At 39.7% G+C, this 125,694-nt stretch overlaps 2 protein-coding genes across 5 annotated transcripts; one reads left to right on the forward strand and one right to left on the reverse strand.

The window, feature by feature from the left end:
- Positions 1-9,443: 9,443 nt before the first annotated feature.
- Positions 9,444-24,983, reverse strand: C2H5orf22 (chromosome 2 C5orf22 homolog). Of its 4 annotated transcripts, XM_075705792.1 has the most exons (9): positions 24,885-24,983; positions 22,258-22,403; positions 20,910-21,059; positions 18,132-18,594; positions 16,020-16,082; positions 13,697-13,818; positions 12,728-12,794; positions 11,989-12,128; positions 9,444-10,604 (listed from the first exon to the last, which is right to left on the reverse strand). In XM_075705792.1, the coding sequence occupies exons 1-9, from the start codon at positions 24,981-24,983 to the stop codon at positions 10,472-10,474; spliced, it is 1,383 nt and encodes a 460-aa protein (XP_075561907.1). In that variant the 3' UTR covers positions 9,444-10,471. The 4 variants fall into 4 exon arrangements, with proteins under 4 accessions (XP_075561907.1, XP_075561910.1, XP_075561909.1 ...); XM_075705795.1 differs by lacking the exon at positions 24,885-24,983 and having other exon boundaries at positions 20,910-21,079; positions 22,258-22,294; XM_075705794.1 differs by lacking the exon at positions 24,885-24,983 and having other exon boundaries at positions 20,910-21,103; positions 22,258-22,292.
- A 2,861-nt stretch (positions 24,984-27,844) lies between these two features.
- Positions 27,845-97,732, forward strand: DROSHA (drosha ribonuclease III). Its single transcript, XM_009486418.2, has 31 exons — positions 27,845-28,695; positions 31,817-31,909; positions 32,912-33,143; positions 34,037-34,178; positions 37,218-37,372; positions 40,404-40,484; positions 42,143-42,229; positions 42,337-42,423; positions 45,444-45,515; positions 47,118-47,199; positions 48,477-48,551; positions 51,924-52,093; positions 56,694-56,818; positions 60,585-60,684; positions 63,662-63,769; positions 68,297-68,404; positions 70,878-71,016; positions 71,698-71,758; positions 73,574-73,633; positions 75,640-75,739; positions 78,488-78,590; positions 81,057-81,127; positions 82,224-82,268; positions 85,304-85,461; positions 86,316-86,421; positions 90,122-90,263; positions 91,229-91,311; positions 91,425-91,528; positions 93,561-93,653; positions 94,467-94,513; positions 97,364-97,732. Exons 1-31 carry the CDS (start codon positions 27,845-27,847, stop codon positions 97,492-97,494), a joined length of 4,011 nt encoding a protein of 1,336 aa, XP_009484693.1. The 3' UTR covers positions 97,495-97,732.
- The last annotated feature ends 27,962 nt before the right edge of the window (positions 97,733-125,694 follow it).

The following is a 125,694-nucleotide window of genomic DNA, read 5'->3' on the forward strand; positions in this document are numbered from 1 at the left end:
CCTGCTCCTCGTGGGACTACCTAAAACTACATCATATGACTAAGAGCATCATCCAGATGCTCCTTGAACTCTGACAAGCTTGGTGCTGTGACTACTTCCCTGGGGAGCCTGTTCCAGTGACCAACCACCCTCTCAGTAAAGAACCTTTTCCTAATGTCCAGTCTGAACTTCCCCTGATGCAGCTTCATTTGATTTCCTCGTGTCCTACCACTGGTCACCAGAGAGAGGAGATCAGCACCTCCCCCTCCACTGCCCGCGTTGAGGAAGCTGTAGGCTGTGATGAGCTTGCCCCTCAGCCTTCTCTTCTCCAAACTGAACAAACCAAGTAACCTCAGCCGCTCCTCGTAAATCTTGCACTTGAGGCCTTTCACCGTCTTGATCACCCTCCTCTGGACACACTCTCATAGTTTGATGTCCTTTTTATATTGAGGTGCCCATAACTGCACACAGTACTTGAGGTGGGGCCGCACCAGTGCAGTGTAGAGTGGGACAATCACCTCCCTCATAGCTAGCTATGCTGTGCTTGATGCACCCTGGACAGAGTTGGCCCTTTTGGCTGCCAGGGCACACTGTTGACTCATATTCAATTTGCCATCGACCCAAACCCCCAGATCTCTTTCTGCAGGGCTGCTCTCCAGCCTCTTGTCCCCCAATTCGTATGTATAACCAGGATTCCCCATCCCAGGTGAAGAATCCTGCACTTGCTCTTGTTAAATTTCATACAGTTGGTGATTGCCCAGCTCTCTAGTCTGTCCAGATCTCTCTGTAAGGCCTCTCTACCCTCCACAGCTCCTCCTAATTTAGTATCATCGGCAAACTCACTTAATGTAGATTTGATTCCTGCATCCAGATCATTTATAAAAACATTAAAGAGCACTGGCCCTAAAATTGAGCCCTTGGGGACCCCGCTGGTGACTGGCCACCAGCCTGATGTAACCCTATTTACTATAGCTCTTTGAGCCCGACCAGTCAGCCAATTGCTCATGCAACATACTATGGATTTGTCTAGCTGTGTGCTGGACATTTTGTCCAGAAGGATACTGTGAGAAACGGTGTCAAAAGCTTTGCTCAAATCCAAACCCACCACATCTACTGGCTTCCCTTGGACAACTAGATGGGTGACCTTGTCATAAAAGGAAATTAAGCTGGTTAAGTTGGACTTTCCCCTCATGAACACGTGCTGGCTATGACCCATGACTGCATTGTCTCTCAAGTGTTTTTCAATAACTCCTAGAATAGCCTTCTTCATAATTTTACCCAGCATTGAAGTCAGACTGACAGGCCTGTAATTAGCACGGTCTTCCTTCTTACCCTTCTTGAAAACTAGGACAACATTTGCCAGCTTCCAGTTGACTGGGACCTCTCCAGACTCCAAAGACCATTGAAAATAACGGAGAGAGGTCCCGCGATAACATCAGCCAGCTCTTTCAGTACCCGGGGATGAAGACCATTGGGCCACATAGACTTATGTTCATCCAGCTGGAGAGAAAGATTTGAAGAAGTTCAGAGTCAGCTGGAAGTTTATCATCCCCCCAGTCACAGTCTTCCAAAACAGGGCTCTGGAGGTCCCAGGGCCCATCATCGGTGTTAAAGACAGAGGTGAAGAATGCATTGAACATCTCTGCTTTGTTTATGTCCCTATTTGTGAGGTGACTGACTGTTGTGGAGGTACACAAAGTCAAATTAGGCAGGTGATGTAACCCAAAAAAATATTTATTCTAATCAAAAGTGTTTGGTACTCCAAGGAACATTAGTAAACCACAGGTTCAGGATGACAACAGGAATTTAATGCTACACAGCTGACTTAAGAATTCTTAAGTCCCATGGCTTAGCTCTAGCAAGCCTGGTTCTATCCCTTCCCCCCTTCAAATCTAGTTTAAAGCTCTTTCAATGAGCCCTGCTAACTCTTGCTCAAAGACCAGTTTCTCCCCTCAAGAAAGGGGTACTCCATCTGTCACTAGCAGGCCTGATGTTGTGTAGACCATCCTGTGATCAAAAGACCCAAAGTTCGGCTGATGACACCAGTTATGGAGCCATGTATGGATCAGCTGGGTCTACCTGTTTCTTCCAACAACATTCCCTGCAACTGGAAGAATAGAAGAAAGCATTACTTGTGCCCTTGATCCCTTAACCAGTCGCCCCAAGGCCCTGAAGTCTCTTTTGATCACTCTTGTACTTCTTATTGCAACTTCAACGCTGCCTATGTGAAAAAGCAATAATGGATAACAATCCGAGGGCTGTACCAGAGTAAGAGGTTTTCTCGTCACATCTTTAACCCAGGCCCCAGGGAGGCAGAAGACTTCCCTAAGAAGTGGGTCCAGTCTGCATATGGGGCCTCCTGTTCCCCTCAGAAGAGAGTCTCCTATGACAATGACCCATCTTTTTTTCTTTATGGAAGTGGTTTTGATGCAGGGCCCAGGCTGACTTAACCTTGGTGACACTTCCAACCTAGACGACCCATCATCCTCGTCATTGTTTGGTTCCACTTGTAGAGCCTTGCCCAGGTCTCGTCAGCTGCTGTGGCACGAACTGTGGGCTCCTGGTGGGGCTCTGCTGATTGTGCCAGCACTGGAGCTGCTCGCCTTGGCAACTGACATGTGGAAATGCAGTAAAACTACCACTGAATAAAGGAAAAAAGAACCTCCAGGAAACAACCGTGTGTCCTAGGAATTAACACAAATACAGAGCTGCAGTGCCAAATCTGGCTTCAGGAAATACGGGACCTGGACTGCAGGAACCTGGTTGGAATACCAAGGGAGCAATAAGGACCTCACCTCACCCCACGGCAACTGTACCATTTGCTTGCCAACATGCCTGGCTCAGTGCAGTCTGCAAAAGCTTGTCATCACTTGCCTTAAGGAACTGCTGAGCTTCTACAACCTCTTTGATAAAAGCTGCAATTTCTAGAGCTGAAGGTGGCTAAAGATTGACAGTGTCATCTTCAGGCTGGCCACATAGGAGAGGGAACTTTCTGGATGGCCAGGGAAGGGATGAGAGCCTGCTCTGTTGCAAGTCTCCCTAATGTCATAGGCCACCTCCACACGGGGAAATAGCTACATCCTCAGGGTCTGTTTTCAGTAGCAGGGTGGTAAAGAGGTGATTTTTAAAGGTCAGACTTCCTCTGTCTTATTTAGTAGTTTTCAAATATGGCTGTGGAGGTGTGTGCATATTCAGTGGGGAAGGAAGACATGGAAGAAAGATCCACAGTACCAGTGATGCACGCTTTTATGTTGAATCCTGCAAGGAGTTGAATTTATATTTTCTTCAGAAACAAATGAAAATACAGAATCATTTATGGAGATCTTGACAGATATAAAATCCAAGATGTGGCAGCTCCGCTTTTTTACTAGTATCTGTTTGCAGTTTGTTCATAGAGACTGCAAAAAATGCTATATCCCAGGGACTGTGAAGGTTTGTTTTTCCAGGTTTCCTACCTGTTTTACTAGTAGCTTTTGAATTTTTCAATCTTAACTTTCCACCAGTCCTTTAATTACATCACTTGCTTGAACTTTGACTGCCAACATGTTCTGTGTCAGAGTCAGGAAAAGAAGAGAATGGGAAGGATGACGAGGTCGCTTCCTAATCTGCTTCAGACTTTCTATTCAACTTCAGGCAAACTGTTAGCGTTGAAAGCAGTGAGGAGAAGCACAGCACTGCGCTTTGAAGGGAGACTGGGAGGCAGCACTCCCCACAGTTTGAAAGAGCTTCAGCCTAGACACAGAGCATTACAAGAACAGAACATGTGGTGATGCTGGTGATCTCTGTGCTCTCTCATGCTTTTTTCAATTCCTCGTTACAGATCAAGTTTGGATGACTATTGCCCCTCCGAGCAGGATGACATCATTCAAGAGAAGGTTCTCAATTTACTAGGTTTGGTCTATGGCACTCTGGATGTGCACTTGGATTACTCAAGCACCTCATCTTCTTTGTGACCTTTCTTCATGGATCGCCCTCTGGTGCAGTGGATTAATTTAAACTGCGTATTAGCTGTGGTTGCAAGGGGAAACATTCTGTTGTTTCAGCAGGTGGCACTAGAACCCAGCTGACCAAGGCCTGGTTCTGCATTGCATTGCTTTCTCCAAGTCAGCTGCATCTGAACTGTTGCCTGTTTGGCTTTGTGCAGCTTTGTTCTGTGATTATTATTCTTACTGTCTTGCTTCTTAAAATGGCTGCAAGAGAAACTGTTTTTTGTCGATAAAAAGTATTTTTCCACCAGTGTCTGTAAAAAACCCAATTATATACCGAACTTCTTAAGATAAAGGGATTTCTTTTATGTAATTAAACTTCTTTTGATGGGGTTTGGTGAGTAACAGACATGTTCCTGAGTTGCACTGCACCTTTTAAAAAATTATCTCCATCCTGCCATTAAGGCATTAGGTTTACATGGTGATCTTTCCTAACTGCTGCGCTCGAGATGGCCAGGCGTCCCCCTATCATTTCTCTAGAGCAGCTTACGGCTTCTGCCCCATCCACAGAAATTTCATTTAGATTTGTACTCCGTTGCATTCATATTGTCTTATTTTGCCTTAGAGAGTTTCATTGGTGACTCGGATAATATTCCTAATGTACAGGCGTTGGCTCGATATTTTCATTCTTATGTATTTTGGAGGATAAGAAGTATGCGTGCGTGTGCATGCTTTAATCTGTTGATCCCTGTAAGGAGTTGAATTGATGTTTTCTTCAGGAACAAAGATTTAACTTCACTGCAGTCCGCAGCAAAACCTTCTGTACCAGGTTTTTGCTCATTTCAGTATTGCTGTTTGGAAAATAACGGTTTTAGAACCATTTAATTTAGAAAGCAATCTGGTTCTTGAGAAAACTGCCACTTCCAGAGGAAAAAAAAAAAAACAACCACCAACCCACAGGATTTATTTGGGAATGAAACTGAAATGGGAAAGAGAAAATACCACCTAGAATATTGGGGTTTATTATGAATAAATTTTGCTTGCCATTTCTTCTGAAATAGTTACGTTCATTTGTTAACACTGGTATTTGCTCTGCAGAGACGTTGTGCCCTTTTACGGTTTCTTACTACTTCTGCCGTTGATATAAATGTCTATAGGTTGTAAATATGTAATGATTTTAAAGTATTTCTTCCAGTAGAATAAATTCCATCACCGTGGACCCGTTGTCTTTGTGGTTATGCATTCTGTCACAAAGACGTGGCTGGCCTTGGAGCCAAGACCCTTAATTCGTCACAGAGAGCCACACGTTGCGTACAGAAACTACATGGAGTCAGATCACGTACTGCTCCTGTACAGTTTTTGTTTAAAGTAAGAGATGGTCTTTGCTGGGCTTCGAATAAGGTTGTAGAAAACACAAAAAACATGGGCTCAAAGGTGCCAGGGGTACTCCTACACCGTGGAGAATTACGTTAGCCCCAGAAAGAGAAGGGTGCAGGGTGCAATAGCACAGTTCTGCCTGGCTAACTGATACTCTGCTCCCGTGTCCCAGAACACAGCACCTGCAGCACATCAGCTTGCACTGGGAGCAGGTGCCCCGGCGCCGGCAGCAGCAGTAGCAGCAGCGGTGGGCTGCAGGGTGGCTCCTGTGAGGAGCAGAGGAGGGGGTGCTCCGGGCGCCCTGGCGGAGATGCCCCTGCGGCCCCGGGAGGGACCCCCGTGGGGCAGGTGTTTCCCTGCGTCCCGGGGGAGGGGAGCATAGCAGAGGAGGTGGGTATTTCCTGAAGGAACAGCAGCCCATGGAGCACCCCAAGTTGAAGCAGGGGAGAAGTGTGAGGAGGGGAGGAAGGAGTAGCAGGGAGGAGCTGTTACCTGTCCCATCCCGTCCCATCCCATCCCAGTCCTTGAAGCTGTCCTGAGCATTTCCTGCGGGCTCAGACATCCAGGGGCTGGCCCAGACAACACAGCCCCTTGGAGCCATGGCTGTAACCAGGGTGACTGCTCCCACCCACGCTCGGGTCTATCCTGCACTAGCTTTTCTCACTGCTGCAATGTGCCCAGGCTCTCAAGTCAGCCCAGTCCCAGGAATGCAACCCTGCCACCAACTCTCCAATGCTCCAGGTTCTTCCTAAGGGAGCAACGGTGGAAATGGGAAGGTCCTTGGCCAAACAAGATAATGCAATGAGACAGACAACCCTTGCAGGATAGCTGCGAAGGAGCAGAGGGGAAAAGTTGGTGCTGCTGAGCCAGTTGTCTGGCACATGTTTCTGACTACAAGAGCAAAGATACCTGTCAGTCCTCTAATGAGCTCTGCATCTATGAGTGTGGTGGGTTAATCCCACCATCCAATCCAGATGATCTAGATATAGATCTAGACACACAGATACGGACTTTATTCATGACGGAATCAAATCAGTTTCTTGGCCCAGATCTCCTGAACTGCAGCCCTGTTGCTTGACTGCTAACCCACAGGGCAGTCCTTGCAGAAATAATACTGGCCCGCAAGAACCTGTCTCCCGATAGAAATGCTGCAAGACTGCTTAGCCCCTCCAAACACAGGCTGAGAAGGTAAAACTGCATGTGGATCAAGGGTATTCCTGTGCACCCAAGCTGTTTTGGGCACTTTCTTTACAAGTTGGGGTCGGGTGGGGGAAGAGTTTTAAAGAAATCAGCCCTAGTTACGTTGTGAGATTTGACATGAGTGTGGGCCCATTGCTTTTTACAGTGTATAATTTACTTGTCCCAAGGAAAGATCCTTAGGGAAAAATCACATGCCTTGTAAAATTTACTGTCAAATCAGTCCCCCTCTTCTGTGCTTTTCTGAATGGAGAAAGAAGGATGACTTGACCTCTGTCTGGCACAACACCAGGCCATGTTTTCATTGCAGTATTTCAACAACATTTGACCTGTGCTTCGGAACAAACACAAAACCCCACTTCTGTCTCTCCTCTTTTTCCCTTCCCCAACCCCCTCGTTCAAAATAAAACATCAGTCAAAGCAACCTTTGGCTTGATAGAATAAGCAGCTAGCAGCATCACAGATCAGCACCCAGAGAAAACAGGGGGCTGAAATCTTTTGTTAGTTTTGTTAGTAAACTGCCAGTCGCTTCCGTGAACCTGACATGCTAGTGTCCATTCAGGCAATGCCCTCACAACCACATAGCCAGTAAGGTTACTGCCCTTCCTTGGGGAAATATCTCGTGGTCCATATTCAGCTGTTTCGTAGCCTAAAGATTGAGCCAAAGAATAAACGTCCTTTTTTCTGATGTTAAACTCACCACAGATTACCACACTATAAGCTAGGAATAAATATATTTTACTGAGAAGAACGCTCTAGGGGAACATGAAAAAGGCCATAACACATTAATAGATCTATTAAGTAAACAAGTATCTGCTTTATTGTCCGGTAAGACTACCAGGACTAGTGAAAGCCTCCCTAACATATTTACTAGGTTGAACTCATTACTGAACAAAGACACAGTATTACAATTATAATTTTTAGAGGGGTTTACAATCAGAAAGACAATAATCAGCCTTCTCAAAATGGGATAAAGAAGATGGGACTTTTCATAGCACACTTTGGAGCTGGCAGAGGCACCAGGTAGGATACGTGTTGGGAGAAAGGGGAAGGATAAGCCGTTTGATTTGATGCAAAATGATCTGACAACATCACACTGCCCCATCGTTCATGACAGTAGCCAAGTATACCTCTTCATCGTTGCAGAGATACAGAGCTGTCTCTGGAAGGTGAATGGTGTTTTCATTAGTCCATAATATGTCTCCTCCTTCACCCAGTGTCAGGGCTCTGGGGTACTGACAGCCCTTGCTGACCTGCCTTGTTTCCGTGCTTTTGCCCAGCGATCACAGGACTGCTGATGAGAGCTGCTGCCGTCCCCATGCGGCCCTGCTCGCCTGGCTCCAGTGCTGTGGCTCTGCCATGGCACAGCCTGGCCCGCGCCAGGGCCACCCTTGGCTCTCCACTCCCAGCCTGGAGGGAGCAGCCGCCATTGCTGTGCCCTGACAGTCAGCTCAGGCCATCGTGGGTCCTGAGCGGGCCATTGCCGGGCGCAGCCCTTGCGCTCCGCCAGGGCCTGCTCCCGTGACACTCCCCAGCCTGGGTGCCGCGGGGCCTGGCCATCGGGCCGCGCAGCGTCAGCTCATGAGAGTGGCTGCACAAGCTGGGTGGGAAGAGGGAGCCCTTAGGGCCCACTGCGGCTTAGGGCCAACGGAGGCCCCCACAGGTGAGATGGCCGGGGCTGACCCCCCGCAGGACCCGGAGCATTGCCTGCCGGACCCGGCTGCTGCTCTCAGAAGGTGCCTCCAGCACAATGTGGGGAGCCCACCCGCACCCTGTGGTGAGCCCACCCGCACCCTGTGGTGAGCCCGGCCACATCTTCCTCCCTGTCCCTTACTATCCACAGAGGAGGAGCCCACGGAGGCAGGCGCCATCCAGCCGGCAAGAGTGGCCCTCACTGCTCCCTGCCTCCACATGTCTGAACAGCATGATTAGTATGACTTCTTTTTGTTTCTCAGAGCCATATAGGCAATGGCCTTACCCATTTTAATTTGCATGTTGTAGGATCCCTTGCAAAATATTCCAGAGAAGATGGTATTGCTGCTGATTAAAACTTGGTGGACTTGGTAGCGTTAGGCTAATGGTTGGATTTGATGATCTCAAAGGTCTTTTCCAACCTAAACGATTCTATGATTCTATGTGTGATTTTTGCCAACTTCAAGGCTTTTAAATGAAGTGATGCCCATTTTGGCCATGGCCTATGGCCATTAGTACACGGGCTGCAGTCCTTCAGGATAAGCTTGCTCCAGGGTGGGCTCTCCATGGGCTGCAGCTTCCTTCAGGGCATGTCCAGCTGCTCCTCGGGGTCCCTCCCGGGGCCACAGGGGCATCTCTGATGGGGGGTCGGGGGGGCCCCCTCCCCTCCTTCGCTCCTCACAGGGGCCACCCTGCAGCCCACCGCTGCCACTACTGCTGCTGCCGGCGCCGGGGCACCTGCTCCCAGTGCAAGCTGATGTGCTGCAGGTGCTGTGTTCTGGGACACGGGAGCAGAGTATCAGTTAGCCAGGCAGAACTGTGCTATGGCACCCTGCACCCTTCTCTTTCTGGGGCTAACATAATTCTCCACGGTGTAGGAGTACCCCTGGCACCTTTGAGCCCATGTTTTTTGTGTTTTCTACAACCTTATTCGAAGCCCAGCAAAGACCATCTCTTACTTTAAACAAAAACTGTACAGGAGCAGTACGTGATCTGACTCCATGTAGTTTCTGTACGCAACGTGTGGCTCTCTGTGACGAATTAAGGGTCTTGGCTCCAAGGCCAGCCACGTCTTTGTGACAGAATGCATAACCACAAAGACAACGGGTCCACGGTGATGGAATTTATTCTACTGGAAGAAATACTTTAAAATCATTACATATTTACAACCTATAGACATTTATATCAACGGCAGAAGTAGTAAGAAACCGTAAAAGGGCACAACGTCTCTGCAGAGCAAATACCAGTGTTAACAAATGGACGTAACTATTTCAGAAGAAATGGCAAGCAAAATTTATTCATAATAAACCCCAATATTCTAGGTGGTATTTTCTCTTTCCCATTTCAGTTTCATTCCCAAATAAATCCTGTGGGTTGGTGGTTGTTTTTTTTTTTTTCCTCTGGAAGTGGCAGTTTTCTCAAGAACCAGATTGCTTTCTAAATTAAATGGTTCTAAAACCGTTATTTTCCAAACAGCAATACTGAAATGAGCAAAAACCTGGTACAGAAGGTTTTGCTGCGGACTGCAGTGAAGTTAAATCTTTGTTCCTGAAGAAAACATCAATTCAACTCCTTACAGGGATCAACAGATTAAAGCATGCACACGCACGCATACTTCTTATCCTCCAAAATACATAAGAATGAAAATATCGAGCCAACGCCTGTACATTAGGAATATTATCCGAGTCACCAATGAAACTCTCTAAGGCAAAATAAGACAATATGAATGCAACGGAGTACAAATCTAAATGATATTTCTGTGGATGGGGCAGAAGCCGTAAGCTGCTCTAGAGAAATGATAGGGGGACGCCTGGCCATCTCGAGCGCAGCAGTTAGGAAAGATCACCATGTAAACCTAATGCCTTAATGGCAGGATGGAGATAATTTTTTAAAAGGTACAGTGCAACTCAGGAACATGTCTGTTACTCACCAAACCCCATCAAAAGAAGTTTAATTACATAAAAGAAATCCCTTTATCTTAAGAAGTTCGGTATATAATTGGGTTTTTTACAGACACTGGTGGAAAAATACTTTTTATCGACAAAAAACAGTTTCTCTTGCAGCCATTTTAAGAAGCAAGACAGTAAGAATAATAATCACAGAACAAAGCTGCACAAAGCCAAACAGGCAACAGTTCAGATGCAGCTGACTTGGAGACAGCAATGCAATGCAGAACCAGGCCTTGGTCAGCTGGGTTCTAGTGCCACCTGCTGAAACAACAGAATGTTTCCCCTTGCAACCACAGCTAATACGCAGTTTAAATTAATCCACTGCACCAGAGGGCGATCCATGAAGAAAGGTCACAAAGAAGATGAGGTGCTTGAGTAATCCAAGTGCACATCCAGAGTGCCATAGACCGAACCTAGTAAATTGAGAACCTTCTCTTGAATGATGTCAACCTGCTCGGAGGGGCAATAGTCATCCAAACTTGATCTGTAACGAGGAATTGAAAAAAGCATGAGAGAGCACAGAGATCACCAGCATCACCACATGTTCTGTTCTTGTAATGCTCTGTGTCTAGGCTGAAGCTCTTTCAAACTGTGGGGAGTGCTGCCTCCCAGTCTCCCTTCAAAGCGCAGTGCTGTGCTTCTCCTCACTGCTTTCAACGCTAACAGTTTGCCTGAAGTTGAATAGAAAGTCTGGAGCAGATTAGGAAGCGACCTCGTCATCCTTCCCATTCTCTTCTTTTCCTGACTCTGACACAGAACATGTTGGCAGTCAAAGTTCAAGCAAGTGATGTAATTAAAGGACTGGTGGAAAGTTAAGATTGAAAAATTCAAAAGCTACTAGTAAAACAGGTAGGAAACCTTGAAAAACAAACCTTCACAGTCCCTGGGATATAACGTTATTTGCAGTCTCTATGAACAAACTGCAAACAGATACTAGTAAAAAAGCGGAGCTGCCACATCTTGGATTTTGTATCTGTCAAGATCCACATAAATGATTCTGCATTTTCTCTGCAACAATGGATGATAACCCTGCAGGTGGCACAGGAAATACAGCTTTCTTTTTATTGTAGGTATGAGCCATACTATTTCTTGTTGACAAAAACAATTTCATGTCAGCTTCTGCTATTGTTCCCTGCCCTTTAAGGGCACACTTAGTATTTTTGAAGTGATTAAATTACAGAATTTGTCAACAGATACACTGTGGTCTTCAAATTAAGTTTTTCCCTGGCTCTCCCAGGTCCCTGGCCTCAAACTCCATCCTGTTCTCCCAAATAGTACCCTTACAGTCCTGGAAGCATAACTTTTACCCCATACAAAGCTTTACTAGAACTTTCTAGAATATAAATCCCTTTCAGCCCATTAGATGAAAAACACTTCCATCAGAAGTCTCACTGAAAACAGAAATCCTATCTGTAGTACAATGAGCCTTAGAACAAGAGAATAAGGAAGGTGTGATTTCAGCCCATGCAGGCTTGTCCAAGCTAGCTTTGCTCTAACTAGCACAAGTAATGAAAGTAGTGGAGATGTATGAACCCCAGTGACAGCTATCAATCTCAACACACACAAGGCCTCATCACAGGCTTTATATAGCCTGTGCTGAAGCTCATTAAGCCATGTTTTCACTGGTTTTGAAATCTGTGCTAACTACTCTAAAGCGCAGCAAAACTGGCCATCAGTGCAGAACCTTCCCTTAGCTGTGTAGATACTATCACTGCCTTATGATCAACATTTTCAAATGTCAATTTTCACTACACTTCCGCTTCAAGACAGAATTTAAGAAATGCCAACCAGTGCTATATTGCTAGAATCATTTAGCTTCATAAGCACAGTCTGAGCATTTTAAAGTAAAAGTATCTACATAGTCTTACCGAGCAACTGTCACAAGTGTGGGCTTAGGCATATCTTTTAGCAGAACTTTAATGGATTGTATGAGGCCTTCGATCTCCTCTTCAGTGCTAACATGGTGAGGAAGCTCCATATAATCACAGGTCAGACCAGCCTGATGGACCTACATGTAAATTAGAGATTTAATTTCTGTTGATGAAGTACTGATATAGCTTATGTGCATAAAAAGTCTCTATGATACCACCCCTAGCCCAGTAGGTAACTTACACCTCTTCAGGCAGTAAGAGTTGTGTTTTTCCCCCATTTGTTCTTTAAACAAAAAGAATAAAATTCTGGAGAGGTTGTATGGATTGTTTCATTATCTCTAGTACGCTGTAGCTCTCCTATGAATTCAGAGTATGCTGCAGACCTTGAAGATGATAGGTCTGATCTTTTACAAACAGGTACGTTAAGTTCTATAAAGTATATCAACAGACCCTGGTGAAATGAAACCTTCCTTCACAGGAAGCAGCCTGAGACATCGCAGTCCTGAAAGATCATATTAATGTTGCCTAAATATAGACAAGCAGAGTAGAATTTTAGAAGCTCTGAAAAGAAAAGCTGGCCTAAGTAATAAGACATTAAAAAAAACCGGAAAACTACCAAAATCTCACAGTCCTGAATCAAGAAGCAAGTCTGAAATGAAGCATGATCTTTTCCCTCCCTGTTGCAGCTATGCTTTTGAAATCTGTCTACCTTCTGCTCTTTTACTTAGTCACCTACCATTTCGTAGTCTGGGCTTTCCATCCTGATTTTCAAACTGTGAACTAGTTGAACAAGCGGTTTCATTCTGGAGTTAAAACGAAACCAAAACTTGTTACATAAGGCAAATACATGTGTTTCCAACTGTTTAAGTACTTTTAAAAAAGAAAAAAAAAAGAAGAGAAAAAAAAAGAATAAAGTAGAAGTTATTATGGCCTAGGATTTGAAAATGAAATTTGCCCCTCTATGTCATCTTGCACCTAAGAAAAATGGAAATTATCAGTACTATTGTACTGTTTCACCAGATCTTTCTTAGAAAGTCCCTATACTCATAACTGCCTCTGGCAAGACCTCTTTGCACTTCTTTTAGGGCAGACCTGGAGACAAGCTGTTGTAGCTCAAAGTTGTATGAACCTGATAGGAAACACTCGTGGTCACTGTTACCCGGGTCTGGCAGTAACTGCTGCATTTGATGGGGAAAATGAGTGATTTTCCTATAAAGGGAAAGCTCAGACTTTTGCTGTTCCTTTCCAGCTGAAAACATTTCGTTTAAAAACATAGCAGATGCTGCTGAGACATTTTGTGGACACTGTTGCTCAGGTACAGCCTTTCATTCACTTCCATTTTTCGACAGAAAGCAGAACCTTCAGGAGCACCAAAGGAGTCCTTCTCCATATCCTCCGTGGTTTGTTGCTTTTTTGAGAGCTCTGCTTCACACAGATCACTAAATTTTTAGTCACCAAATGTGCCTCCCTCCACAGACAACAGAATTTTCATGAGGCTGTATAAGGCTGATCTTGGAAGGCTTACCATAGCACTGAAGACAGCAGACTGCCTCTTCTTTTGTCTGACTCCTCCTCTAGAACTAAAGGAAAAAGGGTAGCCTTGCATAGATCCTATCCAGCCTCTCTCCTTTTCTGTTAGCAAAGTGCTGGGCTAATCAGTTCCTAAACTACTGTTTGCATTTTAAGCCATTTAGAAATCTCCTACCCAGGATATGAAGCCCACTTCTGTAGGGTCTCTTCATCATCATTGTCACACAAATCTGCAAATGCTGCTTCCAGATCTTCTAGCTGATGAACACGGTTTTCAACACAATCCAGCAAGCCCTCCTTTAAACAAGCACATATAAAAGTATGTTAGGAAAAAAAGAGGTAACAATGTCACGACTTACGCTAAGATTTAAATTCTGAAATGACTGATCTACTGGAAGTGGGGAATCAGAAACAACTGATTCATTACTACAGAACATCTTTTCAAGAGGATCAGAACGAATGCCTGCAGAAGCTGTTACACCTTCAGAATAAACCACCTCTCTGTGCTCTGTCTTTCCCACAGCAAACAAAAAAAAAGCCACATCTACATTCTGGCAGAATATACCGGGAAGCGCTAAGAAATTGTATATGACTAATTGTTGGATTTGTTTCTACAGCTCTGAAATGGTCAGATGAGTACAAGCTTTACATTTTTATAATGAAAGGAGAATTTAATTTTTTAAGTTTAAAAAAAAGAATGTTATTAAATCAAATGTGTTTTCAGAAAAGCAAAACAAAGTGGGCTATTTGATGCTTTCAGGTTGTTTCAACTCTGTGTGCCTGAAAAAACACGGAATTAATTTAAAATGTCAGTTATTGCTCTGATCCTGCAAAGGTTTATGCCCTTTCTTAAAAAGTTCAGAACACATAAGGAGACAATCTTCTTGGAGTGAGGCTACATACATAAATACAGTTGTACATGCAAACATTTGCAGAAAGAGTTCCTACATAAGAAATGAAAAGCAATGCTTGGCATATTTGGTATTAAAAATGCAGTGGTGTGTGAAGGAAAATTATTAAAAAGCACATTGGAATATACAGATAACAATTAAGAACATAACAATTCCCTCCTGGGATTCTGCTGGCTGTATCATGTAACAGATGCCGCTTCTTTTGGCCAGTGATGTCAGCTTTGGGCTAATTTTTAAGAGGAGCTGAGAGTATCAACCATTCATGAAGTACAGCTTTATGATCCTGTCATGGGGTATGAATAAGATACTTTTCTAAGTGGCACTAGGAACTAACCTTAAAGACACGTCCGATCCCCCTCTATACCACTTAAAAACCAAAACCAAACAAAAAACCCCCAACCAACACACTATTATCTTGCAGTATGATACAAATGTACATCTAACCATACACTGGAACTACAAAACCAGATTTTAAGAAACTAGACATCTAGGATATTTTCTGAAACTTCAAAAACCACAAAGTTCACTAGCTTTTTGCCTTCAAACCCTTTAAATTGACTGTCTGACTATAAAAACATCCATGAATCTAGTCTTGCCTTGTTCAGTTCTATACCTATCCACTACTCACTGTCTGCTAACCATTTCAGTTGCCTCCTATAAACTTGTTGGTTTTTGTAAATAACGTATGCCCTGAAATCATACTGGGCACTTAAATGTAAAAGGGGTAAACGCTTGTGATTTAACTACCTTTTAAATAGGTACCTTTTTTTTTATTGCTGATTGACAAAGTAGTATGAAAATCAATTTGATAATCTTCCACATATCTCAATTTCTTCATACACACATACTAATTAGGATTCATTAATCTGTGATAATTATATGTGTTGAATCGCTCTGTAATAGTGTTCAGATGAGATTACAAAAGCAAAGACAAGATCTTATTTAGAAATTACTTGGTGTAATGACCATCAATATGGCTGTCTCCATGGTTTGGGCTCAGGGCTGAATGACTATTTTGGCAGCTGCAGCATGCTTACATTTCCATGATTCAGAAGCACACAACGCGTACAATGAAAAGTACATTACAGTGGTATAATACCCGCCTTTCTGCATCTAAATAAATAGGTAAAATACCAGTTTGGCATTCAGCACAGCTCTGACTATCAAGGAAGAGCAACTAGGGCAAGGGAGGGGAGAGCCTAGAGGGGGAAAAAAAAGAAAAAAGAACCACAAAAACACCCATCCAAACCAAACAAAAAACCAAACCAAAGCCCTGTTGAGCTGTAAAAACAAGATGGCAGATGACTTACTATGTTTTCATTTCTTCTTCTTGTCAATTAATACTTGTTTACAGAAATTAATTTTCACACTCATGCTAAATATTTATGCCATTCACAGGTTTAACCAGAACATTTAATAGGAAAGAATTCCTAAGATGCTGCTGATTAGCATTCAGCATGCTACATAGCTTAATTGGAGACCACTTCATTAAGCACCTTTCATAGGTTCCTTCCTTGTCATAACTCATTTTTATTGGGTAAATCAAAAGAATCATTCCCTCATACATCCCACAAGGAAATACCATACCTCTGTTGCATTTCTATGAGGCTTCTTGAAATTGTACAACTCTTGCAAAAGTTCATATTCTGTCTTTGAAAAAGAAAAAGAGAGGAAAAACTCTTCAAATGGGAGACAAAATCCTCAAAGCCTTCCTTCTTCAAAATAAGAATTTGATCACCAAGATCATTCCTTTACTTTAGTACTGCAGACAACTCTCTATAAATGCAGGTGAGGAAGAGGCTGTGAGGCTTGAGAAAGCAATACTTCATGGCCTCGCCAAAGTTCTGGAGTTGCTTAACTATAAACCTGACTTCATGAACACAGCTTTAAAAGCTAAATATTTACAGGCTGTTAGTTAAAGAGTCTCTGAAATTACATGTTGCTGAACTAAGGTCCCAAATGAGATGCTAAAACTGACATGGCAGATTTAGGCAGACAAAACCAACAGGGAAGTATGATTGTGAAGGAAAACAGGACAGGTAAAGGCTTCAGGCTGGCTGGCCAACAAGTTCACAAGTAAATTATTACAGGGGCTTGTCAGCCCTACTCCTTGATAATATTCAGGTTTAATTAATCAAGGATAAAGAGATCTCATTATTTACTTAACAGCATTAAAAAGGTGAACACTCATGAATTTTTCAGAGCAGAGGGAGAAAGGAAGGGTAGACTATTAAATTTTTACAGAAACACAAAGCATCTTTAGGGCAATGTTTTGGATTTTAGACTTTTTTGGTGGGAAGACAATACTCTTCTGGATTAGTGAACTATATCTGCTTTTTAGCTTTTCCTTGGATTCTTACATTTCAAGTGTTAACTTGGGAAAAATTTTTGGATGAAATTGTCATAATTTAAAATAGAGAGAACACAGTTAAATATTAACTGCAAATGAAATCGTTGTATCAAAAAAGGTACACTGGGTGCTCTGTGCAAGTCCACTTCTGAAAGTGGTTCCTGGAACTGAGAACCTCTCATAGCACAAAACCAAAAAACCCACAAGAAACAAAACAAAAATCCTCCACCACCACCACCCGCAAAAACCAACCAACCAACCAACCCACCCCCCAAAAAAAACCTCCTCCATTATTTTATTCAGAATGTATTTCAAGCCCTAAGAGGGGCACTGAATTTTATTCTTATATGGCAAGACCCCCACAGTGCTTCCCCTTTGCTCTACACTTCTCTTCGTGATTCAGAACAACTGGCATTCCACATTGTCTGAAGACACTGCGATCATAAATACTGAATGTCAGAAGCTAACAGAGGTCAGGGACACTATATTCACTTCTTTGTGGTGAACAAGGAAGCAGTAGTCTAGCTGAAACTCAAAGATATCAAATGTTCTCTGGCACAGGCTGAAGTTAAAACAGTGTTAAAAAGAGAGATTTAAATGCTAAAAACAGTCAGGATATTGCAGAAAAATTTGTAAACCTAAATGCCAAACCAAATTTTCAGAGCACATTAGTTAGTTCCTAAAAATCCTGTTCACATCAAGAAAAGGTGCTAACTGCTACATATTTATGACTCTATACAGGTGAGCTACCTCTGCTGTGCAGCCAAGTTATAAATGGGATACAAGGCAGAGTCTTAAGCTCAAAAACCACGGCATCAGAGACAACAGCTGCTTGCTCATCCTTATACTCAGCAGTTCAGACAAAGGAAATGAGAGTAACAACCTCTCATCAGGACAGGTTACCACTCTTTGGATAATCAACACCTCCATGCCTTTTTGAAAGGCAGAGTCTCCTGATACCATTGTGGCTTTCCAATAGCATAAAAAATGATACAATCTGTCATCCCTCCCTGATGAATCTTGCTGCGGGTATTTGGAACATTACCCTTGGAAACCCAAGCACAGCTTTTATGTCCCAAGCAACAAGCAGAAGTGAGCCATACACCTCTGAGCTTGAATGTGCACTCAATATCAATTTCAAATGTAAGGATCTACCCCTGTTAGGTTGTTGTAATTCTTTGGAGCGCACACTCCCTTAGAATGTCTCTCCTTCAAGTATTACCATGAATCATTAATCATGATCAGCTGATCTGCTAATTTAGCTTAGATGAAGGCTTCTCCATAGACATAAACGCTAGGACTGGTACTCTTTTGTGAATGGTAAGAAGCCTCTCCATTGTCATGCTTACCTGTGTGTACATTTCTTTGAATGGATTTTTAACTGAAAAAAAATCTAAGTCAATGTCTAAAACATATGCATTCCCTTTCTGCAGTACTTGGCAGACATCCTTAACAACTTCCCTTATCGGGCATTCACTGTTTCGGACAGAGCTTGAAGCTGAGCACTCTGACAACGTTTCTGCCTTGTTTGGGGCACTTGCATTTTGCACTTCTTTTTTCTTCAGACTTGGGGTGCTGTGATCAAGGTCGCCAGGAACCACTGACGAAGAGGTAGAAGCTGTGCTTGCTGTGTCGTCTGTATTTAGCTTCAGTCTCTTAGCAGATGCTACTTCACCATTGTCTTCCTGGCTGTTTGATACTTCAGTAGGATTGATGAGAATGACGTGTAAATTTAAAGGCTTCTGGTTTTCTAGCTGATCAGCAGGGACATAAAGACCATCACTTAGAAAGTAATGATCTGTACCTGTAACCCTACAATTGACAATAACCCACAGTTAATATACATCTTTGCAAAGAGCTTAGGAAAAAGCATGTACGCTTAAGGGATCCTGAGAAGACTGAACAGCTGTTTGATGGGTAACAAGAGCAATAAAACTATGTACACAAAATTATTTATTTTAATCCGCAGGTTTTTAAATTGAAGTTTTTTCCACTTCTTTATTGCTGAATCAATATATTAAAATTCACTATATTTTTTATGATAGCCCTACAAGGTTTTTAACAGATAAGAAAAAGATTCTATGTTATGTGCTACTAAGGTTAATTTGTCATTGAATTGCATTTTAAACAGAACATCCAGATTTTAACAAGATATTGTCAATATTATGGCTGCAAAGCTATGAACATTTTGTCTTGGATTGCCTATTTTTTAAGGAAAATTCTGTTAGTTGTGTTTTTGAAGTGCCCTGAAACCCATGGATATTGATTTAGTAAAAGTAAAATGTTATGAATTAATAGGTAGCATTTAACTTTTCTTTGCCACCAATAGAGATTCCCTATTCTAAGTGCGGGAGAGCTGGTAGCTCGAGGATAAATAGCTACGTATCAATGGTATCCACTTAACTCAAAAAAAAAAAAAAAAAAAAAAAAAATCAAACCTCAACACCACTAAAAACTCCAATTACAGCAGAAAATTTAAAGAATATTATTTTCAAGCCATATTTCAGTACATTAAGCCTTAAGCATAATAAATTCAGATTAAAAAATAAGCTTAAGAAGAAGTGTGAACTTCTGCTCACTTGTATTAAGGCCTCATATGATCACAGGGTATCCTCATCAATCAACCACAAAGACAAATAATTTCATGAGCAGCAGAAATCTGAAGCTTAGTTCCCCTGTGCCTTGTGGCTGGATTATCCTAGGCCTGCTAAGGTGAGAGCATGGATCACAACTTCATCTTGTTGATGGGGCATTCACAGGGCCTCTTCTCAGAAATTCTCCAGGGTTCAACACAAGCTCATGCTACAGCCTTTCCCTTAGTGGGACACTAAGATATCTATTGCCTATCCAGCCACCTGTTAACAAAACTTCTGGGAAGTTCATATTTCTGAGGGCTCTTTCCCTTTCTTCCTTCATGATTTTTGTAAGCCTAAAACATGAAGAAAAGGTACCTGACCATCCTCAAAAGGCAGCTGGAAATGCTGTTTTCAAGGTTGCTAAGGCGACCAGAGGGTCTGCAGGACAGCATTTCAGCCATCTTGAAGTATTTCCATAGGTGTGCTAGTTCTCATGGTTAAACGTAACTGAAAGAACCAGCTTTTGTCTTATTATTTAGGTTTACTTTAGGCCTCAGATTCAGAATTGTAGAGCTTTTGTGTTTTATTTTAAGTGGTAAAACAAAGCATTTCTCTGCTGCCTTCTGTTAAACTTGCTCCAAAAGATTTATTCTGATATGCTGGCAAGAGACATGATTTGTAAATGTCCATTCAAGCCATACAAAATCACAATGCAGTGAATATTGTGAATGCAAACTTGTCATTGACTGCATCCCACAGAATGATGAGGGGCTCTGACTGGAACTTGAATCACAGAATGATTAAGATTGGATGAGACAACTGGAAGTCTCTTGTCAATCATCTGATTGAAGCAGAATTAACTTCAAAGCTAGATGAGGCTGCCCAGGGCCTCGTCCAGTTAAGTTTTGACTTCATCAAAGAATGGAGAATGCACCGTCTGCCTGTGTACCTGTTTCAATGCTTAACTAGTATATTAACTTAAAAAACAACAAAAACAAACAAAAAACCCCCAAACAAAAAAACCACACACGAGAAAAACAGAATCATCAAGGGAAGGGAAGAGACTACTTCTCTTATTCAGCACCAGTGAGGTCACATTTGACATACTCTGCCCGGCTTTGGGCCTCCAGGTCAAGACTGATGACAACAAACTGAAGAAGGGCCGCTAAGGTGATTACAGGGAAGCTGAAGGAACCAGGTTTGTTTTGTCCTGATAATGGAGGACTGAGGAAGATCTAATTGCTGCCCTCTGTTACCCAAACTCTCTGTTAAAAACTACTGTTTTCTGAGATTATGACTTTAACGAACCAGTTCAAAACTTGGGTAGCTGAAATGAAATGTGAACAGCTAGAATTACCTAAAAAACTATAAAAAAAAAGAATTTAAGGCACAGTTTTAACTGTACCCACTCACAAATAGTCAGTCACATTAGGTCCTAAGGAATTCACAAATACAAATTGAATTTTCATCTTTATCCAAAAAGATACAAAAAAAACACACATGAAAAGCTACAGAGATAGGCCTTATATTATATGACAGCAGACAATTTACCTGATTGTTGTTGTTGATATGTCTTTCCCAATTAAAAAATGGTGTTTTCCTTCTGAGATCTGCTGAGCCCAGGGTGGGTGAAGCCATACTACTTGAGAAATATGGCCAGCATAAACAGCAGGCATAATCCAGTTCTCAATACTTAATTCACTGTAATGAATGGAGAAAGGCTGGAGATAATACTGTTACTTTCCCTGTAAGTAAAACATGGTCAAGAACACAATAAACATCTTCCACATCTTGAAAGCCCCCATGCAAATCATCTGAAATTAGTACTCTGTGTAAGGTTCGCATCATCAAGGAAAGAAAAAGAGGAACATTTTTATTCTTAAGACAGACTAAAAATGTCTACAGTAGAATTTAAAAAGTTAGGATTATAGAGTGCAATCAGCTTCACTCTTAGTATGGCACTTTGATTATAAAGTATATGGATTTGTTGTCTTTTTTCTCTTGATACATCACCCAGAGGAAAGTACAAGGAGCATCATCAACACTGTTCTAAGTAACTTCAAACTGACCTCAAGGAGTATTTTATTGTAAACTGCTCTAAATAGATTTTAAATATAATCTCAGTGATAGTGAATCAGTCAGCACCTACAGAATAGCAACCTTCCTGATTATCAACACCTTATTTTTTCAGGTGTATGATATAGCCCACAAAACTTCCTATTCATCCAAGAAAGAAAACAAAATATTGACTACGGGTAGCATGATACAATTACTTACATACCAATTACATCATCTTGTCATTGCTGTAAATCACCACAACACTGAAGCAATTGATACTTATTTTGAAACAGGAAAAGAAAGATGATAGCAAAGATCACTCTGTGGCTTGTTACCTGCCTAAGAAGTTGGGGGAAAATATTGGTCTTAATGATCTTAATAGGAAAATCTTGTTCAACTTCACATATTCACCACGTCAACATAGGAGATGTTATTTCAATCTCAAAGGCAATTTTTCAGTACGAAGAGAGAAAGGCTGTTTTAAAACCACAGCTCTTCAGGGTGCAAAACCAAAGCATCCACTCAGGGTGCTGTCCTGTTACTTAGAGGAACTAAGTGGCCTAATAACATGATATGCTACTGCACAACTAAACAAAGTAAATTCGTTAAGTCTTAAATTGCTTGATCTGTGACTTAAACATTTGACCACATTCAAAAAACACAAACATAACTTTTGTCAAAAAAAAAAAAAAATTTTCAGCAAAAGTGAAAAGACAGAAACAGCTTGAGGCTGACTTACACCTCTTTTTTGCATACGTCCTATGCAGTCATACCAATATTCACTGTAAATCGAAAGAGCAGGAAGCGGACAAAGTATTCTGATGCAGTACCCAGGACTTACCTAAAAAGAGCTTCTTTGTCAAATACAGTGTCTGCAGGCATATTCACAGGAATAAGAAGGTCTGGATGGGAATCAAGATGAACAAAGCTGATGTTACTGGCAGGAAGATGCTTTGAACCAATGGCACGATAGATAAAAGGCAGCACCTAAAACAACACAAGTAAAAATACATCCATTGTAACCAGTAAGCTGAAAAATGCAATGGCTCTAACAGCAAAAACACTAGTCCCACTCTTATTCCTTTAGAATTTGGGTTAGAGGGAGGAGGAGACGGAAAACAATACAAAGGGGAAACAACTCCAGCAGCAAGACAGCTCATGAACTGTAATAATTATGAACCCAACAGTTCCATACGTGAGAAGCTGCTGAAGAATCATAGCTTTACTCCCTTCTTTGGTTCTTTATAGGAAATCTTGTTTGCAGAAGCTCTTCTCACTAATCATTCAACCCAATTTCTAGGTTTTTTTCATTTACAATTGAACCCCAGGAATGCCTTTCCTCTTCTGCAGAACATTGACACTGAATTGCCTTCTCCATGCTATAAAGTTTCCTCACCATGCATGGGTGCTGTAGAGATAAAAAAATCTCATTACTTGTGTTTTATAAGTTAACTAATAGAGAGCGAAAGCTGACCCCACCATCATTTAAACTTTAGCTGATCTTTCAACCTATCCCCCTTGAAGAAAGGGCTAAATTCCTAATCCCTACACGATTTAGTGGCTGCAATAAAGAGACTACCTTTCTCAACTGCCCAACCTTATCCCCTGCTGAAGGTCTTCACTCACAGGTGGGAAAAAAGGGAGATGAGGCAACTCATCAATTTTTAACATAGCAAACCACTGAAGTGCAATAATGTAGGGTGGCAAAAGAAGAAAACTGATGGCTGATTTATGATGCCTGTTACACTGAACTGCAGTACATGGGAGTCCCTCCCACAGTTACAGGACAGTAACTCCCTTAGCTGCCAGAACAAATCCAGCAAGGACTGCGAATCACTTTCCTATTACACAGGGAATATGAAGACTGTAAAAGGACTGGGCAATCAAAATTACATGTGATCTCTACGTTACAACAGAAACTGAGCTAGTTTTTGGCATGAAACTGATTAAGATGACAAATCCTGTGTACTCCACAGGCATAACCATAAAACATGACTGACAGCTGAAATTTGGACCGTATTCAATGTCTAGCAATGTTCCTCAGTTTACCCACTACATATGCAGTAATATGCATACTACTGTAACAGTAGATAAAACAAGGTTAAAAGTAACAAGGCTTCCCTGATGCATGACTTTTACTTCTTTGGAAAAAGGAAATAAACTGGCCTACCAGAAAAAACCAACAATCTTTGCAATTAAAGTTAAAAAATTTTCCTACTTTGGATTAAGAACAAAATTTCCTTTATACCAGCTGTTATTATTAAGCAAAGTATGATGCATCTAGAGGAAAATCAGTGTCAGCAAAGGACCATATAAGGTTTCTGTGGAGTTCTTACAATTTGGGATAAAGGCCATATATGCTTTATGCAGGATAGACCAATGCATACACACACATATACTGAAAACACAGCATATATATATAGCATGAATAAACTTTGTTAAGTTAATTGAAAAGGAAGTATAGAGAGTAAAACAAAGATGACTCATTAAGAGTCATTATCTCAGTACTCCTAAGTACTGAGTGACACTCTTAGCCCTTGGCTACCACAGCAAACCAGCTACCACAGCATCATATGTTTCAGTGAGTCTTAGCAAAAATGACATGCACTAAACTACTTATTTACAAGTTCAGGACATAATTTTCTTTAATAAACTTTTTTACACTGACTTTTCTGTTTGCAAAACACTAACCGAGTTAATATTTTTCACTTTTTTCCTCCACAAAGTCTTCCCTCACTGAAATCAGCGGGCTTCTGCACCACTGGGTAAAGAATCTGTTTACTTAGGACTAAGGCTCCAGCTTATGCTGCTATAAACAGCCCGTATGAGAAAACAGAAACAGTAGTTCAAAAGCAACTCCTTCTTAATTACTTAACTAAAAAAGCAAAGTTGCAAATGTAACATTTGTCATCAAGTGGCAGTCAATCTGCTTGTTAGGATGTGATTATACTTACAAATTTGCTGTTGACATACCGTATACTGTGTAGGGTTGAGTTTCTGAGTACTGCACTAATACCTAATTGTAAGAGCAGCGTAACGCATCATTACCTTTTAACTACAGCAACTACGACCCAAAGAAGGAAAAAAAAAAAAAAAAAAAAAAGTCAGCAACAATTGCTTACAAAGATGCCAAAATCCGATTAATTAACTTAATCACTGAATCGGGAAGGAAATTCAGGTCACCTGGGCGCTGAACTCCACCCGTGTTCCCTTAGGAAAGAGAAGGCGGCTTTCGGGGCTGCGCACGGCGGTGCAGGCGGGGTCTGTTCCCCGGGGAGCCCGCTCACAGGGCGGGCAGGCCCGTCCCGCCGGCCGCAGCGGGGCTCCCCCGGGCACCGCTCTTCCCTTCCCCTCCACCCGCCGGGCTAAGCCTCCACGCCGCGGAGAAAGGAAGAACCGCAGCTACTCCCCAGGCACCGCCCCAGGGACTCCACCGCCCGGCCCCGCCGCCCAGCGCCGGGCACTCACGTCCTGGTGGTCCTCCACCACCCACACCGGCAGCGCCGGGTAGGTCCGCAGGCAGCCCCCGCGGGACCGCTCCCCGCTGCCAGCCGCCGGGCCGCTCATGCCGCAGCGGGCCGCCCAGGGCAAAGCCCGGCAGCGCAGCGCGGCCCAGCCTCCGCCTCCCTCCCGGCGGGCGGGGCTTCCGCCCGCGGCGCCCTCCCACCGCTTTCCTCTTCCGGAGCCGGCGCGCTGCGGGCCGCGCTGGCCTCGGCGGCGGGGCGCCAGGTGGGCTCGGCGGGCCCGGCTGCCTGCCGGGGGGCCGCGGGGCGGGCCGGGCCGGGGCTGTCTTGCCTTTGGGCCGCTCCGCTCTGCTCGCCCTGCCGCGGCTCCCCGGGGAAGCTGGGGCCGGGGCGGGCGGCGGGGGCAGGTCCCCGGGGCGCTGGGGTGGCGGGGGCGGCGGGCTCCCGGCTGCGGGTGCGGGTCGGGGTGGCGGGGCCCAGGCGGGCCCTGCCGGCAGCGCCTCCGGCGGCAGCCGCCCGGCCTGCGGCTGAGGAGGCCTCCGCCTGTGGGGAGCGGGGCTGCGCGGCGGGAGGGCAGAGCCTGCCCGGCCGGGTGCCGGTCCCGCCGGCGGGTTTGTCTCGCCGACCCTTCGGAGGGTGCTGGAGGGCGATACAGACCGCTGGGATGGGTGTGGGCAGGGCTCGGTGCCCTGTTGCCCTCAGCTGCCTGTCTGCAGGGAGAGAAGAGGCTTTTTTCGGAATTATTTAAGGAACTGATGTTACTCTTGTGTGTGGTGGCTTCTGCCAGCACGATAAATTTCCTTTTCTAGGTGATGGGAAAAGGAGAGTTTGTCCTTTACAATGTTTTTGAACTTGTTGAAATTGAAATGGAAATTGAACGTGACCAAAGATTGCAGCAGAGGAAGCTTTAAAATAATTTGGGTGTTTAAAATCATTTAATGTCTCTTTTTTCTGGATTTTTTTGCAGCTGTGATTCTGTGCATTGTGAGGCAGTCAAGTTAAGGTGGTAGAACCAGAGCAGTTCTGTGGTGTTGGGGAAGTCTTAGAGCTCTATTTGAGAGAGCTGATAAAGAAGACCTTTTGTTTGAATCTTATGACATGTTAAAAAGAAATGTGCTATAAGGCAAGGCACTACCATACAGTGGCCTTTGTTTTAATTTGTTTAAGGTAATAAGAGTTTAGCTCAGCCTGTTTAAATAAAACGTGTATGTAAATGTCAGCAAAGTACAGAATGGTTTTCTCTTAGAAGCTTGAGCTGTGTAAGATCATGACCAGAGAACTAAAGCAAAGTTGATTCAGCATTTAATGGATTAGAATTAATGATGACAAAAGGTTGCACTATTGCCAGACAAAGTAATGGAAATGGAATTCCCCCCTGGCCCTGTTGTTTATTTTTGAGTGTCTCTATAAGGCTGGATGGTACTGAGCAGGCACAGGCTGACTTGAAGGAGCAAAGTGGCTTTACTGTCATGGCCACTACCTCCTAGAAATGTGGGATTCTTATGTACTTTGGCCTTTGGTTGTTCTGGAGAGGGAATGAATGCCACTGCCACCAATTCCAGTGGCTTCTAGTAAACCCTGCATGTGTAAGGAGAGACTTAGGGTCCTCTTGGTTCCTCCTCCTTGATGTCAGTCCTTTCTGCCTTCATTTCTCTTCCTTACTCCCTCTGGTTCACCAGCAGTCGTAGCTTGCTGAGAGACAGCAGATATCTTTTGCAGCACTGGCACCAGAATGCAGCTGAAAGCAGTGCTTGGGCAGTCCAGGTTGGCCATGTTGCATGGTAGCAGGTGGGAGAATATTCTGTGCGGCATCGGCAAAGCCTCAGTAGAAGGGAAGCTTTGTTTTCTTTATCTGGTGATCTTTCCAATTATGTGTGTGTGTCTCCTTTCTTTCTCTCCCTCCCCCTTAGGGAGAACAGGATTTGAGTTCTGTGACTGCTTAACTAATTATTTTTTTTCTCTCCCTCCATTCCAGCCAAGACACCATGAATGATTTTTTAATTTTAAATGTTTTTTTCTCTTTTTCAGTTTTTGAAACTTAACGTTGTAATTAAAGAATGAATTTTAACTTTAATGAAGCACAGTGGTTTTCATTTATAAACATTAATACAATGCATTAATTACATGCATAGTTTTGAGCAAGACTTAAGCCTACTTGAAGCAGTGGCAATTGCTGGAAAGGTAACTGGGCCAAGCTGGCAGCTGAGGGATTTTTTGGGGAACCATTTATTTCAATGAAATTGGAGTAACAGCACAGTCTACATAAAATTTTTTTTATAACATGTAAGATTCTCATTCTACAAAAATATACCTGCCTAACTTAAAATACTTTGAAATATCTGTTGAATTCAGTCCTTTACTAAATTGGGATCTCAATTTTGAATGTAAATTGCTACTATCTCACTTAAAACTTACATGATTTGTTGGACCAAGTAACTTGCAATGAGGTGTTAATGAAGTCATTCTGCCTGATGTTTAGAATAATTTTCTAGAAAGGACTCCTTGTTATGGGACTTTGGATGACAACTGCACTTGTTAAGATGAGTAGTTTCTTTGGTGTAGGGTATCTGAAGACTTTATTTCTAGTGAGTCACATAGCATCTAGTGAGTACTAGTAGAGGCGCTTGTATTCTTGCCCAGTTGTCATATCAGACATTTGTTCAAATCAGCCTTGCTCCAAGTAAGAGCACGTGGTCCAGTTTGGGTTCTGGATTAAAGACAGTGTAGTGCTTTCATGGATTAGAGGCTTGAGGGAATCAAAGGGGCATAAATGACCTGTACTAGAGGTCTGAGGATGACAAAGCTCCTGGTGAAAGTCAGTGGATATTGTTCACTGCTTCTGTTAAAGGAAACTGCAGAAACTGTAACTTCATCACTTTGGGCATAGTTCCTGCAAATGCATTAAGGACATCCTACAAACACTGTGTGACACTGGACTTTTATTTTCCTCATTAAAGGTGAGCCATGTCTTTCCATTCCGGGCGAGGATGTCCCCGTGGTCAGGGGGGACCAGGAGCAAGAACTTCAACACAGACCTACCGCCCTCAGAACCTACGGCAGCTTCACCCACAACAGCCCTCTGTACAATACCAGTATGACCAGCAAACTGCCCCTCCAACAACCTATTCGAACCCTCCAACCACTGGTTACATGCCTCCCAGGCCAGACTTCGTGCCCTATCCTCCTCCAGTGCCCCCTTCCACGCAAAATCCCATCAGCCAGTGTCCCATGAGGCCACCATTTCCAAACCACCAGATGAGGCAGAGCTTCCCGGTGCCTCCGTGCTTCCCTCCTGCTCCTCCGCCTGTGCCAAATCCTAGCAACACTCCTGTGCCAGGAACTCCTGCCGGGCAAAGCGCTTTTCCTTACATGATGCCTCCTCCCACAGTACCACATCCTCCCCCCCCACCAGTCATACCACAGCAAGTCAACTACCAGCCTGTGTACTCCACAGGGTATTCACAGCAATCGTTCCCACCACCTAACTTCAACAGCTATCAGCACAACTCGGGCTCCTTTCCGAGCAGCACCACCAACAGCAGTGGTGGCAGCAGCCATTTTCGGCACACAGGTCAGTATCAGGGAGAGAAGTCGCAGAGTGATCGACGGTCTCCAGAGAGGAGCAAGCACTACGATGAGCACCGACATCGTGAACACGGTCACATCCACGGTGACAGGCATCGGTCCACTAACCATGGGGATCGCCGGGATCGAGGCCGGAGTCCAGATAGGAGGAGGCAGGAAAGCAGTCGGCACCGGACAGATTATGATAGAGGAAGGATATCACCTCATCACAGAAGTTACGAGCGTAACAGGTAACTTGAGCTATCTTCTGCCTGCAGAGGGAGAGCTGTCGTCATTGTGCCATAGTATTTGTTAGCATTGATACTCTTCCCTCACCCTTGTTTCCTGTCTAGCTTGGGAGGTAGCTAGTACTTGGGTGTGATGTTTTGACATCTTTCAGGTACGCTGCTCCTGCCTTGCCTTTGCAAGCTTGGCAGACTTGTTGCCCTTGTCCGTGGAGATAGCTGGAAGCAAAGAAGCTCTCATTTGAAAACTGAATGGTTTGCTGAGTAGTGCTCTATTCTCATGGGTGTTTACCATAGAAACTTAGGCACATGTGGTGTGACAGTAGAGTTGGCACAACTTTGCGCTGAAGACCTGTGTTCAAAGTTGAGCCTCGCAAATGGTTAAGTCTCAGCACTTCAAATTTCAAGATTTAGGTACCAGAGTTAGGGTTCCAAGTGTTACTTGAATTTGGTCTTTACAAATACAGGGCTTGCTCAAAGAGAGAGCCAGCACTTGGAGGGGTTTATAGACTGACAGGTGCATGTATCTGATCTGTGCAGTGAGGTGTTTTAGTGAAAAGCATGTTGCACAGCATTCTTCATCCTGCTCTGTCCTCATCCTTGTGGGACATCGGTGCAGATGTGTGCAGGCTTCACGGGACCTCCCAGCGGGTGCTTAGACCTGCCTGTGTGATTCTGTTCAGGATGAAGACCTCAGCAAGCCAGCCTGGGATCTCAAGAGAGGACTGAGGAGAAAATTAGCATACACCAGTTAAGAAATAGGCAAGTTGTAGGTTATGTTGACATCTTATGATTTGGATGGATGAGTGTGGACTGCTTATTTTGGGATGCATCATGAATTTTCTGTCCCTCTGCTTCATAGACACAAACAGCTCGCAAATTATGAGCTGACTTGATGCAGTTTGCTGCGTGGTGTTTTAGAGCAAACCATCATCAATTGAATCTTTCACATGTCTTTAGATTTGGTCTCTTGTTGGCTCTTTGTGTGTCTAATGATCTAGGTAAGAATATTGAAAGAGATACTGAAAAGTATCTAAATATTTATCAGGGCACCTGGATCACATGCTCTAATTTTAGAAGCTCAGAGCTTTCTCATGTCACATGTGAAATGTGGATTTACACATAGTGCCTGCAGAAATGAAGCCACTGTGATTTAGATATGCAGAGATTTAATTGCAGAACCTTAGACAGCTGTATTTAAAAAAAAAAACAAACCACACAAAACAAAAAAAAAACTCCAAACCCTAAACCTCATATTCAGTAAGTTTACTTTGATTTCTAAATGAGGATTTTCCTAAAACTGAATGCAACTGGCATTAAGGCACTGGCCTTTTCTGTATGGCAAGCTTGTGGAATTTTCTGCCTTTTGCAGGTGACTCAAATATTTGCCACATGATTTTGCAATTTATTGTTTAGAATCTAAAGTTCAGTTTTAAATTTTGAAAAATGCATGTTTTCAGAAAATTCTTTCTCAAACACCTTGTGGATTACTGCTTGAGGCCAACAGCTTCCAGGTCTACTTGACAATGTATCTGCTTATTTTAATGAGAACTGTTTGTTGTCCTTGGTGTGTTTTTTGCACAGCATCCATCTCTCAAGCAAATCAGATGGCATAGAACATGCTCTCTCTGAAGACTGAAATCCATGCTTGAACAAGACACAGGCAGAGAAGGATGAATGGGTGTGGGGAAGAACAATAGATAATTTATGTAACTTTGTGCTCTGTAAATTTGCATTCTGTTTCATGTTATGCATATGGAAACATACATGCATATGTTCATAAATGATCTTGATTCATTCTGTTAGCCCACCAAACCACCTGAGGCAAGTATTTATAATTCCTTGTGTATCAGCAGACTCATTTACTAGAAAGTTTGACAGATACACAAATGATTGTGGACTAATGAGTTGTCAGCTGTTAGCAGGGTATGAAAACTGCCGGTGTGATCTTTGCTGCCTCGTGTACACAGTAATTTCATAGAGTCATTTAGGTTGGAAAAGACCCTTAAGACAAGTCCAGCCTTAAATCTAACATGGCCACGTTCACCACTAAACCATGTCCCTAAGCACCACATCTACACATCTTTTAAATACCTCCAGGGAAGGGGACTCAACCACTGTTCCAGTGCTTGGTAACCCTTTCGGTAGAGAAATTTTTCCTGATATCCAGTCTAAACCTCCCCTGGTACAACCTGAGGCCATTTCCTCTCATACCTAGTACATCCTCTCATCACCTCAGCCACTACTTAAAGGACTTGGGCTCCAGACCCTTCACCAACTTTGTTGCTCCTCTTTGGACACGCTCCAGCACCTCAATGTCCGTCTTGTAGTGACGGGCTCAAAACTGAGCACATAATTCCAGGTGTGGCCTCACCAGTGCCGACCACAAAGGGATGACCACTTCCCTAGTCCTGGCCACACTATTCCTGATACAAGCCAGGATGCTGTTTGTCTTCTTTGCCACCTGGGCACGCCGCTGGCTCATATTCAGCTGGATGTCAGCCAACACCCCCAGGTCCTTTTTCCCGAGCCTTCAGTTAATTTAAAGCTCTTTTGCCCCAGAAATATGTTTGGGTGGTCACATTCTTTATGTGTATGTGCAAGCTGAGTCTCATAGATGAGATTCATCGTTTCAGCATGATGCAGATTTTCTGTGTTTATCAGTTTTTTGTGTGTGCTTCAGGTGGCTGTCAGGAAGAGAGGGCTTGCCTGAAACACTTGAATGACGGCTGTGCTTACAAAGCTATTGTGCCTGGAATAGGTTTTCTTTCCCTTTCTTGAGGCATTAAGAACGGTTAAAGATACAATAATCTTACCCTTTGCCATTCGTAACAGAAGAGGAAGAAGGACAACAAGTCCTGTGGTGAATTTATAGAATTTACCTCTGTATGGTATGAATTAACTGTCGTATTGAGATAGATGGCTTTATGACAAAGGCGGAGGAGATAGGTGACTGTCTATTGCAAATTTCTTGAAGGTCAGCATTAAGAATGTCTGGGGTTTTAGCAGTCAGCACATGTATGTCATTTTGCATAACATGATCTCAGCCTGCTTCTGTGCTCCTTTCAGGTGTGGAATGTGTGAAATGCCAGATTTCTCATTTAACTTATGTTTTGAACTCTCCAAGGGAACGTGAGAGGGAGAGGCATAGGCACCGTGACAGCAGAAGATCACCATCCCCAGACAGATCCTACAAAAAAGATTACAAGAGAGCAGGAAGGTAAGGAAGGTTACCTTTGCTCTCTTGTGTATTTGAGGTTCTGTGTATCCATGCATGTGAATTTTTGTGTATGTAAATGTGCATACGTGCCTGGTTTGAAACTCAGAAAAGATGAGTGTCTTAAATTTATAACCATCTGTGTATACATGCAAATGTCAGTTATCTCAAGGCCTTGAAGAGTTAGAAACAGGATTAATCTCTGGAGAGAGGGCTTCGCTGCTGTGTCCTAAAGACTTCCTGTTACATCTGCTTCCAGTCTGTAAAGTACCAGGATTATTTAAAGTCATTCTATGTTTAGGTCATCTTTTAGGAGCCTTTTTTTATATTGATATTAAAAAAAAAATCCTTCTGAATCCTGGATAGTTGAAATTAGTGCAACATTATTGGCTTTGCAGGCAGAGGAGATTTAAAAAAAAAAAAAAAAAAAACAAGTAGTTTTCCTACATTCAGCTTCTGAAGGCATTATTCTTGCAATACATAAGGAATGTCACAGGTTGTGGTGTTCAAAGTGCCAAAGTTAGAGTAACACAAGCAGTGTGGCTTCTATATAATCCTTCTAATAAAACCCTGATTCTTTTCTCATGCAAATAGTTTGTGAGCTATGTATTAAAACTTCTTTATTTCGTAACTTCTAGCTGTGAGTGATGTGACTTTTAGTTTTTAGTGATGGATTTCTAACTTTGGAACAAAATTAAGAGAAAGTAATCTAGAATGAAAGTAGGAGTTTTAATCTAAAATACCATATGTTTTTTCATTCTATTTCTTGAATGAGATTTAAAATACAAAGGCACTTTCAGTTTTAAGTAGTTTTTTATAGTAGGTCAGAACTACAAATTACTCTTTCTGTTGCAAGTTAAAAGCAGGAAGAGGCAATGGGATTTTGCTGTAGTTTATATGATAGAATGATGTACTGATCTGAAGAAAATTACCTGTTTTTCATTATAAAACTGTCACTTTTAAAATAATGAAGAGAATTGCTTTTGTTTGCTTTCTCCCACAAAGCCGGTCTCCAAGCAGAGAGAGAAAAAGACCCCGATGGGAAGAGGACAGAGAAAGATGGTCTGAGAACCAGAGCTCCAGCAAAGAGAAAAATTATACTGCTGCCAAAGACAAAGAATCAGAGGAGAATGCTTCTGAAAAAAACGAAGAGGAAGATGAGGAATTACTTAAGCCAGTCTGGGTTCGCTGTACCCATTCTGAAAGCTATTATTCCAATGACCCTATGGATCAAGTGGTATGTTTGTGAGAGAACTCTAAAATTACTGTCACAGTCCTTTATTGATTATTTGATTACTTGATTAATATGAACCCTTCAGCAGGATCATGTTTTGTGTCACTTAATCCTTCTCTCCTCTCAACCATCTCAGTCTTTTAACCCTGTTAAGGGCTCTGTTGGTATTCTCTATTTTCATCAGTTTCTTCTGTCTGTTCTTATTCAGATTAGTGGTACATGGAAGAGAGGTACTTTTTTGTCTCCAGGAGAGAAGGGTGGGTTTTTTTCCATTACACCTGCATTTGAGCAAAGATGCCTCAATCACCATATATTGCTACAACCTTGGAGAAGTTTTGTACAGAAGCAGGAAGTCAGGATTCTTTGTACTTGACCATAACACTTGCTGGTGTAATATGGATAGAGGAGGGGAGGTTTCTGGGGTTTTTTTGTGGGTTTTGTTTGTGGTTGGTTGGTTGTGGGTGTTTTTTTGAGAATGACATGGAGAGTAAATTCATGGTGATTCAAAGCAGCCAACAAAATTAACTGAGCTTTGTGTTTCTTGTGTGTGATAAAATTCTTTTTAATTGCAAAATACTTCCACAGGTCTCCTGTTTCTTCTGAACCTGTTAAAAATCAATGCTGAGCTGTACTAAATATGCTTAGCCATAGTTCTGCTTTGTTAGGCCAAAGGTTTGATGATAATGCACCAGCAAATGAAGTAATTTCTCTGCGACTCCATCTGACTGAACAATGTAACGGTATGCTAAAGCCTTAACAAGTATTTCCATGTTTCATTGAACTACACATCTTTTCCCTGCCTTGGTTTTCATTGTGAAATGCTGGTGCATGTTGTGTTCATGTGCTATTTCAACACTTTTTTCTTTGTTGTTGTTGTTGTTCTTTTTAATTAACAGGGGGACTCTACTGTGGTAGGAACAAGCAAGCTCCGAGATCTGTATGAAAAGTTTGACGAGGAGTTAGGAAAGCGACAGGCAAAGGCCAAAGCAGCCAGGCCCCCGTGGGAGCCACCAAAGACCAAGCTGGATGAAGATTTAGGTAGGCAGAAATGACGACAAAGCTCTGAAATGGAATAATCTGTAGTTAACCTGGTTTTGGCAGTTGTTTGTATTTAACAGTGTTGGTAGGTTAATATGTGTTTTTTAAATCCATCCTTTCTATTGCGTATCCGTGGGAGTTTTACTGGTGCTTTTGACTGAAATAGAGCTAGATTCTTTACCCAGAAAGCCTAAGAGAAAATGGAGGGTATCCAGCACTGCCTTATGCTAAAGTCTCTTGCATGGTATGAAAGCACCCTGAACATGGTCAGATAAGTCAAAGCGTGATGGACAAGAGGCTTTGAGGAACTCCTGGTCTTACATTTCTAAAAAGGAAACGAGAGTAGTGGTGATAAACCCATATGGGGTTGTTATGGCACTGAGTTCACCTTACTTCTGGATTGGTTGTGCAACTGCTTACTATGATCTTACGCAGAATTATCAATTTTCAAAACACAGTTTGTCTCCGTTGCCATGCACCACCCATATGGATCTTCTTGCAGTGAAATAAGCCTGCTAGCTTTATGAGTTATTGGGGAAATACTGGTTGAATTAGCAGGGAATACTTTTTGATAGCAATTTGTCTACTCAGAAGTCAGTGGAGGCTGTTTTTTCTTAATTTTTGTGAGAACTGTTAGCTGTTCTTATTATACTTCCAGCATTTCAGTGTTTCATAGTGTGTTTTTCAGCCAGTTGCATTAGTTCAAGAAATTCTTAGGCACATCACATTCATTTAGATATTCCGCTGGGCTTGCTTTTTAACTGATGCTTCATGTCTGCCCATTGAGCTGCTTCAGACTCTCATATCTGAGCCTAGTAACTCTTTAAAAATCACATATCAGAAGTTCTGGAGTTGAAATACAGGTATATAATGACATGTTCAGTTAAAAAGATACAATAAAGATGAAAGAAAAATAATAAAAACATTTTACAAAAGTGAATTCACATTTTATTTAAGGAAACACCTTTTTTACCTTTTTCTGAAGAGCAGATTTGCACATGTTTAAATTCACTCAAGAATCACTATCAAAGTTAAGTACAGAGTTTTTTAGGAGGTATATTTTCATATGGATGAAGCAAGTACAAAACTACTACATTCTACATACCCGTATAAAGCTTCACTTCCTCGGATCTCTACAGTAAGAGTTCCTTTGCTGCTCCAGGCTAAAAAATAGGGCCAAGAGCAACTTCTCTGTGTTTATTTTTCCACTCTTTCTGGAGGACCTGAAGGCTCTGTGTTTGCACTGGTCTCCAGGCTGACTTGGTGTCTGTGCTGGCTTCTCCTACAGCCATGCTTCTTTGGTGTCTAATAGTTTGTCTTATTTTGTACTTAAGTAAATGCTGTCTCTGTTCTGCCTTGTGTTAGTATTTGTGTACTGTAGTGAGATAGCGATGTACTCAAAGAGCACTTCTAGATCATGAAAGAGTGATTTCATTACATGAAATCCAAAAGTTCTGCATTGGTCTTTCATAATTCCAGCTTACTGTCACAGGTCCCACACTCATTCTGCAACTAAAGTTAGACTTATACAATTAATGTTTATAAGAGAACTTTTAAAACTCAAGTGTTTGTGAATATTTGTAGGAATATACATGTATGCACATTCAGACAAAACTTGATTGCAACTGGGCATATATGACCTATCTAAACCATATGTCCCAAGGATATATTTTAGTAACACCTTATGCTGAATTATGGATCGTAAAAAATACATTTTGATTTAAAAAAAAAAAAAAGAAAGGGAAGCATATTTTGCTAGTAATATTCTCTCATTTTCTCTCTCTCCTCTTTTTCTTCTAACTAAGGAGAGTCTTGTAGTCAATAAATACATGTATTTTAAACCATAGGTTCACAGTATTTCAAAGCACTGGCAGTGTAGTAATATGTTTTCTCTTAAGTCAAAACTTAGAAATGGAAGAAATGTTGCATCCCTCCTTCCAAGAATAATAAAACTTACTTGCTTCATGCTATATGTCTTGGCTATGAAAGTGTTTGTTTAGTTGGGAGCTGAGATCATCTGTGGAAATGAATGACATTACATACATAAGAGAGGGAGTCACTTGTACGTACCACAGGAGGTTAGAGATATGTGAGATCGGGCTCTGCGTTTTTTGGGGTGTTTTTCCTAAATTAAGTCCAGACACTTACTAACATTACTTTGACAAGACCACAAGGGAGACATTTTAACAAGTCTAAGACCATTTTCTGTTCTTTTTTTTTTTTCTTTAGTATTGTTCTCCCCTCTGATATATCAGAAAAATTGTTTCAGTTAATACAAATAAAAATGTCTTTAAAAAAAAAAAAGTAATGAGGAAAACTCACAGAACAGGGCTTCCAGAAAACTTATGGCTGCATTCACACAGCTAGTAGTTCCAGGTTTTTTTCTTGTCTGTGCTTTCTAATATGTGATAATTAATTTATTAGAAATAATTGATTTTGAAAAATGGGTCTAACAGTACATGTTCTATAATAATTCTATCCATATGTGCTGCTTTTTAACTCTTAAATAGGCAATATCCTGCTACAGACAGGAGCATTTTTAGGTAAAATGAAACTAGACATAAGCACTTCGCTCATAGCAAGCAGAATTAACTCTTAAACAGCAAGCAGTTCTGTTTAGCTCATGCTAATGACCTTATGCTTTTTCTTTCTCTTTTCTCTCTCTTTTCTTTTTTTTTTTTTTTTTTTAATTTTATGGTCATACTTGTGTTGGTTATAGCTCTATAATCTTTAATGTCAAGTAACTGAAATTGCTCTTCAGTGATCCACTGATCAGTGGTGCTCCTGGACAGCCAAACAGCAATCTGATGCATGCAAACAAATGCAGTTGTTGTAGGTATTTAATATCCATAGCATTTGCTATAATTTTTAATTACAAATGCAGTTTCTGTCCCTCCTTTCGTTTGTGTGAACGTCATGCACAAGTTTAATAACTTCCAGTATGCCACAGTTACATCATGTTAGAGAATGCATTGCTACTGGGGAAGAGAGTGTGTGGAAGTGTTTTTCAGCTGACTTTATTTTCCCTGTGTGAATCAGAGAGCTCCAGTGACTCAGACTGTGACTCTGAAGATGACAGCAGCTGCTCTAGCAGTTCAGATTCCGAAGTTTTTGACGTCATTGCAGAAATTAAGCGTAAAAAAGCACACCCTGATCGTCTCCATGAAGAACTGTGGTACAATGATCCAGGACAGGTATTGTGAAAGTAAAAAGTACTCTGGGTCTGAAAATCATTCTCCCCTGTAGACCTGAAATAATGCATTGTTGTCAAACATGCTGAGTGACATCTATTTCAATACACTTTTTTACCCCCCTTTTCTCTCTGATTTTCTTCAAAGCACTTCACTTTCGATTTCAAGAACATGGTTCCAGCTCATGAATCCTGGGGATTATTCAGCTGGAATCATGTCTGACAGTGTTAATAAAACCTGAATTGCTAACAGTGTACTAATGCTGTCCTCTTAGCCCTGAGATAAAAGAACACAGATGAATTCTGGGATGGAGAAAAGGCAGCATGTTTACCTTCTTTACAAATTTTTCACCTAAAAGCTCTCAGCTCATAATGATAAATAATGTTTTAAATATGTGGCTAATGCTTCTAATTTCTTGTCTAATGGTTCTTTTGTAATTGCATGGAGATTATAGTTCTCATTAAATGTAATTGCTGAGCTCATGAAGTGTTGTTTTGAATGTATACATTGCACAGAAGACTAGTTTTTGTTTGCAAATTTGCCATCTTCATCTTTCTTACTTAAATATTTTACAGTCTATTCTAACTCATTGTCAAATGGCATGTCAGTAAATTTATTTTTCTGGCACTTTGTGTGATGGATGAGTTTAGCATGCCACAAATCATAATGCCAAGAGATAGTGCAATGCTTATTGCCACTGTGGTAATTCAAAGGTCTGTTGAATATTCTATTACAGACTCATATTTATGCTTCTAGTTAAAAAAAAAAAATTTGATCGAGCATAGCTAGCTTTTTTTATTTGTATGGAAAACAAAATTAGCGAACTGTTTAGATACTTAACTGAAAAAATTGTATAGCTCTTGGGCATACTTCAAAGTAATGTTCTAGGCCAGAATATTAGCTAAATAAAAAGAAGTGGAATAACTGTAGGATGAATAGATTCAGGAAGGTGTGGCTTATGAATTTCCTGCTGAAAAACCTGCTTTCCCAAAAACTTTGTTGGAGACTGACTCTTCATCTTTCTTGAAGGGGCTGAAATCAGATCATGGTGAGCTTGTCAGTGCTGTACTGCTTTTGAGTAGATTTTATATGAAAACGTTTGAAGTTTTCCTAGGTATTTATCTGGTATGCTAGAGTGCTTTCTAACTATCACTACATAAACCAGGAATGATTGCTGTGCACACTGTCACGTACAAGTACACTGTCTGACATGGAACTAGATTTTTAGGGTGGATCTTCCCAACCCTTCAGTCTGAGCAGTGTGTTTGCTACTTTGGATGGTCTCCATCAGTGCTGGCAGTTGCCAGAAAATAAATTGTTAAAGCTGATGCTACCACAGTGGCCTTTTGCTTACAAGTGTTACGTTTGCGTTGCACTGTTGGCCAGAGGAAGTTAAAAGCCATCGCCTTAGTTTGTGTAAAATTGTGATCTTTCAGCATCACTTTATCATCACTTCATGATTGCTCTCCTGCATTTTTTCCCGTGAGTTGTGTCATTAGGGACAAGATAGATACGCATCTGACTTGCTTCTCAAGTCCTGGGCTTTACAGGTACTTCACATCTCCCTCGGTTTCGGTCTGTGCATTTAATGTAACAGAGGCAGTGTTAGTGCTGCTCTAAGAATTAAGGATGAGATTTTCAAAAATCAGTGATGATCACTTTAATAGCCTCAGTAGGCCCTTATTTTTTGGGGAGTGATAGCAATTTACTATGGACTGATTTTTTTTTTTCACTCTCTTCTGTTTTGTGGCTGCATAAGCCAGTGAGGAAGTATGTTTTTACCTATAAGCATGATTCAATTTCATTGAGTACTGTACTTTCATCAAGGGTCTCACATTGTGGAAAAAAATGTGTGAACAAAAAGCTGTGATGTCGCTCTGCTGTTAAGATTGCATGACTAAGTTCCCAAACGAATAGAGAACTACCCTACTTCTTACATTCCTTTGCATGTATGCACTGTGCCAGTCTGAAGAAATTAAACTGAGATTAACATTCACAGAGAAAAAGTTGTGTCCCTTTCCCAACTGTCTGAAGGCTACATTAACATCAGTTTTGGTGGTTCTTGCTTCCTGAGGTATCTTCACATTACATCTATTTGCTGATGATACTATTTAGCCCCACCATGGACTTTTCCATTTTCAGACTGCTTATAATGGCATGGAAAGTTCGCTGGGTTTTGTATTGCATTTTCAAGGTTGCTGGGTTTTTTCTAAGTCTAGAAAGAATGTTTCAGGTCTTGGATTCAAACTTTGAAAACTTCCATTAAAGCCTGGGGTTGGGAACTTAATTTGTTTCTCTGGTTTGGTTTTGGGTTTTTTTTGTTGGGCTTCTGCAATAGGCATGATGCTAAGAGCAGAAAGCTTTAGGGTATTACAGTAATTAATAGTCTGCATTGAACTTGGTCATAGAAGTGAAAAGAAAGATGCTAGCTTTATAGCATGTACAATGGCCCATTTTGATATAGCTACTTGATGCACCCATACAGAATACTGAAGTGGATATTTTTTCCCCCTTCCTCTTTTTTACTGATCTGTTTGCAGGATGCATTTGAAGTGTTCCCATTGCTACCTTAAAGTAACAAGTAAAATCTTCAAGTGGTCTGCTTTGCATACTTTTGGTGATAGCCTTGCCACATGGCAGAGGGGTTGATCAGGGACGGGATTTCAGTCAGTGAACTCAGTGCAACTGTTTGAATATGGAGATTTCAGCATGTAAATATTTGCATGTGCATGCTTAGGATCTGAATCTTGTTTTAGGCAGACAGTGTGCTGTTTGTGTAAGAAATGGAAAAGAGGTATATGATAATAGAGTGGTACAATTCTGCTGAGAGCATTTTTCCATCTTATGCTTCTGAAACAGTGATGAAGTTCTAATGCTATTGTGCAGTTTGTTTTCAGTTTTATTGGCTTAAGAACATCCACTTAATCTAAGCATGACAGGCTTTTAGAAGCATCAGCGCTCCAGGCCTTAAAACCAACATACTTTTCCAAAACCATTTTTCAATAAAAACAGAATCCTATTTTGATTTTGACAGATGAATGACGGACCTTTGTGCAAGTGCAGTGCTAAAGCCCGACGAACAGGAATAAGACATGGCATTTACCCTGGTGAAGAGGTAAGTAATTCTAAGAATTGCAATTATGAATACAAACTTGCTGCTGTAAACTCATACTTGGGTTGATTTGAGGGTCTTTTCCCATGATTTACAGGCTTAGTAAAAACTCCTGTGCAACTTGAAATCACTTAGTTGTGTAACCTCATATGTAAAGTGCAATACCAGTAATGAAATCCACCTGAAAACTATGGAAAACTGTTGCTTGTATTTGTTTAGTTCTAGTTTTTTTTTTTTTTTAAGTTTCTGAAACACAATGACATTAATAAAAAAGAACTTGTGGTCAGAGATCTACCATCTTCAAGTGGATAACTATGTTATGAGGGCCCCCATTGTGAAGGGATTGCTTTAAAAGTAAAAGGAAAAGTAAATAAAATAGTAATTCTGCTGCTGACAGGAGCGGGAAGCTTGCCAGGAGGTGTCTTGCCTTAGCACTAGAGCATGTCTGCACTGTAAACCTTCTTCCTCACATTGTCTATAGTGTTTTTCTTGCAGAGAAGGAGGGAGAAAATTTTAGCAGGAGAAAACTGATATGTAAAACTTGCTGCATGAAGGCAGCTGCTCCCTGGAGCAAGGTCAGCTGGGAATTTGAGGTTTCAGAAAATCTCCTAGGATATACTGTTTTTTTCTGTGTCCTGTAGATAAAACTGCCTAGCTTTAAACTGGCTGGTTTGTAACTGTCTTGTTGCAACGGTGCGAAGCTTGATTTGGGGCTGAACAGCCAGAGTAATTACCCTACTTATTGGATGGGTTTTGCAAAGTGCACAGAGTTGCGTAGTGGTGTAGCTGGCTTGCCATCACCATCAGGCCAACTTTTGTAATGTTGTTTAGAGTAGTGCCCCCATTGCTGCAGTGTTGTGTGCATTCTTTTTTGTTGTGGGGTTTTGTTTTGTTTTTTTTTTTTTTTTTTTTTTGCCATGCAGCAGACAGATATATTGTGAACAGACTTGTGGCAGCCTCTGAACTGCAGCAAATTGGATGTAGGGCATATGAGAAGCTGGTTTTGTCTGACTGTTGAGGATTTTTAGGTCTTTAAACTGGACTGCTTCAGAACAAGCTGGAAGAAAACATGAATCCCAGGCATTTGGTGTTGCATCAGAGTGCACAGAGGGCTGGCTGCCTTTGGACCTCACAGGCAGGCATTACAACCTGGCAGACAGAGCCAGGTTACCAGCACTGCCTCTTAGTGATAAACTAATTCCTTCTCATCAGGCCCCAGATTTGCCCCAAGCAGATGAGCTGATACCTGTCTATCTTGATAACATACTTCGAGATCTTCTCATGTGAGGTCCAGGTTCCTTTTCATAAGCTTTTAAAATCAGTTTCCTGAAACAAATTCATATAAAAGAGGAAATTAGTCTAGTATGTAAACAACTAACTGCTGTGTGTAAGAAAGATGAGGAGTCAAATGGAAAATGAAAAAAATTACAGCACTGTTTTTCACCTTTTTTTCCTTTTGAATAGCTTTAAAAATATTTCTGAAAGTGACATTGTAGATAAGGCCCCACTTTCCCTCTTCCCAGAATGCTTAATTATGACTACCTGCTTTTATTTAATTTTTCCTAGTGCATATTTCATGGCTATTAGAAATGCTTTATTCTCTCTTTTAATCTAAATTTGCCTTGACTCTACACATAATTCTACTTATCTCTTTCTTTAAGCCCATTAAACCATGTCGCCCCATGACCAACAATGCTGGAAGACTATACCACTATCGAATTACTGTGTCACCTCCCACAAACTTCTTAGTAAGTACTTTATAAATAATTCTAACTAGGACTCTAATTTTGTTTTCAGTGATAGAAATAGTACTACTTCTTGCTTACTCCATGGTGGTTTTGTTTGCTTTTTTTAGACAGACAGACCTACTGTCATTGAGTATGATGACCATGAATATATCTTTGAAGGGTTCTCAATGTTTGCACACGCCCCACTAACAAACGTAAGTATGTTCATTGCTACATACATGGGATTTGTTTGGAAGGCGAGCTGCTTCTGCCCTGAAGTAGTACTTCTCTAAAACGATGGTACACCTATGTTGCAAACATCTCGCCAGCACTGGGGATGTGAGAAAGACATTTGTGCTAATGAGTCTTAGGTTTCTTGACTAATTGTGGTAAGCATTGTCTTCAAACTGTGACTGAGACTGTGATGTGCATCAAAGTAATGTTTTCAGATGTTTCACGGTTTGGAAGTGAAATAAACCATGGAATAAATTGTTAAAACTGTTAATTGGATTTAAACTGGATGAGGAGGTTTGTTAAGTTGAAAAAGTTAAAAAACCAGCAACAACAAGAAAAAAAGGTTTTCCCTTTATTAAGTGACAAATGGCCTTTTTTTAGAGATCCTCTCTAAAGGGATTTCTCTCTTCTAAAAACTTACCTAGATGTATCCACTACTTTCTAACATCTGTTCAGCTTCTTCAGGAACTAGGCAAGTTACGATTTTTATTAAAAGTTGTAGGTATTTAAAGGCAATTGATTTTATGTTTTGAAAGCAAATATAACAAGAGGAGGACATGATTGGTACTTAACTGCCCTGCTTTTTCAATATAAGCTGAGTTAGCCGTATCTGAATAAAAAATATGCAAATACTTATTTTCTGTACATTTGAAGATTTTTTTGTTATCTTGATATTTCAATAACTGTTTTTTCAAATGTTATAGGGTTCATTTGTTTCCTTGGTTTTATAACTATCACTAGCTACACCACCAATGCCAAAACCCAGTTTAAGATTGGTTATCAGTACAGGACTGGGATGTAAGAGTACTGGAACTGAGAGGCTCTGAGAAGAAAGCATTTTTCTTTCCTGACAGTTTGCTTGCATAATATATATGACAACACTTTACTTTTGTTGAGTAGGGGAAGGGACTGTAATGGTGATGAGAAGTCAGTAAGAGAGTAGAGTTCAGCCTGTGGGGTTGCAGTGTGAAGCAGTCCTGTCAGGTAGCATTAACTCAGCCTTGGGGTTCAAGGCAGATTTGTCCCTAGGCTTTACATTTTCACTTTGCAAATGAGCAAAAAGGAACAGTTTTGTTTTACTCCCATTAAAAGGATAAAAAGACCACCTTATCTTTATAATTTTTGTGCCTACTGCATGACAGGACGGCAGAGAGTTATGGAAATCTTTAATATACAGAGAACAAGGAAAAGTCTTCTTGTCTGACATGAGTAGTTAGTGAAGACATTGAGCTTACTCTTACTGTAAAGTGCATGTGTGTGTTTTCTCATTCCAAATAGGGGAAGTGATCAGCAGCAAATGATGACTTTTTTACAGAGTTGAATACAAAACAACGCCGTATTGTCCGTTCCTGTTGCTAACAGGACACCTCCTTTGGAAGGAGTCTCTTGCTGTCTTGAGATGATTTTTGGCAATATCAAAACTGCTGTTTGAGAGACATTTTGGAACATATTTGATAAGAGAGGTGTCAAAGGGTAGCAAAAATAGACATCTGAACGCCGGCATCTTTGAATGAAACAAATTTCTGTGGTTTGAAGTCTTAGCTTTGCACGCTGTTAGAAGTCTTACCACTGTTATTACTATTACTCAGTAATAATTGAGCAGGTCAGATATTAGGGAAAATGGTTAGTACAACCATAAGAGAAATTACAATTTTCTTAGTAAAACTACCAAAACAATTTTATAGTACCAACCACATGTTCCTTTGCTATGTATTTGCATATGTACGTGGAACTCTAATTCATGGCGATTTCAGTCGTGGTCATTTTCTATTCAATACAAAGAAAAATAGCCCAGGCTCCTCAGTTTCTGAATCAGAATATCCTCTTCTGGTTGAACTTACATGTTAGAAAGTAAGCAAACACTCCCTGTATTTTTATTTAAAAAGCCCTGCTGATTTAAATGTGACAGGTTTTCCTCTCCTCAGATTCTAAATGGGACATTTGACTTCCAAGGCTTTTTATTTGTGTATTCACGTTTAATATTGTATCAAATTGTAGGAAATGCAATTTTTTGTTTGGTTGTTTGGTGAAGCTCCTTAGTTTGTCATGCAGATATCAACAGATTTTTGTAGACAAAATAGTCAGATGTTTGACAGTGGGCTGCAAGAAGATGCAAGCAGAATATTGCACCTCTGATAAGTCCATTGATTTCAGTGCAACCCCAGCACCATTCAGATATTTATTTGTGTGTTTATCAATGCAAAATAACCTTGGCTTGCCTCACTTTCACAGACCTTTGAATTGTTCTAAGATTATTTTATGCTTGCAAGGCCAGTGAATAGTAAAACTTGCTCAGAGCTGTAGATGTGTAGGCTAGGATTAGCCATTTTTGTAGTCTTTTAGAAATTTGGCATTTTTGCTTTAAAAAATCCCATTTAAAAAAACAAACACACCTTCAGCGGTCCATGGACTTTGCAAAAAAGGAACCTTTCTTCAAAGGTGAAAAAAAGAAATTAGATGCTTGTCTTACTAGTTAGTTGAGTGAACTTCTGAGAGTATTTATTGGATGAAATTAGTATAAACCTATAAATTTTTCCTGAAGTTCTTATATTGTCTTGCTATGACTTAAAGCCATACTTTAAGACAATATAGCTAACAGAATTGGCAGTGTGCTAAAACCTCCTCACCTTGAGGTCAGTGTACCAATCTGACATGTTGTGTCACCAACGATAAATTTACTTCCAAATATACAAGTGAGAGAAGATACAGGTTTACTGAGCTTTGCTTTTTCTTCTCAAGAAAATTTCATCTCCAGTAGATGGCATTATTTAATCTTCCTTTACCATCCCTCCCATCAGCCCTATGTTATTACAGAGGTGGAGGTTAGAACTGTTACTTCTCTTGCACATGCTTGTGTTCCTGTCTTTGCCTGATCCCCCAGAGCAGCTGTTTTAGTAAGTGCCCTTTTAAGCAGACAGTAATACCTTTGCATACGAAATTGTATTAATTATACGTTTGGTGCTGTATAGTTTTTCATGCTGAATTTCTGTCTTCCTTCCAGATTCCTCTATGTAAAGTAATCAGATTTAACATTGACTATACGATTCATTTCATTGAGGAGATGATGCCTGAGGTAAGAAGGATAATTAGTCAAAAAGTCGGAGTGGGTTCTGAGTTGTTGATAAGCTTAATGGATTAAACTCTTTAGAATCCCATCTCGTGAAGTCTCTAAGAGACAGGCTGTGTTCTGAACAAATGGCTGAAAAGGAACTTGTACTCACAGGTACTAGCATAAATCCATCTACCTAGGCTATCATATATAAAATCAAATAGTAAGAAGTGCTTATATCCATAGCTTCTTTTCATTTTAAGTTATACACAATATATGTCAGGTATGCTTATCTGTAAGCTGAGTTATGCCTTATCCTTCTTTTACGGATGACAAAAATAAAGCATATGGAGGTCCTGGTTTGCCAGGATGACATAAGTCAATGGTAGAGCTAAAACTTAATCATGAGTTTGAAGCTCTGAAGATTGCTTATCAGTACTTAATATAAGCTGTTGCCAAAACAAATTTCCGGTGGATACAAACAAAGCACATTCAGTTCATAATCTTTTTTTTATTTATTACAAATTAATCCCTGGTGAAGCCAGTTTGTGAAGTAAATTGCTGCAGTGGAGCAGCATGTGTAGGTACAGAAACACCCCTGCATATTAACTACAAAGATAGGATCAATGTTTAATTTAGTCACATATATTTACATTTTTCTTTCTAGTTATCTCTCTTTTTGTTGCTCAGCAGCATCTAAATATATGCAAGAGCCCTGAAATTCCTCAGCAAGATTAATGTGATCAAAGCAATTCATTTCTTGTTACTGAATCTGCTGTGTTGTCTCTACATCTTGGTCTAAAACAACAAATGGCCAGCAAGCAAAATAGGGAATTTAACTTTTTTTTTTGACTCCTGCTCAATTGGCTACAGCAATTGGCTACAACACTATTTGCAGACCGTCTTTACTAATGCATTCTTGCAAAAGAGATTGTCTTGTTGGGTTTGGAATTTATGGCTGGTATCGTACACATACAATTTATATCAACCTGACCTGATTTTGTTTGTTAAGGAAGGCTTTTTAAGTTCCTTCATTTCTGAATGAAAGTTCTTTGCTTTGGAGGAGCTGCTTCCCCACTCAATGAGAAGAATCTCATTTTTTATCTCTTTTTTTTTTTTTTTTTTTCCTTTCCCTTCTCCTCTCTTTTCCTGTTGGCTCTTGAGGTCAAAATCCTCAATATGCGTTGCACTGATAACACGTACAAGTAATCACGATATCACAGGTGGTGATTTATAGACTTTTAATATGAACATGTAGAAAAAAGTGAATTATTAAAAAGATCCTTGTCAGAAATATGTCATCTGCTTAGCTTACTCAGGTGAAAGGGTTTTAGTGTATGGCGAATTATTGCAGATTCATAATTTCTGCCTATAGTGTTGATTTGGACGTTGTCTAAAGAGTCTTCTTTGCAATACTTTCTTGCCAATGCTTTCTGAAGAGATCACTGTGTTATGTTACAGTATATGATTACAGATATATCAATACTTTTTCCAAAGCCCAGTGTCTAGCAGTTGGCAAATATGAAGACACTGTTTTTTTCTTAAATATACGTGAGTGGCATTATTTGTATTACAGTATTATATAATTATAATTCTGGGTTTTGGTTTTTTTTTTTCTTTCCCCAGAATTTTTGTGTGAGAGGTCTTGAGCTGTTCTCTTCGTATCTATTCAAAGATATTTTGGAGCTCTATGACTGGAATCTTAAAGGTAACTTTTATTTAGGGAAAGAAAATATACAAAAACCCAATTAATCACAGCTTTTATAAATAGGACTATATTTTGTTATGTTCTTTGGTTTAAAAAGAAAAAAGTGGGGAGGGGCCTCAAAAGAACAAAGTCAAATGCTGGTTTATGTGAGCGGGACAAACTTCCTCTTTGTTCTTCAAGAAGATGAAATATATTAGAATTCATTAGTGTGGGCTGTAGCAATTAAAATGCACAAACTTGGCACTGTATTCTTGGAGATAAACTAAATTTCTTCCTTAATCCCAAACTGTTCTTTTTAATCAAACAGTAAATATTATTATATGTTTAATATTGCGCAGTATTGTGTGCATGGTATTTTGAAAGCCAAGATGTCAGGTAAACTATTCTTTCTGTTTTTACAAGCTAACAAACAAGGTACTTGTACGGTATTTCTCTACAGTCAAGTTCCAAAGCAGTGTCATACAGACAGCTGTGAGGGATAACATATCATTATACCTGAATGTTTTTGACTTGACAAGATGAAAATATATGTTTCTGTGAAGACTGTGACAAAGGAGAATTTCAGGGATGATCCTTCCCTTGGTCTAAAAGAAAGCAGAGAATATCAAAGGGATTTCATTTCAGAAACTGTAGGTGTGTTTTGGTGTCTTGACTTTGTCTATGGAGGTGCACTCTGCACTTACTGCAGTTAAACAGAGGAGCATACAAGTTTCATACATTTTGTGTAGCCTTCTTTGGTTTGATACTAAATGTATTCTAATATCAGTATTGTCTTTCGTATCACTGGTTCTGGTTGTTCTTTCTTTTTTAACGCCAGGTACTTACTGGTGGTGTTTTTATTTTCATGCAAAGCTTTGGATGATGAAATAGGAAACAAAAAAACCACAAAATAGCATCATGGAAATTTCCTTGTTATCTTTGTTACCAAAAAACACCCCAATAACTGGGAGGGACTAACAAACTAGTGCTTGTGTCTGTAAGGCTTAAGTGAATTATAAAACATTTTTTTTATCACTTATAAATAAAACTACTGTGATTTTGTTAGATTAGTTTTATTTTTAAGTTACTGTAGCTTTCTTCAAAATTGTCCATATGAAAGCTTTCACTAGAAGTTGTTACTCTGTTCCTCTCTGCTGTGCATTTCGTTACTTTTCTGATTGAAACTTAGGTCCTATCAAATGTAATCACTGTTCATTGATTTCATCTGTGGCAGGGTTGCCTTCTTTTTTTCTTCTTTTGCTGTTCATAAATTTTTCTTACTTTTTTTCATATTTAAGGTCCTTCACTTGAAAATGATGCTATTTGCTGCCCCAGATTTCACTTCATGCCGCGATTTGTGAGATTTCTTCCAGGTAATGTTTGTATTATGTAGCTTTATGTAAATTAGATAACAAAACCCCCAGAAAACACACCCCGCAAAAAAACTTAACTGCAAGTCAAATGGTTCAGTCAGTGTAGACATCTGGTGCTTCCATCTGAAGCTGGCAGTGCTTGTTGGCAGTGTGGATGGTTTACTCAGAATTGGGATTCAGATGGGCAGGCCAAGTCTTGTTTCCAGCTTTTGTCTCTGTTGTAGTGGTTTTAGGCAATGCTGGGTCATCCTTGTCCTGCCCTGTGATGGAGCTGTGGCATTTGAGGAGTGCTATTACCTAATCTCACATGTGAAACTGAATTTAATGTCCCTTCTGCTGTTCAGGATACCGTATTTTAAATTAATTTATATTAATTTATATTAAAATTCTTGTTGTGCAGTTTTGAGGGTCAGCATGATTGGCATCCCTGAGCACCTGTTGTTCTGGTTGTTTCTTTCTTTATCTTAATGTAAGCTTAGACCTTGCAGCAAACAGTGAAAGACAGGAAAACACCATTCCAAGGCAATCCAACCCTAGCCTGCCAGCCAAGGACAAGCTTCAGTGTGGAGCATTACACTTGCTTTGAGTGAACAGCTTATGCAGGCATTTAACACATCCTAAAATACTAGGACAGACTTTCAGTTGATATAAGTGTCATGGGTCCACTGAAAATGTGTCCTGCTGAGATCCTGCCAGTGATTGCTCCAGAAGGGTTGTGTGGACAGGAGGATGCTTTTCAGATGCTGGACTGAGGGTGCAGATGAGGGATGGAACAATCTTCATCAAGAGGGCTATGGCCTGGAGGTGCTCTCTGCTCTGGGCTTTGAAACTTAGTTGGGATATTAATTATAGCTGTGGCTAAATGAGGTTTGGCTCATTACTGTGGAGAGTACTGATGGCTAGATGACTATATTTCTAATTGTTGTTCCTTCCTGGATGCACAACATGGTTCAATCAGAAGCAGAGCTCTGAGGCTTGCTAGCAAACATTGATTTGGTTCTGCTGAAGCAATTTACAAAATAAGCCATCAAGCCACATGTGGCTGATTAACTTGACCTCATCACAAAATGAGAACAAGTTTGACCTGCCTGGTTTGTGTAGCTTGAGGGTGTTTTCCTGTTAGTTTGGGGTTTTTATAGTCTGATTTGTTTTAGTTTAGAATTCAGCTCTTTCTGTGCTGTTGGACTGTTGACTGATAGGGAGAGATAAGTCTCTATAATGTGTATTCCTGTGTGCTTCCTCTTTAAGGTTCCCAGCCTTTTAACTCTTTATAAAAATGTCTTTTTCTGGATATTTCTGCATATATAGTTGCCTTTTAGCATCTTTATGACAGATATTTTTTTAATCAAGTTTGCATTTTGTATTGATTATTTTCTGAGATATCCTTGGAGTTTTTTAATTTCCAGACAGTGGGAATCTATTTCCTTCAGGTATGTTTGCAGAACCTTATTTATCTATGTCTTATCAAAGAAGATATATTGGTGCAACAGATCTCCACACATCCAGCGACTGTCTCTTTAAAGATAGAAATGAATTGCTGATTTCCCATCCCCTTCACTTTTCTTTCTTATTTTTCTAACATGGTCTGAAAATATGAGGGTTTGGATGTCAGGTTTTCTATGTGGATTACTTAGAGACAGGCCTTGGGGTAGCTCTAAGCTTTGAGCTAATCATACTGGGTTTACTGAGTGCCAGAGATGCATAGCATGCAAAACAGTTGCTGTATTGTTCATTGTCACAGATTTTTATGATGATAAACATATTAAGAGAGTAAAAGACTAGAAAAAAACATTTGAAGTCCCAAGTACTGCGTATTCTGACCCAGGAAAGGTCAGGTCTCTAACTACTGTATAGCACGGCTATCTATAGCAGCCTGTACCCTTGTGGTACACAGTCTTCAGTGAATAAGGCTGCACTTTTATTTTAGTGATTGTTGGACATGGGCTTCCTCTTGTGTAACAGTATAATCTAGTTGTTGACAAAGACAAAAGTCTTGTAAACTGAGTCCCCCTTTAAATTAAAGGAAAACGTTGCACATTTAAAAATACGCTCCTGTAGCTATTTAGAAATATTTTCTGTTTCCAGTGAGGTTTGGGATCTATTTTCCCCATTTAAGATTCCCTCTTGGAGTTTGAACGAGGTTAATTGTTCTAAGGGGCCAAGTTATATCATTCCCTTTCATCTTTTCTGTACCATAGTGCTGTAATCCCAGCTGAAGTAAGAGATGCGCTTGTTCCCTCGCGTGTCTTGTAGAGGACATCATCTTACACAACACTGCTGTTAGGCAGCAGTTCTGCAAGGCTTTTCCTGTGTGCCTGGGATCACATCCCTTGTGCTGTGGCATCATCCCCCATATTGCTTCAAGGCTTTACTTCTATTTTTTCTCCATTCCTTTTTTGTGTGCGTAGTGATAGAGAGAATGTACTCGGTGTCAGGACCAGATTGCTCTTGCTCCCTGGGGAAGGGAAATCAGCGTTTGTGCTTTGTGCAGATGAAACTTGAAGATGCTTCCGTACCTACAAATTAACACCCTGTTGTTGAAGGAGGGGGTTGGAGAGACGTGTGTCAAAATTAAAGCGCTGCAGTAACATGTTTATCTTTTTACTCATATGAGCAGACATGCTGAATTTGAATAGTCAGTGTCTTCTGAGTGGTGGTCTGTCAGGACTGTCACTCACTCGTCTTTCCTGTTTGCATCTTCACATCTGTAACCCACTACCTGGAGCCAGTCAGATGTTTATTTTACTGTCTTCCTTTGTTACAATCAGCCTTTGCTGTGCATGTTTCCTGGGGTCTCGAAAGTATTTAGCAGTTTTCATCTGCCCTTGATTCATTTAGTGACAGAAGACAGCATGAGGCTCTTTAGTCTTCATTACTGCAGGTACAGCGTGTAAGCACTACAGATGAGTTTAAAATGCAAGGCTAACTTGCTGCATTCATCCAGAAGTATCCCGTAAAATTTTGAGTGTTCTTTAAAAAAGCTGCATAAATGCCTGAAGGCTTTTTAACTACCGTTGTAAAAAGAATGATAAAAGTGTGAAAAGGAAGACATAACTGGACAATGTAACTGATTGTTCTGCCTACTCATTTTAAAGTTTTTTCAGGCAAGTTAGGAACTTCAGCTTTACAGTATGATGAAACTGTTACTCTTGCTACCATTACCGTTATTGCTTCCAGTTTAGCAGAGTGTTTATGCATGTGCACTATTCATCAATAAAACATTTGCCTTCATATTTGTCAAGTCGCTTAAGCATTTTGCCTTTTATTTTGCTCATCCAAATATTTTATGTGTTCTGCATGTTTTCTCTTTTGCTCATGCTTTAGGAGTGACTATCTGAAATGTGGTTTTTTTAATTTATTTCTGTTTTTAAGATGGAGGAAAAGAAGTACTCTCAATGCATCAGATCCTTCTCTACTTGTTACGATGTAATAAAGCTCTGGTGCCTGAGGAGGAGATTGCCAATATGCTTCAGTGGGAAGAACTGGAATGGCAGAAATATGCAGAAGAATGCAAAGGGATGATCGTTACCAGCCCTGGCATGGTAGAGCAAATAATTCTGATTTATGAACAACCCAATGACATGTACATGTCCTGTTTCAGAGAGTCTGCTAGAGGCTGAATTGGAAAGGGAAGAGATGACCAGTGATGGTTGCAGATTGCTGTAGGAACAGTTCATTGACTTGTTCCAACCCTGGGAAGAATTGCACCCTCTGCTGCTCTACTGAAGGGCAGATTTCCACATGAGCACTGTTTCAATGTGCGTGTTAAAAGGAATGTCTGTATTTTATGTATGTGAAGCTGTAGATTGCTCCTCTGCTTTCTTATTTTCTCTGACAGTCTTTATGTACGTGATCTCATTCTCTTTTCCCTGACACAGGACCAGAGATTTAGTAACTATTTGCTATTTTCTTTCATCTTCCTCTTTTGACCCCCAGCTCTATTTAAAACGGTCTATCCAGATTCTGCCCTGAATATGGAAAAGGTGTTTTCTGCCTATGCATTTTTTCCACATTGTTTCTGTGTTGCTCTCACACTGAGGAGTTTTGTGTACCTTAATGAATGCATCCATTAATTTTCATTGCTGAGCTTGAAACCTCTATGGCCTTATTATTTTTGGAACAATTAGTATTTTAAAGCATATGTTCTCTGAACACAGCTTCTTTCAACTCCAGTGTTTATATGAATTTAGCCCATTTTTCTGACTTTCACACTTAAGAAATGTGGGTCACAAGAATAGATGATGTCCACTAAAAGCTGCAGGGTTCTGTTTGTGTGGCTTGATCAGTATCGCAAAGTGTTATCTCAGTAGTAGAGGCATGTTTTGGGCCTAATATTTTAGACTGCCATACAGCTTTCTCAGTTGTAATACCTTTCTTCCTCTGACATCATTTTCCTCCTTTGCTCATAGCTCAGCTTCTTAGCTTCTCCAGAAAAAGTGTGACTTGGTATTATGCCTAAGGGGAAATTTAAAACCTGTCCCCAAACAGCAGCCAAGGTGACTTCCTAAATATATTTTTCAAGTTCATATTTTTAAATATGGTAGTATTACATTAGTAAACTAGTTTATAACCTAATCATAACTTGGGCAGTATAATTTATTTTTCCCTCAATTTCATTCTGAGTTTTTTCGTTCTGGCTAAAACTTTCTAGACCAAAAGGAAAATAAGATTATCTGTGGGAACATGAAATGCAGAGTACACGTGAACTCTCACTATGGAAAATTCTACCTGAGCTGGTTAAAACTGAGTGCTAAACCAGAATCTCATAACAGAAATTTAGACAGCCTTAACTGTTTAACTTAACGTTGCCTGTGGTTTCTGTGGTACAAGATACATGCTAGCGCACAAGTCGTCAGCATCTGAATGGTATATGCTGACAACTTCAATGGTTTTGCTGAAGATAAACTGATTTCAGCTATCTGAAAACTTGCTTTTTTGTTTAGCATGAAGGAATGAATATATGCTCCTTCCTTGTGTCACTGAACTGTAAATGTCTGTATGCACGAGGCAGTGCAGTTTGTGAGTGGTAGTGTTAATTTTGAGATTTTGTGTGATTTTTACTGACAAACTTTGCATTTTACAAGACAATGTTTTTAGAGATGCATGCGGACATCAAAATATGTAAGCATAAAAGAAAGCTGCAACACTTTGAAATGTTGGCATGTTATAATGCCATCATTAGAACATGTTTTTTCTCCCAAAAAGATTGCAATGACTTTCTTAGTTTGTGGATTTTTTTCTATTCATTGCAGCATATTCTATTGAGTATGACAGTAAGTAAAAAATAGAGTATGAAAGTATTTTCTATGCGTTTTACAACGTTAGAAGATAAAACAGTTCTGTTATAGAAACAATGTGAAACTGTTTTAGAAAATGACAGCTCTTCAATTTTATCCAGTTGACACAACAAAGTAAAACCACTACATTTTATTTTGCTGCTTTCCTCCACAACATCGCTTCAGAAATAATAATTTGTCTTGAGCAGATCTAGGTTTTATATATGTATTTTTTTTTTTTTTTAAAAGCGAGGGTATATATGCATGATGGAGGAGGGAAAAAATTTTGATAGGCATATAAATCCCATTTACTTAACTCAATAGTTCAGCATTATTTAAAACCATTTAATTTATTCATGGTGTTCCATTAGTTCAGTGAAACTTAGTGTTGGAATAGGTTTAAAGGTTCACAAATTTTAATCCTCTTTTAACACTTCACTCTTTCTTTCTAAAATGCTGCTGCTTTTCTCACTAGTACAAATACTATATGTATTTTAACGTACTTTTGTACTACATCTGTGTGCAGTCTCATCATGTCTTCTAATATCAGCAATGCCTTGATTGATGAGGTTTGGAGTAGGAAACAAAGATAACGGGCCTTTGTTCTGTTAGAATTTGTTTGTTTTCAGTGAGATTTTTAAAAGCAAGGTTGTGATTATTAGCTGGTCTGTCACAGCACTTCTTTTAAAAGAACACAGGGATAAAAATCTGGAAGAATGGCATCTAATTTGCTCGCGTCCTGTCTGCTGGTGTGCAATTTATACTGTATGTTTCTGTATGGTGCTGTTTGTTCATTTAACCTTCAGAAACAGCACCAGAGAGGAAGCTAGCGTTCACTGTGCTGAAGGAGAAAAAGCATAGCCTAGCTACTCCCCTCTCATAACCATCAGCAAAGGAACAATTGTGGTTAAGTCTTAAACAAGGAGTTCTTTTGTCCTGGTTGTTATCAGGCGTCTGTGAGCAGCTGTGTAACCTAATGACAAAACTCAAAGGCAGTGGCATATAAATAGTCTGGTTTTGAGTGATCCTGAGGCCACACGTTTTACACAGACCCTGCTGTAGGCATATTGAAAGCTTTTCTGCCTTTCACACTTTTGAGGATCAGATTACTTCTATTTAAGTGTCTAAAATGTGAAACATTTGAATAGAAAAATATTGTCTGTAATTTTTTAAAATATATTGATTATAATTGGTGTATTGAGTATAATTATTGTTTCATATTCTGTTAATCATATTTTGCCACCTTGGTTCTCAGAGGAGTTTTTGTGTAGCAAGGCTGCTTTTTTGAGGGGGGTGGGGATAGGAGAAGGTCCTCATTTTTAATGTTAAGAGAGGGGACAACCAACAAACAACATTTGTGAAGATAAAAACTTTTCAAATTGGCTTTGTGCAAACCCCGCAAAACCAGATAAACTTAAACTTCAGGACTTTAAGCTCTGGTTTAGAGAACAATATTCTGCCTGCTACAAATCCTCCCCATGTTTTTCATTAGATTTTGTTGTCCTAATCCCTTTTTATTGCTGTGGGGAAAACCTTTTCTCTTCTTCTTTCTTTTCGTTTCTTTTAAAACCTGGCAGCATGAGCTAACTAACTTAAAAATTTTTATTTTTGTCTTTTTTTGGCTGGGGAGATACAACTTTATGTTCAGTCATCACATCCAAAGGGAAGCTGATGTGCACTTTTCCTTTAGAAAATGTTTCTCTATCTGAATGTTGAAGTTTTAAGTAAGTTTTTGTTTTTCTAGAGTAGGTTGGAAATGTGGCCACCTGATGAGGCTTACCTTTATTTCTAGAATTGACTTTGCTTATCCATGCAGAAAATTATTCCTTTGAACAGTTCTACCAAGGTGGTTTGAAGGGTGAAAGCTTTGTTCTTGACACAGTTTTTATTGTTTTGTGAAGAGAATGGTGGGAGCTGTTTCTGTAACTCTGAAACTCATCTTTGAGAAATTCACAATGCTCAATTAGAAGTTTTGAGATGCAGGTAACTAGAAGTAATGCCCTTTTTCTGAAACCTTAGACAAGCAGAAAATATTGGCCTCATCCAGCTGATTGCAAAGTGGGGAGTAAGCAGGCACATAACAAAGCAGCTTGCCAGGTAATGGAGAAAATGTTTACTTGGAGACAAACTGAGCACCTTCAACTGAGTTTTTAAATATGTTAGATAAGCGATCAAGAGCTCTGTAAGCAGCATGTCTTCTACAGTGATGTGCAATTACTCATTTTCTGCATTTTTAGAGGTGAACAGAAAGTTGCCTCCTTCTACACTGTCCTTTTTAACTATAAAAAGAACTTCTGTTTTGAAGTGTAAAAAGGACAAAAGTCTCCTCATTATACAAGACTGTATTCTCATTGTACACATCAGCCTAGGAGCCTTTTCCAAGAGTAGCACGACAGATTTTTTTAATGCTGTTCAGTCGGTGTGATTGAATGGATCTAATAATGGGTTCACTTGCTTTGGAAAATCAGGAACAGAACTGCAATTAGAGAGGTAACCTGATCTTGGTGAACTGCTTAGGCATGTGGGAGCTTGGATGCCAGAACGCTAATCTTGATTTTGTTTCCAGTGTGATGTTCGACCAAAGAAAGTTGCTTTAAGTTCTCAGAAATAATCAAACTGTTAATTTCCTGACTTGTAAAATGAAAATAAAAATACTTCCTTTTTTTGCTGGGAGAGCTGCATCAATTAACTTTGTTTCAGTCATTGTCATTGCCAAATATTTATTATAATATTAATGATTAGTTTTATGTCTATTTTCATAAGCTTGGAATATTGCTGTTTCATGGTTCCTGGATTGTGTGAGCTAGAGGCAATAAATTTTCAATGGAGCTGTTGTCAATTAGGTGTATTTTGTTTTTTCTCCTAGAAACCCAGCTCAGTTCGTATTGATCAACTGGACCGCGAACAGTTCAATCCTGATGTAATTACTTTCCCCATTATTGTCCACTTCGGGATACGACCTGCTCAGCTCAGTTATGCTGGAGATCCTCAGTAAGATGCTTTTCCTTCCATCTTTCATTTAGAAACTCATTACTGTTCTCATTTGTGCCTTAAATAGGGCTTGTTTATGTGCTTAATTGAATCCAATATAAAGCTTGGTACTTGTGGCATTGGACGTTAGCTCTTGTAAATTAGAGAATACAAGGTATAACTTCTTTTTTTCTGGTTTTCTGGCATAATTCAGGTTCTGCTGAAGTAAAAGTGCATGCATATGCAGTATGAAATTTCTCAACCTGAGAACAGCTCTTCTAGGTCAGACAAAAGGTTCCTCAAGCTTCATGTTATTTCTCTGAGAGCCCAGCTGCAGGTTTTTAGAGAGAGAATAGTGTAACAGGAAGGCAGAAGGGGAGAAATACCAACCGAGGCTTCCAAAGGTGTGTAGCATATGGACTTCTGAGCTAGAGGATGTATTTAGATCATTTTGTTTAACAGCTGTGAATGGACCTCTCTTCTCTAAATTTCTCAAACCACTGAATCTTTGTATGCTACTGACAGGGAGAGGGTTCCAGGTAATCCCTTCCCCAGTACTATTGTGCATCAAATGAAAAAGGACTGATTTCTGTTTCAGAGCTGCTACTTGATCATTTAATTAGATGCTCTTCAGACCTTACATCTAATAATGAAGAATATAGCCATTTTCTGTTTGCTTTCTTCATGACGTTTATGTTTCTTTCACCCTGCTGTATCCTACTTAGTTGTCTCTTTCTATGCCTTGAAGGATCAAGTCTACATACTGTTTCCTAGCTTGGAAGCTGTTGTGTCCATGCTACTTTTCTCTGTACCTTTTACATCCTTACAGAGATTGGGAGGAACGTAGTGAGGGAGTGGAGAGGGAATCAGAACTTCAGGCAGAGCAAGAAATACTGTTTCACTGTGGATTCCTGCAGTGGCTTTTCTGGTTTCAGCTGGGATAGAGTTAATTTTCTTCCTAGTAGCTGGCATAGGGCTGCATTTTGGGTTTAGCATGAGAATAATGCTGATAACACACTGATGTTGTAGTTGTTGCTGAGTACTGCTTATGCTAGTCAAGGACTTTTCAGCTTCCCATGCTCTGCCAGGTGCACAAGAAACTGGGAGGGGGCACAGCCAGGACAGCTGATCCAAACTGCCCCAAGGGCTGTTCCATACCATATTGACATCATGCTCAGTATATAGACTGGGGGGAGTTGGCTGGGGGCAGCAATCGCTGCTCAGGAACTATCTGGGATCGGTCAGTGGGTGGTGAGCAATTGCATTGTGCATCGCTTGCTTTGTATGTTATTATTATTATTGTCATTACTATTTTACTTTATTTCAATTATTAAACTGTTCTTATCTCAACCCAGGAGTGTTTCTCAGTCTTACTCTTCTGATTCTCTCCCCCATCCCACTGGGGTAGGGGCAGTGAGCGAGCGGCTGCGTGGTGCTTAGCTGCTGGCTGGGGCTAAACCACATCAGTCCTTTTTGGTGCCCGACGTGGGGCATGAAGGGTTTGAGATAAAAGTGACTGCTGGATTTTGTTCACAATTCTTTTCTTAATTTCTGACAGTTTCAGGGAACTTTTCCAATGATTTGGAGATCTGTTTTCTGAATGGCGACAGACAATATAGAGCCCATCTCTTGTGCATGTATAGTTAAGGTTGTCTTTTTTCCTCATGCATTTTCCTCCAGTGTTTTTTAAGGACGTTGAATTTCACCTGCAGTTTTGAGGCCAAATCACTCATACGTGTATGTATGACAGACATTCTTCTACAACTCCTTGCTGAGAATTTTAGATTTAATATGGTGGGAAGTGGGAAGAGTGAGTGCTTATCCAGCTAATAACATATTTTCTTTTGGCTTTGAGCATGACTTTTAATCCTTCTCATCTTTTAGTTTTCTTATCCATAAAAAGAAAATAATTAGCCCAAAGAATATAAGAATCACCTCTATTTTGGTGCTGAATTTCTTAATATTTGTAAAGTTCTAGTATCTTGCATTGAAAACAGTATAAAGATACAAAAATTATTCTTCCCACACTTCTTAAATTTAACTTTTTTTAAAATTTCCATGGCTTTTTTTTTTTCCCCAGAGCTGCTTACAAAATTTAGGCATGCTTCTTTTTATCAAAGTAACAAAGCAGTTTTCTGAAAGACCTCTGTGGTGCCATCATAAATCTCAGGCTTAACTCTGGTGTATGTGTGAAATAGATAATGCCCAGGAAAGATTTTCCTCTAGTGTGTCTTTTCTTTATGAGGTTCTAGTACAGAGTTTTTGTTATTCTAATAACTGCAATAACAGAGCTTGTTCCACCCATATTAATATTAGGAGTAAAACGTATATTGTAGACCATAGTTTCGGGTTCTTGTTTTTGGGTTGAAACCTCTTCATGGCATTTGTTTGCTTTCTGGTTGGTTGATTTGGTCATTAACTCATTTTTCTTCTCTGGATGGGGATTTGTCAGAAATAGATGTGCTATTCTGCAGATTGCAAAAATGGGGAGAACAGAGCATATGAAAAATCTATGGATTGACCATTTCAGATGTGTTTATAGACTCAAAAAAAATCAGCATCTCTAGAGACAGAGAGTATACATTCAAGAATGCTGCAGAGAAATAGGTATGGAAAAAATGCCAATAGGAAAAGATCTGTTTGTGTGCCTATGAATGTGGGATGCTGAGAAGATTATGAAATAGTAAAAGAGCTGCTGCTTCATTTACTGCTGTGCCACTAGTGTGGTAACTTCCTACTAAAACCACTGCTCTACGTAGGTGCTGAGGAGGATCTTTTTTATAATGTAAATATAAAAGAAAATAAATTGCTTGGGTAAACTTCTCCCTCTGTCCTCTAATTCCCTGCTTCCTATTAAAAATCTGGTTCTATGGGTTTTCTTGAAAAAACTCTACAGAGGTGATACTATTTTGAAGGAAGCATTGTTTCCTAAGGACACAAGGTCCATGTCATGATTCCCTTGGTCACTTCTCCCATAGCAATTTTTGATCCTGTTGGTCAACTACAGCTGAATATAACGGTGGAATGTTGTCTACAAATGGAGTAAGTTCTTAAAGTTTTGTGAAAATCTGTGCTAGATCGCAGAGAGACTCCCACAGAGGAAAAAGTTCTGTTATTGAAGTTCATGTGTAATTAGACACCCCCAAAAAAAGGCTAGCTGGTTGGAGAAAACCAGAAACCTTAAGTATATGCCAACCACAGAGAAAACTTGACTTGCTGTTTCCATTCAGCACAAACCCATAGGGAATGAAACTTTTATTTCACTATTCACAGAATGACTTTGTGTTGCATATGACTTGTAGAGCTTTTCCTCATGTGCTTCACTGAAATGTTTCAGCCAGTGTAAGGACAGACACTTCTTGGGAAAGGTTGCTACTGCTTTTCAGTGAGTGATAGGTAAACTCTGTGGAGAAGAGGGAGTTTTCACCTCCCTGAATTGAGATGTCATGCTGCCGGCAAGTCTTTGAGCATGCAGAGGTGGCCCTTTGGAGAGGACGGGTGGGTATCTGGGAGTCCTTGTTTCTGCCCTGAGCTTTGCTGTTCACTCACGCTGAACGCTAATGCCTCCTCTCTGCTGCTGTGTCCACCCCGCTGGAAAAATTGCAGAGACACTGTCACCTCTCTTGGAAAATGCTTTGAGATTTTTTTTTCTGGAGGAGAAAGACGTTTGTAGACAATCTGCATGTATATGGGTGCATTATTAGGAGCTGGTGTGTTCAGAAGGACAAATGGTGAGAAACTTCTGTTGTATTGACCAAAATACTTGTTTTCTGGTTTTGTCCTTCAGATACCAAAAGCTGTGGAAGAGTTATGTGAAGCTGCGTCACCTGCTGGCTAACAGTCCCAAAGTCAAACAGGCTGATAAACAGAAATTATCACAAAGAGAGGTATGCTGGGCCTTCCTATAACTGGTAAATGAGCGCAGTAGTTCAGGGTGGAATAAAACCATGTGGTTGCCCTGATTATGGAAACAATAGAAATCATTCACAAAAGATTTTCTTTTCAGGCTGTTAACACTGATTTTATTTTTATCTTTGCTTGTTAGTGAATGGATTTTTTTTTTCCTTTTTTCAGCTGTCAAACTACTGCAAGTTTTTTACCCAGTTATAGAAATGTTCATTATTAACTTCTTTATAGCCATTGCCATTAATGGTTTCGAGAATTAGCATACAGAAGGACTTTTTATTTCAGAGTGCACTTTTAACTGGCTCAAAATTTTAAGCGTTTTTCTTCTGAGATAAATACTGCCACACTTGTGCATGGTTTTAAACTGTAATTTATTAGGCAGTCTTACTGACATTCCTTAAGATCTTTGAGTCGAAATCATCTAGTTGTTGTTATCTTCAGTAATCTTTAATGAGAAATGAGGTATTTGTTGAATTTTTGTCTTTTCTCTCTTTTTTTTCCCCCGAAGTGATGAGCAATAAGCATTTCCTAAGTGCAGATACTCAACCAATTGGGAATTAAAATCAGAAAAATAGTCACCTAAATATAGAGTAAAGCAGCCTGCTCTCAGGTATTTATTTTTTTAAGATCTTGGACTGAAGCTTTGAATTTGTCTGGTGCATGTCTACCAGGCACTCTTAATTGGACAACTTATGTAAAGAATACATAGAGGAGAAATTAACTTCTTTGGTACCAGATGGAATTTAATTAAGTGGTAGTATATTTTTATTTATTGATCAGAAACCATGATGATTCATAGAATCCTGAGTTGGAAAGGACCCGTGAGGGTCATTGACTCCAGTTCCCGAGTCTTTCCCAGTTTGCTAATTGTGTAGCTTTGGTTGCAGTAAATGTTTGATACATTTGACGCTGCACCTGATTTTTATTTTTACTCTAAAGCATACTTGCTTTGCATGAGCAAGGGTCGTAGTTAACACTTTATTGATGCTGATATTAAATAAGCCCTTAACTTCCTTACTTGTAAATGGAAGAAAACACAATGTTGTGACTTAACTGTGCTACAGTTGTAAGGAAAAAAAAATGTTGTCCCTATAGGAGATGATTTTGTTTGCTACAGCTTTCTACACTCAGATCAAGTAGAAGGGAAGACCATTGTTTTATGGGCATCCTTTCATTAGGGGCTAATGGATGACTTATTTGTAAAATTGTAGTGGATTGGATGTAAAGGGGTGATTCTGTTTTGCTTCAAAAGATTAAATACTCCTTTGGTATTTATCACTTACTGTGTGGTGCGCTGATTTTTGTTCCTAGACTGTATTATCTAGGATAATGGGTTTATCAAGTAGTTGTCTGCCATCTGAGAGGCATACAGGGCTGAAGCAGAAGCTTTATGTAAGGATAACCTATGCATTCTGCCAATGGATGCGTCAGTAACTTAGAAGGAGCTGTAGGGCTGCACCTGACTGGTACATGGGCTTTTAAAGATTATGAATCATGTATTATGAGTAATACTGGAGTGCTCCTGAGCCAGTCAGCCTGAAAGTACAGCTAGGTCTAGCAAACACTGTGGCACCCATCTCAGAAAACACCCAATGACACAGCCTTGAAATGCAAATTTTAGACTGCACAAGGGAGTGCAGTGCTTTAAGCATCTCTGTTCCCTCTGCCATCGGTCATTCGCTACTATGAGATTGTGTGATGTTGTTATTTGTGACAAGGTTGTGCCTGGGGGCTTTATTCCTCTAACCTAACTTGGAGCGTTTACAGCAGGTGCATACATTGGCACCTGAAGGCTCACTTTGAAGTCAGTGGAGAGCGAAATGCATTTTTTTTAAGCCATTTATCCCCCTTCATTGAATATAAAAGGAGCCAGGGCTAACTAGCCTCCTACCCTAGATGCCTCGGTATTGAGGTGTCTGAGGTGTGATGAATCTGCATCTGGATAGATGTGCCTCTTGGAACCACTCTGTGAGTCTCTGCAGAACAGAAGACAGAGCCCGTCCCTGCCCAGAGATGCTCACAGGCTTCAGATTGGAAACTGGAAAGAGATGGTTTTGAGCAAGTGCCCTGTGGTGAAAAGGAGGAGGAGAGGGAAGAGGGGTTGCGGCTTTGAAGAGTTTTGTGTTCTAAAGAAGGAAGGGTACTGAGGGAGTCTTTACCGTTAGTGCATGCTGTGTGAGGAGCTTGCATACCCTGGCATCTTTGTAGTATTGGAACCAGGAGATCCTGATCCAGGGTGATTTATTTTAGCTGGTTTTCTTTCATTCCATTTTTACAGAAAATATTTTCTTTTAATGATTCTGTCCCTTTCATAGTTTCTAGAGACAAACTGTTTGCACAACACCAAACAGCCAGTGGCCAAGGCAAAGCAGATTTTTTTTTTTTTTTAATTTTTTAATTGAAATAATATTGGTAGGTTTCATCATAATAGGCTCCAGGACTAGTGAATGCTGACCCTTTTCCCAGACTGGGAGTACTGACGATGTTGAACAGCAACTATCATGAAGTAGCCAAGACCGCAAAACAAAGCCTTTCTTTTACTTAGTCTGTTTTTTGCTCCTACTGAATGCTTCAAACCAGGAGTACTCATGGTGACTGACTTGAATGAAGAGGTGGTTTTGCACACACAGGGTAAAGAAGGTGCTTTCATTATAAGGACCTTAACTTGCTTACTTAGGTTATCATCTTGGATGTATGAGTTGGACTGGTCTGTTCTGTCATTTGCAGTAAAAAATATAGTCACCTCTGTTCTCTTCATATGCCAAAATCCTCTGTCTACACTGTGCTCCAGCATGTCCACCACAGTCTGTGGCTGGCAGTTACAAGATTTGGACTAGTCTTAGAAACCGCTCACCAAAAGCGAATCTTAAATGGGTATTGTGAACACACTCATGTGGGTATTGATACTGCTTTGTTGTAGAAAGTTCTTCACAGGAGCTCTGTTCTTTCCCTGTCTAGGAAGCACTGCAGAAAATTCGTCAGAAGAACACAATGAGACGTGAAGTGACCGTCGAGTTGAGTAGCCAGGGATTCTGGAAAACAGGGATACGCTCTGATGTCTGCCAGGTGACTAAACCACAGAGATGCCTGATGTATTTTCTTTCTTGATAGCTGCCATTTATCTCTTGCAAGGGTTTGTTGTGATTCTAGACTGAAGTACCAAATAGAAATTAATACCTTTGCCTCAATAAGATCTGCTGATTTAGGGAACTATTCTAGAGTCCTGTCCACCCTCTCCACACACACAAAAAGTTATTTTAAAATTTTAGTTTTCTTGTCACTGTTTGATTAGCACAAGGGAGAGGGTGTAGGAATGGTCAGCTTTGAGGCTGGAGGTTAGCCAAATATAGAGTCTAGTGTGGAACTCCAAGGGCTTCTTCATCCATCAATTGGGTGGTTTTTAGATATTTTTATTTTAATATATTTTTCTATTTAGATATTTTTTAAAAAAACAATTTTACAGTGAAGCATGAAGAAATATCTTTTTACTTGAAAGAAAAGAAAGAAGAAAACCCTACCGGAACTAACTTTTGGATTAAAACAGGTGACCCTCGGTAGGAAGATATCTTTCAGATACTCAGTTTCATACGCATGATGTCTCCAAGGTACAGATCTCTGCCAGATCCTATTCTGAAGCAGTTGACAGCCACCAGCTTTGTGATATCATAAAAATAAGTGCAATTTTTATATAATATTGTAGTAGTAAAATTCAAGTAGTTATAACAGCCAAATAAATATACTAGAGGTATACTTGCATCGTTTTTTAGCTGTTGTTTTGGAGATGTTGTTCAAGAATTAAATGCTTACAATTTAATATTAACTTAACAGTATGAAGTATAAACTTTGGGGGTTGCTAGGCAAAGGTATAAGTAGAAATCCCGTTGTTATCTTAGAAGTCTGGGAAGGCCAAAGGGGAAATTCTAACAGCAGAGAAATGCTAATAACTAAAATCGCTTTTCTTCTGTCTGAAACATTTCTTGTGATTCTGCTATTGCTTCTGAAGTTGAAGAAGGAGAATAGTGGAACACCATCTTCTCACATAGCTGAGGAAAATTACAGCCCTTTTCTGATTTTTTTTATTGTGAACTGTATCTATTTTTACAGGTTAAGTAAACAGTGTAAATTTCTAATTTAGGAGCTTTGAAACAGTTCTGTGTTACAATATTTTCTGTGATTCATCTCTTAATGTCTTGGATATTCCTGCTTCATTTTGTTGTTGAAGGACAGCAAAACACTGAAGAATGATAAAAGTAAAGTTATTTCATGTTTTTGTGCCCATCTGGAGCCGTAACATCTAAATCAGCCAGTTCTGGTATGAAGGTCCTTTGATTTGATTTCTTTGAGAGGCCAGGAGTAGGCAAACTGTATGCCTGCAAAATGAAAGATTGCTGCTGTGGCTACATGCTTTTTCCCAGATTAAAGAAGACTAAAACTAAATATACATAAATCAACTCTGTGGGCAGAGCTAAAGTGCAGTGATTTAAAATTAATGCTTTTAAAAGCATTGCCGTTCAGAAGATTGAATATCTTTTAAGTCACTCTGATAACTTAATAGTTGCTCTAAGGTCCATGTAGCAGTAATGACACTGGTCTTTGCAGTCTCAGAAATGAACTGTTTGGAGGGGGTGCAAAAAGGTGAGTGAAATGTTCCAAAAATGTAAAATGGCTGTTTTCTGCGCAGCTCACTTGAAGTTATTCAGTAGATGAAGTGCACTACTTAACCACTAAGCTGGGCAGCACTTACTGTGCTGTCCGGCAGGATGGGGCCATGCTGAGAAGATACCACCCCACACACACACTGCCCCACATCACTGCCTGTATTGTTGCTGGTGTGCCCTCAACAGCTGTGTTAAGTGTTCGGGGTGAGGAGAGAAATGATGCATTTTAAAATATTTCAGCTCACCTGGTCCTTCTTAGTAGCTTCAGGTCAGGAGCATCTGCTGGCCTAGGGGATGGTGGCACTAGCCTGGGCACCTGAGAGAGTCCCTGCCTTGCCATGCTAGCTGCAGCAAGAAAAGAACAAGAAGCATAGTTAAAATCATACATATTTAAAAACAAAAAAAGAAGTTACTTGTATGTGTATAACCAGATGCAAGTACCAAGGTTACGGGATAACTCCTGTGGCCATATGGTTTCAGGAGGCTTTTGTTTTTTAATCAGTAGCCATTCTTTAGCCTAATACAATTTTTAAAGCGTGTATTTCGTTTTCTTATAAAGAGATAAATACATAAAACATCAGAAACATCAAATAGGTATAATCCAACATGACACACATTACTTGAATCAATCAAGTATTTAGTGTCATTTAGGACTCTGCCTAGTGCAGTGGAACATGCAGGCAGGGAAGCAGAGTTGTCCCGTGAAACAAGTTTTGGGTTTTTTTGTTTTGGTTTGTTTTTTTGGTAATGAATTTCTTCTATGAAGGAAGACATAGGAAGCACACCTGTACAGTTTATATGGAGATAAGAGGGGTGTTCCCCTAGCTTGTAAATTACTCTAAGAAAACTATAAATGAGTGACATGGTAACAAAATAAAATTTCACTTGCACTTAGTTTGCTTGGAATGGTTTTGCATTTTTCTGCCGTTCAGCGATCCAGAGCGTCTTTTTCTTGCTGTTCACTAGTTACTTCCCTCTGGTGGAAAAGGACCTGGGGGTGTTGGTCGACAGCCGGCTGAACATGAGCCAGCAGTGTGCCCAGGTGGCCAAGGTGGCCAACAGCATCCTGGCTTGTGTCAGGAATGGTGTGGCCAGCAGGAGCAGGGAGGTGATTGTGCCCCTGTGCTCGGCGCTGGTGAGGCTGCACCTGGAATACTGTGTCCAGTTTTGGGCCCCTCAATGCAAGAAAGACATTGAGGTGCTGGAGCGTGTTCAGAGAAGGGCAACGAAGCTGGTGAAGGGTCTGGAGCACAGGCCTTATGAGGAGCGGCTGAGGGAACTGGGGTTGTTTAGCCTGGAGAAGAGGAGGCTGAGGGGAGACCTTATCGCTCTCTACAACTACCTGAAAGGAGGTTGTAGTGAGGTGGGTGTTGGTCTCTTCTCCCAAGTAGTTAGCAATAGGACGAGAGGAAATGGGCTTAAGCTGCGCCAGGGGAGGTTTAGGTTGGAAATTAGGAAAAATTTCTTTACAGAAAGGGTGGTCAAGCATTGGAACAGGCTGCCCAGGGAAGTGCTCTCTGAGTCCCATCCCTGGAGGTATTTAAAAGATGTGTAGATGTGGTGCTTAAGGACGTGGTTTAGTGGTGGACTTGGCAGTGTTAGGTTTACAGTTGGACTCGATGATCTTACAGGTCTTTTCCAACCTAAATTATTCTATGATTACCTTCCAGCTCTATGTTCAGTTCTCAAGAATTTCAGTCTTTTACTTAAACAGAAAATGCCGCTATTGGTTATTCTTAATTTCTCAATCTTTTAACATTCACCAGTTTGTATTTTCTGCTGTTCTTTCTTTAATGACATGCAGAAGTCCATAACATCATTTATTCTGTAAATTATACATTATCTGCTTTGTATGCTTGTTTTTCTTGCAACTCTCCACACTATATGCTCATCTTCTGTAATCATACACATTCCTCTTTCTGAAATTAATAGTGATAGCATGCAGATTTTGTTTCCCTTAACACGTCATTCTTTTGAATATATTCATGTCATGTCACTAATAGGAATGATTAGAACTGAAATTTTATCAGTGTCACAAAAATGGTCACATGCATAAAATTCTTGAAATACTGACATTTCTCCTGTAGCTCTTATTTTTCACTGTTATGCAAGATTTTTTATGTTGATATACTTGCTGTACTACTGTACTGATAAACTGTACTACTTGCTTATTTCAACCCAGATCCATCCAAAGTCAATATTAGTGTAGAATCCCTGCTTTACAATACTGAAAGAGGGAGACTTCCGTTGTTACAAGTTAAATTTTTACTGAAATTTTCCCCAACAGAAAACCACTGTTTCCTAGATGATCAAACAGCAAACTTTCTGATACTTTTTAGCACATTAAGCCAGAAAATGCCAGACTACAGCATTTCAAAAAGTCCTTAATTCTTCCTCAGAAGGAAATGAACCGAGGCACTAATAACTGGACTTGAAAATCAAGTAGCTACTCTTGTTTGGTGAAAGCTGGTTAAAGTGGTATAAAGTGCTTCTTCCCTAATGTTATGAGGCAGAGGGGAAATGGTCTTTCTTCATCTTTGGTACTAACCTAAAACTGCAGGGTGTTAAATGAGAAGGTACAAACGTATCGCATCATATTCAGTCACAGCTTATTGAAATTTGATGTTACTGGTGACCAGACATTTTTTTTAACCTCATTCAAAATACTTAAGTAGAAGACTGGTTTTATGTATTTATTTATTTAGTCTGGGTGGGGCTGTGTTCCCACTGTGATTATGCAGATGGACAAATCTCATTTAATTAAGTGCTCTGATGATGAAGTTTGGGAAACCATGATTTTTTTTTTTCTCATTTAAACCAAAACAGTAAAACTCAATGTTGTGACAAATGGAAAGTGTTTGTATTTATAGCTTAGTCCTCTGAGTACTCTGTACACTGAAGTCAAATGCTTTTCCTTGTTGCAATTGTTTTTTAGCATGCGATGATGCTTCCTGTCCTCACCCACCATGTCCGCTACCATCAGTGTCTGATGCATTTGGACAAATTGATAGGCTACACTTTTCGAGATAGGTGCTTGCTGCAGGTAAGACATGAAGAAAACTACTTGCTGGTTTGTCTTCGTCGTATTACTGAGTTTATCCATAATCCGCCTGCTGTACAAACTTGAGAAATGCGCTGCATTGCCACAGCTTGGACGTACTTGATTACTTGCACTGCACATCTTTCAAAAGTTTCAGTTATCCCAAGAGACTTCTAGAGACATCTGTTGTTCATGTAGGCATACACCTACCTGTGCTCCAGTGGTAGGTCTGGATTGGCTTGTGATATGTAGAAACACAAAAATGCGCTTCCTGAAACGACTGTCAGGTACATTACTCATTATTTTCGTGTAAGTTCTTTTTTTAGATATTTGTGAAGAATACGATGTTATTCTGCAGATGAGCATACATGCCTTGCTTCTTCCTTTTGTAGTCTGTTGTTCCAAAAAAGAATAACTTAAGCATTGCCTTTTTATTTTGCATTTATAGCTAGTGAAAAGCAATTTGCAAACTTCTGTTCAGCTCTTGATTTCTAGAAGTACACGATGAAATTTTTGCATTTACAAACAAGGCCAGGAACTGGAGAGGAGAATTTTTTTATTTGTTTCAAATGCATCCATGTTACATGACCAGTCATTTATGTAAGTGCATATTTGGAACTGATCAGCTCAAGAAGGCTGATTCTTGGCATGGTGGCCCCTTTCCCCTTATGTTTTTTTTCTGAGGTTACTGAAGGGAAATGGAGACTCCTGTTCAGGATTTCCCCCTGAAATAAGTATCCTCTCTTTATACTGACTGGGGCTGAGAAAGGTGAAGTTTCTCTAAGTTCAAAACATGGCGTTTCTGTATGTGTATGGAGACTTTACTCCCAAACTACTTTAAGCAGAGGCTTATGGAGAAATCTTTTCTCATAGCTTCTCTGTTTTCTAGAAGTCGGTTTCCAGGGCTTGTCCTACTGAAAGTTACATTAAACATTGAGCATCTTGTAGGATTTGGTTGTTCGCGGGCTGTCTTAGTTTTAATATGAAAGATAAAAATGCAATTATGGAAATCTTCAAAATGTTAAGACCAAACACACAAACCGAAAAGCAAATTGCAATCGAAAAGGGGAGAAAACAGAAAATAAAGCGTGTCAGCATTAGTCAAATTAATGTTTAGTTATAACAAAAGTACTTTTTAATACTTGATCCCTATGCAAATTTATTTAAAACCTACAAACTTGTTCCAGAAGAGAAAGAGCTTTTGAAAAATGTATACAGCACCAGTCACCTGCTTAAGCATAGGCAATATTAGATGTATAATTTTGCATTGATTTTTACCTGTTTCATCATGATGTATTCTTTTTAAAGTACAGACTGGGCAAGAAAGATTACGCTAATTTAACTATTCAGGGACGTTGTAATGTGTCATCCAGTTCAGATGGAGCAGAAGTTGAGAATGTGCAATTATGACAAACTTATTAATATTAGCAAGGAATTAAAAAAGACTTGGAGATAGTTCTTATTGTTGATTAAATGTAATTTTATTCTCTGAAATAATTAAACTTCTCTAAGTCTTGTGTCTGGAAAGCCACAGACAATGTTTGAATGAACTACTGGAATGTCTTTGTTCACAGCCTGCAGTACCAGTTTGCAAGTTTTTCAGAAGTAACTTTCTACAGCTTGAATTTGCCAATATATCTTGTTTTATATACAGGGTGTGTGTACACATACATTTATACATGCACAATATTTTTAGGTGTGTATGTGTAAAGAAAGAGAAAATGTGTGAGTTTGCAGATGGAGTCATAAAAGCTAGCTGTAGTTCTATTTACTGTGGCCATCTTTGCAGTGGTGGTGTCAGCAGCCAAGTAAGCTTTTGATAATGCTACATGGTACAAATGTAAACCAGAAGACCAATCCTGCCATTGCTGTTCACTTCCAATTGAAGAGTGGCCCTGTGTAGGCATGAGAGAAAGAGTTCTTCTGTGAATAACCATGCCAGAGATATTATACGTTTGTTGTTGTTGGGTTGGTTTTTTTTTTTTTTGAAGTAGAGTTGAAGTAGAAGTTTTATAGATATTTAAATAACTTAAACATGTGAATGGTTGAGAAGCTCTTTCAGTTGTTCATATTTTTAATATAAATATTAATGCTGCAATGTTAGAGTGAATATATGTTTAAATAAGCAAATGTATTGAAATCAGGTCAGCAAAGCTGGTAAGCAAATTGGCAGTTCATGCTTTTTCTCTTCTTCTAAACTAATTTTTTCTTTAAAGAAAAAAAATTGTTGAAAGTTAATTGGCTAAACTGATGATTGGGCATAAATGTTCTTTCTGACATCTGAAGTAGTACGTCCTATAAATGTAGGATGTACTGTTGCTGGAACCAAGGCACTAATTGACAACATCACTGCGTAGCCTTTCGTCAAACTAAAAAATAACAGTTATTAGCTAGCAGTCCAAGATCTTTTTTTTTTTTCTTACATTTGCAAAAAATACATCTAAGACTTTTTTTTCCTATATGTGCTACATTATAGCTTGCCATGACTCATCCAAGCCATCACTTAAACTTTGGAATGAATCCAGATCATGCCAGAAATTCCTTGTCCAACTGTGGGATTCGACAGCCAAAGTACGGAGATAGAAAAGTTCACCATATGCACATGAGAAAAAAAGGTATGCCATCACACCACTACCATTTTTCTCTCACCTCACACTTAAATCAGTAAGAAAACCTGTTGTCCGTTACTATTTTGTTGGCTGTTGTGCTTCCGAGAGATCCCTTCACTGGAGGATTTCGATGGTTGTACACAGACACCACTGAGACCTTTCTAAAAGGGTGGATTTTGCAAATTAGTCAACAAGTAGAGAGCTGAGAAAAAGCAAGGGTAATAAGTGGGAGGATGTATTTTCTTTGATTTTTGGCAAGTATTGTTTTCTTAATTTGCTGCTCAACGTGGTGAGCAAACTGGAGGATATTCTGTAAAAATGTCTTATTAATGTGAAAATATGTGGTCGGTCTGCTGCAGAATATTCCTTACCCCTTGAAAGTATTTTCAGCTGTAATGAAGTAAATTGTTTATTTTTTATGTAGTATTTGTAATGGGTTTTTCACGCAAAGGTGGTATTCTTATCTGACACTCTGAATGCAAAAATACAATGGTGTTGTAATGGGATTGTGGTCAGTTAGGCAGAGAGCATCTGTAAGGATTATACTTGCTGTAAGTAAACTCTGTAAATAACAGGATGATCTTGTGTACACCAATTACAAAGTAACATTTTGAATAATTATTTTCTAAGCCTATTCAAATTGAATTAGTGGCTGTTTATTTAATAGTGCATTGTTTATGTTTCTAGGGATAAACACCCTGATAAATATTATGTCCCGTTTGGGACAGGATGATCCAGCTCCTTCCAGGTAATGAAAATAATTGTTTGCAGGTAGGGAAGCTGTTGCAGAGGGAGATGTTTAATAGAAACAACCAACTTACTGTCAGCAACAGCTTTGGCAAATAGTTGAAATGAAAAGTCGTTTTGAATTGACTTTTATATTATGAAGATGTGCTGAACCTCCATTAGCAGTGACATAGTATATGTTTCGTCATGCCTGCAGAAAACTCCTGAGGAAGGTTTTAACAGATAATTCTATCATTTTTGTTTATCCTTGAAATGAGGAGGACTAAAAGGTTACCTTCTTGCTTTCTGCAGACTAAAAAATAAGATTTGTTGTTATTGTTATCATTGCTATAAATTGGAATCTCCATCACATTTCTTCATGGTAGTACCTTGCTGGCATGGCACCTTGTTAACAGGAGTGTGATACGGGACGTGCGCTTTGCTGATTTACTGGTCCAATTTAAAGACATATACAAAACCCATTAATGTTGTAATGTAATAGTCCTTAAATGACCAATAAGAATTCCGTGTAAATAAATAATGCTAAAGATGTGGTTTATAGACACAGGCACCATATTTAGCCAAAGTGAATAACAGAGGTCATAGGGCTAATGCAAGAAACAGTTGCATGTGAAATCTCCTAAATGCATGAACTAGAGGACAGAGTTTATTTTAGTTAAAAGGCCCAGCTGTAGCACTAGTTAAGAGTCATCATTTTGGAGGAAGCTCAGGAATGGGAGAAGTTGAATTCTGAATAACTTATTGTTGCAGCGTTCCCCAAATGCTGTTTCAGCTAGACCATGCCCTTTTCTTTGAGAGTCAGCCTCAAGCTTATTTCAGCCCTCTTAAGATAACATGAGATAAGGCAAAATTGCATTAATGCTTACAAAATAACACACAAATATAAAATTCCACTTCTGAGAGATCTGCGTTTTCCGCTATGTTGCTACACAGAAGAGTTACAGTTTTGCTCACATTTTATTGTTTCACACAGCAGAGGTACTTGAATTCTTTCAGCCCATAACAAAGGCCTGCTGTTTCAGAAATTAGACTAACTACATCGTTGTTGGGGGAGTACAAATTACAATAAAAGCTGTCAAACACTTAAGAAGGATCTTCTGGATTTTAAAAAAAAAAAAATCCTGTTGCAATGGCCTTGATTCAATTACAATTGTGTGAAGTCAAAATGGTGCTACTTATATGCTTTGATGTGTAGAGCACAAATTTGTATATACTCAAAGACAAACTCCTGTTCTTTTTCATCTGCTGTGTCCTGTTAGTCCTTTGTTATATAAGCAGGCAGAGAGCTTGGAGGAAATGAAACTTTATGCAAAACAAAGGAAAATCAGGAACGGTGATAGAAGAAAAGGAAAACACAGGAAATATAAGATGCTACTAGCTTAATGGCATTTTTGAATGCATCTTCTTGTACAGCCGTTTTGTCTTTTGAGCTCAAAGGAATTTACAGAAAAAAGGGCATTTAAAGGTGCATTTGAAGGCTGTTTGTTTCAATCACCTGGTGCCTTCTGATGGACAAAGAAACCTGACCTCAGTGCCAATCAATGGTACTGATTCCTTTCTCCATTTGTTAAGCTCTGACAATAGCTCAGAATGGAACGTATGAAAATTTCAAAGGTGGTGGTGTCAGTCCTGATTTTCAAGGTTCATGTAGTTGTTACTCTGTTTTGGAAAGGATTGTAACCTGGGGGGGCGGGGTGGGGGAAGGGAGGCTGCAAGAATGTCTATCATGGCTGATTAGCAATCAACTCTGATTTGTTCTATTTTAATTGTATTATGTAAATAACCAGCATGTGTTACTTTAAAATGCCTTTTTCAGGATTAACCACAATGAGCGTTTAGAATTTCTGGGAGATGCTGTGGTGGAGTTCTTAACAAGGTAAATGGAGAATTCTTCAATAGTCCTCACCTTTGTATGTTATTGTCATACCGCTGGGCTTATTAAGCTTTGCAGTATCTACTTTATGACTCTCTATGTTTGCAGTCCTGCCTGATATTTAGCGCTGTACATCTGCACACAGCTCTCTTGAAAATTCCTTCAGTGCTGATGATACAAGGAAGATTACAAAATGAAAAGCTAGAGTTTGTTTCATGGAGTGCAATTTTAAGTTGATTGGGGTTAGAGATTATTCAGCTACAAACAAGTTGAACTTTGTACCCTTTTTTTAAAGGAAGGATATTTTTCTTAGTGTGCCATTTTGTTTCCATGGTTTCTTTTTCTCTGGTTGCAAGTGAAAAGCATTTATTGGTAATATTGAATGCGTTGCATTTCTTGTATTTCTAGTTATTAGGGCTGTAGCTTGCATAATGTCTGTATGTAAATAAAATAGTTGACAACAAATGTAATTTATTTAGAAGTAATAACAAAAAAACACGGTTCATCAAAAATTGTTCCAGTTTTGGTCTGAGTATATTGAAATCAGTGAACAATGCAGGGATATTACCAGTTACCTCCATTGGCCTCTCTTACCTGAGTACTAGAGGCAGGCAGTTTGCACAAAATAAAGACTATAATCCATTTTCAGCTGCTTTGTTCTACTGTTTTTCATAGGGAGTAGTCTTGTTTACTCTAAGCTTCTCTTTAAGCAAGTTCATTGTATGAATAACAAAACTGCCCTTACATCTCCATTCTCTGCTAACTTCTACTAGCCATTAGCTACTTGGTATTAAAAGCTATTAAGTGTGTAAAGGTCTCCACTGCCCTTAAAACCCATGGCCTTTTCTCTTATACAGCAGTATAGGCTGATAAGATGGAAGACTTGCAGGTTAAAATGTCTTGCGTTTTTCATTGTCATTGTTCATCAACCATCAGTTGACTTTCTGAGCTAACTTTTGTCTCAATTCAGAAAAAAAACTGAGCTATGTTTCTCTTCAGTAGAGCATGTAAGCACGTATTTAAGTCTGATTTTTTTTTCTAATTCTCTTTACTTCATGTCTCTGCTTTTGTGAATGATGATGCTTGATTAGATTGCCTCTGAGTTTAATAGTAATTTTTGTCCTTAAATAATCTTGTGTCCATCTGCACTTTTCTCCCTGTGTGCTGGGCTAATAAAATATTTTAATAACTAGTGCCACCCACTGCCTTATTTTTGGGATGTTGAAAACCCTCTCTGTATTAACTTCTTTCTGACATCGGTTAGATAGTCACATATGAAGATGTTCAGAACCATTTGTCCGTTACTCAGGTCTTGGTCGGATCACTGAATTACTTATTTGTTTTGTTTCCTTTTTATGAATTATCTTACTTGCATGATCACAAATATCATTAAAAGCAGTTGAAAGCCTGTGATTTTTACTCTTTTCTTTTTTTTTTTCCTGTGGTATTAATGCCTTCACACATTTGATAAATACATACTGTTGAGTTCTGTTCTTTGGCTCCATTAGCATCTGTTAAAGCACTGTAAGAAACTTGTAAAACAAATATCCTGAGTGGTGGTGCAGCCTGAATCACTCGTATCATCTTAAAGCGCTGCGTACCTGCAGCATGGAGTTTTTCAAGGCTTTTCAAGGTTCCCTTGTGCTTTATTCCTCAGCATCCTCTAGGTGTCAACCTTGCTGAACCCACTGCTACTGATAGATAGAAACCTTCAGTTGAGGGAGTGCATGTCGTTGCAGGGATTTAAAGATTATGTGCTGCCCAGTAGAGAAACAGCACTCTTCCTCCCCTGCTGCCAATGCTATCCAGTCAAATATTATTGAGCGTTGTTTTAATGTTTGTTTCTTTACCATACTTCAAGCTGAGTTGCCACCTTGGGAAGGGACCTGTGTTACCACCTAGGATCTGAGGGAAAGGCACTGTTCCCCAGAGGCACATGTTGTTCATCTTTAACCAAATGCTGACAGCATCTGATTTTTTTTTTTTTTTTTTTTTTTTTTTTTTGCCAGTGTCCACTTGTACTACCTGTTTCCAACTCTGGAGGAAGGAGGATTAGCTACATACCGCACTGCCATCGTGCAGAACCAACACCTGGCCATGTTGGCTAAGGTACAGTTTTATACATCTCTGTATTTGACACCCATAGGTAGGATACTATTAGTGTGTGGATTGCTTCTTGAGGGATCTGCCTGCTTTGAACATCAGTGTCCTTACCATGATTTGTGCACAAGATTTGGGATACAGGGATACTTTTCAGTTTGAAAGTAGATTTTAAAGATGAAGTAGGACTTAGTGTTTCCTCCAAAGCGTGTTTTTAGGAGGAGTAATTTTTGCAGGCAGAAGGGTAAGATTTTAGGATGGTTATGTTGAAGGTGTGTCTGTATTTAACTTTAAATTGCACAGGTACTGAAGCTGATAGTAGAAATTTAGTGAAGAAAAAATGTGGTTGTTTAAAAAAGGACTTCCTGATAGAATATGTAGGGAGAGTGTGGCAGCAGGTGGTAAAGTGATGAAAAAAATCATTTTGTGTGCTCCCTAACCTATGCAGTCATTTTCAGATTTGCTGTGAACTGTGGAAGAGAAATATGTTAGGAAGGCTTTTGGTGAAAAGTTGTATTACCTCATGGGAAAAATTGAGATGCTTCTGAATTTTAGTTAATTTAATTCTGTGAATAACAGAGCTTTTTATATTTCTACATGGTACTGGGGGAGAGGAATATGATATAGAAAGTTGATTAAGTCTCTATTCATAGATAATTTGGTATTCCCTCAGATTTGATTTTGTTAGCATGTTTTTTAAAAAACAGTCTGAGACTAACTGATGTAATGTGTTAAGCTGTGCATGCACGCATGTGTGCACACATGTCCACTGTGTATTGCTGATAGTTTTCAAGCGCTCTTCTAATCTTCTCCATTCATGTTCACGCAGTAATTTAAACAAGCATATCCAGTCTTGAGATTTTGGCAAAAACTGCATGATTTGTAACATGTCATCTTTTTGCTTGGTTCTCAGGAGAGGCATAGGGTAGGGAGTGGACACAATCTTTTTCCTCCAAAGCTCTCTTTAATGATTTAGATAAGCATGAATTGATTGAAATGTTTCAAATTAGGGTTTTGTTTACAAATACAGTATTGAGCTGCCTGACACTTGAATTCATGTTGTTATTTTAAAACCTGCATCAGGAAAGCTCATACATTCTTAAAGCTCTGTTCACAGCCTTTATCATTGTACATGGACAACTTTTGAAAATTTTTATTGCAAAATTTTTTAAACTGTATTTATTTCTGTCAGATACAACTGCAAATACTAGATATCTATACATTCTGGATTTCCCAATTTACCCTTTTTTTCCTCTCGTATATCCTAGATGACCTTCCTGGTTTTGTTCCCTTTAATTATACCCTGCAGTGTCATGTTGCATTCAGTTTACTTCCTCAATATAATTCTCAGGTCCTCAATTTCTCTTGTGCATGTGGAATGCAGTTTTAATTGAGGATCAAATGATAAATTTCTGTAGCTTCTAAGGGAAATTGTAGCAGGAATTTTAAAAATAATCTGAAATATGTTATGATCAAAATTGAGAAGCAAAACACATGCCACATATGCTGAATGCAAGCTCCGAAAATGGAGATAAGCCATTGAAGAGAGGGGACACACACCAACACTCAAATACCACCAGTTAACATGAACAAATGACAATCATCTGTAAGAAGTTTAAATTTGATATAAAACAATTAATGTTCCACTTTAATGTTGACTCAACGACTGCTCCCTACACTTTATAAAGTGTGATGGAACATTGTAGTGGTAATTCCCTGGGTTCTGGAGCAGTAAGTTCTCATTCATTGGAAATGGAAGACTCCTTTTTTCCAACTGAAATTTGTCTAAACCATGCACCTCAAGCAACTTAGTCTCCATTTTTACATGTTAAATATACTCTAGGAGGATGAAGTTGAAAGCTGATGAGAAATTAGTCAGTAGAAACTTACACCCAATTGGGAAGAACCTATTCTCATACAGACTTTGCAAGATGCACAAATCTGCTCTTGAAAAATCTCAATAATGGTTTTGTGTCAAAAAGATGAATATGTAAAGAGAACCTAGTAGCTCTTGCCTGCATTTCTATAGCAGAATTATCATATATTATGTAAGATATCTGACTCACTACCTGGGATTCTGACTGGCAAGCAGAACTATGGTTTAGGCAACAGACTAATGTTAATGATGCATATTTGAAATGAAAAACAAAGCTAGGTGGCACTGCGGATTAAAATATCACTCTTCTGCTTGCAGTGCCCAGAGGCTTTTGTTACTGCCACCTGTTGATACACTTGAAGGAGAAAGCTAGTTGTTCACTGAATTTTGTCTACCAGAGTTCTTGTTCCTCACTGTTTTACTTTATCTTCTTCTTCTGTAGGCAAAATCTTTTTCCTCAGCATTAACTCCTCAACCTTTGTATGTCCCTTTGGCATTTCTGAAGGCACATCATGTGAGGGCAAACTAACAGCAAGAAGCACAGCACATTGCACCATCCAGCCAGTATCGGGCTGTCACACCCTCAGCCCTCTTCTTGAACTCATTCCTAAATCTTGCTAGTAACATGTTTTGATCTGGCTTCCCTTGACAATTTGGTTTGATAATTCCTAGCTTTCCCACGCTATCACACTCTAGTTGCTTGCCTCTAATAAACGAATATGACGTCTTCTAATTTTAACCTATGTCTGAACTGAAACTATGGAGAGAAGCTTTAGAGTTCCCTCAAACCCAGTTGCTGGATAATAATAGTGTAACTGAAATCTAGTGGTGCTCTTGTACTTCTAACACCATGGTTTTAACTCTTTCCACATATTCTGCAGAAGCTGGAACTAGATCGATTTATGCTTTATGCTCATGGTCCAGACCTTTGCAGGGAATCGGATCTCCGCCATGCCATGGCCAACTGCTTTGAGGCCCTAATAGGTAAAGCATGTGTATTTGTGCGTGCGGACAGTTATATTTTAATATGTCTACATGCCATGTTGACTGTGATGGAGGAGACGTGGGTCTGTGTTGAGTAGTGTTAGTAAGGGTAGGTAGTAGTAAAGTTTCTTAAATCTTCTTTGTCTCTTACCATCTCCTGCACGTACGCTGTGTGTATAACATGATGAGTGTGCAGCGTTACAATGAAAATCTCATCTTCCGTATCTTGCCTCCCACGCACTGAAGATGCACCCATTTCATACTGCTGTGGTGCAGCTCTTCTGTCCATCACAGTGGAACTCCACCTCTCATGTGCCACCTGCAGTCATCTGGGGGAAGTAGTTCACAATGGCCTGGCAGGAAAAGTGCAGGTTCGCTACTTCCAATAGTACTTGCACAGACCTGCAAAATGTGGAGTCACACTTCAGCCCTGAATTTTAAACTGCAGTTTGCTTTCTGAATGCATCAGGCGCTGCCAGCCAGGTCATCCGCTGGCTTCCTCTGTGCCTTGCTAACCTTCTGTGAATTAAACATGACATTTGCCAAGTAAATATTTTTGGTCTTGGCATTTTCCTTACAAATAGAAAGCATGGCAATATGCTGTGGCTGGTGTAATAAAGCTACCAAAGCTGAGGATGAAGGGGAGTTGTGTCAAATTTGCTGTTGGGCCCTAAGATGCTGATTAGTGACTGCCTGCACTAGTTGATAAATTTATGTTGGAGAAGTCAGGACTACCTTACCACAATTACCAAATAAGCAAGTAGTAAGGCAGAAATCTGATCCGTTATATCCACACAAGCTGTATTTTAAATAGCATATTTTTATAAAGAATTACTTGTTTGAAAACACAAAGCAAGCTAAATCTCACTGATTGGGCTTCATATTCATCCAAATGTGCTGTACATGATATTAACTATGGGAATGGTTTAGCCCTGATCCAGGTCTTTACATACTACACAAGCTCCTAAAGCATTTTTTCCTGCTTTGAAAAATAGATCATAGTTGGCTTAGATGTCAACAGTTCTGTGCGTTCTGCCTTGGGCCAAATTGCATTTCATCTCATCAAGAAATAAGAGTTTTCTTTTTAACTCTGTTTTGCTTTGCATAAGTGCTTTGATCTTTAATTTAAAAATAAAAAACAAACAAGAAAAGGAACACTAGATATGTATCTGTGGCTTTGTTCATATACTTCAGCTTCTCTAGGATGTAATGATGAGGACTATTTGGCAAGCATTGAGATTTGCCAAGAGAGCAGGCTTGCTGTTTAACCTCCAATACAAAGTTGTTCACAAAGTTAATTGAGCAATAAGATTTTGTCAGGGCCATAGCTAAAATCTGGGAGCTTGTTAAGGGACTGTAAAAGTATATGTGGAGTCTGGAGCTCCTACTCGAGAACCTTTGTAAAAGTCTGGTGCTTATTCCCTGTGATGAAAATAATAACCAAAAGCATAAGCAGGCTGCCTAGGACCTGTTTGAAATTCTGTGCTCTCATAGTGTGCCTCTGGCAAGATAGTCTTATAAATCCCCAAACTGTTCTCCAAAGAGTCCAAAGAAAGTAGTTGACCTAGTGAGGAATTAAAAAGAAAGGGGTTGGGAAAGACACAGCAAGGCAAACCATATTCTCTCTGTACGTGGGAACATTGACTCCCTTTCTCTGTATCTTCATGTAGCTGTGTATTCCCTTTGCTTTTATAAAGATGTGCTTACAATGTCTAGTTTGAGGTTTTCAGAAGCCCTCCTGTAAAGAGTATCAAAAGACAAAATGTTGATACTGAATTGGTAAAGTGCCTGTGCGGATACAGAGTGTGTATGGTACACACAAAAAATATAATATCCTAGCACAAGTTTTGCAGAGCTTGTTACTAATGGGCATGTGGAGGACTAGTGAGGGCTGTATATGCAGTTTAAAAAAAAAAAAAAAAAAAAAGTACCATCATCTCCAGAAATTGAGAGACGCAGCGGTGCAGTTTCCAGTTCAGACAATGTATTATTGTGATACTGGGGAGACATGGAGGTTTGGAATAGTCCTGACACATTGTTTATATTGCAGAATGTAATGCTGTTGAAAGTACAGGATAAATTAAAATTATTTGCTAGCTATTGAAACGTATTTCATGGCTTTCACTATCTACATATGTGGTATAGTTAGCTGATTACTGGAAACTATATTTAGAAATAAATTGCTTCTAGCCTAATTTGTTTAAACTTTGCTCTTTGGATGTAGCATTTTCTATCACTGATTTAACTATTTCAGGTTTTTCTGTTCATTGTATGACCGTTGATTTATGTTGGTGTTTAACATGCTTTAAATTTCTCAGAAAATTAGATGTTACTACAGAAAGCACGTGTTTAAAAAATAAATGTATTTGAGATGAAGAAGACAGAGACCTTTGACTTCCCTGCGCTTAGTAATTTTCTAAGTACTAATGCATTATTGACCTTTGACGTATTGGTCTCCTCATGCAGGAGCTGTTTATCTAGAGGGGAGCCTAGAGGAAGCAAAACAATTATTTGGACGTTTGCTCTTCAATGACAAGGTATTTATGTATTACATAATTTAATTTCCATTTTAAAAATAACTGAAGACATACTTTCTTGTCCATTGTTTTATTTGAGAATCGCAAATGAACAGTAATACACCTGTTGTTCTTAGTTCCTGGAAACTGAATGCATCATGTGTTTAAGACAGCAAGGTGCACTGGTTCAGGCAAAAAAAATTACAGTGTTTCCTAAGGTGTGCTCTTTGTTGGTTGGCTTGGGGAAGGGTGGGTGGCGTGGGAAACCTGCAGACTTCCATTCAAAGCGCTACTGTAACAACGGAGATGGGTGCTGTGGATCCAGGTGGCATGCTTTGGGGAAATGATGCCCATGTAGAGTGACTATTCATGTTTGATCAGTTAAATCCTCCCACCCCTAAAAGTTTTAAATGTGTCTTTGAAAAAAATATGGGGGATTTCATCCAATGTTTACCCAATTGTGTGATTACAGTCGGATCTATTCTTGCATACTGTATCTTAGATCACTGTTAGTTGGAATTTATCCCGTGTAATGACTAATGAAAGTAACCAGTACATACTGCTAGGGCAATACACGTGGCAGTGGTAAGGCAATGAATTATACAGTCTTTTCCTTCTTGAAAGTCTCTGAGTCTGTGAAATGACAAAGCTTATTAGAAATAAAAGTACTGTGAAGCCTGTCGTAACTCAGTGTTTATTTGCTGCTCAGTGCCTGTAGTGAAGGAAGCCTATATGAAGTGGAAGAACATAAATGTTTGGGTTTGGTTTTTTTTTTCTTTAGTCCTTGCCTTTGGTAAAGTGAAACTTGCTACTGAGGAGTACTTACAAATAAAGTTAGTCCTGAGGCTTAAACAAATCTTTTTCTTCCTTTGACCACTTTTTATTTGGTTCAAGGATTTTTCCACCTCTTTGACACAAGCTAATTGGGAGAACTACAGGCAGTTTGAACAGCAAATACACGATTTTAAAAATTAGTTTGCCAGCACTATTGAATTTGCAATAAGCAGAGCCAGCATGTGAAATAGTTCAGTATTTCAAGTAATGACATTTTATTTAGTACTGTGGAATTTGTTAAATGACTCCCTTGAGCATTAAAGGCATCTCTCAATGTTTGCAGGACCTGCGGGATGTATGGCTTAATTATCCACTACACCCACTCCAAGTAAGTGTATCCTTTTCTGTAGTAAATTTCATAGCTCTGTTTTATTTTCAGGGATGCTTTTCCATAGGTTCCATTGTAGTGACATCTCAGAAATTGTGCTAAAAAGTAGCCAAAGGAGTGGATATATTTGCCTTTCTGTTTGATTTTGGTTTGTGGTTTTTTTTTTAATAAATAATGAGTCTCTGCCTCTCTGAGGATGAATCATTCACCTTTCCTTGGCTCATGTTTGAGATATAACTGTGCTTCTCATACGATAAATCTAGTGAGAGGTAATGTTTTGGTGGCTTCTTGTTCATCTTCTCAAAGTTGGGGTAAAAAGGATACAATCTAATCCATGTACGTATTTTGTTAACCTGAAATTAAGACTGAAACCTTAATAGTAGGAAGGCACATTAGTTGAATGGAATAAGAATGTGATTCTGTTTTGGGGGTTTGGTTTTGGGGTTTTTTTTTGTGTGAGTGTGTGTATGTGCACACAATGATAGCATGGTTGTTTTGGTGATTCCGGTAGCTTTAATAAGAAGTAAACACTGAAGTTATGAAGGTGTCTGAAGACTAGTTTATCCTCCATGTATTGGAGGATACAAGTTCACAAGTTGTTAGTTTACAAGGGTGGAAGTTGGGAGGATGGTTTCCCAGTACTTGTTCCCTGCGTGAATTCTGGGGGAGTCCCAGAGCAAGTCACAGAGCCTCTCTGCACTGTAGCTCCTTGTCTTCACAGCAAACATGGTAGCATTTTTCCAGGTGTGCAGGGGTGCTGCAAGAATAGCTGTATTCAAATTGTCATCCAGTCAGTTAGTAAGGTGTTCAGGACTATCTGAGAGGTTTCTTTGTCCAGCCAAATCTCTGATGTTTTGGGTGGTCAGTTTGAATCCTTTGAAACTTGTTATGAGCACACCCTTCTAGCAGAAGGTCACTTTGAGGCCTCCATCTGAAATGTCCTATGTATTTGTATGGATGTTGCAATGGGTACATAGGCAAAATTTTCAGCAGCAAATCAGCGATCAGCGCACATGAAGCGTTTTTTATAACCGTCTGTGAGTATAGGTAGAAAAGTGTCCTAATGGGAAGATGAACTTTTGAGATTCAGCACCAGCTATCCTGCATGGTGGCACAAGCTCCCAAGAAAATTCTTAATCTAGATTTCTTTCTTTTCTCTTACTTTATGTTAACCTCTTTATCTCTGCTTTCACAAAGAAGACGTGGTCTCTGCTTAAAGATTGGAGACAGTCAGTATATGCAGCTTATCATTTTTTGCTACTATGTTAACTTGTGTGATGAAAATCTATTTTCTACCATGTCCCAGAAGCTATCCTAGCTCTATGCTTACCAGTAGGGGAAATACAGGCTGCTCAGGTTGGCATTTGGGCACAGCTAGCGTGAAAAATGGCATTTTAAAAATTATTAAAATTCACCATTAACAATATGGCAAAGGAGATGCCAGTTAAAAAAAAAAAAAAGCTCTAGGTAAGATATACAGAACTGAAGGCCTGTAAACCTGTTATGTAGCAGTAGTCAAGTCGGTAGAAATAGGGATGAAAAAAATAATTAGTGGTCACCTGGATAAACGTTGTCTCTTTAGAAAGAGTCAACATATAAAGACAAGTCCTGCCTCACAAATGAATAGGAGATTTTAGAGGAGACAAAAAAGCATGTGATGATGCAGATGATACTGTCTGCTGGGTTTCCTAAGAGGCTGTTGGAAAGCACTCACAAAAGGCTTTTAAAAATGTGTTTTAAAAATAAAAAGGAAGAAAAAAAAAAAGCAACCCCAGTGAATACTGTCAGTTCTTACAAGATTTAAAGGAGTGGCTGAAATGTAAGAAATGGATAACAGGAGTGAAATGACCACATCTTACAGGGGATGGAGATCACTGGCAGATTTCCCTAGGGATCTTTGCTGAAGTACAGGCTGTTTGCATTGACAGCTTAGGGAAGAGGATGAGCAGTGAGGTGGCACTTTGTTGACAATACCGAATTATTCAGGGTAGCATGGACAACAGCAGGGTGAAGAACTGCAGTTTGCAAGAATGCAAGAGTGACTAACTATGGAGTAAAAAAGCAGATGAAACTCTGTGTAGGTAAATGTAAAGGACTGTGCATGAGGAAGCAACAAGCAGTCTCAGCTCCACGTGCAGCTGAACTCCAAACTGATCATTATCACCCAAGTGTGGGATTTTTGTGCCGGGATATGTAGTTCGGTGAAAATCTCAGCTGAAAGCTCAGTAGTGTTTAAGGAAAAAGCCAGATTGAATGCTATCAATTAATAGAAAAGGGACAGGCAACAAACAAAAAAGACCTTAATGCCACTTCAAAAAACTGTGGCTATTCTTACTTTTCCTTTAGGCATCCTCATCTGGATGATTCCTTCTCTGAGGCATTGCTATACAAGAGAGATGCCCAGAGTGGCTGGAGGAAATGCCTAAGCTATTTCCCAGCTCCACAAAGCCATTTAACAGTGTCACCACATCAAGGACATCAGATAAGAAAAGATACTGACCCAAAGTGATAATTTTAATTTTCTTGTGTTATTGTACCCTTTTGAATTTCATATACTAGGTATTTATTCCTGATTTTTGGTACTGAAGGAAAGTGGGAGGAATAGATTTGGGTTTTGTCTCATCTTGACATGCTGTCAGTCCACCAGCCTTATTCTAGTAATTTTTGAATCTGTTGCTCAGTTGCAAACAATGTAATAATATTAGAAAATTCAGACATGTACAGTTATACATGTTTTGTGAAAATCAGTAGCCCGTTCTATCCATATGTAGAGACAAGACTATATCAACAATGTGTTATAAATGCCTCAATTGTTAAAAAAGCATACATCAGAGCTCACATCTTCTTTGAGTGGTGATTATCCAAGACAAAAAAACAGGAAACTGGGTTTTCTCAGTTCAGCTGTCCACAGAACAACTTGTTCACTGTATTCTTTGCCCTTGTCTTACAGAAGGCTTGGTTTTCTTTGAAAAGTTCTAAAACAGTGTCAGTTTGTCATTGTTTGCACTTTATTTTATTTTTTGTATCATTTACAGCTGCAGGAATCCAATACTGACAGGCAACTCATTGAGACCTCTCCAGTTCTTCAAAAGCTTACAGAGTTTGAGGATGCAATTGGAGTCATCTTTACTCATGTTCGGCTTCTAGCACGTGCATTCACGCTGAGGACAGTAGGCTTTAACCATCTGACTCTGTGAGTACACAGCGAGAGTCCTCATGTAGCTCTGTTGGTCCTTCTGTTAGTTTGCTAGATTGCTTTATTTGTAAACAAACTCTAGATGTTATATCTGTTCTCCAGAAGAGAATAGAGCAGCGACGTTCGCAAGCCCACCTGGCTCGGTATCCTGTCTCTGACAGTGGTCAGTAGTGGATACCTTGGGAAAGACTGTAGAAGGTGTTAGAGAGCCATCTCAGTGTTTCTTCTGAGCTTCCTACATCATTGATATTTGCACATCACTCCTGAGAAAGTAACAAAACATATTTGGAGGTACATTTGGGCAGAGGAAAGAAATAAAATAATGCTTTTTGGTCCAAGTGCAACTTTTGTGTTCTGTAGTGTGTAGAGATGCCAGGCCCCATTTTAAAGCAAACGGTAGAGCCATACCAGTGGTTTTGCAGTCCAGGATCTCACATGGGTTTAAACCCTGATCCTTTCATTTCTTGTGAATGGACAGACCTTTTTCTCTGTTGAAGTCATCGCATTCATTAGTTCACTTCCTTATAAGAAGTTGCAGGTAGAGACCTTATCCCATTACAAACTTGATGTCAACTGCTCTTCTTCAATTTGTCCCAGATCTGTGATCTAGTAATTGTGTTTATATGTAGCTACCCTGATTTGCTTTCTCCCTGAAAGTTGGCGTTACAACAGTAATGAACTGTGTTTTCATCTCACCTGGTTAACACTGGAAAATTGTCTTAAATGCGTTTGGAAATGAGCGAGGCTCACTTTCAGATCACTCTTTATTTTAATTTGTGTGTGCATTCTGCTTTTGTTTTTTTCTCCCTGAGTGCTTATTGATTTTGCTGCATTGATATCTCATTTTTCAGAGGCCACAACCAGAGGATGGAATTCCTGGGTGACTCCATAATGCAGCTGGTAGCCACAGAGTATTTATTCATACATTTCCCCGATCATCATGAAGGGCACTTAACGGTGAGACTGCCATCAGTCATGCTCTCCAGAAAAGCAAGAGTGGGATGGAGACTGAAATTGTGCTAGCAGCTAGTGAATTATTCTGGATTTGATTAATAAAAGAAGCCTCAGCAACCACTGCTCTTAATAAGGCTTTGTTAATTTTAAGTCATGAGCACTGCAATGAATAGGAAATGGAGATTTATGAGCCCAGTGCAATAATTTTTGTTCTGTCTGTGAAATGGATCAATAATTTTGAGGATGTCAGTGATGAAATTGGGAGATAAGCCTAGTTCTTCTTTAAAGATGGGTGTCTTAAACCATTTGTTTAAATAGGCACATCACATGACTTTTTTTATTCATGACTTCTAGTCTGTTGAACGTGCAACCAGGCAGGGTTATGTTTCCTGATAAGAAGTTTTTACAATCTATTTTAGTCTGTTTTTCCTGTTGTCTTCAATCTGGAGCTCCTGTGGTAGATTTTGAACTTAATTTTACTATTGTTATAGTCATCTGTTGATTACTGTAGCCTTTCAACCTCTCTTATCTGGGCTCTGAACAACCCAGTTTGGGGATCTTTCATCAATTTACAGTACTTTAAACATAGGGTGGTGGTATATGTAGTTTTTTTCCTGATTGCATTTAGTACTGCAGCTAGACAGCTGTGACTTTATTTGTGAGGAAGAAATTTTCTTAGGCTTACTAAATTTTTCTTAGTTTTCAAGTCTTGACTAGAATAAAAAAAGCGATACACGTATCGGGAATATGAGTCGAGTCTTCTAGTTAAAATCAGGAAGTAGCACTGTAGGTTTCTTAGCTGCTTGGGGTGGTTTTCTCAAATCAATAAAGGGATGGTGATGTTGAGGCTGTAGCAGGCAATGTGTTTTCAAGAATATGCATCTTGGGTCTTTTGGGCTAAAGCTATTTACAAGAAAAAAAGGTACATGCTCTGACCAAAAGAAATTTTAATTTTTCTTCACCAGTTCTTAAGTTTCATTTATGTTTGTATGGATTATTCTGCACTGTTCAGGAGACAGACTAGAGCCTGAACTTTCGAAGTAGAAGTTAAAAGGGGAAGAGCCTTGTCATTAATTCTTCAGAGAAACAAAAACATAAGGCAGAAATCCAAGAGTGGTGGAGTTTTTTGCTTTGTGCATGACTTTTAAGAATGTAGGCATCAGTGTTGTTACAGTAAGATAAATCATATAAGAACTATTTGGCAGGAAGGATATGAAGTGTTGCTATTAATGGGTGTAAATACTCAGAACAACGATCAGAACGTCTCTGTTGCTTAAGTTAATGATTAGTGAGTTGGCAAGTAGAACAAGATGCACAGTCCAAATTTGTAGAGGAAACTACAAAGTTAGAGTGGGATGGATGCTGAAAACACGTTAAGATATGGAGAAGTAGGCAATGTCTAGAATAAAATTTCAACTCTGGGGATGCACATGCAGTGAAAAAGAAAATTATCTTAGAATGTTTTTAAATTTGAGGATAAATGAAATGAGACGTGTGAGAAAGGAGACTGGTGATGTGGGATCTGAAGAGAAACAGCAAACACTGAGCTCTTTCTCCTGTTATCTGGGAACATACTTACATTCAAAGTAATAACGGAACATCAGCTGAATGGTGTAGTGTTGAGGACAATTTTGGTCAAGGATGGGAAGATTCCACTGGACTGGCAATGCAGTGGCTTCCCAGTGCGTAGTGATTAACTGTGGAGAGATGTCTGTAAATTAACTATATTTAAGAAAAAGAACATAGTCTTGTCTACATATTTTGAGATAGCTAAGTGATCTGCCAAAAAAGAGGATGAAATTTTGTTGGCTGTTGGAACATACAGCTTCTCCAGTACTGGCTCATGCTAGAGTCATGGGCAGTAAGTAGTGTGCTGTGTGAAGATGGAAGAATAAAAAAAAATTGCTTTGATTTAAGCTCCACTTGAGCATCTGTCACATGTTACAGCAGCTGCAATGATGCAGGCTGTGTGCTGCCAGAGTGGATACTAGTTCTAAGAAAGTTTCTGGGAAGGCACAGGTACCATGTCTTCCCTGTATCATTAAGGGGAATTGAGTTTCTTGCTAGATCACACTTGTAGAGGACGCAGATTCTAATCCAGAGCAAGTTGATAACCACAGTGCTAGGATAACTGTTTGGGGTTAACCCCCCCCCCCCCCCCCCCCCCCAGTCTCTAATTCACTGTGTGGTGTATATGTTGCTCTTTGGTTTATGATACTACTAATCATGATTATGGGTCCCATCAAAATAAATACTCTGCAAACACAGCAAAAGAGATCCTCCTCCTTTCATTACAAGAACCAGATTTTTGTCACACTATACTGCACTTCTGTCTTGTAGGTTGCATATTGTACTTAGGACTTTGTTGGGGAAAGTATTGTTTATTTATCTTAAGGACATAAAAGGGAAGAATTTTGGAAAGGAACAAGTAGAAGATGAGTTTAAGCAGAGGTTAGGGAGGCAGGTAATAATCCTATCTGCAGTCTGCCTAGTTTATGAAGATCAAGTTGTGAGTATCTGCTTCATACATCATTGCCAAGCAAATTATGAACATACTGTTCTTTATTTATCTGTTGTCAGAGATGAAGTATCAAGTGCAGCAAATAAATCTTGATTTTCATAACCTCAGTTGACATGCTGGAGCCAGGTAGCATATAACTTGGATCTAATAAGCTGAACAAATGTGACATGGAAGACAAAGAGAGAAAAAATGTGTATGCAGCTTCTCAGCTCTAGATTACATATAAACAGTGGAAGAGAGAGGCATTCTTTCCCTCCCACCCCCATCTCCCATAATATCCCTAACTTCCTAAATTAATGCTATTTCAGTTAATGCAGAAAAGCAAACAAACAGGAAAAAGGCTCACCTTAACCAGGGGTTCAGAAGACTGTATGAAGCCCTAAAATTCCAAAGTACTCCTTTAAGCTGTTTGAGATTGTATCTTTGGAAGAGCTCTGTGTTTATTTAAGCAATCTGCCTAGAGCCTAGGTTAAGCACTTCAGGGAACTCTGCTGGAGAACCAGGTGTCCTGGACATTGTCATACATGGAAAATGTCAGAGCTGGATCTTTGTCAGGGATGCATCGGCTCAGCTATACTGCCTTCACTAGAGCGAAGACTACATACATGCTGTCCAGTTGTGCATTTTCTTCTCTGGCCAAATGAGTGGAGCAGCTTCCTCATCTGCTTGTTCTGAAACACTTGGCTGTCCTGCTTTAATGTGCATTTGTTTAAACTACAGCCTATTTATTTCTTATTTGGTGGATACTGGGGACTACTCTATAGACTCCAGAATACTGTATGTTTATACTTTATGTGGAAAAATGTATATAACTGTGTATTACTTAAACTAGAAAAATGCAGATTAACTGAAAAAGTACAGGATTGATGAAGAGACGGTATATGATTGCAAAGAAGCTCACAAACAAGCATTTTAAATGCAAGACATATCTACGGAAGTAATGTGTCTGTAGATTAAAAAAAAAATTGGTGAGAAGAGTTGAAACAGAAGGAAATCTAGCAAAGAAAGAATGAGAATGTGTGTGTTTATGTAAATCATTTGAGGTGTGCTGAAACAAAATGTCAGTAAACTGAGAGAAGGCTACAAGGATAAAAGTACCTTTTTTTTTCCCCAGCTCTCCCTACCTTTTATAGTTTGGCATTGCTAATTGTTACCATTGAGTGGCACTTCTTTCTATTGCAGCTGTTGAGAAGTTCTTTGGTGAACAACAGGACACAGGCTAAGGTGGCAGAAGAGCTGGGTATGCAAGAATTTGCCATCACTAATGACAAGACAAAAAGACCTGTAGCTCTTCGAACTAAGACTTTGGCTGATCTCTTGGAATGTGAGTTAATTTTATTATAACAGCTTAGTACTTGTGTGACTTCTTTTTTCTTGGGCCTTAAGAAAGCCATTAGAAACCCCCCAAATCACTATTAAAAATGTATGTTCAGGTTTTCAAATTAATTATGCCTATACGTCTGAAAGCCAGATTTTTGAATGCTAGCCTACATTTTTGAAGTCTGTATGAAAGCATGAAGGAGGTGTAATTGCAGATGCAAAGTTGTAGGCTTAGAAATTGAGGGATCATGATGGCCAGGTCAAAAGCATGTCTAGAAAGTTAAAGCTTCTATTCTGAGTTGAGCTATTTAACAGCAGTTTCAGTGTTTCATTAATATGTTTTTGTCACTCCTGGAACATAAAGTAGTTCCTTCAGCAGGTGAAGCTTCTGTGGTTCATTTGACTGCATTTTAGGAGGTTTCAAAATGATCACTCCGCAAGAGGGAAAACTACATTGAAATTAAATTATTTTTAGTTTATTTATGAAAGTTTGTGCTACCTTCTTTCCAGAGAAAGTGGGAACAGTGGTAAAAATTCTGCGAAGAAAGTTAATCTCTATCTTATATATTTTGATGTACTTTGTGAGCCATTCAGACCCCTTGGATTTGCCAAATCCTCTTAGCAAATGGAATGTGCACACAAACAGGAATGATTTATTTGTAACACTTTTTTATGATACCCAGTAGTGATTTATTTGTAAGTATCTATGGTCTCCTGGTTAAAATGTGAGATTAGGAGCTGAGTGTTGTTTCTAGCTCTTTAAATGACTGAATGGATTTGGGTAAGTCACTTAATCTTTTGGTCAACTTTATTTTTTCCTGTGTGTGCAGGATAATACTACCCTCATCAGATCACTGCTGTGAAACATAATTGCATATGGCTTTAGAGTACTTGTTTCTAAAAGTGCAAGCCATTAACGTTCTCCTTGGATGAGTGACAGTACTTTTTTTTTTTTTTTTTTTCCCCCAGCCTTTATTGCTGCCCTGTACATTGATAAAGATTTGGAATATGTTCACACTTTCATGAATGTATGCTTTTTTCCACGGCTAAAGGTAAGACCACTCAGGTTCCTACTTTCCTGCCACTATGTTTTAACACATTATTGTGTTTTGGACCATTACCACAATCTTTCAATCGTAAAAGCATCTTTGTGAACTTCTTACAGGAGTTTATTTTAAATCAAGACTGGAATGATCCTAAATCTCAGCTTCAGCAGTGCTGCTTGACTCTCAGGACAGAAGGGAAAGAGCCAGACATTCCTCTCTACAAGTAAGAACTATCATCTTATGGATACAAGCTAGTTATCGGTCTTTCTTGTATAGGGAGGAAGATGTGATTAGTCATCCTACATTTTTCCCATAGTATGGTTTTATTGTAGTTATCCAAGCCCTCCAGTCTCTCTTTGTCTGAAGATGGGAAATGTTAAACCAATGTTTTCCAAGCTTTAGGTGTTTTAAGCCATTACAAGGAAGAATCAGTGAGCATTTTACCTTGTACAGGTTCAAGGGAAAATACATTTTTTTTATGTTTGAATGGAGTATTTCATTACTGTTATTCTATATTTGTTCTCCTTTTAACGTAAGGAATGGCAGTATTTAAAATTAATAAATGGAACAATGGCTGCTTGGATATGAAGTCAAGGTATCTCCGTTCTATTTTCAGTCATAGTATTAAGTTTCTCTACACTCTACATTATTATGCAAAAATAATAGATGCCTTACGTTACACATCCTGATCTGTTTCTAATCAGTCAGGCACTGAAGGGCAACACAAGTTTTGGACATTTTCGCCGCGCAGTTTGGCCCATGTATGTCCCCCTGTTTAGTGATAGAAGAGCTCAGGGCAGTGAACCTCTTAACTTGTACACCTCAGTTAGATACCTGAAGCTGGATGGGATGTGTCTTCCTTCTCTCTTTCAGTTGTAAAATAGCACAATAGCTGCTTCAAAGAGGCAATAATAAGATTGTATATTGCATCCATATCCGTTCAATTAATGTAGGGATGAGTGCAATGTTAGCCCCCAAAAGAAGAGATAAAGGCTATGAAAGTTCAAGGCTTGTGTTGTTGGGATTATTATATCAAAAAAGTATGAAGAATGAAAGTCTAAGTGCATTTGTCAAATTTACTGAAGTAAAGTTTTCAAGGAAGTGTAGGAGTTCAGTTATGGTGACAAACAGTGCACTTCAGAAATACGATCGCTTCAACACTGCACCTGATGCTCTGCAAATCTGACTCCTCAGTGTCTCTGTATGAGGGCTCACAGCTTTGTCTTGAGTGAGGGCGACGAATACCAAAGAAACAATTCCTGATTCTTGTTAAAACCCACTGCGTATCAAGTACCAAATGTTTGTTTTGTTTTGCTGTGATGATAAATTGATTTTTATAGTACAGCTTAGAGCTAGTAATATGCTGTTATCTTCCTATTATCTTGTTAAATTCCTTTTCTTGGGGTTTTCTGTTTCACTGCAGTCAGTACTATTGCTTTTAAATTTGGGGTGGGTTTTCTTTGCTCTTGTCACAGCACAGAGAGACAGAGTACTATAGTTAGACGCTTTAAAAATTGATGTGAAATTGGTGCTCCTTCTAAAAAGAAACAAGGTAGTGGACAGAACTCAAGCTGACAGTGGGGAGAGATTTGGGATAGCAGGAAGAAACAGCAGAAGCAGCAATTCATTGCATGTCTAGGGAATTATCTTTTTTCCCCTTTAGATGCTTGTTGATGCATGTCCTAGACTTTAGCTCAGATGGAAAGTTTGTTTTGTGACAAAATGTAACTTTTCAAAGCTGTTGGAAAATTTATTTGTACTGTGATAATTCAGTATGTAGAGAGCTACCATGTCCAATATAAAGTCCTTTTAAAACCTTGCTAACTGCGCAACTCTCGGCAACTAAAATTTGAGTGCACACAATAATCATACTGGTGTGATTATTTGCAATTGCACAGCTATGCACAATTTATATGACTTTATTACAAGTGTTTTCACAGTGTTTAAGCACTTCGTGTTATAGTTTGCATTTTTGCTTATAGGTTATTTTTAATTTTCATATGGTGCTCCTGAGTGAACCTGGAGGAATAAATATAACCAATATAAACAAGATGTATTTTATGTAAATTTTTCATTTTTATTGCGCACCATACTGTAATCTCTGGGTTAGGCATCTTTCAACCCTTGCTCCATGCTTTGCCCTAATTCCACTATATGTATTGACCAGACTGAAAGCTTGGTGATGTACGTGCCACAAACAGATTCTGGTTTTTAATACTTCCTGCTTGAATAAATCATATCTATCTTATTTTCAGGACTTTGCAGACAGTGGGACCATCTCATGCCAGGACATACACAGTAGCTGTTTACTTCAAAGGGGAACGAATAGGATGCGGTAAAGGCCCAAGGTATAGTGAAAAATTAATCACGTGGTGTTAAAGTTTGAGTGTGGTAGCGTCCAAAATGACTAGCCGTGGAGATAGACAAGCATGTTGTTGGCCTTAGAAAAGGAAAGCTATAGAGCCTTCTTCAAGCCATTCTGAGTTTCTGCCTCAGGAATACGTGAAGGGTTCAATGTCTGTATAGTTTTGGCTCTTAAGGTTTTTTGGTGAACTTGTCTACAAGGTGGCTAGCAATGCTAACTCATTTGTGTGTCTCAGACTAGAAGGTGCAGAACAGCTTCCATTAAATAGTGACTTTATCTTTGGCTTTGCTGCAGGATTACTGTCCAATTTAAGGTGGCAAGTTAAGGGTGGAAGGCTCTCAGGTTTTTTTTCCTGATGTTATTACTTCTAGGCATTTTCAAATGGTTTCTAAAGTTGCAAAGACTTCAACCATGAACCCCGAAGACCTCATCTTATTTTCTGCTACCAAATCTGGTGGTGGTTATAAAAATATCATTGGTTTTATAGCGTTCACACCTCTGTGATTTTGTTCCTTTTTTCCTCTCAAGTAAAAGCAAGCACTTCAGTGAAGAATGGACTAGAATATTCTACTAGTGTTATTGATCTAAGTTTACAAATATTCTACTGGAGCTGTAGTGCTATTGCTCACATATTTATGGAAAGGCTGATATATCATACATTCTGGGAATTACTAGCTACTGGTCATCCAGAGAGTTTTATTACAAAAGAGTAGTTAGTGTTCCAGTTTGTCAGAAACTTCAGCTTATTCTGTACAACTTGGATCTCATATAACATGTTTTTGTTTGGCTTTCACAGTATTCAGCAAGCAGAAATGGGAGCTGCAATGGACGCACTTGAAAAATGTAAGATATTTGGGCAACAAAGAAAAGAATTTATAGTTTACATCCTTGGTCTTTAGTGAGGTGAGGTGCAAGTTTTGTGGGGGATAAGATTTGAGCAGAAAGTCTATGCGAATGCTGTCAGCTTCTGAGCAGCAGGTTTTCCTTTTAGTACTTTCAAGACAATTTTGTAACAGGTGAAGTTGATATGATACCAACAGGTATTTTTTTAAAGGTAGTTCATCAGCTACAGAGGTTGCAACTTACAGGGAACCCTGTGCAGTGAAGCCTTATTGAGATTTTCCATGCTTAAATATGCAGTGGGGTAAGACTGCTTAGTCTCTGACAGCATGGTTGCCTCATCCTCTAATTTAGGGGAGGAGGAAAATTACTTTTCATTTTCCAACTTAGAAAATAAAATTTGATCTCAGATTGTACAGTAGACTACGTTAAAATCTAACAGGCAGATCCTCAGCCAATATAAGTCATTATTTATCTGTTAAGAACAGCTTATATCAGCTGAGGATCCAGTGATCTGTGTATGCAAACATGTTATATGAAAGTTGAGTTGAATTGCCAGCTGTGGACATACTGGAAGCAAATAGGTTACATGCATTTTATGCAGGAGAAGCTCTTTATTCAGAAGAACATGGGCAGGTACATTTTTTGCATTTGAATCAAAGGAAAGACATATGGTTCCTCAGATGCCAAAGGTTTTTAATCTGTTACCTCTGCATCTAGAAATCCCAGGGCTTAAAAATTTCAGAAGACAATGAATCCCTGTAATTCAGGATTTTTTTATATCTATCTGCTAGGCATATGCTTCTCGCCAGCAGTAAATTTGACAAGTAGAAAAATGTAACTTCCTTTCTCCGCTGAATATCCACAAAATGTTACTGAAGTTTTCTTTGAGTGTTTTTTCTTGTGACGGTATTGCCACTGAGGGCTGTGAGCTTCATCTTTTATCAGTCCAGGGACTTCACAGCTATTTTCTGACATATGTATTTGTTTGAATACCATAGACCTCCAGAGGTCTCTACTCTGACCACCCCTCAAAACAGAGCCAACTTTCAAGTTAGGTCATGTTTCTCAGTGCCTTGCCAGTCAAGTTTTGACTGTCTTCAGGGATGGAGTCTCCACAGACACCATGGCCACCTGTTCTAGTATGTATATATTTGTGGAGTGGAGTTTTTTGGTGGTAGTGCATAAGTTAACTTCAAGTAAAAGAGATTTTCATATACCTGTTTGTATATATGATAGCCATGATGAGTTTATTACATAAATTTCCTTCTCAGCATATTAAATGGATTATAAACAAACAGATTGCTACCAAGCTGAGTTCTTCAGAGTTCTTAAAGAATCATGTTACAGGCACAGTGCTGAAAATCCGATTTTCATTTTATGGTGCACATGAGCAACAAAATATCCCAGAACTCCATTAAACAAAGCACTAGTGTTTTTAAAAACAGCAGCAATTTAAAAACAATTTGCTTTTGTTTAGATTGCTTTCTGGTTTAAATAAATATACCCTCCTATGCCCGAGTTGTAAATAACTGATGAATAAACCTTTTATTCCTGTAGTATATAATAAAAGGCACAAATTTCATCAACCAATAAAACAAAGCAGTAGAAAGTCATTCGCTCTACCACAAACTCCTGCAGGTTACGTGGCTTCTGCACCGTGATCTCTAGCTGAACAAATCTGTGCTGCCTGGGACCCAGAAAGAGGAGGGAAACGCTTGGTACCAAGGGACTCCTCCCTGAGGAGCCTCAGCTGAATTCTCTCTTGGTAGCCAACTAGAGAGAGAGCAGTCCTTTGCTGAGACATCTCCCAGATATTTTTTTTATGGCTTTAAAGGTCAGTGTAGTAACCTTTTGCATTCATCTCAGACACAGGTAGCCAGTGCTGATCCCAGAGCTCTGTGTGATCCCAGCAGGATTTATCACCAACTTCAGGCTGCCACATACTCTACCACCTCTTTGTTTTCTGACCGGCTGGAGGGTGCAGGTCTCTGCAGCACAGACACACAGATGACTGTCAGCACCCTGGTCATGCAGAAAACGTTGTGTTCTGTCAGCTGTGCACTAAATTGAAGCAATTGTATAAGCTGGTTTTACAGCCTCAGTTCTAACTAGTGTACATAAGTACCACCCAATGGACAAATGTCTGAAATCAGAAGCATCCCTCCCCCTAGCTATTTCTCCATCACCTCAGCCTTGTCTAGTCTGTTTTAGCCAGTCGTCACTCATCCATGCTCTAAGACTACGCTAAGGCTATATTCTGGTACATAGCCAAGCATTAACTTTTTCAGGAACAGATTTCACTGCATTCCATCTTGCTACACTATTACTTTCCCATTAGGAACGCTGCCATAATGTGGGGCATCTAGTGGATTCTGCATGGTATAAAATAATAATAATCATAGTGGAAACATCTGTACAATGCTTGGAAACAGTGGCTCATACTTTCTGGAGTGAGAACAAGACAAAAAACCTGGACAGCATTGACAGTAGTCGCACATTTATTTTTCAGTATCGACCACCTGTTGCTAGGGGAACGGAATGTAAAATCCAGGTAGTACCTGGCCATGTTGCTATACCAGGATTTTATATTTTATTTTTGTGAGTGTATTATATTTGGCAGTGCTTTGTAGCAGGAGAAACAGATGTGGAAATCATAAAGAAACCAAAGTCTTATGATACACAGCCCTGGTTTACTGTGGATTATTAGAAATAAATGAGTAAAAGTTGTAATAACATTATTCCCCCCTACCACTAATCTCATCAAAGTTTAAAAAAAAAAAAAAAAAGAGAGCTGAGGCTTTCTGTGTTACCAGTTTGTTTATTAATGTAAAATATTTTTCCTTGTGTCAGATAACTTTCCCCAGATGGCCCATCAGAAACGATTCATTGAACGGAAGTACAGACAAGAGTTGAAAGAAATGAGGTGGGAAAGAGAGCATCAGGAGAGAGAGCCAGATGAGACTGAAGAAGCAAGGAAGTAAAAGGAGGGCACAGAAGCAATGGCATAGTTACTTACTTAATAATTCTGACTGTGGCCTATGGAGACTTAACCTAGTTTCTTGCAGATGATGAATGAAGAGTGCCTGTTGATATCAAATAGAAAATCATAATCTCTTCTTTAAAAAGTGTGTATACATATAGTACTTCTTTGGTTTTAAGTGCAAAGTTTGTTTGGCTTTTTAATAAGATTTGGTTTTAAATCCTTTTAATTTTTATGAAAAGTTGTGGGATTATTTTAATTATTTTTACTGTCTTGTATGAAGTAATAAAGTATTAATTTCAAAAGCCTGTAGGAGGAAAAGCTGTTTAACAATTGTCTCCTATGTCCAAATGCAGTTTTGGCAGTGACCAACAAAGTTATTGCATGAACTCCGCTGTGGAGGAGGAAAGTATTATGAGAAACTAATTCAGCAGAGCACTTAAGCACGTACCTAACTTAAGTTTTGCAGCTAAATGTACTTTTGACTCTGATAAACCAGAGCCGTAAACTTCAGGTCCTTTTACAGAAACTGGTACAGTAATTTAAGCAAAGGAGATACTCGGTTTTGTTTTGACCAGTAGATTCCACATCTAGAATGTGACACAGGTGTGTGTGGAAGGTTGGGGTTTTTTGTATTAAAATCAGTATTATAAAACTCTTAAGAATAACAAAAAAAAGGTAATTACGAAGCAAGAGAATGACAACATTTTTCATAGAGAATGTACTGAGTTTACATTTACAAGTTTAGTTTCATTCTCAACAACTATCAAACTGGTGTCTACTTTAATTGATTTCTTTGTCCAGAAGATACCAGCGTGACTGTAAGTCAAATGGTGTATTAGAAACTTCATTCAGGTGCTCTTGCAGGTAGGTTCATTGAAAACTGGTTGTATCCAAAGGAGGGCAGAATTTGCCTCCAATGTGTAGTTCAAGGGTGGCTTACAGTTTTAAGTCATCCGATTCCCTTCTGGGGTTTTGGAGTCTGTGGTTTGTATTAGACAGATATTTCTTCTATAAAAGCTCTGAATGGTACCAGAAGTGGAACATCCACTGTGTCTGCTGGTGGTTTTTCCCCACTGACTGCCAGCTTCGTTGCAGATATTGGTGTGTTGTTCGTACTTTTCATTTGCAAGCTTCAAGCCATTCATTTTCGTTATGCTGATTTCTGAGTTAAAACAGTCCCTTAGGACATATTGTGTAGTCATTTCTCTATTTTTCTTTTCTGATAAGTGAAACAGATACAACTCTTATTTTCCTTAACTGCATATTTTCTTCCTGCTTCAGATCCTTTTTGGGCAGTTATTTATGCATCTTTTCTGATGTAAGTAACACACATGTATGTGATAGGATACCAGGCAGCTTTGTGAGTGTGGACGTATGAGTCTGGCCCAAAGAATTCATACAGACTCCTGAAAGAAAACTTTTGCCCAATGGCGACACTGTGCTGAGCAATTAGTTCAGCGGTTGTCTGAAGGACCTTTCTGTAGGTGTGCAGTGGGCATTCATGAAAGCACTTTATTACAGGTGCCAAAGTAGACACAATTGTAGCTGAAAAGTTCAGACTACCCAAATGTCTTCCCGAAGTTTCATTTCTGAGCTAATCAACATGTATATTTTCATAAGCACATTTTTGTACACATGCAATGTGAGATGCACTTAAATGTATTGGTTTTTTTTTTAAACTTGACCCCACAGCACTACCTCACTTCTTCCAGCTTCTATGATTGCCTTTTCTTAATGGATTGATGCTTTAAATCCATTTCAGAGGATGAGAGGAAAAAAACAACAAACACAGTCTGTAATTTAGAGAGTGATAATAAAGCATTAAAACATAAAGGAGGGGATAAAAACCAAGAAGATAAAGGCAAGGAGCTGCTCTCTGCTGGATGCTGCTGTTCTTTGACTTTTGAGAAGTGATTGTAACTCCTTATAGCTTCAGTCTGTAAATAAAAAGCTGAAATGCCTCTGAACAGCAGCAGGCTTGAAAAGCAAACAGCAACAACTCCCCTGCCCTCAAGTCTTTTGTATTTCACATTCTTTTGTAGAATTGCCCACTGCTTCTAGCAGTACGTTGAAATGGTGCATTGGTAGAGGGTTAAGGGTAATTGCGTACAGCATTATTTTATTTTTCCCTCTTAACTGTGACCAGATTCATGTGTTTAACAAGTAGAACATGCAGTGACTTCATTTTTAGGTGTATGGTTGCTCTGCAAATTTCTCTTGTCGTATCTAATATCACAAGAGTACCCCAGTGCAATTGTTAGCTCATAGCTTAACATTACTTTAATTCTTCCTGTACATCATTTCACTTTTCAGCTGTAAGAAGACTGTGAGCTTATTCATAAACATTTGCATAAAAATAGATTGAATTTATCAGATATGCTGCTTGGGGGGAGGAACCCAGAACTGTTCTTTTTTCTTCTTTGACCCAGAAATTGCTTGAAAACAAACTTACTTTTGAAATGATTTCTGCATTCCATTGCTACAGTTAATGAATTTTAGGTCTTCCTCAATAAAACGTAGATGATAATTTTTTCATGAGTGGGCTGGTTTCCCTTTTTTACACATGGGCTAGGAAGATTGCCTGAAGAAATTTTGTTTTCCTTGTCTTGAGGGCAGAAAACAAAATAAAAGGTAAAGAAATTCATGCTTCCTTTTTCTGTCAAAGCCGCAGTGTCTTTCTGTGCATGCACTGCCTAAAACAAGTGGCCGTGAATGTTGCTGATAATTTATGGATACGCATAGAATGTGTAGTGTGAGCACAGTCCTTTATAACAGACACTAAGGAGAGAAAGTTGTTTCTTTAAGTTGCCTTAAATTTGGGAAAAATTGTTACTGAACTCATGTTAGTTAGTGGAACAGCTGTATTCTATAACTAGGCAACTTTGGCTGCTTTCTTGGAAATGTGAAGGTGTCTCTGGCTTATTGATAAAGTAAGGTCCTTTTTTGATTGCTCCAGAGCCTGATCTGTTCTGATCTAGAAGTTCTCATGCCAAGATCCATTGACTTGATTTGGGTACAAGTAGATGAACAAAGAACATGACTGAGATCTGTGTGGATCCAGCAGATCCTGTGAAAGCACATCTTTCTTTTTTCTTTTTTTTTTTTAATGTGCATATGTACAGAGCATTGAATTGTAGCTCATTTGATTAGGAATTTTAGTTGAATTTACTTAAAATTCATTATTGTTATTTGAAGAGCCTAAGTTTGCTTTGTAAGATTTCAGTTTCTGTAAGATTATTTAACAGTGATACTAAGAGAACCTTGGTCTCTAAGACTGTTGTAAACATTGTTTCTAATAAAATTTTCCAGAAAAGACTTCAGGCATAGTTGTTACTTGCTAAAACAATTTGGAAAGATCAAAAGGCTAATCCTGATCATCTGTCTCCCTACGATTATACAGGCTACATATTTAAATGAAGTAAGCGGTTCACTTGTAAAAAGTTTCTTTTTGGTGGAAATTTGTAAAGCCCTACAAGAGCTTATAGAGTTGATCATCTACATTGTACCATTGTGCATTGTCTTTTGTGGGGATGATATTATTATAGAAATTTGTGACCCATGCATCTCACCCTGCTTCTCCCCTCTCCCCCCTACAGGTTATATATTTGTCATAGTGCATTTGAAATAGTTTTGCCTAAATGGGGAATAATAACCAGAAAGTGGTTCCTGTTTTGTTCCTTGAAGCGTAGCGAAAACTTGCAGTTGAAGAGTGCTCTGCTGTCTTCTGTTCCCTGCAAGTCCAGATGTTTAGCTCTTGGAATGACCGACATTTTACTGTGAATAGGCTCAGAAGGAGATGCAACATGTCCCATCATTGGTTGCCGGTAATTATTCTTCGCCAGTAAGCCATGGTGTCTGGGGACAGGCATTGTGGATTCTGCTGTCTGTTCTTTCATTCATAGTTAAGCAAATACGGTGAGTAGCCTGGAAAGCAGCTGCAAAATAAACTGGTGACTGCATAATGAACTTGTGTTTACTTATTACACTAACAAAAAAAATTTGCCATAACAATATGGTAGGTGGACAGGGAATTGGATCTTTCATCTGTCATGGATACATCTCAATACCATTTATTCTTATTGCAGACCTGCTCATTAGGCATCTACCACTGAAAAACAGGTTAATTCCTTGTGTTTTGAAGACAATTTCTCTTTGTATGAAGATGCTGATTAAAATGGATTGCAAATCTGGAGGTGTACTGGTCACTTCAAATTATAGGCAAGGTGGAGATTTTTATTTTAGTGAGAATGGCCTGTTTAAAATATTTCATGACTTTTTCTTCTCTCATATTCTGATGTATTTTGTGTTCCCAGCTTGAGTTAGAGATGGTGTGTTTCTTAGCAAATTGTTCATGTTTATGGACACGCTATGTCTACCTAATAATGAAATGCTAGGTAAGACCATCCATCGCATCTCAGTGTTTCTCTGGATTCCTCTTTTAAAGCAATTCTCTGTAGGAGGAAATAAGGGTCGATGACTTTTCACTAGTCTTGTTTTCCTTATTTTCTTCTCTTCGTGGTAGCCTACCTCATTGCTGACACAGGGTATGTGCTCCAGCCACTCTCTGAAGCTTGCAGAAGAGATCATCTTTTGTCTGTGCTTTCTGCTCGTAGGCACATTCTTGACCTGGAAGGTAATGAGCTGAAGGAAAGGAGCATTGCTGACTGGGGTGCGTTGGCTGGTATCAGCATGCTGGAAGATCTGCCAGGGAGTCATGAAAGCAGTGCAGTCAGAGAGGCTGACCCCGCAACTGCAGCCAGGTGCATTGGCCAGAACAGGTAGACTGAGCCTGTGAAGAAAAATTAAAGGAAATATCTCCCTTGTTTTTAAAAAGTCAAAAGACAAGGGCTGCTCAAAGACAAGAAAGAAAAGAATGACTATCTTCTCCAACTCTCCTGGATTTTTTTGTTTCCATGCCTGTTTTTATAGGGACCCTCAAATTTCATAGGTTCTTTCTGGGGTCCTAAGATGAAACAGGGTATGTGCTCCAGCCACTCAGATTTCCCTATCCATCCGGGAGCAGGTTTACTTCAGAAGCCCTTTTCTTCACCTGCTTGCTACAGCTAACAAAGGGAGCACCAAATTACACTCAAAACCTCTCTAACTAGGTATTTTTCCCTTTGTCTGAATCCTCACTGCATTCCTCAAAAGGATTCCAAAATCTTCATGAATAAGGATATTAATCATATACCTGTGACTTACAATACAATCATACCTGAATGCCTCAAGGATGTGATTCTGTTGCTCTTCGCAGCACCTGTGTGGAGGGAATAAGGGACTATTAATTCTGTTGCTGAGACATGAAAACAAGGATGGAATTGTCACTTGGGTCCAGGACTCAGGAGGTCTGTGGTAGGGCAACAGTGCCTCAGTCTGTGGATTAAGTGTCATCTTTTCTTTGAAAGTGTGCTACATTTCTCTGTCCATGCCTGCAAGTGTCTTTGAGGGAGAAAAGAGAACTTGGCCGTGCAGGCTGGGCACTGCACTGGGCACTCATCCCTTTCTCCTGCAGAGTCTTGGGAAACAATCATTGAGAAGGTCTCTAAAATCGGGGACTCTACTACAAGAAGCCAGAGCCCAAACAGTGTTTGATGGTACACATTTTTAGAAAACAAAAAACCAAATAAATAAAAACTTCCACTTGGAGCACACATTTCAAAAGCAATCCATTAGTAAAGGACAGACTCTTGAGCTGACAAATCGTGAACTTTTACTTGTGGCAGAAGCAGCTCATACATGGGTGGTCCAGAAGTGATGCAGCAGTGATGGGTAATGTTTGTCACTCGAGGTAGCTTGCTACTTTAAATAAAGATGGGGACGGTGGTCATGGGAACCCATGGGACATCACTGATGCAAGCTGAGCCAACATTTCTAAAGAAAAAACAAAAAAAAATTACTTCCCTGCAGATTTCCTCCTGTCATTACTTCAGCCATTTACTGTGTCAGAACAGTTCTGACATGGTGACCAGTTTTTGCTGCCAACTAGAATTACAATTCAAATGTTGCAGCTCTGTTTCCAGAGGGATACTTGAACTGGCAAACAGAAAGCAGCCATCTCCCAATCCAGCAGCACTTGAAAATGCTAATGTTTTTCAATATCCAATTATAAAATCCTTTTTTTTAAAAAAAAGAAAAAAAATCTAATTAAAATTCTCAAAGATAAGAATTTTTAATGACCTTGTTGGACAAGTCATCCAAAATTGCTGCTCTTACCTTCTGTTCTTGTGATGATAAACATTGTCAAATACATGCGAATCTTTTAGTTTTGTCATCTGTAAGAAAAAATATCATGCCATCCAAAGGAAAAAATAAGAAAAAAACCTGTTTTGATCTTTGATGTTTAAAAATTGTCATTCAATATTGTTGTCTCCTTCCTTCTTCCAAAACCAAAGCCAAATATTTTAAATACATTTTCTACCTATCAGAATGTGTCAGATTTTACAACCAATATCCTCGCTCAGTAGGTGTCTCTACGCTAACAACTGAAAGCAATCTATGTGTTATTGCTTACTGTTTTTTGAATTGGGGCTTGACCAGACATCCAAAATGGTGGGACACTGCCAACCTTATAGGCCCTCAAAGCTTTCAGAGAACTCAATGGCTTTACCCAGCAACTGGTTTTCAAGACTTCACATTCCTTTTGCTCCCATTGCTATCAATGGTTTTTCCATTTTTCAATGTTTTCATTGTTTGTGTATTTGGTTTTTAATGTGGTCCATAGCACTACTATCTTGTATTTCAAAGTTCCCTGATCCTTATTTTTGGTTAGCAGATACAGCATCAATTCCTTGCCCACTGTGAGAAAAGAAAAAAAAATGACCTTGAAGTCTTTGCCCTTGCAAGCCATACCTCAACATTTATATTGGAAATCAAATGCCAACAGCAAGAACAAAAGCCTCACTTGTGCACCCATGCAACTAAAATACTGAATCTTTCCAGTATAATTCTGGGGGGATTCTGTTGGATGTTTTAAAAGAGATTGTGAAGTCTTCAGCCATGTAGTGATGTACCTTTTGCAGCTTATGTTGTGAATTTATGCAATTGGATTGTTTGGCATCTATTTCAGCTGGCAGCTTATAAATGGACATTTATACATGTAAGCAAGGAGAGAGAGGTAAGAAAAGGCAGAATTGTTACCTAGAACACTAGAAAAAGACCTGTTTCAACACTGACTGCCGAGAAGCAGATTGATTTGGATAGAAAAATATGTTAACCACTTTCAAATACGTACTGAAAAATAAGAGGTTTCAGTGTAATGTAAATACAATGCTGTGCCATGTGCTTGAGATAGTGATGGCTTTGAGTTGAGATGCATTGAGTTGAGTTTTATGTGAAGCTAGAGTATAAATCTTAAAGATACAATATAGAAAATCAATAATTTTTATTAGAAGTAGAAGTGAGGTGATAAAACTTTAATATATTAAGATACAGAGGTGGAAATTAGCAAAGCTGTAATAGGTATCTGGAGTTTAATTAGGAACAAATTTGAATGAATGTGTTTGGGGTAAATGCAGATATATATGCATATATTTATTTATGAAGCCTCTGAAGTTTTCACCCATTGCAACATGATACTTTTTTACCAAGGAAAAACAAGTCTCCTCTATGTCCATTGTTTATTTAACAGGTATTTAAATATTGTTTGTGTTGTAGTAGTACCCAGAGATCTTCACTAGCACTGAGGCTTTTCATGCCAGCCACTATAAACACAAAATGACAGACAGTCCCTGACCCAGAAAGAAATAGAAAGCAAGCAACGACTTACTCAAAGTCACCGAACAGGTGAAAGGTAGAAATAAGAACAAAACCTGAGTCTGTCCAGTCCCAGCTGAGATTCATCCTCTCTTCATACTGCATAGCTACTTATTTACAGTGTTTAGCTTTAGATATAGCACTTTTATTTCTGCATTAATGTGGGCATTTTAAATTTGATGCACAGCAGACTAGAATGCGATTTTACATAACCTCTTTCATACTGAGAGCTTATAAAAGTAATTTAAAAAAGTGAAAGAAAATTCAAGTGGCTGGTGCTGTGTAGTAGGAGTTCTCTCTCCGCAGGCAGCACATTCACATTTGCCTGCCTTTGCTGTTGAGCTCCTGCTGTGGCAGCTCGGGCTCGTAGCTCCAAACTCCACCATTCAGCATCTTGTGATGGGCAATGTGACAAGTGTCACTCGGGTAGTGACCAGCAGTGTCACTTGTGCTGCGGTGGAGCTGGCGTCAGCTCCGTTATACACGCACAGGACAAGGCAGGTCTCTCTTCTGGATTCACGGCCAAGCATTAGGGCTGTTGGTTTTTTAAGTCTGATCGTATACCCACCAAACCCATTAGAGGTTAGTACAGCTCTAAGCACATACGATATACTTCCAGCATGGTTACAAGAGAAAATAAGTATGCAAACAGCTGTGCTCTTGTTTATGCAAAGTATTTGATTTCGAAGTGTCTAAGCAATTTCCTTAGTTCCTAGAAAAGAAATTATTTTGAGAACTGCTTGCCTTCCAGTAATGGCCACAGATAGGTAGTGGGGGCCACGGGTTAACGTCACTAAAAGAGAAGAGTGTCCCCTCTTCTTAGTCTTGTGCTGGCATGTGTACTTGCTCCTGCAGGTGGATTAGCAGCCACCAACCCCCGTGGCAGCAGTGGTAGGTGGAGATGGGGGCACGAGCACTCGCCACGTGCTTGAGCATGGTCCCCGGGTTGGGAACGTCGGGCGCTGGTGCCAAGGCAGGCTAGTGGGAATGCATCCAGTGCATTTTCAGCCGGTAAGAAGGCAAGCAGAGGAATAAGCATAGGTTTTAGCTCAGCCTTGACTGGCAGAAAATGGTGAGATGGGAGTAAGAGCTGGAGGTAGAAGCAGGGCCTCTCTATTTACAAGCTGTGGTTCATCTCTGACGGAAATAGTATTTCCTGTGAGGCGGTGAGGAGGAAGACTAGAGGTCCAGAGGACAGTATGCGTGCAGAAGAGCTCAGTTTGATTGCCTCTTGCTTCCATACTGTTTGGTAATGGCTTATCTCACAGCTTCCCATGTTTTGAGGGGATTTTTGGCTGGTCCCACATGTGCATGCATTGTACAGACATATGTATGCATACATGTGCATGGAGTTAAACAGACAAGAGTGTGTGTATAACGAAGTTTGGGAGTGCAAGTGTGGGAGCAAAGGAGTCCCAGAGAGACAGCTGCATGACTCCTTCGCCTCCTAGGCAGATCTGTCATTTCTGGCTATAGGACTGGTTTGTTTATTCCGTTTAATGATACTGACCTTTGTGTTGAATAGGTTGGCCTGTTGCAAAGCTAGGATTTCTGGCCTTTTGGGACTTTAGTTGTTTGGAAGACTGAGGATATTTTTTACTGCATCGGGTCCAAAGAGAATGACTTCTGATGACCCAGCTGCCCTTATAACTCATTTGCCCTTTACCTTTTGACAGACAGAATGACTTCAGATTTAGTCATGTGTTAGAGGCTGTCTAAACTTGAAGAATATTCTGGTAATAAACGATGTCTTTATGGCAAAGGGAAATTGAAAGGGGATTTGAAAATTCCTATTTTTGTTATGTATTGTATGTACTTTCTTGGGGGAAACTAATCCTGAATTTGTAGTGTGAGTTTTAGAAAGGACTTACCTTGAAAAGTAGACAAAAAAAATTTGGATACATTGGAGGGAGTATTGCCTCAAACTGTATTGTCTTCCACAAGAGATCTTACACCAATGTTACTTTATCTGTCTCTGAAAGAGTAATCAGTTTCTCTCTTACAATGTAAGAAATTGTCCCTAAATCATATTTGATTTTGGGATCCTCAGTCTGATTCCACAATCTATTTTAGCTATGCAAATAGCTGAGGAATTGTGCAGAAGGGTTCACACCTGAGATGTCTTGCAGCACATCCACAAATAGCCTTGTTTGGTTTTTAGTCTCTAGATTGTAGGGCTGCTCCTGCAATGCTTATACCTAAGATTAATTTTAAGCACGTGACTGTCTCTGTTGAGTTGAGCATGTCAGCTAGGATTGGGAGCTTGCGTTGTGTTGACTTGGATGTCATCAGTGGTGACAGCTTTGCAAGCTCTGCTTGTACGTACAGCCCTCCGCCGTCCACAGTGGGAGTCTAATGGTGGTCACAATGCAGAGACCCAGAGGCTGCCCAAGTGGCCCTGCAGTTTGGTTAACAGTCCCATAAATACACGAGCCAAAAATTCTGTCCTGTTTGCTTCCCCTCAGCTGTATTGGTTCTGCTAGGTGGAAAGCAGAGAAGGGGCGGCGGGGGGGGTGGTTTGGAAGATTTTAGTACTTTTTATGGTAAGTTAAGCAGCACTCTTTCTGACTTCACACAGGAAAGGGATCTGCTGAGTAAGGAAGTGCTAATTTCACATTGTTGTTTTTCACAGTAGAGCTACACTGTAAGTACCAAGCCCAAGAGGAACGAGAGCATAGTAAAATTAATGAAAAATAGGTTATGATGATAAATTATTCAAGTGGATAAAATTACTTTGGACTCAGAAGATGCTGAAACTTCAGGACCAGATCCTTTTCTGGTATAAAAAGATTCAGCTTCATCATTTTCAGGGGAACATTGGGAACTTATATCATTCAGTTGAGAATCTGACTATGATTGGCAGCATAAGCAATCATTTAAAACTCGGTGGCACATATTTCGTCTACTTTGGGTGACAGCCATAAGGTGAATGTTTTAAATTCTGACATGGCATAGCCTTTCTTTTGAGATCTGTGGTGTGATTTTAAAGGAGATGAGATAAAAGCTGTGCCTTTCCAAAGGCACCTTTTCTCTGATGTTAAAGGAAACAATGTAAAAATATGCCCACTAAATAAATCATCAGGGACTTTCAGAATAGATCACATCCTCCTGTCTTAAAACGTGTAATACCACTCAAGATATTCACCTTAACTCAGTTTCTTTTGTTCAGCAATTTTTCCATACAAGGAGGCATATGTAGAGAAGGCAAATCTGGAAGAGACACCTGATCAGAAGAGGTTCCAGTGAACAGAGATAAGAAGATCCTCTTTTGACTTCTGGCATGGCACTTTCAGCAGTTTAATCCTCATTGATCCCTCTCGCATTTCCAAGGAGGGGGTAGTGGAGAAAAGACTGAGGGCTGTTATTTTTTTGAAGGTGAATACCAGCAACCTGTGAACTTACCTGGCTCTGCAGAATAGTGTCTGGGTTTTTTTAAGTACCTTAGCCAACATAGTGGAGGAAGTGTGCTGGTTTGGTTTCTGCTGCTCTAGGATGAATTTTCAGCAACATTTGTCATCAGCTTGCATGCATGTAAGTGCAAAGACCAGTGGAGGGAGCATAGGCTGGCACAACAGGCTTTTAAGGACCATGTCTGAAGTCAGAACTTGCAGCAAGTTGCATCTATACAAAAAGAAAATACCCCAAACTCAACAACTCCTTGTAAGTTCATCTACCATACTAAACTCTAAAGTTGAAATGCATCCTACCAAATAGTAGACACTGAAGTCATAGCTATGGCCCCCTAGGCCCCTGCTGTGATAAGTGGAGAGAGAAAGCAACACCTCCACAGACTAGTTCATGGCTTAGGTAGAATGAATGACCCACTCTCGTCTGAGAACGGAAGGGTGAAAGCTCTTTTATCTTTCCCATTAGTCCCATAGATGAGTTGAATCTAGGCTTTAAACATTTGTGGCATGTAGCTGTAATAAGACACAAGTGCTCAAACTGAACCAGCATGGCATAGCCTCCTTAACACTTTGCGTAGCCATTGCTGTAAAGAGGATGCTTCTTTATCCCCAGATGACTCCTTCAGCCACCCCCTTATGTGCAGATGTGAGGAGGAGTGACAGTTTCTCCAAAGTGAGAGTATTTTCAAATGTCAAGAAGCTTTTTTTTTTAATGTGTTAAACCATATAAAATCCCCAGATAATATACCTCATAAATGAAATGAGACTAATTAGTAGGAAGGTAATGAAAGAGCATTTACAGAGGTTACATCCCAAGGTCCGGTCACTGCTTTGGAAAATGCGGGAGAGGGGTAAAAACTGCAGTCTGCTTTGTTCCTCTAGTGCTGGCATGCATAGCTGTTAATTAACCCCAGCAAGGGCAACTTTAGAATGGCAAAATGAGGAGAAAAATGTTAAGGGACTATGAACATTGTCATTCCTTTCTCTCCCCTTTGCCTCCTGTCAGTGTCCCTGGGCTGGCGTGAGCTCCTTACTGCTACATCAACCTGCCCTTGCATCCATAGCAGTGCTGTGGCTCCATCCAGCTTTCCCTGTGTTGCAGCCACACGTTGGGAAACTCAGGTTCAAGTGCTTTTTCCAGGAAAAGATTAAGAGCTACTGGGACATCACAGAAGTCCTTTAGGCGTAGGTCATCAAGGTTATGTAGGCGCCCAGCTCCTTTTTAACTAAGAGTCAATTGCCCATCTGAGAAATCAGAAAATAGCACTTCTTGACCTTATAGTATTGGAAGTGTAAGTCTTTTACAGGGTTTTTGAGTACTTGGATGCAAAGGTACAGAGAGTTGTGTGAGGACTTAAAACAGACTGTTGAATTAGAATGTCGTCTGTGAGAGCCGAAGTGGAAGTAATTGTACTGACTGCACAGTAAAGGATCCAAATGGCAAATTTATGTTCGGGGTTACTTAAGCTTGAATAGAAGTCTAAGGTCTCATTCTAAACTCATCTGAGTTGATAGGGTCCTTCCCTTGACTTTAATAAGTGTCTATATTGAGCTGAAAGTTGAACCTTGAAATGAAACCTTGGCATGTGAGTAACTGAGACTTTAAAAGCATGAATTTACAGTTTGTCAAAATATCAAGGAGATACTGCTGATGAAACAACATCCATGCTGTGTACTAAATCATAATGTACTTAGTGAAACACAAATGCCTCTTGAAAGAAAAGACCTGTTGAAAACCAGCCCCATGTTGAACAAAGGTCATCCATTTGCACAGCTTTTAACAGTTGCCACTTACACCTGAACAGCTACAAGCTCCCTTGGAACATGACAGAATTCAAAATGCTCGAGGCAAATGCGTCTGAAGGAACATACAGTCAAATCAGTGCTCACTGCAAAAGAAGCATCTGTGTCTGTATACTGATTGAAGGAGCTGGACGGAAAGGGAACAAAATGATGAGCTGAGGAGATGCGGTGACTGAAGTATAACTGATGAGAAGTCAAATAAGATAAAAGAAAAGAATAGCACTGATGTTAGCTGTCACAAAAGAAGAAAAATTATGAACAAGCAGGTGTAATGAGAAAACAGGTATGTTGCAAGTAACAGAATTTGAACACTGTGCCAATCTCAAGTTGATCAGACCATTGTGGAGAAAAATCATAGACAGGGTGCCAGGGAAGACTTTCTTCTTTGTTTCCTCTCAAAACTTAAATTTTACAGAACTTCCCTCTTCATTATTTTATTTTTGGTCCAGTGTTCTTAAACATGTGCATTAATTGCACCTCAGCTACCTTTGAATTTTTCACTAGCCTAATTACTCTTAGATTTTTTTGCTCATGTTTAGCCTAAACTTTTCCTTCCTTTGCTTGTGGCCGTTACTTCTTTTTCTGTTTTCTTCTGAGACTTGGAGTAATTTCCTTCCTTCATTTACAGTGTTACATTGAAGGTATTTACAGGCTATGTTCATTTTCCTCCTGAGGTTTCTCTTTTCCCCATGCATTGCTCTTTTCAGTTCCTTTCTTTTTTCTTCTCTTTCCCTAATTTGTATCTCTTTTTATCACCAGTACAGATAAGCATTTTGACTAATTTTACATCTGATCTTTTTCTCATATGTTTAAGACTAATAGTTAAGTAGCAGAACTGACCTTAAAATGCTGTGAGGGACGTTTCCACAAAAATACTGCATAATATTCTTTCTTTTATCACACTGTTTTGTGCTTGTAATGTCCATCAGCAGCAAACTTCTAGTATTGCTAAGCTAGCTGCTGCAGTTGTGGAAAAAAAAAAATTCTATACCCTTAATTTTTTTCAAGTAGGACTTTATATTCCTGTTGCTTTAATTTCTCATTGGTACATATCTTATTTGCAAGCTTCCCAGACTTGCATAGGTTCTGCATAACTTGTGGTACATGCGTGAGTCTGGTGCATGCATTTGAACAAGCAGGAAGAGTCTGTGCTCCGCAATTAAAATGCAAGAATGGCATTCAGAGTGCATGTCCTGCTTTGGATGCTTTTCCATTTAAGAAAGGCCAGGCCAGGTTTACAGCTATGTTTAAGCATCTTGACCTGCATGTAGATATCTAACAGGATTTTCAGAAGTGACTAGGACGACTGAGTCCCTAATCCTTAATTTCCTGATTTTACCAGTTTACACCTGAATTCCTTCAGACATCTGCTACCTGTTCTTGGTAAGGTTGCTGGGGGGGGAACTGCCCTTTCCTCCATGCAATGCTGAGGGCAGCAGAGCCCTGCCCTTACTAGTTCCTCAGAAGTACCAACCTGAAAATGCCTAACAGCAGCACAACAAAACCAGAGCAATGGCAAGGGACCATGCAGTGGGTATTAGTACGAAGTGGAAGGAGCCAAGCAAAAAGATACCAGTTCATCTGATGAGGAGAGAGTGAAGAACTGACAATCAGAAACATCTTGCTTAGCAATTCAGGATGAGGCATTGTCTTTCCGTTCTTGGCAAATAGACTGATTAAAAATATCCCCAAAGAAAGAAATAGGTTGGGTGTATAAAATGTGCAAGAATATACTTGTCCTTGCAATCTCTGGCCTTATATTTGTTTGTAAAGATTATCTAATGGGGGACAGCTGCAATCTGTGAGTATGCCTGCGTGGGCAATACAGTGCCAGGGAATGGGAATCTTGAGTTGGTCAGAAAAAGAAATGTGTATAGCAACGCATGAGCTCAAGAAGATACAGCTGCTCTGCCCTGAACCCCCTGTTGTCACTGGCTGCTGTCAACCTTAGGGTTTGGTTTCAATGTTGCGAGAAACCTTAGGCAATCTCACACAATGCAAGTGAGAAAATGACAGCCCTCTGATGATGCAGCCAGTTTTCCTGATCAGAGTGATTGTATCAGAGCGCTGTACTTAGTTATATCGATTTGTCTCTGAGAGCTCTTTCTGCCACATAAATCTCATCGAAAATCTTTAAAGATCTTGCCCCAGAAGGCCACTATGTTTTCTTTCTCAGTACAAAGAAGCAGAGCCAGGAATTCATTTCTCAAAGTTTCAACTAGAATGGTCCATTTATGAGGCAGGTCTGAATGTATCTCTATTTTGCATATTGAAACATTTAAAACCAGTGCTGCAATTTATGATTAACCTTCACATCTAAGCAGTACTACAAAGAGCTGTATCTATCTCTTCTGCCTTTCTTTCTTAGTTTGAGAGGGTTGAATAAAGAAAATCACCTTTCTTTTAGATGGGGGAATTTGAAGGAGCATTGTGCTTATTGTAGCTCAAGTCTTAAGTACAATAGGCACCACATTATAAAGATACTATTTGTGCCACTCTAGTTAAAGAGGCTGTTAGTGCTTCTCTGATGAATTTTTTCTTTTAGAGTAACTAAAATAATGTCAATAAATAAATAAATAAATATTTTAAATTAAGAATCAAGTCTTTCAACTCAGCCAGAGCTAAGGAAGCACAAAATACAAATTCATACTAACTCTCCACAGGATTATCAACAAGTCTGAGTCATAAACTATGTCTTTATGCCTGGCAGACTCATTTCTTCTAGCATATATAGAAGTAAATATGAGAAAACACAAGAAGTTTGACCTTTTTTTTTCTCCTGACAAAAATACTATTTTGAAAAAAGTAGTTATTGACTCTGAATTGTCTGTAACACAGAAAGAACCTGTTTGTGTAAACACGTGCATACATTTAAGTTTTAGGCTGTTCAGGTACAGAACAGCTTGTATGATGGTGCTATAAATGTTTCAGTAACACTAAATGTTTGGTAATGTTATTATTTTTTCCTCTTTAATAGCCTGGTAAATTATCCGTTGGCTTACTCTGTCACTCTGCACAGATGCAGCGGTCTGTCCACACACCGTAATAGGAGACTGGGGGCTTCATTTCCTTCTCCTCTTTTTTTCTTCTAAACAAACTAACTCCAAGACCTTTTACAACCAATATATGCCAAAGTGTAATTTATTCATTTAAACTGTGCAGCTCAGTGCAACTTAAATGTAATTACTGCACAGCAAAACAAAGCTAACTTCATAAAACCAGGACATGGCAAGCAACATTTGATCAGACAAGCATCCTCCTACAGGTGCAGAACCATTGGCAACAAAGGAGGGTATTGCATTAATCCAGGGTGTAATAGGAAATTAAACAGGCCGTCATTTTGTCATTTATTGCAGAGGGGGAGACACAGGTGCCTTTGTCTAGAGCCAATTTCAGTGGTGAGTGCTGCAGCAGTCCCCCCAAATGGAGCAAGTTTGAGGATATGGCATTAATTGTGTTAATGAATCTTGGCCTAGAGTATATTCACAGGTTTGTGAGTTCTCTCCAAAGCTTCTTTGTCTAAATATTCTTCTTCTGACTTTATGGTAAATGACTTGAAGTTGCTACAGCAAGTGGATGAGAAATATAAAGCAGTAAAGCAGCAGGATTTTTGAGGACTGGAACGGACAGTGCCTAACAGTACATGTGATTATTTTGTCATGAGTATAAACTGTCATACCTCCAGTGTATCAGCATGTCTTTGCAAGCATAGAAATGTTTTTTCAAATAACAGTCCAGACTGATTAGAGTTTGAATTCTTGTCCCAGAGTTGAAGAAAATAAGGCACCAATCTTGCCCAGATTTATGCATATTTTTCATTTTATGCACCAGGACTAGTGCCTTTAGTTTCAGTGAACTGACAGACTGAATAATTTTAAAATACAAAAAAATTCAAAGTCGGTTTTGGAGCCCCCATCAGGTTCTAGAGACCAGCTCGACGTTTTTTGGAGCAGTCTCTGGATTTCTGAGTTCCCCTTGATCAGCTCTTGTGTGCCTGCGTTATTAATGGTTCAGGTTTATGGGAGAGTTGTAAATATATCCTCTAGCCCTTTATGACAGTCCAAGTTATATTTCTGTCAGGAACTGCATTTCTCCAGCCCTTGTGTGCTGGCAGTATTGCACACACAGAAAAGGTCTTTTGGACTTTACCAGCGATTAAAGTGTACCTAGTGAATGCTCCGAAATGTGTACATCAGTGAAATGTGACTAGTCCATTCACACTTGTAGGGGTAAACCAGAGCATGGGCTAAGTACCTGGCAGGGTTTCAAAAGACGAGATGGACTAAGATGGTAAGACTGAGTAATCATTAGTATAACAGCTTTATATGTTAGTATGTAGTGTAAATGTTTGTGAATGTATGTAGGCTATCCAGACGATAAAAGAAAGGAGATGCAAGAACAAGAGCTGAATGAAATAAAAGTTTGCAGTTCAGCTTTGGTCCAGTTGGTCTAGAGGCTGGGTATGCAGAAGGGGTGGCCAGAGCTGTTGCGAAGCAAGCACTGCCTGCAGCAGGGACATGACCTTCCCGTGGAGAGGAATTGAGAGAGAGAAGGGAGGCAGCTGACAGGATTTGATGTGTCTCAGCTGACATACAATGAGGGGGGTTTTTGTTTTGCAAGGTAATTGTTAACAGGCAATAAAATGAAATGCTGAAGTCTTGGCACAATGTTTTATGTATCGTCCTATCAGAGATCTTTGTTCTCATGTGGGTCTTTTATTGCATAGTCCTGAGGAGCAACATCTATAATCTGAGTCCCTTTGTCCTTTGCTGCACTTCATGCTGGTCATCAAACAGTTAACCTGTATTGTCTTTCAGGAGTCCCATTTCACTCCTGCCAGAATCAATGATAAAATTCTGACTGCGCAAGCAAGCGAGCCCATGGGCCAGATGGATATTTGTATCAAAACATTTGAAAAGCTCTTTCTGCAATAAAGAGCTATATGAAGTATTTGCTCTAAAGAAAAGTACCAATATCTTGTCTCCAGGGCATTTGTAATCAATATTATATTAAAGGTTGATTAAATACCAAGATATTAGAACGGTGAATCTCAAAGTGTAGTTTTGACTTTTCTTTGTTACTCAAAAACAACTGTAAAAATTGTTTAGAGAAATGTTGACAATACCAGAAAACAACAAAATCAAAATAGCATCACAGTTACTATTTCTGAACATGCGAACTTGGCAAGGGGGAAACACTCCTCATCGGATCAGTACCTGGCAGATGCTGTAGGTGGGTGGAATATTATAACCCTGTGGGCTAAATATTTTGCCCGTTTATGCTCCACTCTGTGCAAGAAGATAGTAGAACGTGTGGAATAATTTCTACGCATAGCTTCTTAGAGTAGTATCCAGCGTGTGCATAAAAGGTGGGTGCCTCTCAAAAAGCTGGTGGCATCCACAGGAGGCCAAATAGAAAGGTTGAAATCTGTTATCTTCACAGATATGTAATAAGGGGTATGTCTGGTACGGGAAACTCCAGATTTGATGCATTTGACACTGTGGCAAAACATAGGTAAGCAAGAGAACGAGGGCCATGTGAAGAGGCACAGCTAACCCAGTGATAATTTGGAGCAGTAACAGGTGGCTTGGCCCCCTTGTCACTGGATTCCTTTTATCCCTTCAGGCCTTCTGTCTTTGGCAATAGGTACTAGGTTCACATCCATCTGAACATGAGTGATAAAGTCTGGCATCGGTGTGAGAAGGAGGAAGCAGAGAGAACCCAGCTCTTCAACTATAAAAAAGTTTAGGCCATCAAAATGCCCAGCAGTGGCAAAACAAAGGTGCACCTAGCTCTGGGTTTTTTTGGTTCTGACAGGGACACCTTGGTATGTGGGGGAGAAAAGTACATGAAATGAGTAATAGGGTGAAAAGTGCAAGCCAGCAGTGAGCACACTTACCGAAATGCTGTGTCAGAGACTGAGCCAGTTGGACCCCCACTTTGTCCTTCTGTCCCTATATCAGCTTCCTCACTCTTTCACTTACCAGAGCTCTTTTATTCAGTCCTCTTTTCAATGCCTTGTTACCAAAGCTGAGGGTTTTTTTTTTTCGGGGCATTTTTGGTTTTATTTTATTTTATTAAAGGAGGTTTGAGAGTTTGTTTGTTCTAGTAAGCTGGAGCTGTAATTGGGAAATGGGTTAAGCTTGCTTCCAATTAAGATAATTGATGTGAAATACCCAATTGCATCCTGAGAGAGAGAGAGAAATAAGTTCCCCAGCTGAGTTGTAGAAGAGAGCAGCTTTGTCTAACAATGTAGGTAGAAGCAGATGTTTAGAAAAAACATGTAAAAGCAATCTGGAGGGGATTTATTAATTTGTTTATTAATTAAGAAGCATGCATGAGCAGACAGCCAGCAAAGTTCCAAGTTAAGAAAGGCAAAGTTCTAGTAGGGGGTACAAGCAAAGCTGTATGCAGGTGATTCTTGGTTTTTGGTTTTGGTGTCTGGGTTTTTTTGGGGTGGGTGTCCGTGTTGTGTGTGTTGTTCCGTGTCGTTGTCCGTCCCCACCCCCCTTCCATTTTTGGAAGATTCAGGTCAGCATGTCCCCTTGCATACAGTCTTCCTGACTCTCTTCCCCTGATCCTAGCAAGTTTTTTCTCTTTTGCTTAACTAAAGTAAGATACATGATAAGGTCCTATCAGGCCATGAGTATCTCACGGCTGCTAAAAATGTACATGGTTTTGTGCACTCTGTTGTTTGCCAAGGTTAAAAAATGCATAATGAGTACTAGAGCGATTCTGAAATAGTGAGTGACTGAGGACTTCTGATAATGTTCATGTTTGCTTTCTCATTTGTGGGGAATAAGGAAAGTGGAATCAGCTTTTCTGATTGGAGGGACAGAGATGCTTGGGGAACTGTTGTGGGGACACACAGCTGCTGAGAACCTGTTAGTTGGTGCAGTCAGTTTGGAGAAAAGAAAAAGTAGAGGGTGGGTATTTGCTAGACAGCTGGCTGTTCTAAAAAAAGGGAAAGATGTATTAGTGCTGGTAAGAAAGAGGAAAGGCTTCAAAGGATTTTGATAAGAATATGTCCTTTTTTTTTAACGTCTTTACCTTCTGCAACAAACTTGGATTTCATTTACAGCATCAAAAGTAACATTATCTGAGATTAAAATTGGAAGGACCAACACTGAATTCTCTTGGCTGCTCATGTAAGTGATCATTCCTGCAGTTTTTATGCAAGTATTAAAGTATCAGTGAAATGTATTGCTCTTTTCTTTGGGTTCATTGTTTGAGCTGTCCTTGAAATTCAACAAGGACTGGTTAAACTTTTTTTGAAGTAAGAGACTGTAGGCTTTCATGGCTTGTCTAGCTAACTTGTGTCTGGGATGACTTTGGAGTATTAATAAAAGAGGAATATTGGGGGGGTTGTGGTTTGTGTGTTGCTTGCTGGGGCGGGGAGTTATTTTACATAGATAAACCTGGTAAATTAATGTCTGAGAATCAAGTATGTTTTCTGGCTGAAATGCTAGCCTTTAGTTGACTTTTCTTTGTGATTGAGGTGCTCTGTGGTATAGTAAATCAAATAAGAAGGTAGCAAGTATGGTAGATTCCTGTCATGTAAATAAAAGTGGCAGGGTCCTTCTGTTCTGCTTCTGGCATTCAGAGCATCAGTACGTGTAGAGGGTTGCAGAGCCTGGACCATCTCTCAGCAGGTGGACAACCAGGATTCCTGCTGCTGCTACTGTCTTCATTTAGAAGATGAACAGCTCAAGCTGATGTTTTGTGAAATTTTGTAGGGTTGCTCTAATGCAAAAAGTAACAGAGGCAAGAGATGGGATAACTGCAGCCGCTCTATGCTTGGACCTGCAAGTGTGTGTCCTTACTGGAGGCTGCGGGGGGGAAGCAGATACATCCTCTGTGCACGGTGCAGTGCTTAGTTTCTGTGATTTGGTGTTCCGATAATGAGATAGGTCTACATAGTAATTATAAGTGTTTATTTTTAACTATGTATTTATAGCCCTATGTTCTACTACTGAGTGTCTAAAAAAGCTGGTTTCTTGGGCTATTCATACAGAAGTTTTCATCTGGAGGTCCACCAAAGATTGCAGGTGGATGTTTAGGCTAATTCCTCTCTTCGGTTACAGAAGTTACTCAGTCCTTTCATAAACCACATACAGCTTTCAGTGTCAAACTGGTTGTTTTTTGTGGTTTGTTCTAATGCTTTTGATGAAGTACTGCTTTGCTGTGGCCTTTCCCACTCTTTTCTTTGTCCTTGTATTTAGGAAGATATTTGAACATGATGGAATTTCTGGACACATAGACAGATCTTTTATTAAGGAAGTGTTAAGATGAGTATTTTTCTCTGGAGGTTGTTCTCCTTATGTAAAAAAGATACTGCAAACAACATTTGGACTCTCCATGAGTGAACCAAGACTTTATATCTTTTTTGGACCTCATACAATGAAAGGCAAATAACTGAACAGTGCTATTATGAATTCTATGATCTTCATATACTTCAAGGAAGGTATTCCATATGCTTGGGCAAAGCTCCCGCTGACTTCCTGAGAAACCTTGGCTAGTCTAAATTTGGCATGTGATCATAGACTAATATCCTCCTCATAGTAAGCATAACTAAATGATGCCTTCTGAAATTATATCACTCTTTTGGGAGGCCTCACTGATCCCAGAAGAGAGATCCTACTGCTCTTACAGCATGTTGCAAGCCAGACACTCACAGATGGCATTTGAAAGATGGAGCCAATTTACTCCTGTGTCTTAAAGTGATTCCTGAATCTTTTTGAAGGCTAATCTTTATGATAGCTTTGTAAATACAAACCACAGATTGAGAGAATTAGGAAAAAAAAAACCCAAGTTAGAAAAAAACAATTTATTAAGTAGTATCATATAAATAACTTGTTACAAAAATCAATTTGCGAAAAGGCAAATTCACTCTGTCTGTGAGAAATTGTTGTTCAAATTTGTTTCTCATTAAATCCTTAAATTTCATTTTCCCCTGCCCCCCACCCCCCATAAAGAAGCCAGTACAGTGAACAGGAAATATAAGGGAGAGAGTGCACACTTGTTATCTGACCATAACAAATTGCCCATCCACGCTGCAGAAGAGATAATCATTCCAGCATGGGTCTCTTTGCAACACAGGAAAGCTTCTAGGTGTAAATCTCTTGGGTGACAAAAATCTTGTCGCCCGCAAATGTCCCTCTGTGCTGAGTGGTGACCAGATCCATCTGATGCTGAGGCTCCCTTGGCACAACCAGGGGATGACATCGTGAGAGACTGTGTGGCTGGAGCATGCCAGCAAGTAAATCTTCCCAGGTGGTGGCATCAGGTTCAATTTATGCTTGGAAGTATTTTTAATTAAAAAAAAAATCAATACCAAAAAGCATTTATTTTAAGGGTTTAAAAATCACAAATCGCAATAGGAGTTTGCCAGATTGATTTCTCTCAGTAACACAGTCAAGATGCACATAGCATTTATTATAAGGCTTTTCTTTTTAAGTTTAATTTTTCAAAGCAATGAAAGTAATCACAGAATTAAAACAGTACAGTGATTCTGAAGAATCTTTTGTGTCAAAATCCAGAACAATTTTGTGTTTGCAGTGTTGTTTCTTTGTTATGTTCACCTGAATTCTTAGTAGTTCTATACATTTGTTTCTTTAATAAACACTAAAGTAATAGATTGTAGAAAACTAAAAGCTTATAGAAAGAGTCTCCAGGTATATTTACATAAATAGTGCAGTCACATAGGAAAGGTCAGAAGCCCATGGGAGTGGAAAGGATTTCTCTATATGCTGGACTTACGCTTTATTTGTCAAATCAACTTTGTGGAAGGAGAAATTTGAAGTTAGCAGCTCCTTTTTTTTTTTTTTTCCCTCTTCTTTTTTTTGTAAACAAAGAAAAAGGCACATGCAGAAAAAAAAGTAAGAGAAGGTTCTGTAAAAGCTCCTTTGAAATCCAGTAACTCTATGCATAATATGACAGCTTTGTGGCTTTTAAGTGCCATGGGTCTGCCTTGCATATGACTGATTACCTCCCCCCAGCTCCCCATGCAATTCACTTTCTGTTCTTCTTCCTGAACCTCACAGTGCTGACTCTTGCACTCCCTGTAACCCCAGTCATGGCTTTTGGATACCTACTGCTGAATTTTATGAACCGTTCAGGAAAGTGTTTAGTGTATGACAAAGGCAGGTCTGGTCTGAAAAGTGTAATATTGCAAAATGATGGGCAGGATCAAGATTGTCTCAGCTGTGCCTAAATAAAACCACTGAGGGGAGAGACTGCCATTAAAACATTGTGTTGGCTGCTGTGTTTTTTCCCCTCCTTCTAGAGCAATGCATGATGCTGTAGACATTAAATATGCTTTTGTTCTTCTTCCTTATGTACAGAAACAATCTCTAAGAAAACAAGCCTTTCTGAAGACTGAAATGAAAATAAAAAAGTTGTGGCTTTGACATTTATTGGAGGAGGCTGCTGTTTCACAGGTCTAGAGGGGCTGGGAAAAAACCCTGCCTTTCACAACTTGTGATATAGTTCATACTGATTGGAGTAGCATAATGACTGTTAATTTGTCAGCTCTCATTTGACAAGGGACCTCACACTGCAGTGTTAATTGAAATGCAAATGGGCAGGGGATGGTAGCATCCAGCTGGAACAGTGGTTTTCTGATACACTTCAATACTACCTGTAGCCAAAGGAAACACGTAGAGATTTAAAACAGATGGTGGCAGGAAGAGCTAACATGGTGTTGTTTGTAGTGAGTTACCTGCTCAGAATCACTGTCTGTAATTCACCTTGCAGAAGGCCATCAAGATAGGTCTGCTGCAGAAATTTAACACTTTTTAATAATAATCATGACAAAGGGACTTTCTTTCCTAGAGATTTGCATGGAAATGGCCTGGATTTAATTTGCTTGGTCTGAAAAAGATGATGTCTGTCTTCCCATCCATGCAAATCTCCCTCTGGATGCTCTGAGAAACCTGGAAGTGTTAAAAGTGACTATGCACTGTTGCCCCTGCTCAACATGGGTAAGTCTGGTTTTGAAACATGACTAGCTTCCAATGGTCATTATTTCCCTTCTTTTTATTCACACTGTACATGTACAGACACATATTCCCAAAGCCATTTCTCCCTGCTCTACTTCTTTATGACCATTCCAATTTTATGGTAATACAGATATTCAGTTAGTTGTTTTTTGTGGGACTTTTTTGTTGGTTTTGTGACAGAGAAATGGAAATGTTGTGCCTTGAAATGTAGCCTGCTACTTCCCAAGTTGGATTATTTGAAGGTTGCCTCTCCAATTCACATTTCACAGCTAGGAAATACCTGTCCATAAAATGAAGTGAGACCTGACAACTAATTAAATAAAAAATATCAGTAAAATATATCTGTTTCTTAGGACAAATTTAGAAAATATCGGTGTTGGTAGAGGTGGAATGTTCTTCTAGTCGTAATCTTTCCCAGCAATTTTTTTACCAGCAATTATGGAAACACACAGACACCTTTGTTTTTCTCATGGTTAGACAGTGTATCTGTCTATGTCAGGTTTGGGAACACATTCCAGTCCTGTGGTACTCTTAGTAGAGCCCTGTGGAAACCCCCAAATCCCATTGTTCAGAGCTTGCTGCAAGTTTCTGCCTCAGGTCTCTTGCAAGAGCTTGTCTACACAGAGAGATGTCATGGTACAACTGCATTGGAGGCACGTGCTAGTTCATCTCCCTGGCTGCGTCTCCCTGTACTGGTGCTGCTGTGGGATAGAATAATTTTTAACCTGAAATAATCATTCTTCTGGAGTAAAAAATCCTCTTTCTGGGATAAAGTGGCTGTTTTGGGAGCTGAGATGGAATAGCTATACTAGAAACCTTATTCCATTTCAAGTGTAGAGATGTTATTGTTCTGTGGTAGCAAGGCTGGAAATATCTCCCATGTAAACATGGCCCTGTTTCATGTTAAGTCCACTGAATTCCTTGGTATCTTTTAATAGGTCCCCTGTGATTATATCAGACGCTTTTCCAAATTGAAAGCCAATGGCTTTGCTCATCTCTCTACCTGGTTTAGATAAAGTTCCCAATAATATTTCTTCTCAAATAGATGCGGTTGTAAGAAGAGCAGGCTTAAAACAGCCTTGAAAACCACTCCATAGCCCATAGTCTAACAGTTGTTTATCTATAATAATTCTAGCACTGTGTGAAAGCATTGTTAAATACTCATTTCTATCATCTAGCACGCCGGCATGCAACAAGGTGCAAAGAAATACTACTGCAAAGTTTTGTATTCACTGCAATATGGCACTTTCAATATTTAATATGCAGTACTGATTTTATAAATTGCACTTTGTGGTACTGCCAAGCAAGAAGAAAAGACAGAATTGAGCTCTTCTTGCTGTGTGAGAGATGCTAAATCTGTCTAATTTGCAGGAAAAAAATAGACCTTAAAACCTAGATGCATAAATAATAATTTGGATGCGAGTTTGCCTTGAATTTTCTTAGAAGAATCCATTTGCTGTTCAGGCACCATATTTGTGGTGACATAACATAATTTTATATATCATATATTTACACAACAGGCACGAGTAGCCACTCTCTATTATTTACTGTGTCACTCAATGGACAAGATAAAACCGGCTTTCAATTCAAAGAAAAGAAAAAAGAAACTTGAGCTTGGATTGCTACTAACAATCACTAAATCAGACAAAATCACTGTACAAGCACAGGAAAGGAGTTACAAGGAGATGAGCGATTCTCCTGTCCTGTTATTCCACCCCAAGGAGTGACTAGTGCAAGCTGACGTGCAGGGTGGCCCAGCCCTTTCGGCGTGCACGGTCTGACTTCGGTCAAGCGATGGTGAGTCCCTCTGCCCTGTGAGCTGGGGATGGCTCTTGGGGCCAAATATGTGTGCGGTTTCACACCCGCCTCTGCCATCCCCTCTGCACACCAATCTGTTTCCTTGGGGCCTGAGGAGGGGAAGGAACAGTAGCCTGAGGCTATTTGCTCAAGGCAACCCTAGAAAATGAAGGGTGAGACACAGGCGTGCGTTAGGGACCCATTTGGAAGAGCCCCCTGAGAGGGATGCTGTCTCCACTGACTGTATGAGGAGAGCAGCCCAAAGTGAGGGACCTGTGGCAGATGGTGCTGAGCATCTGCTGCTCTTCCACGTATCTGAAATCCACATGGTCCCTCCTGTGTGCCAGAGCCAGGTTTCAGACAGGTTACCTCCTGGATGCTCCGATTTCAAGGAAGCCACGAAGGGCTAAACTTTCAAAGGCTTTTATCATGTTAAATTACTGAGAGGCCCTCCGGAGGACATCCTAAGGGTCTAGTGGTGCCATCGCCGTCATGATGGGTGCGACAGTCTCAGCCCCGCTAAGTGACGGAGTTGGGCACCTCGCTCTGCTGTTCTGAAGCACCGTGAGAGGCCTCCATCAGCGAGACCAGGGGCTCAGGACCCTTTGAAACTCTGTGCTCCTCCACTCTGAAACCCCATCTAATCTATCATGCTGGGCATCTGCAAGCCATTAGCTGCCTTGCCCTAAGCCTGTAAACGTGCAGCGCTCCCCGCTGCGAAGGAGTCCTTCCCAGGCCCAGCCAGGCACCGCCTGTTTATTAACTTTTTTCCCTTCTCTCTTTATTTTTAGAGTAAATTGGAGCTGCTGTTTAGTTTTCAAACTGATTCACTTAAGATGCAGGGGAGGGGGAAAATAGATCCATGCCTGTAATTCTGGTATTAAATACTGTTTCAAAATTAAATAAATAAGATTAGTTATGTATGTGGTATATTTAAAAAAAAAATTAAAAAAATCCTTCTTTCCTTGGCACAGTGCCATGGGCTGTGTCCCTACTTTGGGAAACACAGCAACTTTTAGCTCCTGGAATTGGGTATGTCCCATCGCACCCCTTAGGGGTTTCTCCAGATAGCCTCTCCTAGATGGCTGGATTTGAAGACCAGCAACTGCATGTTTGACAAAACAACAGAAACACCAAGTGGTGTACAAGTTGTAAAGAAAATTGGTTTGGCCTGAGACTTTGGCATCTTCCCCCACCCCAACACTGGACAAAAATTACTTAGCTTGCCAAAGCAGATAAACACATATAGAGAGACTTGTAATTTAAAATTTTACCTTTTGGTGAAGTCTTTAACAACCCTGGCTGAGTAGTTTATTTTAAAAAATTAGTTACAAACCCTACTTCTCAGGCCACTGGACTGGCAATTAATTCTTGCTTACTTGCACATTCAGGGTTTGAATCTGGGGGGGAAAAAAGAAAACAACCACCCAAAAGCATGAGAAATTACTTCCTCTGGCAGAATGCCAGGATTTTCCATCTCTACAGCATTTCCCAAATTATGTATATAATTCTTGCAACATCCTGATGAGGTAGGCATTACTTCCCCACTTTACAGCTAGCAAAACTGGGCAGAGAGTCAGTCGGGAAGCCACCCTGGACATCCAGGCAGGGAAGGTCAGGACAAAAAAAGCACTCTTTCCTCCTTTGCAGTTGCTCCTTTTGCCCCAACGGGTGGCAGTCACCTTGAGGATACTACTCCCCTCCTGCACATGAGAACAGGCAGAAGTTGATGGATATGAAAAGCCTGACTCCCAGCTCCCCAACGCAGTGGCCATCATTGAATTGATGTGCAGGTAGAGGCTGACCGAAGAAAAGCACAGTTACGATCCGTTCCTTTCTCCAAGTCGTGATCTAATCTAGAGCTGGATTAGATGACTTTCCCTGCATCACAAAGCAAGTGTGGGTTACAACTGGGAAACCATCTAAGAATTAGATACCGGGGCTACTGACCGCACACACATGCACGCACACACGTCTCTCCAGCAATGCTAGGTCAGAATAATATATACATAGCAGTCAATGAACTATAAATATGTCTGTGTTAGTATGATTCAGTGCATTGGGGGCAATGGCAGGTTCTAGAAAAACACTTAGGTTTAAATGACCATTAGGTCTTTCTACCCTCCTCATGAGTAAAATGCATGTTTGATGTTTTTTCTCAGCTTACTCGTATAATAAACCTTCATTCCATCACCAGTACTTTTGACTATAATACATAGGGTGAACTAGGGTACCTCATTACATTGGGATGTGCAATACACAATGGACAGAGCAGTCATCTGAGCTGAATAGTCTGAATACAAGTAAAAAGAGCAAGTGAGCTTAAACAGTAATATATTTCAATTTACAATATAAGCAGAACAAGTAAAAATATTGCTCCCCATCTGATCCTTTTTTTCCCCTCCACTACTGCCGTGCCTGTAAGATTGGCTTGGTAAA

The sequence above is a fragment of the Pelecanus crispus genome, chromosome 2 (genome assembly GCF_030463565.1).
Source record: "Pelecanus crispus isolate bPelCri1 chromosome 2, bPelCri1.pri, whole genome shotgun sequence".
NCBI lineage: Eukaryota > Metazoa > Chordata > Aves > Pelecaniformes > Pelecanidae > Pelecanus > Pelecanus crispus.

What these genes read in the sequence shown, in the direction of transcription:
- C2H5orf22 (XM_075705792.1), bottom strand. Translation starts at nt 24,983, where the DNA reads ATGAGCGGCCCGGCGGCTGGCAGCGGGGAGCGGTCCCGCGGGGGCTGC. An exon ending in TGGTGGAGGACCACCAGGAC is followed by an intron (nt 22,404 to 24,884) that starts GTGAGTGCCCGG and finishes GTGTTGTTTTAG; the next exon opens with GTGCTGCCTTTTATCTATCG. An exon ending in ACACTTGTGACAGTTGCTCG is followed by an intron (nt 10,605 to 11,988) that starts GTAAGACTATGT and finishes TCCTCGTTACAG; the next exon opens with ATCAAGTTTGGATGACTATT.
- DROSHA (XM_009486418.2), top strand. Translation starts at nt 27,845, where the DNA reads ATGTCTTTCCATTCCGGGCGAGGATGTCCCCGTGGTCAGGGGGGACCA. An exon ending in ATTTGTGAGATTTCTTCCAG is followed by an intron (nt 48,552 to 51,923) that starts GTAATGTTTGTA and finishes TCTGTTTTTAAG; the next exon opens with ATGGAGGAAAAGAAGTACTC. An exon ending in GCTTTTTTCCACGGCTAAAG is followed by an intron (nt 91,312 to 91,424) that starts GTAAGACCACTC and finishes AACTTCTTACAG; the next exon opens with GAGTTTATTTTAAATCAAGA.